The sequence below is a fragment of the Chrysoperla carnea genome, chromosome 1 (assembly GCF_905475395.1).
Source record: "Chrysoperla carnea chromosome 1, inChrCarn1.1, whole genome shotgun sequence".
NCBI classification, from domain to species: domain Eukaryota; kingdom Metazoa; phylum Arthropoda; class Insecta; order Neuroptera; family Chrysopidae; genus Chrysoperla; species Chrysoperla carnea.
Genome location: NC_058337.1, coordinates 127,844,986 through 127,989,164, shown reverse-complemented (window position 1 = coordinate 127,989,164; position 144,179 = coordinate 127,844,986). Strand labels below are relative to the sequence as shown.

The following is a 144,179-nucleotide window of genomic DNA, read 5'->3' as shown; positions in this document are numbered from 1 at the left end:
TTGATGAAAATCGGCGAATGGGGTAATTTTGATCTAAAAAGTATAAAAATCAGGTTAATTTAATGATTGGATGCAGAGTTTTTGAGATATCGCAAGATTTGGATCGATTTTAGTACGTATCTCAAAATCTATTCGACCAGTCATCAAATGCACCCGATTTTTGTACTTTTTGGGTCAAAATTGCCTTATATACTCAGTTTTACCAAAATTGGAGATAAGAAAAATTTTTCGATTTTTTTCAATTTTTTTAAAGACTTTGTACCCCTTTGAAAAAATCGAGAAAATTGCAAGAAAAATTTTCGTTTTGGAATTTGATGAAAATCGGTGGATGGGGTAATTTTGATCTAAAATGTATAAAAATTAGGTTAATTTAATGATTGGATGCAGAGTTTATGAGATATCGCTATATTTGCATGGATTTTAGTCCGTATCTCAAAAATTATTCGATCAGTCATCAAATGACCCGATTTTTGAACTTTTTGGGTCAAAATTACCTTATATACTGAGTTTTACCGAAATTGAAGATGACAAAAATTTTTTTTTTCAAATTTTTTTAAGGGGTACTTAACTAGGAATTAAAATTTTGAAAATGTTCGTACACATTACACCTTAAATGTACCAAGAAAAAGACTGTTACTATACTTTATAGAAAAGTAAACAGGAAAGAAGTATTTGCATTTTCTTACATTTTGTTTCAGTATTTATTTAAGATCGTTAAATACGATATAAAGTAGGTGACACGAGAAAAAACAATTTTCTATACTTCATTGCATTTACTATAGATTTGCAAAAAAAATTGCAATTATTTTCTAAAAAAAATAATATCAGATCAATTTTAAAGTGCTCCTAACAAAAAACGGAAAATTTTGTTTTAGATTTCAATACAGATTTTGAGTCTATAAAAATTTGACCCAAAAAAAATCCTAACATATTTCTAAACATCTTCGAAATATCAGAAAATATTTTACTCCAACATCAATTACATCCAGCTTATTATCGTGTGTGATTTACGTCCAAGCACTTGAAATAGGCATGGTATAAGATCTGGCAACATCACAAAAATGTTAATGTTTGTCACCTGTGAACGATGGCATTTACTGTGTTTTCTAGTTCGCAATCCTGAAAAAAAACCAGCGAAAATTATTAATTTCAAAATCATTTTAAGACCATTAAACCATTTTCATGTCCTTCGTCTTTCAGTCCGTTTGACCGTTGCTAATCGTGCTTGATATTACTAATAATATTACAATTTTAATAATTTTAGTGAGGCTGTAATCTTTATATATATAAAACAAAGTCGTGTTAGTTACTCCACTTATAACTCAAGAACGGCTGAACCGATTTAGCTGAAAATTGGCAGGGAGGTAGTTTAGAGCCAGGAGAAGGACATAGGAGGACATTTTTATCCCGTTCGACAGCATTCCCGTGGGACTTGATAACTGGGTTGGGTTTCGGTGGTGGTGCCATCTATAGTAAACATATTGAACTAACATTTATTGCGATGGTGGTGCCATCTATGGTAAACATATTGAACTAACATTTATTTCGATGGTGGTGCCATCTATGGTAAACTTATCGAACTAACATTTATTTCGTGGGTGGTGCCATCTATGATGAACTTATTGGCCAATCCTTATCCTTAAACAATGGCCAATCCTTAAAAGTTTGTGGTTTAAATCTAAAACATTCATGTTTTTCCCATGGTCAATTATACGTGGCATGTTCACGGGTCGGAAGACCATCTGCGTTGTTTGTTTTTGCGCCTGATAATAAAACAAAAAATGTCGTGTATCACAAGGTACTTAAATGAAGAGCAACCTATGTACTAAAATACAGAAATAATTACGAATGATTAATGTATTTTTTTATTTTTTTTTTTATTTTTTCCAATTAAAAAAAAAAAAAAAAAAAACTGCTTATTTATTGCCATTAAGGCGGAACAAAGTTCGCCGGGTCAGCTAGTTTTAATATAATTTAAAATAAACTCTTGCAAACTATGCCAGTTCTCGTATCAGCACATCTCTAAGATTGAATTCAATTTTAACGTCTTGCTTTTCAATATAGTTTAGTAAATGTTTTAATTAAACACCCTGTAGTAAAATGAATGTGGTGACTATAAATATTTATAATCATAATTAGATTCTAAATACATTTACATAAAATAAGATCAACTTACATATTACATACTATTCCATGCTTACATTTTAGTTTACTATTTATATTATTCATTTAAGGTAGTTCACTCGTAAAATTGCATCTCTTAAGAATTTGAAGAAAATTAAATTCAAGTATGTATATAAGTAAATGATATCGAAAGAATGGTTTTCTTAGAAAGTCAGTAACTCGCAATTGAAACATAGCTAAGTACACTCTCGATGAAATGACCTTTCAAGCAAACAAAAAAAAAACAACACTAAATTATTATAGAGCCCTTTGACTGCGGATTCCTAAACTCGCAAAGACTTGAAATATAGCACACCCAAGATCCAATTTTCTTTCAAACAAAAAAAAAATTTAAAAAAAGCCACAGACAGACATACAAGCTCGTTAAACTTAAACACTCCCCTTTTTTAAGTAGAGAGTATGCAGTAATGTAATAGTCCAATAGTTCTTGTGCTGATACACCGGAAAAACAAGCTTTATTTTGACAAGCTTTATATGATCCAATTTGTAAGTAATTAGCTGGCAGTATGGCGTCTTTTAGATATCAAGCCACCGGTATGCTTTACTAAACGAAACAAATTGAAATACACGTAGCTTTTTATGAAAATTTCACTCCAATTATTATTAATTGTAAAAATCTCCTGTAGAGACATCATATTTTTCGAAAATTTATTTACGAATATTTGAGAAATTCTATGAAATTTTTATTAAAATTTTTCCGGAGTTCATTTTATCGTCGAATGTATTTTTATCTCTGATTGTAACGAGTACTCTACCTTAACTAATTTGAATGTTATTTATAATAATATATTCTAAGAGTCTTTATTATATGTGGTTTGTAATGAGTTTTATTATGTATCCCATGGGAACACTTACAAACTCTAAATATTGACATCCAATTCTACTACTCTTAAACATTACATGCATACATATTACATAAATTAATTGGTACATTATTTTTAATTCGCCTTTTTTTTTAATTATTTGTGAGGAAATACGTAGAAATTTGTGGGATTGGTGCTTTAAGTAATTTAATCATAATTTTATTTCTCAATTGTTTCAATTGGGTAAACATCTCAGATAAAATTCGACCTACTCATCTCAGTCTGACAAACATAGTTTGGCTCTCAAATTTTCCATCAATTCTGAAATTACTTCGAGCTAAAAATTTTTATCTTCCCTATAGATAGAGTTTTGGATATTATTACACTCAATATTATTTTTTTATTCGAATCGTTAACCAAATTTAGTCGTGGATAAATGAGATTGTACTGTTATATTAAATTATTTTGAGAGCTTCAGTTTCGAAATTGGAGATAACAAATACGAGTGTAATCTATTTGTGTTTCATTTACTTCTAGAATAAAATATTTTCATATATAAATATAATTATTTTATGACCTTCGATTTGATATCAAATTCGGAAAATATTAATAATATCGAACATTTTAATTCCACTTTCATACACAAATATGTCAAATAAAATATATATATATATCTTTCTAGATATGTAGAGCTATTGAGTATTTGAATTAAATTTTATGATACCTTTGTGCTAACGATCTATCTTACGTGTATGAGGTTTTTGTATGTCCAAACTTCTTTTTTTTTTTCATTTTAGTGCTACGCCTACAATATCAGTAAATGTATCAAAATAAACTCCTAAAATAAGAACTTTGAACCTGAGACGAAGAAATTAAGCAGGATATTATTTGAAATAATAGAGAAGTAAAAATTAAATTGTCAAAAAAAATTTATGAGATTTCATAGATATTTGAAAAAAAAAAAAAATAAATTCGTCCCTAAAGGTTAATTTTTTGAATTATAGATATTAAGTACGTATTTCGATTACAAAGTAGTCATCAGTATACATTAGCTAATCGTAATTGTTCTCCTGGAAGATATAGCTTGTGGATGTAAGTATACAAAAATTAATCAGCAAAAAACTCGATCTAGGCTTCGATTGGGGCGAATTTGAAATGTTATTCCGGCTTTTACCCTCTTTATCGTGACATCGACGGTTTTGTTATTTTGTTCTTTATACAAGACAATTTAAAGAAACACGCGCACTGTTTTTGATATTCAAAGCTGTAGAATTCTTTTTATGATAACAAGAAGGTCGCAAATTTGGGATTTAGAAAAAGAGTGTCCAAATCTATCACCCAAACTTTGATTTTTTTCCTAAATTGGGCCCAGGGCTGCCCCAAACACATTTTGGTCAACATTTTCTCTATTAACGTGTAAAACTTGAATAGGTAATGGCATTTTAGGTTATATTGACCTAACTCTACAAGATCTATTTTATTTTTTTAAAGAATTGCATTTTTCGGCTTTAAAACTCGATTTTCTGGAAATGGTTGATTTTGGCGCCGAAAGTAGCGATATTAAAAACAAAAACAAAATCGAGGTAAAACAGCATAAAAACTACTATCTGTCCCGACTTACATATTATTTTTAGAATCAATTATCTATTCGAGGTCCATTTTTGGGACCCATGACCTTTAAATAACTTTTGTTTGCGGAAAATTGTGCGTATGTACTCTAGCTACAACTTTGGCTAAAAACTTTTTTGATTTGACAAAGCTAGATTCAAGAAAACCCAAATTTCCATGTTCATTTCAAATTTTGCGCTTGAAAATGGCCATATCTTTTTTTCCTCACACAAATTGTTCGCCCCGTTTCGAATTTGTTTACACAAAACATCTCGTTGCAAACAAACCTTTATATAAAAAAAATAAGTATCGATGCGTAAATGGCTTTGATCGAACCATTTAGAATTAAAACGAGAATAATTCAATGGTTTAACTCAGATAATATATAAGTGTTACGTGAATATATTTTGTAATGACTATCGGAATGAATAAATAAAGACGACATGACGATGATATCCCCTCATGTCCACGTTCTAGTTATATGCTACCTTCGAAGCACAAAAAAAACAGGTGGAATGATGTGGTAGGAACAGAAACATGTTATATTACGAAGGATAGTAAAAATACACGTATCTATAGTACACAATTCCAAACTGCAACGGCAGTAACCGAACAAAACCAATGAAATAACCAACGAACCGTTTTCATTGTCGTCTGTATGTCTCTCGTTAAACGAATGTATTTCCAATATCTGAATATTATTATAAAATTAAAGAAGGTTTTCCTATGTGCGCTCATGCTTATCCTATATATTATAAATGTGAAAGTAAGGTTGTTTGTTTGTGTATTTGTTACGCTTTCACGCAAAAACTAATGAACTGATTTGAATGAAACTTAACAATAATATATCTAACCAGAATAAGACATGAGCTGTAATTTATAAAGATATATTTAAAAAAAAATTTAATTTAGTCTATGACATTACACTACGAAATCTATGAGTATCATTTTGTTCAATTCATGACCACCTGTTCTGATACCCTCAAAGAACAAATACTATATAACAGTTTTTTTTTTAAATTGCATTCAGTACATATATTTACCTGTGTAAAACAATCCCTACCCCTATTTCGAGTGTTATGGATGAGGGATAAGCGAGAGTAAGAGAGGTGGAGGCTATAACGTGATGGTCTTTACTATTAAGCGCAGAACAGCAGGCAGGTATCAAGCTAGTAATTACTAAACGGCAAAATCTACCAAATTGGCTTTTTTTCCGTTGTAATTATGCCCTGATTTGTATATATAAAGACGGAAATTCTAAAAAAAAAGCTTTTAAAAATTTCAAGATAGCACTAAGTGCTAACTTTGAAATATACCTTGAAGTCGATTTTCAAGGCCCTTAAAATCGATTCTCTGTACTTTGAAACTCATCACTGTCACGTGTTTATAATGTAGGAAGATAACCGAGAAACTATCAATCAATATGTTTATGAAATAAGTTTTTGTTGTGATCTTACATATTGCAGGCATTTTTGCGTGTTAGAATATGTGTCGCTGTCATATAGTAGTTATTTGTGACGGCATGAAAGGCTTTGCTTTGTCGCATTCAACATGTTCGCTTCATCGTTTTATTTCGATTAATTAACGTTTGGATTGAACTTTATATTATTAAACAATTCACTGTTTTTTTTCTATGTGCGTCCATCACTGGAAAACGAAAGCTGTCAAAGCGAAGAAAGTTTGCGTACGAAGTTGCGGGTATTGGCTAGTAAACATATAAAATGATATTGTTTTCGAATACAAATCAGCTTATTAACCTTTATGTAACCAATCTTTTCTTTTTATATATATATTTTTAAGTGTGTTATTAATATGAAAATTAGAATAATTTGATCACATCATAATAAGGGACATTTTGGATTGTTTTCCATTATCGAAATTAATTTTACTGCTTATTGGCCGAATTAATTAAATGCTAATACGGGAAAGAAAATTACAATTTTGGTAAGAAGACTTGAAATAATCATCTCACATAAAAAAAACTTTTCGAAAAACAATAAAATACTGTTATTGTACAGGTTTTCGAAAAGTATTGAAATTTATTATAAATATTATCAAAGATAATGAATGAGATCTCTAGAATATTGCGAAATAAATTTCGATTTTTGTCCCAATTCCCTAGATTAGTATCATATATAAATAAGAATTTTGACTACCAAGTAGTCATCATCAGTATGAATTAGCTAATCATAATTACTCGATCGTGATCATAATTACCGTCACATGATCTGTTGACGGTTTGCTTCTGTAGACCGTCAACAAATTAGCAACGAGTAATATACTCAATAAGAGTTATTACGATTAACTAATTCATACTGATGATGACTACTTGGTAGCCGAAATACGTATTTATATAATATAAAATTGATCTAGGAAATTGGGAAAAATCGAAATTTATATTGAAATTTACTTTGATCTCAAAAAATAAAGAATTTTGTTATTATTATAAATTTGTTCCTTATAAAAAAGTTACCTATTTGTGTGAAATCTTTTTTTTTTTAAATCTAAATTTGGTAGAAATTGACGATCATAGTTGTTCCGTCATTTTGTTTTTGCGAAATCTACTCATAAAAATTTCATAAAAGTGTTTCCAAAAAATATTAATAACTTTTTCAAATAAGAAACAAATTTCTACTTTCAAGGTTTGCTATTTTATTTTCTGATATCATGGATAGATTCTATACTTTTTGAAAGCCCTGTATATTTAATAATTTCTTCCGCAGCTTAATGTAATTTTGGAAAGCTTTGTTTATTTTTAATAACAAAAGTGAAGGTGCCTTTCCGATGTTTGTTTGATAATATTTAGGTCAAAGTAATAATAATTAGACTTATTTATTTACGAACAAAACTAAAATTTTAGCAAGTCATTGTATTTGATTTGTTTTAAATCATTTCCATGAAAGAAAAACAACAACAACAAAAAAAACATCGTGCAAATTAACTAATAATAAAAATAAATCGATTTCCTCTTCTAGTATTTTCCTTTTTTTGCAAAACAAATAAGATTTTTACTATTTTGTAATATGTCATTGTTATTCTATCAATCAAACTGTCTGATTATTTGATGGTAATCTTATTTATGTCTAGACAATTCTACTTGTTAAAAGTTTATTACAAAAAATCTTAAATGACCGGACGATTACTTTATCGAACGAACGAAACATTCAATAGAAACATTTAAAACTTCTCTCAAAATTAACGTAAGAAGTAATTCTAATAGAAAACCCAATTTTAGAAAACCCAAATTGTAAATTTTTATTAATTTATAAAGTATTTTGTCATGTTTAGAGCATATCCGGGAAAATTTATAGCATAGTGGGTAAAATTGTAAATTTGAAACATTTACAATTTTTTACAACCCAAATTGTAAATTTTTATTAATTTATAAAGTATTCTGTCATGTTTAGAGCATATCCGGTAAAATTTTTTCCTTATGGCATATAGTTGCCCTCTTAGCTCAGTTGGTTAAGGCGTAACCAATTTCGTCCGCGGTTTGCTTAGGGTAGCGGGTTCTATTCCCGCCGTCGCAACAAAATTAATTTAATTAATAGTTGTGATGGGCTGGTGTAGTGCATGGTATATGCATGAAGGATGTGCACTCAGCCTCTGAAATTAAGGAGCTGATAAATGAAATTATCAGCGGAAAGGTGGTAAAACACATATATGGCATCACAATGGGCTCTATAGCCTAAGTGTGTCCTACGTGGGCAGCCAAAATAACCTAACCTAATCTATGGCATATAGAAGTTTTTCTGTATAAAATTCCTTGATCATTTTGCATAAATGTAGCTGAATAGACGTGATACAGATCTAAATTTTGCACCTCAAGGTACGAGTGGTTGCAAATTTGTTGTTAGAAACCTTAGATTTCAAAAACTTCATGGAAAAAAAAACCAATAACTTTGAATTCTATGATTTGGGCTGTCTATCATGGTCTAATCTATCTGAATTTTTTATAATTTATCTTGTAACATTTGATGAAGCTAAAACACTATTTCAACCATAATTTATACGAAAATCGCAAGCTGTATCTACTTGAACTTTATTATTTTTAAAACTTTTCCTAACATGAAGACTCGTTCTCTTTTCGTCAAGCCCTCTATTTTAAAAAAAACTCAAGCCCTGATAAAATTAATATTTTCATATAAACCTCGCAAAACGCTTGAAATATTCCGTTTCTATGGGAACTTCGAATTACCTTATTTTTAACATTTTGTTTACGCCCTCTACCAGATTTTTTTTTAAACTTTGGCATGTAAAAAAATCCTAGGATTTAATCTTCCTACTTCATTACCTAAACTTTTACTTGCATAATATATATAGGATAGCATAAATTTCCATCTGTCAAAGCTAATATTTCTTTTTTTTTTTTGCATGTTTTGAACATTCAATTAATCAAATAATTTAGGGGTTTATTTTAAATATACACACTGATTGTGCACTGATATACAAACACTGATTTCTTTACTGGTTAAGTTTATATTCTTCCATTTATCAAAAACATTCGATTCATAATTTTGTAGTTTTTTGTTCCAAGAGCTTTTTTTTATACTTACAATAAGTATTTCACGTAAAATGATAGTATTTGTGACCATGGACGAAAAAATAAGAATATACCTTGTGACGACACGATAAACATCACGTATCACACTTTGAATAATCACACAAATTAAAATCAAAATTATCTTTTTTGATTTGTTGTTTTTTATTCAGAAAAAATGTCTGGAAACCAAAATTTCAATTATTCTTAGTTCGTTCCCACACATTTTTTTTTCTGGCCCGGGGAGGTAATGTGACGACATTGTAATTGCGTTTCTATCGATTGTATGTACATTCGATAGATACAACTTTGCATTGTAGACAAACATTACCTTAGCAACGCCGGTTGTTTGTACTCCAGATAATTGCGGAATAAATTCTCAAACATAGTTCTTTTGGTTTTATTTCGCATTTTAGATTTCAGCATTTTCAAATGTAAGAGCAACCTCTTACAACCTAAAAATTTCATTAAAATGATTTTTAAATCACACGCAAGAGTACTTTTCATGGTAGGTCAGGTTAGGTTAGGTTATATTGGCTGTCCACGAAGAACACACTTAGGCTATAGAGCACATGGTGATGCCACCATATGTGTTTTACCACCTTTCCGCTGATAATTTTATTTATCAGCTCCTCAATTTCAGAGGCTGAGTGCACCTTCTTCATGCATATACCATGCACTACACCAGCCCATCACAACTATTAATAAAATTAATTTTGTTGCGACGACGGGAATTGAACCCGCTACCCTAAGCATACCGCGGTCGGACTGAAATAAAAATACATTTTGTATGGCAATTTTTAGTCCGACAGTTTAATAATTTCAATATTTTAGACAGTCAGACTGCGGACATCTCTTTTCGAAACTATCGATATTTTACGATCCTATTGTAGAACATGTTTCGTAAAACATTTAACGAAACACACCATAATAATACAAGTTTATGAAAGCACAAAGTTGATTGAAAAAGTAGTCATCATATAAAATAGAGGGAAAAAATCTATTATATTGAATAGGAGAATACAATCGAATACAAAAAAAATAACCACATGTACATATAATACACTCGTGGGCAAAGAAAACGGAATGTCGGCTAACCGGAATGAAATAATTTTTTACTTTCGATAAGCGAATGGATTAAATAAACTTCTCAGAATCTGTTAAATAAAAAATTTAAAGAAACTGCCAACATAAAATCAGGTCCGATACATTCGTTTGTGGTCTCTCTCTACAGCCAATCTCTATCTCTGTCTATACCAATTTTTGGGTAACCTAAGCTAATCTATAGTAGTGTTTGTTTTGAGACGGCATTATGTATTCAATTTTTACATTGAAACTACTTGCAAGATTCGTATCGGAGAAAGTCAAATCCAATTTGGCAATCTTATTAATACATTTAAAAAACCTACCCAGATCCACCGAATTTCCACGTGTAAACTCTGCCTAAGTTTTCGACTTCCAGATAAAACTGCTGTTTGTAACTTCCTTTCATCTCCAAGAAGTTGTGTTCAAGGAAGACAAAGAGGATCTATAGTTCTAGTTTCTATTTGGAGCCCGAAAGCTCCAATTAAACCGTAATTAACCTAAGCCCGTTTTCTCTGTTCGTTACTGTATACATTAAAATGACTAGGTAGGTATATGATGTTCTTTGGTTGCTTACATACAACAGGACCATGTTTTTTTGTCCTTAGGGATAATTTTTATATACATCCCTTAGCCTTGAGTATATGTATACATAAAGGGGTTTTGTTATATTCTAGTGGGTTCTAACTACTACATTATACACAGTACCAACCAAACACAAACATCACACAAGCATATTAGGTTTATTGAAAAATAAAAAACAGTTTTTTTTTTTATTAGGGAAGAAAGCTTTTTTTTCTGTAAACCTTTTTTCTATTTAAGGTTATTTGAGAGAGTAATAAAAAGCAAAAATCAATTAAAATTTAATCATATTATGTTAAATAAAGGAGCATTATTTAAGTAATTTTTTAAGTTAAATTGAATTTTTCTATTTTATATAAAAATAATTGGTCGATTAGCCGAACATTTTTTGTTAGTTGGGAATCTAACTATTGGGAAAATCATTTTGTCATGTAAGAACCGATAGCTTAAGGTAGGTCTTTATAATAACGACATGAGGGAGTACATAAATAGAAATTTTATTAGCTAATAAATTGTTCATTTATGCACACAGTATAGCAAGCAGCAAATGGTCACAGCACTTACGTAATTTGAATAACTTTGCCACTTGAACAATTAACTTCTGGATTAGACAAAATATTCGTCAAAAGATAATCTTTGTTTCTTGTTTTTTTGTAAAATAAAAGGTCAATTACATCCTATTTAGGCTCAAAGCATTCTTCATTTCTTTATTTAAATATATCTAGTTTTGTTACAAAAGTGTTACTCTTTATATAGCAAAAAATAAAAATGTTCAAAATGGATTCCTATTTTTTACATGTAAAAATACTCTCTATAGCAAAAACTATTAAAAAACTATTATTCCTGGACATTTTCGGAATTTCAAATCGTTCTCTTGGAACGAATAATCAATATTCACCCGATTTTGAAATTTTTCGAGTAAAACTATATCGCTGATTTTCCACAATTTACAAGAAGAAAATTGCAAAATAAGGAGAAAAATAATTATTTTTAAAAAATTGCCTTTGTGATACTATGATTTCTTTAAAATAATTTCTTAAATCATTTTCTGATAACTGTCAATTTCCTGAAGAGAAAACTTTATCTTATTGATAAAATATTCTCTGACTTTTTACTCAATTTAAGGTTGTTATAATTTGTTATACAATAAAGTAAATTTTGATTTAATAATAAGCTTACCTTCAAAATTAATTTTGTCCACGGGTGACAGGTTTATCAGCAAAAATGATTCTCTTTGTTTATCACAATTAAACCAACACTGAAACAGAAAATCCAAATATTAATACGAATAACATAAGAAAAATTAATGGAAAATAATAAAATATTTCAATGATTAAAATAACTGGTTTTCCAGAATACATAAGCATATAAATATCATAAATTATGGATATAAAAAGACAAGAATAAACATTTATACATCTGGAATAGTATAGAATTGAGAATCTCATGACTACAGTTCGAATTTTATGGAATTTAGTTTTCTATTTGTCGTGAAACCATAACTCGAAAAAAAAACTTTTATAAACATTTTAGAATTTAAAAAATTGTCAGCAGTACTTGCTAAGCATTGGCTCAGGAAATATTAGAAATTTGATAACAGGCATGCTTTAAGAAAATTGTATTTCATTCAAAGGCTATAACTTTGTTCGAAACATTATTTTGCAAATCAAACACATTTAGAAGAAATCTAAAACCCTTATCGCCTTTAAAACCCTTAAAAATTATAGTGAATTTTATTTTCTACAATATTTCATCTCATAAAAACTTAATTTCGACCAACATTAATCGAGGAACAACAAACAAATATACAGGATGAAACATTTTAACCTATTATGGCTAATAGCTCGTTTTTTAGTTACCAATCATAAGATATTTTAAACAGAATCTAAATTGACTTATAAAGCAACTCGGAAAACTAGGTCCAATATGATGTCAGAACATGGTGCGCCCATCAAACTCTTCAACTTCTGTTTAAGTTGATTTTTGATTGGTTAACTACAAAACGAGATACTCGCGATAATATATTAAAATGCCCCCCCCCCCCGTACATTAACGAAGCTCTTAATGGTCCCTTAATCTCGCTTAAACTCACCCTAAAAGAATCAATTGCATGCTGTGGAACATATACTCGATTTTATACCGATTTTATACTCAATGTCGCACTGAGAAATCAGATTAAATTTAACTACAGAAACCATAATAAATTTACTCCTCCGGGTAAAAATAAGTATATCATTCAAGAATAATCACTTTAAGATGTATCATATGACAAAACATTCCCTACTTTTATTTCGATTTACTTCTTTTTAAATCTAAAATTAATGGCTACCATTAAACAAAATTCATATCGATTAAAAAGATAATTTTCCAGAAAATTAATGTCCTTTTATATATTATTTTCTTCTTATTTTTTTATTAAATTTATTTATTTTTTTTTATTTTATGTTTTATTAACATCGTTAAGTTATTTTTTGAAATTATCTCAACACAAATATAATTTTGTGTGTTCGTTAAAAATGTAATATTTATTATTTATATACACATGACTATAATTTTGGATTACATTAAACGTTCATAATTCTATTATAAATTACTATTTGATATATAAAAATTTACTTTATGAAGTAATTACATATATTATATATGGATAGGTCATACATTATAACGTAGGATTTGGTCTTTAACAATTATTTTCTGTGCTGTCATTAGACTGACAAATAACAAAAATATTGTAAATCGAAGCGCGTATGTCCTTCATCAAAACTCATATATAAACTTTATACTTTTTAATATTTTTACTTTTAAAAGCCTACTTCTTTCAAATTCAATTCTACAACGCATCACAAAAAAAAGAAATTTTAAGATATTTTGATTATCAAATTTGATTATTTTGGAATAAAATCAAAACGAAACACAAATAATGAAAATTTATATTCGTTTCTAGCTAGCATTTTTTATTTCGAAACACTGTGTAGGACTTTGAAGGAAAAATCTTTGAAGACAATATGTTCTATTGATACAAAAGGCGTATTAAATACTCACACAAAATTCCAGATTTTTTGTAACACTTTCGTTAAAATTGTTTGGTTAGGTTATATTGGCTATCCACAAAAGATACACTTAGACTATAAAGCTCATTGTGATACCATTTTTGTGTTTAACCACCTATTCCGCTGATAATTTCATTTATCAGCTACTCAATTAATTACAGAGGCTGAGTGCACCTCCTTCATGCATATACCATGCACTACACCAGCCCATCACAACTATTAATATAATTAATTTTTGTAATGACGGCGGGAATCGAACCCGCTACCCTTGACATACCGCGAACGGAATTAGTTGACGTTAAAATTGTAGAAGTAGAAAAATAATTGTAATGTTTATTTTATTGCACTATTTCGATATTCCTTTCGATTAGTTTTCAAATAAGATCCCACCATTATAATATTCCGTCTATGCACTCTACAAACATTAATGTTTGTTATTGTCATATAATGTTGTAACTTGTTTAAATAGACCCATAAAATGTATAAAAATTATATAAAAAAAACATAAAAGAAAAATAATTCTACACAACAAAATAGAAGAAAATTACATGGTTGGCTACCATAGCTCTAGAACTAGCTATAGCTCAAAGCTATATATGTTTACGTTGTTTATTTTATGAAGATTGAAATTGTGTTTAACAAAATAATCAATCTTCTTAAATAATAAAAAAACGAAGGAAATTTTGTAAGCAATCAATTGAAATCGATACAAAACAATTTTTATTTGAAATTTATTTTCTCTATATACTCTCCGTTCAATATAAATTCATTCGTATTTTTATTTAACATAAAAATACACCCCCAAATCATGTAAACAATAGAAATGTCGATTACATATCGTTCAAAAAGTAAAATAAATAATACTTTATTTGTCACAGATGTCTACATTCAATCGAAAAACTTTCAAAAAACACTAAAAAACATTTTCTTTTACAAATTTTTTTTTTTAAATTCTTTTTTTAAGAACTTCAGCTACTTTAACAAACTTATTTCTGTGAAATATGATTTAATTGATAGCATAAACGATTTCGGGCTCACAGATTCTTCCAAAGTAATTAGTGATGAGTAAGATTAATCTAAGTCTTACAGTCTTGGTAAGACCAAGATTAACGACAAATAAATATAGTATCATTTCGGCAAGACCAATACCAAGATCTTATCTATATGAATTAACATCAAGACCAAGACCCAACTCTTCAAGACCAAGACTCATAACCAGACTTTTTCCAAACTTATTGTTGAAAATAATTCATGAACCTTCTTGAGAATTTTTCAATGTGCCTTTTTATTAGACCTGAAGAAATTTTCTTCTTCTATTGGCCAAGATTTTTTTTCCAAGACCAAGAGCAAGATTCAACTTTACAAGGCCAAGAGTTGATTCTGCAAGACCAAGACACATTTTTACAAGATCAGAAAACTAAAACAAATATTGCAAGACCAATACCTAGATTCACTAGATTCAATCGTCAAGATCAAGACGAAGACCAACATAGCTATTGTCTTGGTCGTAAACTTAGTCTCACTCATCACTCAAAGTAAGATATCTTTGGGAAATAAAATTCTACCGGAAGCGCAAAGTACATTCAATTTTATTATTCCGTCAATATCATTAGCTCAGGATGTTAAAGACCTGAATAATGTTTAAATAACTGAACCGATTTTATCAAACAAAACTAGCCATGGCGATTATTTACATTCGAATCAAACAAAACAAAATTTTAAAAAAAATTACTAAAATGTTGCAACAAAAGTTTCTTTTACGATGTATTTATTTTTTTTAATAATAGCTTTTTAGTGGCTTTCAATAATATTGAATTAAATATGTAGATAAATAAATATTATATAAAAAATGTCGATTTTGAAAAAAAAAAAAATAAACCGATGAAAAATTTATGTTATGAAATAAAAAACAAATAAAGTCAACATTAAACGATCATCTTTATTAAATATTCATGGATACTATAGTTCAAAATAATTCAGTGTTTGATTTTGTCATTCCATTCAAAAAATCCTCAACGTCAAAGCTATGAATATAGGTCCCAGCAAAAAAAAATCGAAAGTTGATGTAAAATTACTCTACAAGAGTTAAAAATTTGTTTTGATGGTTTTGAAGTGAAATTAACTTTATAGGTTAAAATATTAAGAATGTACGAGTGCCAGGATGAATTATATTATAATTTGACAAAATAAAACGAAAAATAAAACTTAAATTTTTCGATATATGGAGTAATTTTCAAGATATCGAAAATTGAAAATTTTGTTATTTAGCTTTCGCTATTTCGAAAACCAAGGCAGATATCGAAAAATTGTATTCTTATTTTTCGTCTACCTTCATGAAGTTATAACAAAATTCATCATCAAAGCTGAAAATAAGGTATACAAATAATTTCAACTACAAGTCTAAACTCGTCATCATTTCGTCAAAAACTCAACCCATATAGTTCCGAAACCACCGTATTCACCTGATCTGGCGCCGTGCGACTTCTGGCTGTTCAGCAAGCTCATAAGACCGCTCCGGGGACACCGTTTTGATACGATAGAGGAGATTCAAGCCGCAGCGAAGACGGAACTGAAGGAAATCCCGGAAAGTGACTACAACCAGTGTTTCGAAGATTGGAAAATCCGTTGGCATCGGGAAGGGATTACTTTGAAGGAAATGAAATTGATTTGGAAGAATAAATAAAGAATTTTCAAAATAAATACAATGTCACCTTATTTTTTGGGCACAAGTATACACGACTTCTGTTCAACTAAGCTCAGAACAAATACATCAATGAACAATAAATTTTTTGAAAATTCCTGACAGTTTTTTCTAACCTTAAGCCTGTTCAGCAGAAATAGATGATTTGATGCCCATTTTGTTTTTACACGGACGTTAACTACTTTATGGCAGATAAATTTTGTAACAGAATTTTTTTAGAATTTGTTCATATTAACTTGAACTTAAAAACTTAAAATACATTATCAAAAAAATGTACCTATTTAAAAAAAAAAAAAAAAAAAAAAACAGAATACTCAATAAAGATGGTGATCACATTGAGTAAGGTTGGGTAGATAGTTACCTACAGATGAGTAAAATTCTGTGTGAGATGGATAATGGTTTTAGATATATTTATTTTATTTATATATATACAATGTGATATAAATGGTATATTATCATTGTTTATGAAATAGATAAAAAAACAACAAAAACAAAGTTTATTTATATATATCACATGATATAATGTGATATGCTATCTGTTTTGCTTGCTTTTTTTTTGGTATAAAGATGATATATCATAAAAATTTAGTGACATTAAATAATATAAAAATAATATACTTTGCGTTTCGTTGTTTTTGTATATAATATAATATTATTTATATAAAAATAATAATCTGTTTTAAAAGTGTGTGTGTGTGTGTGTGAATATAACAGAATTTTATAGAATATATAAATAGAATTCCGTAGCATGAGATCTCAAATATCCCAGAAATGCAGAAACTTAAAAGAGGATTCTGACAGAAGATTGGATTATATTATTTTTTTATTTTGCAGAAAATCACATAGAAAATTTTGAAAAACATTTCGCATTATCTATTTTATTTTATATAAAATTTGCACAAAAGACTTTTAATTTTTTTTTTACCGACTGCCAACAAAAAAGGTGGAAGTTCTCAATTCGACTGTATTTTTGTTTATGTTTGTTACCTCAGAACTTTTGACTGGGTGAACCGATTTTGATGATTCGTTTTCTATTTGAAAGCTGATGCTTCCCGTGTTCAGTTCCAGTAGAGCCAACTTATTTTATACCGCTCGGTCACTGAAATTATACAGAATCAAATCTCATTGTACAAAGCGACAATAAAATTGTTAAAAAATAGTCTGTAAACAGTTCCAGTAGCAAGTGGCGCTGGTTTAAAAAGTCACATTTACGTTTATTTGTAATGCTAACGAATATTTCTCAGAGAGCGCCGATTTCGATTAGAATAATTTTCAAACGAGCGACATCACGCCATCTACGATTAAGAAATGTTCGATCTCTCGTTTTCTCAAATAATCGGTATTTTAACTGTCACAAAATTTACTTCACGTTTGAATTTTTATTTTTGTATCCAATTATACGAGGCAATCTGCTATACAAACTGGATACATAAAATAACCATATTATACACTTTTTGTATCCGATTATACAATATGGCAGCCCTGTATCAGTTCTGATAATGGCATCTACGAGAAAACCATATAAGTCTTAAATTTGCATTAAGGTAGTACCTACACGAAAGTGATATTTCAAGAATTTCTCAAAACTCAGAATATAAAATATTTAATTCATAATACACATGCTGTTAAAATTAGAAGATGATTTACCATGTCATACATGAGATATTAGCAATTAAAAGTGACGCAATTTGTACGTGTACATGGGAGAAGCGTATAAAAATACACAAATATTATATTTATTTATCAATGAATGACGTTCACCATCTCTATGAAAAACTAATATAATGTAGAATACTATATTTAGAAAATATATAAAAAAAAATAAAAATTATTTACCATATAGTTTCGATAAAAAACTTAAATAAATAACTCGTTTTAGCGATTATTTTTTGTGGGAAGGATATAAAGACTAATGGTAAAGGTATATATCATAGTGTGTGTGTTTATATGTATAGGAGATACAGTAGTGAGGAACTACAGTCTTGTGAAAATAATATATGGTATAGTCATAGTAGTCATAGCACAGTTAATGCGATGAATGATAGTATTAGTCCAAAACTTTTTGACTGGACTGTCGCGGAGGAACTACCTTAAGTATGTGCGAGTCAAGTGGACGAATAACTCAATATCACGCCAATCAATTTCGATGATTCTTTTTTTAGTGACAAATTATTTATGTCAGATTCACTAAAATTCAGATTCACTAAAATACACAAAAATAAAAAAACTTTTAACAAAACAAAAAACCGACTTCATAAAACAAACTATTACAAAACAAATTAACATGCACAAAAAAGTAAAAAAGTAATGTAGTTACAATTATTATTATATGGAGTCGGTGTCAGCCAAGTTAAAGTGTCCTGTTGTTTCCTTGGCTGACACCGACTTCAAAAATAACAATAATTGTAACTACATTATTTTTAAATTGAAAGTTACAATTTGTGATTAGCAAAATTTATTACGTGATTGAAAACATCTTAAATTTGAGTTTTGGAAAGGCTTTGTAAATCTTGTAGATAATATTTTCTTGCGCCATTTTTTTGAGTGTATTAAATCTAGCCGTATAAGGAAAATATATAAAGTACCTCCGAAAGAGTACTAAATTCTAAGGATTGTTTATTCCATAGTACTGACACCCGGCGTGAGTTTATATTCAGGCTTTTTCCATGGTTACGTTGTACTACTTTATTAATATAATTGAATGGATGGACATATAATTCTATGATTTGTATATACGATTTACATTGAAAATTTAATACTATTTATGTAATTTAGTCTAGTCTTTCGAATTTCCAAAACAACAAGTTTAATTATTTGTAATTTTTCAATAATATTAATTAGCAATTTTTAAACCATTTACATGTAAGTAGTCATATTTTAATTAAAACTCATGATTTATTGTAAATTTTTTAAGGTGACAGCGCTGCTATCAACTGAGCTCCACCTATTTTGCTCCCTGCCATATAGAGAGAACAAACTTTTTCTCATATTTTGAATTACCAAAAACCCCATCTCGCTATTTTCAGTAGATTTGAATTTCAATAACATACAAGCAACACCTGTCTTTCATATTTAATTATGTAATATTGACATAATATAATGTTATAAAAAAAAAAGAGCTGAAATAGCTTATTTTAGAGCTAAAAAGTTATATGAAATTCTATCCATATTTTAACGAAAAGATTTTTGACGAAATTTTTTGTCTTTAAATGTTCACTTAAGAAGGAAAACAAGAAGTTTAAATAAACGAAAATCCAGAAAATCTCCATTTATTAAAACAAACATAATTCAATAAATTTCATGCATACAACTCAATAATCAATTGCATACAATTAACTTTCTATATACAGATTGTTTACACAATTAATACCGTTAGTTTTTACAACTTTTATATCTTTACTGTTCGAAAGGTTTTTTTCTCTTTAGTTTTACGAAAGAAATATCATATTCTTGTAAGTTAAAACTTAAATAATATTATTTTTATACAAAGGGTGTGAAATTTCATTCCATATAATACCATAATTGCAGTAAATCACAATTTTTGTATGTAACCCAAAACTGAGATATAATAAATATGTGTAAAAAATATGCTTAATAGGGGGAAAAACAGGAACAATTTCCCATCTTATGAATAATATAATTTATCATTTCATTTGCCTTTGCCTCGACTCATATAATATAAATGTATATATATATATATATATATATATATATATATATATATATATATATATATATATATATATATATATATATATATATATATATATATAATGTTATTTCGTTCCATTTTGAGTCAATATCTTATAAATTATAATAGTATTTTGTATTTCAAAGGCGTGTATGTTCATATACATTTTGTTTAGTACAAGATCTTCCAACAATACTGGCAAAAGCTATTCTACTGCTAGTATGAATTTTCGCGTATAAGCATTATTACATAGAAATTATTCGACGAAATGTTATGATTATCCTCATCATTTTTGTGAAAATGCATTTGACCTACATAAAAAGGCAGTTAAGAAAATTATATACATAAGAAAATTGATTGCATTTTTTTAGAAAATTATATTTCAGTTAATTTAACAAAGGATAACCTAGCTTTAGTGGATATTATTTTAGTTAAAAAGGCCCAAATTTTATCACAAATATAAGAATGTCTCCACACAAATACCAATTTAATGTCCCGGTAATGTACTTTGTTTCGTCACAAATAGATGTCAGGAAGAGTCATTTTTTGCATTCAATTTTTCCTGAAACCACGGATAAAACGACGTTTTCTAAAAATGAAACCCAGCTTGATCGATATTTCTTCCTAAAAACCTACTGCATTCTAATTTTCATGAAAATCGTTGGAACCGTTATATATATACAATGGCTCTAGACTGAATTGTAAATCAGTAGGTGATGTCTTTCTTCCGTCTATCACGTTTTTCTTGCCGTTGATTCAGTGACAATTGACCGATGGATACCCGATCATTACCGTTACACTGTGAAAACGTCTTGTAAATACAAGATTAAAGCATTTAAAGAGTGGGTCAGTCAAGAAGTAGTTTAAATTCCGCTGGGAAAATGGAATATAGTAAATTAAATTGTAAATAGTAAAAAAATTAAACTACATTTCTTAAATTATCTGAATTTACTGAAAAGCATAATTCGTTTTCTTCAGAATTCAATTTTCTAAAAGGCTTTTTTATGTAGTAAAATGATCATATAAAAAATTAGATTTTAATTCTTTTTACAGCGTTTTAGTGAAGCGGCTCGAGTCCTGTTTACCCTTACTCACGTTAACTCGAGTACTGGAATGAAAACAAATTTGACTCGAGTTCATTTTTATTCGAGCTACCGAGTCAATTCGATGCGACCGAGCAAATTGCTAATTCAATGAAGGTATTTGATCCACAACTTTTTCTATGAATTCCTACTAGTAGGAATATTGTGAAGTATCTTTCATTATTCCTACCATTATTGCTTCTGATTTCCTGCTCACTAGCAATTTCTTCCTATTTTTCTTCTTATTATTCCTACGTGCAGAAATTGTGGGAAAAATTGTGAAAAATGCTTTAGGAAATCTTGCTCGAGTTGCAAGGAGTGTAAATAGTTAGCTCGGATTACTCAAAAACTTGGCACAATAAACTACCACTCGAGTGACATAATAGATTTACTCGGATGATTCGAGTCTTAAAATATTACTCCAGCCGCATCACTAGGCCTAACCTGACATTTTTGACATCCTAATGAACAATCTTTTTAATAGTGATCAATTTTGAGATAATAATTCTTATTTTATAGATACTATTTTTTGAAGTCCCTGTAAAAATATAACTTTATGTTTCAGTATAATATTTGTATGGCATTTTTTCTTATAATATATTAGGTAATATCCCATATCAAATTTTAATATGTTTTTAGCATACACAAAAATGCACGACTCGTTTCTTGTGTCGTAATCAAAATTTATTTGTTTTATATCTGTTAATTATTTCCAAAAACTGTGTTATAATTTTAGATTTTATCAGTGTTTAATGTTTACAAAACAAAATAAATATCTCACTAGACGAAAAAAAAAAATCAGGGAATTTTTTTATTTTATATTTTTTTTGCAATTTTATAAAAAAAAAATAAATAATTGAATTTTTTATGAAAATTTTGTTTTTTTCTTTCTTTTTTTTTTGAGATATTTATTATCTCTTTTTTTGTACATGGGGATATTTGTTTTTTATACAAACAAGAATTTTTTCACTGTTTACACTCAATTTTACATTAGAGTATATTTTCTATTTTGCTGAATAGTATAATTTGAAATCAGGTGCGTTTTTTGTTACAATTTGCATTATATTATTTTTTTTAAATAAAATCATGGTTTTTTCAAAGTAGCCAAATTAAACTCATCAAATGAAATATGTTTGAAATTCAAAAAAGAACATAATTCTATTGTTAATGACCTATACAAACAGGAAACAAGACATTATTTTTAAAGGTTTTCAGAACATTACCAACGGTTGCAAATAAATTACGTGTTTCAAAATCTACTTGTATTGTAAAAAGGGGTTTGTAGAATTAAGATAGATAGCTCGACCCGTGCGAAATTTCGCTCCCGAAATTCCGCACGGCATTACTAGTTACGGTAAGCCGTGGCTACCCTGTACCCGTGGCTTAAAACAACAAACAGAAAATTTCGTAGAAAAGTGATGAAACAAAATAAAAGTTCTTAAAGTACAGAAAAAACTAATAATATATAAGATATCCGCTTTTCGAAAAGTTAAAAAAAAAAGTATTAATCAGAAAATAACATTTTTGTTACAGTCGACAGATAGTTTCAGATAGAAAAAAAGTCAGAAATTAATGAATGGGATGTTGGGATGTTGTTCAATGGAAAAGAGGAGCGGGGATTGCAAATTTTTGACTTTCCTTTGGTTTGTCCAAAAAATATAGATCAATTAAAATATGTTTCGGCACCAAAACCATGAAATAAAATAATGGAATCTTTTCCAAGACGCACCTGATTAAGGTTCCAAAAATCTTTAGACACAATAATAAACCGTATGTATTAAATATAATATAAAAAAAAGGTATAAAATTTTTTTTTTTTTGTAGAAAATTTGACAACATATGGCAATGTCTATGAGAATGTCATTATATGATCGAATATGAATATCAAATTTAATAATAACATACATATAAGTAAGTACAGTGTGTTCTAGTAAGTCTTTGCTGCAATACGATTTTGAAAAAATTTTTTTTTTAATTCAAAATCCTTCTGAAAAGAAGTCTTTTAATTTTTTTTTAAATTTATAATCCCTAATAATAATGCAACCTACAATCCAAAAATGTGCTAGATCGAAAAATATATATATTCATAGGTATCGGTCATCTAACTCTATTTGCGAATATAAATCTTCTAATACTTTTTTGGAAAAAAAAAATTCGTAGCGTAGAAGTTACGTTATCTAAGCGAATTTCCTCAGAGATGGAAAAATAGCACATTTTTCTTAAAATCGAATATAATATTTTTAATTTTTCAATAATTTTTATTTCGAAAACTAAGCGTCTAGATAAAAAATTACAAGAGTACTTTTTTGCTTAAAACTAGTCAAAAAAAAAAAAACCATAATGGAACTTATAACAATAATTGAAGAATTAAAACCTGCTTTTAATTGCTTTATTATACTAAAAAGTGGATTAATTTTATTATTTTTTAGTCTCGCTAAATTAAAAATTGTAAACTAGTTGGGTAACAAAATAGAATTTAAAAAAAAAAAACATTACGTGAATGGGTTTCGATCGGACGACCTTCGACAATGAGAAACCACTATCATATACAATACACCTGTACACCATTGAAATTGTTATCAATATTTCCAGATCTTATAATGAAAGTAATATAGATAGGGTCTTTTTTCCTGGTGATCCTGCTCAGGATACTAGAATTAAATTATTAAATGACAAATGTACCAATTTTTAAATTAACCGGACAGTTAAACGTAGGTAAAAATTGACTTGTAAGATTTTATTACATTTGTTTGTTGAGTGAAACTACAGTTTTGTACTCTGTATACATTTGTATGAGTTTGACATTAACACCCTTTATAAATACATATATTTTGATAATATATATGTTCAGAATAATAATGTCATCAATTTTTGCGTGAAATCTCATCGTTATATGTATTATAGGTAGGTATGTAGATATGGGGGGTGGGTGTGTTAGGTTGGTTGGTTGGTGTGTTATTACACGGTGTGTATAACAAAATAAAATAAAAATAAAGTAAGAGTTATATAATACATGAGAATGTTTTACATGTTAGTAGAAAAAATAAAATAAAAGCCAAGTTATAATATAATAAAATATATTTATTATGCATTTACAATTTTTATATCACACTCGCATAAAAGGTTTTCCATGAAGAATGGTAGAAAGATAAAATTTTTTTCTAAAGAATGTCCTAAAATTAACGCAAGATTTGTAATATTTCGCAGAAACAATTACACAAAATAACAATTTTGATACGAAAAAACAATTTTGGGTCAAATTTTTCAGTCCCTTTGTGTCTAATCTAAAAAAAAAATGTTACTTTTTTAATCAATAAAAACCTTCTAATTTAAAGTGTTCATCTATCCATTAGCAGTTATGGAGTAGAGTCACCTTTTCATTGAGCTTGAAAACATAGATTAAGTTTAATGTCTGCGTAAGATGTGCACCCACACACCCAACATTAATCGCTTGAAGCATTTTTATCGATAAAAGTTATTTTTCGAGCTTCAAGAATATGACAACTTAAAAAAGCATCCTGTATATTTCACAATTTGTCATACGCAAGTTGTTTAAATTACAAATTTTATCATTCTTAATGGCAATCTCTTTATAACAGTGTTCACGTACAGTGTTTCAGTGTGACTGAAACTGAAACCTCTGTGATACCTTTCATATCTCAACAGAAAAAATTGTGCTAGATAGAAACATTATACATAGAATTCATATTGATAAAAAAAATTTGTTTGTCAAACTTCCATTGTCAGTTCACCACAACCAAAATTCACAGGTAGAAAAAAGGTCCTTACAGTTATCGAACACAGAACGAAAATAAGGTCATAGAATGGTCACCATTTTGGATCAATTTTTGTTATAACATTGACCCAGATTTCGGACTTATTGATGACGCTAAGACAATTTAATGTAATATTCATTCAAATAAAAAACAAGACACTTAAGTGAACTATTCGTTCACTTAAAGTACACCATATTTGTCTCTCGTCTTCTGAACTGTACCAGAATCCAGAACTCAATTTAAAAGTTAATTTTAACAAGTGGACTTGAAGATAGATATATACGCTCCAGTACTCTCTTGAGTCAAAAATATCAGCAAGGTAATCGAAAGTTAAAGATTAAATAATCTCAAAGTCGTTCATGACGCACCTCTAACGTTTTCAATTCATAAAAACTGTTATATTCGTTTAAAAAATTCAATTTTTTTTCTCCAATTTGCCAAAGAACATAAAATTCTATACAAAACTAGTTCTTAGAAAAAGTTTCGGATGATTCATGGAAATCAAATAAAACGGAATTGAAATTTTCACTGAAATTTTACAAATGAATGTCACAAATATGTTCATATCTGAGTAATGAAAAATCGTACAGTTATAAACAACAAATCAAAGATTTTTACACCTCTTTTTATGTACTTCCGGTAAGTCTTTTCATCCTGGTATGTGTTCCCAGTGCTTGATATCCCAAATATTTCACGGTTGTGTCAAGAATTTTGCTCAATTGAAGTCAGCATTGATTACAAAACATCTATTAAAACTACTGTTAGTTGCAATTTAAAAAACTAGTCCAGATTTAAGTAGGATTGACAGACGTTCGTATTTATACGGACATGTACGTATTTTTTGACGAAATATCCATATATTTCATGAAATTCAGAGTGTAAGTTTTTATAGTAGCCAATCATGCGACGTTGAAATTACTAAGAATTACTAGGGTACAAAATACAATTATTAAGGATGTATGAGCATGACAACAATGTTTGATTTAAAGGCTCAAAATTTGTTTGTAGGTAGTCTTTTGCTCAAAGAATATGTGGTTAAAATTTCAGCTTAGGTATCCGTGCAAATTTTTAAGAAAAAAGTCATTAAAAATCGATATAAAATACATTGGCTCTTATGGAGGAATCTCAAAAAACGACATATTTTGGAAGTTTTTGATAATTTTCATTTGGAATGAATGAAAACAAATTTAAAAAAAACTTTTTAATAGAAACTAAACATATTAGCAATGAATTAGAAAAGAAAAAAACTAAGTATCACCGCCCATATAAGGGATGTAAGAGCAGGGTAGATTAAGGGTTGAAATTATTTTTATCTTATTTTCAACTTTGATGATGAATTTTGTTATAACTTCATGAATGTAGACGAAAAATAAGAATAAAATTTTTCGATATGTGTCTTGGTTTTCGAAATATCGAAAGCTAAATAATTAAACAAAATTTTCAATTTTCGATATTTTGAAAATTAAGCCAGATATCGAAAAATTTTATTCTTACTTTTCGTCTTATATCGTCAAGTAATAATGTAAATTTATCATCAAAATTGAAAATATCTATTTTTAAATTTGTGCCCCCACTACCATGCTCATACATCCTTAAGTAAGGTTACTACAACTGTATAATATTGAATTTCGTTTTTATTATTATGATTGCATCTTGCTATTTATAATTTTAGGATTGAAATTGGCAAACTACTCGTTGCTCTGCAACCTTCGAGGAGTAATTTATGATAATCGTGGCCAATATAACCTCAAAAGTTGCCGATAATTTGTATAATTACATATTCTCTCGTTTTATATAATCAAATTTGTTTCAATGACCAAATATGATTTATAAAGGTTCCAAAAATAATTTATCATCATATTTTCAGCCAAACAACAAGTTATTTAGATCAAAAAACATGTTATGGTATGTTTCAGGGAAGGTTAGGTTAGGTTTACGATTTTAAAGTGTCCGTATTTTTGAGCGACGTGATCTGGTAACCCTAGATTTAGGATACTTATTTTTATTATAGTAAAACGATTGTGCTTTATATTGTGTTAAATTCTGTTGAAATATATTAAATGTATTGAATTCTTGGAACAAGTCAAACAGTTCCTGTTAGAATGGAAGTTATGTGTGTGATGATTTCCTCCACAAAACTCATTTCGTATGTAGGTATATATGTTATAGGCTTGCATATAGTAGATTTTTCCACTATGCCTGTTTTTTTTTTTATATTTAATGGAATTCAATATTTTATTACGTTGAACAGTGATTCTCAAACATTTTTACGAACAGTCTCAAAAATTTTCTTGTTCGGACCATGAGTTTTTCACATAAAGGCATATTGCAAAATATGAACATATTGTAAAAAAGATGACAAAAATTAAAATCGATCAAAATTAGTGGGTTTCAAAGAAAAGTTCTTCCAAATATGATAAAATTTGGCCAAAATATCTAAAAAATTGATTTTTTGAACTTTATGACGTCATAAAAATCCAAAAAATTTGATTTTGCTCTATCATTCGCAAATTTTATCCAATTTTAATCAATCAAGTATGTAATCCTACTAACTTTGGGTCATTCTTTTCAAATATTTTGTAAAATTTAACGTATCTTCAATAAATTTCGAAAATGTCATATCGTTGTTACAACATTTGATGTAAGGGCTAATATAAACTAATAACTACCACAAAAAATGAAAAATATGACCCAAAATTAGTGGGTTTCAAGAAGAATTTCATCCAAATACGATAAAATTTGGCCAAAATACCTAAAAAATTGATTTTTTGAACTTTATGACGTCATAAAAATCCAAAAAAATTGATTTTGCTCTACCACACTCAAATTTTATCTAATTTTGGTCAGTAAAGTATGTGATCCTACTAATTTTGGGTGACACTTTTCAAATATTTGGTTAAATTTAACATATCTTCAATAAATTTTTTTTCATATTTGCCAATTTTCATTATATTCTAAAAATCAGGGATCAGTGTAATTTGACAGTATGGGGCTTTTTTCATGGTATAAAAATGTCAAAAAGTAGGATGAGTAATAATTAATTCATGACATCTACATCTGAATTAGAAGGTCTTCCGCCTAGGAGAAAATTTTGTATACCTCAAGTTTGGGAGTCACAGAAACCTAATACACGATACCCAATAGCAACATGCATATAAATACATTCTATATAATGTCTATATATATATATATATATATATATATATATATATATATACAATACATACATCCTACACATAAAACGACGGAAAAATAACCCAAATATTTAAAAGAGATTTTTTTTTCTCACATTCACATGCCTAAAAGTTTTCAGATTACGTACGTTTAGCGTGTAACAAACATATACACACATGTGATGGTAAATTTTATTTAAATAAATAATTTTCAATATCAATAAAAACACTATTTTTATAGTAAATAATGTTTGGTTATATGTTATGGGAAGGTTATCAAGGTTAGATATACCTTAGAATAACGTGCTATAATTAAACGTTTATCAAAATATTTGGAAAATTATTACAAAGCTCCTGTGAAAAGGAATAAATACCTCTCCAAAAAAAATATAAAAATTTAGTCTTTAGGTTCTTCGAGCTTCTGGTTTTGTCCATAGCGAAATATATTCTGAAATGATTGGAGAATATATAGAAAATGAATTGAATACAAGTTAAATTTTTACAAAATTTAAAAACTCTCGATAAATTTTTCCGGTAAGGAATCCTAAACTCGCACTTGAAACATATTTTAGAACACTTTCCATTTAATTACCCTTTTCTTTAAAGCTTTTTCCAAACTGAACCAATTTTGAAAATCATCGCCAATTTTTTAGTTATTTCGGGTACGGAACCGTGAACTCGCATTTGAAACATAGTTAAGAATACTTTCCATTAAATTACCTTTAAAACGAAACAAAAAGAATCAAAATCGGTTCATCTATTTAGGCGCTACGATACCACTGACATATGTTGTTTTATATGAATTTTTCTGCTCTGTTGTTTAGAATTTCAATTCGAGAACATTTTCTTCACTATCATATTTCTAATATTTCAATGAAACAATCTCCCAAATAGTTCATAATTGGATTTTTCCCGTCTCCCAAATGGCATTCCTCGCCGAAATGGCATTCACCAAATTAACGATGATCTTATTGATTCAGTCGTTTACTCTGAAACGTATCATAAAAATGGATAAAAAAGACAAGCACTTTTTCAATTTGATTTTCAATTATTTTAATTAATTTTTACTTTATGCGCGTTTTATAAGATCAAAAATTGACGGCCCAGCCTTGACATAAAAGTCAAACCTTGACGAATATTGAAAATATCTCATTAGTCTAAATCCACCAGTAAACACAATATAAGATTTAATTATCCGTTTGACATAATTCACGATATTTACCATGATGAGTCCACGTTTACGTTTTGCTTGTATATACGAATTAAGAGCATCTAGAAAACTTTTATCTAGATTAATATATCGCTGATTGCAAAGCTCATTCATTTTACATATTTCAAAATAATTCCTTACCACCAGGAAAAATAAATACACAATCAAATTTTGCTTAAAATGATAGTAAATGGATCCAGTTAGTGACCCTACCCAGACAACGTTCCGCTCTATAGTTGTAGAAAACAGGATACTTACAAAATATATGAAAAACTTGGGGCTAGCTGACTACTAAATAATAATCTGCTCTAGATTTTATTATCTATTCCACGGTTACTGGGTCATCAAATATTTTTTATTTGTTTTCTATAAGTCATATATATGTATGTATCTTTTTGATTGGAATTGATTCTGTGTATGAAGAGTTTCTAGGGATTAATTTTCTACAAGGAATTAATCTCTGGAGTATGAGTTTCAATTTTTGTTCAATAACTAAGAGGAAATTTTAAAAATTTGATAATAAAAACGATCGTTCATTTGGGACAGAATGTGTCACTTATGTCAACACACAATTTGAGCAAAAGCTTCAAATATATCCTCATTTTAATGACTGAGGGTTATTCGACAAAGCTTTCGGACATATTATTATTAATTATATAAAAGTTCGATTCCTATTGATGTACCTCCCTTTTTCATGTTAAGATCTTGGTCTTTCAGAATCTGTAAGAAATATAGATATTTCAAGTAAAATTTTAAAATTGTTGTTACTGTTTATTTACGCAAAGTCCTCTTTCTTTTTAAATTTTATAATAACCAGTTCTATAGAATTCTAGCCAACAGTAAATCAACAATCAATCATCCACGATTTTCTAGATTTTTACTTTAGTTATTGTAAGAAATTCAGACTTATTGTCCAATGAGGCATTGATCCCTCATTTTACAGTTAGGACGACTCAATGAATTAGTCATACTTTTATTATTAAAGGTAATCTCAAGACAACTACCGACTGTTCGTCCATTCGTCGTTACGTAATTTTTAATGACATTTAACTTAAAAATTAATATGTGACACACGAGTTTATTATTAGATATATTAACTTATTCAATTCTTATCCGATTAATTCATTCAATTCGTTTTTAAGATAAGCATAATTTATTTTGCCTTCTTGTTTTAAAATCATCAGTCTTTGAAAAAAATATTTATATCGGTTTTCAAAGAAATTCTGAGATTAGCCATTTTCCATATTTTCGCCGATTTATAAAGAAAATCAGTGGAAAGCATTAACCATTAAAAAAAAAGTTTTAAACATCGTAATTTTTTTAACATAAAAAAACCCTCATATTTTCCTGATTTATAGGAATATCGATTTGAAACTTTGCACAGACAGGGTGATGGGTCCCATTTTTTTAGGATACTTAACCGAAATCTGAACTTTAAACTTAGCCTACTACAAATTTACAAATAGGACCGATTCTTAATATTTTGTCTAGCGTCAGAGATGGTTAGAGAAAAAAAATTATAAAAAAACTTGCTTAGAATATTTTTTATACCCGTATACCGATTTTCAAGACAAAATTCGCATTTTAAATTTATACATTATTTTGATCTACACTCATAATTATTACAAGTTTATTGAAATATTTGAATACATAATACGTATTAAATTATCAATTTGTCCAGTTTTTACATTCCATAGGACACTAGTTTCTTTTTTCTGAAAAACAAATTCTTAATATCAACCGATATGAGGTTGTCTCAACCTTGTAATATGGCGATTATCATGTAGTTGACACAACCAAACATTTGCTAGACATGATAGGTATGTGTTCGTACTAACCAAATGCTATATTTAAAGCAAACGCAAAGAAATTTTCTTTTAATTCGTCTATTCGCTTGATGTACACGATTATATATTCCAACTAAGTACAATTTTATTTTCCATCAATAAAATGCATGACTTTAAACTAAAATCAATCTTTTTCATAGAAGTAATGATTTTGTTTATTTAAATTCAGTGATTTTGTATCAATGAATTCATATTTTATATTCAATCCCATTCTATTGTAAATACAAATATTTAGCTGTACTACATCAGGAAATCATTAGGAAAGTATTTTTACTTTCTTTCAGTATAAAACGGCCACCTTTGGGATGAGGTTATTATTTTAATTTTTGTTTCAGTGTAACTATTTCGCTATGTACCTATGTTTATACCATGCATATATGTAATATGCAAGGTATATTAAGTTTAGTCCCAAGTTTGTAACGCTTAAAAATATTGATGCCACGCACAAAATTTTGCTATAGGTGTTCATAGAATCACCTAATTAGTCCATTTCCGGTTGTCCGTCCGTCTGTGGACACGATAACTAAAAAACGAAAAAAGATATCGAGCTGAAATTTTTACAGCGTACTCAGGACGTAAAAAGTGAGGTCGAGTTCGTAAATGAGCATCATAAGTCAATTGGGTCTTGGATCCGTAGGACCCATCTTGTAAACCGTTAGAGAAAAGTTTAAATGTAAAAAATGTTCCTTATCAAAAAATAAACAACTTTTGTTTGAAACATTTGTTCGTAAACATCACTGTTTACCCGTGAGGGCGCTAATTAGGCGGAAATTTTATAATATGTACTATACTTGATTATCAGTTATGTATGTGTCACATGTTTGCATGTGTAATGTGATAAAGAAATCAACACTGACTATGCATGGTATTCCAACAATTAACTCAGTCAATTGTTTGTTTTCACTTGTTTTTTCATACTTTATTAATTACAATAGTTTATTATGATATATTTTGTATTATATAAAAATAAACGTAAAAAACTAACGGTACATAAATAATAATAATAATTTTAAAACAACGATATTTTTAAGTGTTTTTAAAAACAATTCTTCTTTTTATACATTCTGTCTCTGTAGCCATTATTACTACAATACAAGAATACTAAATACTTAACTTTTTGTATATAAAAGAAGTATATGAAGTATCAAGTATTTGTAATATTTAAACACACAGATAGATAGGTAGTAGCTACGAGAAGGTAGAATTGTTTGAACTTCCGTAACATGTACTTAAAAAGATGTGATTTCTTTCCTGTATGTGCGATGACGATTACAAACCATTTCTATAGGTGTAGGTACACTTACCTTACCTTACCTTACCTATGAGAAATACTACTTGTTCTTCTCTGTGTAAAGAATGATAAGTTTAGTATGACATTTTATTGTTTTTAGTTTTTTGCAAGTCTTACTTGCATACAAAATATACTGGGAGAGGCATGGAAGTATAGATCATGAACTAAATTCATGCAATTTTCTTCTATTCAGATGATAATGAAAGGACCTTAGATTAGATTAAATAAGGTTTGACTATAAGGAGTAAGTCTTCCTTTGTTTCAAAAGTGCTTCACAAATCCCACAGATTTAGAATATTTCTAGGGAACACTTAATTTATGTCACCTAGGCTTTCACATGCACACAGAATATTTATTACGGTTTGCTCTGCAAAGATCGTTCCCTGTGAGATTGATAAGTATGCTCATTATTCAGTTTAAAGTGGCCAGAAAGCAGAATCGTAAGTATCCTTTGATGATTTTTTCCCAGTTAAAACACCCTGAACCCTTTCTCATGGTCTTGAGAGTATTTGCTCGTGTACCATTTATCATTCTTTAATTTTAGTTTTTATCGTGCACTACCAAACAATTTTGAAGGTTATTTCAAGTGAAATTAGCGCTTTGAGCGCAGCCTGACTACCTAATATATCTTGTAGTTTTGCTAAAGGTTTTCGGTTGCACATTTATTTATGCCTTGCATTTCAGCTTGGAATAGCGAGGCGTATTTACCAAGGCTGACATATATGGCCAGATTGCATTCTGGCTGTCAAAGGCAATTAACAACGTGATTGCCATGACGATCTTTTGAATATTCTTACTTCTAATGGCCTGTGGAATTCAAAAAATCGCCATCCCTTTAATACGATCGAATTCAATTAAATCAAATTTGGAGATGACTTTAACAGCCATGTAAGATTTCTCAACTTTATCCGGAAATCTCTAGCATTCGTCTCAGCTGCAATGCAGTAGAGTCATGTTATGAAGTGCCTCCATTAGCTATAGTTAGAGTCAAATACCTATATAATGCATCTACATTCTAGCCTTTCTGGTTTGGTTTGCCAGGCATGTTGTTTGTGTGTTTTTGTTCCACCACAATATTTCTGCATAAACTATCGCAAACTTTGTCTGTTTTTGAACTAGTACTGGGATTCGAGTGCTGTTTTTATTCCAGTAATTCAAGTGAATTTATCCAATTTGTACTCTTCATTCAAGTTACAGAGTCAACTCGGTTCAATTTAGTAGATTCGAGGCAAATCTTCCAGAGAATGTAAATAGTTACGTGAAAAACCCGGGTCGCAACGCTATCTCGTACCACATTCAATGAGTGATGTAGTTTCCATAGCACATTTTCATATCAACAGATGTATTAGCCCGATATATACTTTCGTAATATAGAACATTAATTTCATCGACTATAAACCATCTTTTTATAGAAACTATTATCAGTACTAAGAGAATTTATAATAACTATCACTTGAACCAAAGCAAATAAAATATTACATTTTACAATATTCTTTTTAAAAAAAACTTTTCCCACTTATATTAAAATAAAAATATAAAAAAAAATTATTTTTCATCGTCACCCATATAAAGTAATATTACAATAAAAGTGACAATCATAACCAATAATAATAATAATAATAATACCATATCTAATATTTATATTTTTTAAATAATAATTATTTTATCTTAGTTACTTTCGTTTGAGAGCAGTAACCAGCATAAGAATAAAAAAAACTTTTAACAAAAAGAAAACCGACTTCAAAAGAAAAACTTTTCCAAAACAAATTAATATGCACTAAAAAGTAAAAAAATAATTTATAATATAACTAGCGACCCGCCCCGGCTTCGCACGGGTGCAATGCTGATACTAAATACACTACAGAAAAACTGTGAACGTTGTATATAAAAACATAGCGATTATACGGTATTTCGTTCACTACAAAATAAATTTAATTAATTTTATAGCGTCAACAACACGTGGTAATTATGCTGTTAAAATGTAGCTTATATGACACGTTCGTAGATTTACCATAGCAGCGCCATCTATTGATTGCTTACTCAACCCAGTAGAAAGGTATCGACATCTGTTAGAATCATTTGGAGTTAACAGATAATTGTGACTGTCAAATAATAACAGACAAATAATTAGCTGAATTATACGGTATTTCGTTCACTACAAAATAAATTTAATTAATTTTATAGCGTCAACAACACGTGGTAATTATGCTGTTAAAATGTAGCTGATGTGACACGTTCGTAGATTTACCATAGCAGCGCCATCTATTGATTACTTACTCAACCCAGTCGAAAGGTATCGACATCTGTTAGAATCATTTGGAGTTAACAGATAATTGTGACTGTCAAATAATAACAGACAAATAATTAGCAATAAATTAAAATTGCGACTATAATTTGAGATTTAAACTATCCTATCTCTCAAGTTGGATCGAACTGCACATGGTGTGCGAATTTTATTATAATCGGTTAAGTGGTTTAGGAGTACATTGAGGACAAACATTGTGACACGGGATTTATATATATTAAGATGTAGTTAAAATTATTGTTGTTTTTGGAGTCGGTGTCAGCCAAGCTAATGTAGCAAACTGTTCTGTCAGAGTTGTTTCTGTCAAACTGTTCTGTCAAACTGTTCTGTCAGAGTAGTATAATTATTCCTTGGCTGACACCGACTCCAAAAATAACAATAATTTTAACTACATTATATTATAAATTATTTTTTTACTTTTTGTGCATATTAATTTGTTTTGGAAAAGTTTTTCTTTTGAAGTCGGTTTTCTTTTTGTTAAAAGTTTTTTTTATTTAGTGATTTTTAGTGAATCTGAAGTACACTAACAAAAAAGAATCATCGAAATCGGTTGGCGTGATATTGAGTTATTCGTCCTCTTGTCGTGCATACTTAATGCAAATTTAAGATTTTTACGGTTTTCTCATAGATGGCGTTGTCAGAACTGGATCAAAATAAAATAGGACCACACGGGAAGCACTAGCTTTCAAATAGATAAAGAATCATCAAAATCGGCTCACCCAGTCGAAAGTTCTGAGGTAACATACATAAAAAAAAATACAGTCGAATTGATAACCTCCTCCGTTTTTGTTTGAAGTCGGTTAAAAAGAAGAAGAAGAAAGAGAAGAAATGAAGAAGAATAGTAAAAAAAAATTATAAAAAATAAATAAATGATTCAATTAATTATTTACTTTCTTTTTATTTTAATTACCTATACAAGTTATAGTAACAACCACACCATAACCTGTTCATTGACTCACATCGCAGATAGTTTCGTTTGTTTTTGTTTTTTTTTTTAATTTTATCACGTTAGATAGTTTTTATTTTTATTAATTTTATTTATTGAATTTAATCATTAAATATTTCCGTTTTAAGGGTTCCGTGTACTTAAAGCTACAATAGTGAAACGTTAAGAGAAAATTTGACAAATTTCAACACTGATTATTAAATTAAAAATTTTAAGAAACCCTCTACACAAGGTCTGATGGATGCGTTTGTGGTGTCGTTGCTCCTAATAACGGGTGAACCAATTTTGATATTTTTTTTTTGCAAGGAAATTTGATCGAGAGTGGCCTTAGCTATGTTTCAAGCCGTTTGAAGATCATCATTCTCATTTCTAGTTGTTTCAGTTAAGGAATCCTAAACTCGCACTTCAAACATAGCTAAGAACAATCTCGAATGAATTACCTTTCAAAAATCGAAATCGGTTCATCCATTTAAGAACTACGATGCCACAGACGGACACAACATATACAAATTTTCTTTTCTAAGTGTTTTGAGTACGGAATCCTAAACACGCACTTCAAACATAGCTTAGAACACTCTCGAATAAATTACCTTTCAAACAAACAAAAAATCAAAATCTGTTCATGCGTTTTATTACTACGATGCCACAGACGGATACACAGATACATAAAGCAACACAAATTAAATTTAACAATAACAAATCTTTTTTTAGTCGAAGGTTAAAAAAAGTAAACATAAACTAAGCAAATAACCTTTCATCTCGTTGTGGAGCTTTTGCATTAGTATATATGGTTTACATGAAATTACAGTTCGAGGAGGGGGGCGGCTTTACGAATTACGCTGTTTTCGTTTTATAAAGTACGATACTACAAAACATCGTTCCATTATTTCAAATAGGTTAGAATCATTTTTCCAATATTTTTCGATTATGAAACCATTAAAGTCTCACATAACCTTTAAATTATGAAACTGATAAAGCCTCACATAATTGGGCATATATTTTTACACTTTACATATAAAACAACGAATAAATAATTAATTTTATTTAATTATTGTCAAATTTAATTAAAAAGTTAATAATTATAAAATGAACTCAACCATAAAGTTAGATAAATAAAAATTGATTGTTTTTTAAAAGGCGTTAAAAAATAATTGTCTTACTTTTTAATATATTTTATGTTTTTTTTTTTTTTTTTTTTGGATAAATACGTAATTTCTAATCGTATTTCACTTTAAACAACGAGTACAACGTTAATGATTTGTATAATCAGTTCGTTTTCATCATCGAGCTCTTTTATTGAAATACAGAGTGGCGAATAAGTGAATATACATTTATAAAAAATATGAAATCTATGATTTGTTGAAATCATTTCTGTTTGGCAAATTCAAATAACATTTTTTATATATAAAACTAAATCATATTAAAATTACAGCTCCTAGAAAAATGATTTGAATGAAGATATGCTGAGGTATTATCAACAATTTTCGTAGATTTAAAGTCAACAATTTTCGTAGACTTTAAGTCAACAATTTTCATAGACTTTTTCGAGAATTCGCACTAGTAAACGCAGTAACCGAACCGCCCTCAGACTTACTTCATTCCTATCTTAATTCAATAAGAAAAGAAATATCCAAAATCCAGCATCAAATCATATGAAAATTGATCATAAATATTGAGTTACGAATCAATTTATCATGAAAATTAGACTAAACCAGTTATCTAGTCTTACTTGAGTTCGAGACCCGAGATAGTAACTTACTGGTGTTGAGATAGCAAAAGCTATTAAAAGTATCATATATAAAACACTTTGACTTATATAAAGAACACAAAAACTTGAAATAATTGTAAAAATTTTGTTTCATAGAAAAATATGTAATTAGTATCATTTATATGAGATATAGAAACATACATATAGAATAAGACACGAAGAGGTTATATAAAATTTGAGTCACTTACATATAACAGAAATGACGGAGTTGGTTATTTTATCTGAAAAACTCGAGTTCGATTCCCGGTTTCTAAATATTATTTTCATTTCTTTCTATTTGTTCATATGAAAATATGCAATATGGGTTAATCCATTGAAGTATCCCTGATAAAAAAAATCCGATTCATGAATCGGAAATTTCCAATTCAACCAATTGGGATGAATAGGATTCAATTGTAAAAAAAGTTTCGATTCATTCTTCTTTATTCCAATTGAAACCAATTAAAATTTTTAATCGAAATTTAATTGAAATGAATCGGGTTTAATTGGAAAAAAATTTCCAATTCATTCCGATTTAATTCCGATTCAATCCAATAGAACTAATCGGAAATTTTTAACTGGCTGCAATTCATGAATGGGTTCGAATTGGAAATTTCATATTGGGATCTATTGGATTGAATTAGAAATCAATCGTAATGAATTGGCAATTTGAATCGGAATTCAATCGGACTTTTTTATCAGGGATTACAGTCTCGCCCTCATGTGTTAAGTGGTATAATGTGTTGAGATAGCAAAAGCTAAGTATTAAAAGTATCATGCACGAGGGGCTTTTAAAAAGTACACAAAAATTTCAAATAAATGTAAAAATTCGGTTTCATATAAAAATATACTAGCTAAAAGTATAACTTTGTAATGGCTCGCGAATGGTATCAAATAAAATAGATATTTCTAAAATAAAATTATACAATTATTGACAAATATTTTTTATTTAATTGTTCCTCAACAAACGTTAATTTCTTTAAAACATCAGGTTGTAAACCAGGATCCATGTTATTTTGCGCTGTGAAAATATTCAATTCATTTTTGATTTTAAATTTATGACAAATACAACAAAACCCATCTTTATTAATTTGTAAATCAAACCAACGACGATGACATACATTATTACATACTTCAAAATTCAAATTCTTTTGAGCAATCCCAAAATTTTCTGTATACATTTTAAAATTAATATCATCTCGATAAAGATATAATTCTTTTTTATCTTGTTTTCGTCGTTTCCGATGATCATGCATTAATGATCGATTACGATCACGCTCTTTACGACCCGTCAACGTACGACGTTGTGGCATTTTATTGCTAAAATTACAATTAAGTAATAAATAACTTAAAATTATAATAATTATAATTAAAATTTTTTCATTACTTGTATTAATATCACTTAAATTTTTAAGTTATTTTACTGTAGAACTGCAAAAATTAATTGTTTAAGTTTTGTTATGACGTTTTTTGTATTTTTCATTATGCAGTTTTTTAATACTTGAAAGAATCTACAGATGGCCACTAAATTAAAATTAATATTAAATGTAGCCAATTATATTATAATATTAGATGTAGCTCACAGATGGTGCCACTGTCTCTGCATATATATAGATTGTATACATACATGTAAAAATAAATAAAAAATACTGTTGTTTTTTATTATTTATTATTTATATAATTTTTTCTAAAAATGATGATTGATAACACATTTAGACATAAATATGGACCTAAAACATTTCATTTCATGTCTAAATCTTTTGTATTTTTTTTGTAAAGTCTACCACCAAAAAGTTACATTTTCACCTAGTAGAGGCTCGCTTCGTTCGCCTGATTATGCAAATTGTTAGGGCCATATTCAGCAAATGTATCCATCGATAGAACGAAGCTACATTACATCTCAACGATTAATAAATTAAGAAAATAATACTTCTTATGTTTGTATAACCCACCTGTGCCTCACTCTGTATAACAACAAAATTTTTTGTTATCCCATGAAAATGAAAAATAAATTTTCTTTTGTTGTGATGAATATTTAGCTTGAAAATTGAAAAGCGTGTATTCATAAAAGCACAAAGCATATTTTTGTGATTACAAAAGACAATACTTATAAATATTTGTTACTATAATTTTATATTTTCAATCAGATATTTTAATTTATATAAAAATATCTCATTCCTTTTATTGGAGGAAATATAATAGAAAAATTTTATCAATTTTTTCATTAATATACAACGAAATATCAAAGATCAAAGACATTTGAGTTTTTGACATGTTTTAATTATCTATTTTAGAGTACAAAATTTGTTTTCACAACGTTGTCGATTACGCGGATTAATGGCGATATTCAAATTAGAATATGAATAAAAAAAATGTAAAAATCATTTTGTCCAACAGTGAACAAAAAAAAGGTGTCCATTGCCGACTCCTTGAAAATGGAAATTTTTTATAACATCTCAAAACGGAAACTCGTTCTTTCGAGTAGTACAATTTTGATAATTCTTTTTTTATTGGATAGGGTAGACTTCGGAGTTGGTAGGTACCATACAAATTTTCTTTTTTAAATGTCAACCTTAAAGGTTGACAAAATAAGGATTAATTGATTGTTCACGCACTGGAGTTTCACCTGGGAACCAATTCTTATGTATGTTTCCCATTATTGTTTCATCAAAATCTCTTCAGTAGTTTTTAAGATGTGGACTAATATTTGTAATGAACACGGTTTATTGCGTGCGAAGAACGAATAGGACCGACGATATATACACAAAAAAGTAATTTTAAAGTAAATACTCCAATCAATAATTTCCTTGGAAGCAATTACGCTTTGGATTCAACGCCAATGAATCGATTTTAAGCTAACGATATGGTTAGCATTGACTTTAAAGCATTACTCACAAGGAAATTATTGTTTGAAGTATTTACCTACTTTAAAATTATTTTTTACTTTTTTGAACATAAGTATATTGCTAAAAATTGTTTGTCACGACCACGAAACAAAAAAATTGATGAAGAAGGAGCTTCTAAAGGATTTTCATCTGTTATAAAGTGGTAGTGTTTGAAAATTAAATTTTTTTAAATAAATTCAAGAGATCGAATTATTTTGATGCAAAACTTTTAACTGTTCCTATGCATGTCATTTCCTTTTTAAATCAAGAATTCGTACGTATAATCCGTACGCATATAATCTTTTCGCATGCGTAACGTTATTTTAATTAAATTTAAATTTAAATTATGAATAAATTTATCCTCTAAAAACAATATATTTTATTATAAAAATTTTAAAATGATCAAACCACTATTCATTTAGTGAACTGAAGTCTTTTTCTCATGCGTGAAATTGTGTAAAATAAATTTATTCTAGTAATAATTTCATTTCCTGAATCTATTATCTGCTCTTTTTTCAACTCATATTTTAATAATAAAACAGTCATATTATTTACAAAATGTTACAAAAGAATAATGGCAGTGACTAAATAATATTTTCAGCGCTTGGACGCAGTTTTCCCTTTGCACACCACTTCTTTACGGGTTCCACCCAAAAAAAATACAGAGAGTGATTCGGTTAAAAAGATGACGTCATCACTTTGGAATGTTACGAAACTTGTGATAAATTATATTGCATAAATTTAAAATTATAGAACAATCGAATTGAAGAGACGTGGCTTATCAAATATTGAACGCTTTATATAAAAAGGTAGGAATAAATGCAGCTTTCATACATTACAGTAATTGTACAGAACGGATAACATATCATTACAGTAATTGTACAGAACGGATAACATATGTGTTATCCGGTCTGAGACTGGCAGAGGGAAATGGACTACAAAATGCCATCCTACGCGTAACAGATAATTTAATGGCATCATTGGATCACTAAGCTTGGCTGAAGATTCAAAATACTTAAATATAAACAATTATTTAAAAGAAATCTCGAATTCTAGAGCATGCCCGACACTTCTTTTGCCACATTCGACACTTCTTTTGCCACTTGTACAAAAAAAAAGACTCCAATTTCTCCACCGTTAAGAGGAAGTTTCTCCACTCATGGACAAATTTATCTACAGAACGAAGTGACTGATATAGCGAATAAGTGTATGCTTATGGCACAGTTCGCCGGCGATAATTCCGTCTATGTAAGACAGGGATGTGAAATAATATTCAATTTAAATACAAAAACATTCTAACGCAATAGAGTAAAGAAATACAACATTTGACACGTTTATTTATAAGTAGGTACACACGGTATCCATTTGTTTGATACATCCTGTAAATATATTCATTAACATGAGAGACCTGATTTTATTACAGTTCAATTAAATTAACTGTTTATTATGGTAATTTTCTTAAAACTATTTAAAGTATTAAGCATATATGAGATTCAGATTACAATTATTGTAATAAGTAATTAATTTAAGTCATAAAAAAAACTAAAATTTATTATAATATACCTTTTACTTCCTTGTAATAGCTAGTAAAGGAAGTATTACAATCGCGAGAAAATTCTATAAAAAGTTTTCTACGTAGATAATCATTTCTCGCGTCCAAATAATGACATCGAACATTTCCAATTTTCAGATTACGATAGAAATATTCTTTTTAAGGTATTTCTATCGGAGTGATAGAGAACGCGATATCTTAGAAAAATTCGTAGTGCAGGAGCTGCATTAGTTAAGCGAATTCCCTCAGATTGAAAAAATAATACATTTTTTTTAAAATCAAATATTGCATTTTTTATTTCGAAAACTAAGCGTCTACAGAAAATCACAAGAATACTTTTTTGCTTAAAACTGATACAAAAATATTATTAAAAATTCCAAAATTTGTACTTTGTACACAGTCATTTCAAAGTTTATTAACCCCCGAACCAAAAAAAGGGTGTTATAAGTTTGACCGCTATGTGTACCTGTCTGCCTGTCTATCTAATTTAGGAGAGTGTTCTTAGCCATGTTTCAAGTGCGAGTGAAGGGTTTCGTACCCGGAACAACTAAAATATAAGCGATAATATTCAAAATTGGTTCAGTATGGAGGAGGCTCTAAGGAAAAATGTAATTTAACGAAGAGTGTTCTTAGATACGTTTCAAGTACCAGTTTAGGATTCCATACCCGAAAAATTTCTCGGGAGTTTTTTAAATTTTGTAAATTCGACAACTCTTTCATTTGTACAACTTTATGTCTTTGAAAACTACTTCTTTGCCCAATTTCGCGCAGAACTATTTTTAGTCTCATGTCGTTAGGAATATCTGAACTCTTCGTGAAACCATTTTTACTAATTTATTCGCATCGTTTGTGAGTTTTATTGGAGGCGTTTCCATGGTAACGATACACTACTTTAATTATAGAATTGTATGGATGCATATATAATTGTATGGATTACATTTATCACTTACATTGAAAATTTAATATTATTGTCTCACAAATTTAAATAAATAATTATGATAATTTACATTTGAAAAATAATAATTGTGCAATTTGATTTTTTATTTTCACAATTTTTAATGCATTAAGTTTAATTAATTAGTGTTTTTCAATAATTTTAATTTGACAGTTTCTATAACATTAACATGTAAAGAATTGCAAATTAGTCATAACAGCCTCCTTTATCGCCAAAATTTTTCACTGAAAGCGCTGGCATCGATTTTATTGTCCCTACCATGACTACACACACAACGAATACAAGGTACACAAGGAAGTCATATGGTACTCCTATCATATTTTATAGTTTTATACATTTTTTTAATTTGTGTTTTTTTGTTTAAAAAAAAAACCATTGTCTTATGAAATGAATGTTTTATTACATATACAATGACCCTAAAAATTTTTCTATTATTCTTTCAAAAAATTTAAAAATTATATGAAATAATACATATAATGTTTTTTCTTATTTATATATTTCTTTTAAGTTGCTTTATTGCGTGACTTATTTACATTTGAGATTTGGAAACAATAAAGTTATGAAAAATATGATTTCACTCTTAAAGTATATATGAAGTCATTTTATAAAAATGTACAAAGTATTTCTTTTTTAAAGTTCACTTTTGAAACTTTTAGTGTGTATTTGTAATATTTTGAGAAGAATATTAATTACAAACTTTTAATATTTCAAAAGGGTTACCGTTTTCAAAATCTGTAAATTTTACAAAATAAATAGAAATAAATTATACAAATTTTTATACTCTGTATACAATGTAATATATATCAAGGTATACTAAGTTAAGTCCCAAGTTTGTAAGTTAAGTCCCAAGTTTGTAACACTTAAAAATATTGATGCTACGTACAAAATTTTGGTAAAGGTGTTCATAAAAACCTAAGTAGTCCATTTCCGGTTGTCTGCGTGTCCGTCTGTCGTCACGATAAGATATACGATAACACAAAAACGAAATGAGATATCAAGCTGAAATTTTTATAGCGTACTCAAGGCATAAAAAGTGAGCTTGAGTTCGTAAATGAGCAACATAGGTCAAGAGATCCATAGGACGCACCTAAAAATCGTAAGAGATAGAACAAAAGTAGAAATGTAAAAAAAAAATGTTTCTTATAAAAAAATTAAACAACTTTTGTTTGAAACATTTTTTTCGTAAAAAATACTGTGTACCCGTGAAGGCGCAAATTAAAACAAAATTTGGCGTCCATTTTCCCTGAAACTATAAAAGATAGGAAGTTGAAAATTTGCAGGTAGCTTCAACTAATGTTCTTGTGAAAAATTTTCGGAAAAAGAAAAAACATTCTAGAAAATCCTAAAAATACTTTCAAAAATTTTCAAAATGTTTGAATATTTAATAAATGGCGGCCGAAAGACTGTCATAATTGTATGGGTTTTTTAAACTCATCTAATTTATTAAAAAATAATACAAGCACTGACATTCAACACCTGCTATACAGGGTATTTGAACAATTAGCTCAGTCAATTGTTTGTTTTCACTTGTTTGTCTCGTATTTTCGTATAAAAATTTCATATTTATTTATTAACATTTTCTCAATATTCTAGATAATCTATTTTTAACTAATCAAACACAAAATTCTGTTTAATTAAGAGAAGGTTACATTAATTTAATTTTATCTTTAAACTATATATCAATTTAATATTCTGAAGCAGAAAGAAACCCATTGAAAAATCAATAGTACAATAAAACTTAAAAAATCTACAAAAGTTATTATTGGTCTCTCCTCTACAACTAATAAATTATTTGAAATTATTGAATAAGTTTGTTCTTTCCAAAAACAAACATCACATTTTGCTGTTAGGAGTACCTAATATACCGTCAAAAAACACGACTTGACTGACCAGATTAATTTGCACGGTTGAAAGCTACTGAGTTTGTTTTATCAGGTTTATGTGTTTTATAGGGAAGCGTCCATAAATTACGTGACTTAATTCCTGCCTCTTTGGAACCTCTCCCCCCATCCAGCCTAACTTACACTTTCCTGTGATCCCCACCTCCCCATCCCGCTAGATAGAAATGGTTTTATACCATGCATATATGTAATATGCAAGGTATACTAAGTTTAGTCCCAAGTTTGTAACGCTTAAAAATATTGATGCCACGCACAAAATTTTGCTATAGGTGTTCATAGAATCACCTAATTAGTCCATTTTCGGTTGTCCGCCCGTCCGTCCGTCCTGTGGGCGCGATAACTCAAAAACGAAAAAAGATATCGAGCTGAAATTTTTACAGCGTACTCAGGACGTAAAAAGTGAGGTCGAGTTCGTAAATGAGCATCATATGTCAATTGGGTCTTGGGTCCGTAGGATCCATCTTGTAAACCGTTAGAGATAGAACAAAAGTTTAAATGTAAAAAATGTTCCTTACCAAAAAACAAACAACTTTTGCTTGAAACGTTTTTTCGTAAACATCACTGTTTACCCGTGAGGGCGCCAATTAGGCGGAAATTTTATAGTATGTACCATACTTGAATATATATTGATATGTTATGTATGTGTCACATGTATGTATGTGTTATGTTATAAAGAAATCAACACTGACTATGCATGGTATTTCAACAATTAATTCAGTCAATTGTTTGTTTTCACTTGTTTATTCCTAAGTTCAGAATATATTTTGTGTTTACCAAACTAATAACCGATATTTAAAAATGAGTAAATATTCACGTTATTCTGAAAATCATTTTATCTTGTGATGTTTAATCAAATTATATTATTTCAAGGAATTTTCTTGCGAAGATTACTACGTAACTTGACTCTCTAGCTTTCCCCTTCTCCATACGTAGCTCAACGTAGCATTCAAACGAAAATCACGTTTAAATATTCCGTAACATACATATCAAGCTAATAAAATCGAGTTAAAAACAGAGGACGTTTAGGAGAAATAAAAACTCTTAATTATGTTAACAATTAATAATTAATTAATAAATATGTTTTTCAAAGAACATAATATCCGACCCACTCACGGCACAGACATCATTTATTAAATATGAACGAACGTTCATATAATAATAATAACTAGCCGTTACTTGTTCGCTTCGCTGAATCATTTCAATTTTATTGACTGGCACCTATAAGGCCTCTTTGATCTCGTATCCTTAATCACCAAATAGTCTTCACTATCAGTGACATTGAAATTTAAATAAATAACTTAATTTTTACATCTGTAAAGAAAGATCAAACATAGAGAATGGAAGTGAAGTTTTGATTCTGGTTTCCGCCTTCGGAATTTATATTTTGGAGTTTTTACCCTCAATATAATACAATGTGATGCATTTAAGATAAAGACACCCTCATATTTTCGTTATATATAGGAATATCGCTTTGAAATTTTGCACAGTCATGCATAGGGAGATGGGTCGCATTTTTTAAGAAACTTAACCGAAATCTGAACTTTAATTTGTAGTAAACTCAGTTTACTACAAATTGACAAATAGTGCTGATTCTTAATATTTTCTACTCTCCACAGAATTATTCTATATACTTCCTACAGAAAAAGTTCCAAAGAATATCAAGGCAGCCTCGTCTCGATAAAACAAAGATATTAGATCAACTCATACAGAATGTACACGATTACAAACAGTCGCACCAACGATTATATATCAAGATAATAAACAACAAACTTAACTACTTACATAAAGTTTTAATTAATTGTCTAATTAAAATTTTATTAAATTCTAAAATGGCTTTCACTAAAAAACTAAAACACTCATATAAAAATGTAGGTTTTTATATATACGTATATTAATTATATTATTATATGAATTTTATTGTTTTATAAGCGAACAACAAACGGAAGACATTGATATTGATTTAAAAAAACAAAGGCAATGAAATTAGATTTAAAAAAAAGTACATAGATAGTCCGTAAATAGTGATTGATTGATATCGATGATGATAATGAACTAAAAATAATGCTTATAAAAAAACCATAGTTTAAGAAAAACACGAATTAATTGACATATGGGCTAGTTGTGGCATCGTAGCTTCTAAACAGATGAACCGATTTTAATTTTTTGTTTGTTTCAAAGGTAATTTGATCGAGAGTGTTTTTTGCTAAGTTTCGAAAAAATCTGCTCAGCATTTTGAAGTTTATCACCTCTTTTATACCATGCATATATGTAATATGCAAGGTATACTTAGTTTAATCCTAAGTTTGTTACGCTTAAAAATATTGATGCTATGCACAAAATTTTGGTATAGGTGTGTTCATAAAATCACCTAATTAGTCCATTTACGGTTGTCCGTCCGTCTGTCGATAACTCAAAAACGAAAAATAATATCAAGCTGAAATTTTTACAGCGTGCTCAGGACATAAAAGGTGAGGTCGAGTTCGTAAATATGGTCGTATGTTCCTTATAAAGAAATAAACAACTTTTATTTGAAACATTTCTTCGTAAACATCACTGTTTACTCGGGAGAGCGCAAATTAGGCGTAATTTGTATAGTATGTAATGTATTATACGGGAATATCAGTTATATATGTTTGACATGTATGTATGTATAATGTGATAGAATAATCAACACTGTCTATACATGGTATTGCAACAATTAACTCAGTCAATTGTTTGTTTTCACTTGTTATAGTTATTATTGGGTACGAAACCTTAAACTCGAACTTGAAATATAGCTAAGAACGCTGTCGTTCAAATTACCTTTCAAACAAACAAAAAATCAAAATCGGTTCATCCATTTAGAAACTAAGATGCCACAAACAGACGCACAGATACACAGACACGTTAAACATAAAGTACCCCTCTTTTTTTAGAGGACAGATTGAAATAATTGTATCGGGTAGGTAATCATGGACATTTCAATTACCATGTATATACAGTATATGCCAGAAGTTCTTAACCACACATTAATAAGATCTTTCTTCTAAGTACTTAACCACCCATTAACAAGGTCTTTCTTCTAGGGTAAGACAGATACCGAAAAGGGTTTCAAAAAGTCAGTATTTTCGGTAAATATAGTTAAACCTTCATTCAAGTTCGTTGGGCATTCTTGGGATGGGGAAAAAGCACTAAACTCACGTGACCGTCGGAACTAAACGGTAAAAATTCAATCTGAATTAAAAACTATCTGGTGGATAAGTAATATCGCTGCTGGATTGCCTTCATACTATAATTAATTTGAAAATACAAAAAAAAAATACCCATGGCAGACTATTTTTTTTATGTTCAATTTTCTTCTAATTTTTATTACCAATAATCATCGGTTATTGATCGTCTCTATAGCAATCAATTATTAATAATAACCGTAACATATACACATATATTAAAGATTCTCATATACATAATATTTTTTTTTAAGTCACTAACTAGTAGTGAATGATAAAATACATATTGAGTAATAAAAACAATCAGGGCGTTTCCTGTGTACTGAAATATTTGAAATTTTATTAGTATCTATTAAATATTATTATATTTATTTATTATAATTATCAAGAATGTGAAAGTTTAGCAGAATAATTTTCATATTTCTGATTTTCATAGAACCTAAAGTTCTTTTTCATAAAATTAGATCTTCCGCTTTTCTCTCAACACACAGTTATTATTGGTAAATTTAGCCGTTCATAAAATCGGGTCTAGTGTATCTCATAAAAGTCTACAAGTTTGTGTTCTTAAACTTCAAAGCCAAAAATTTAATGGAAGTAATAATTCATTTTAATTAATTTGAATCAAAGAAATCAAGGCGCGGACTAAATTCTGGAGTCTGAAAACGTGTTTTTTTTTTTTTTTTTTGAAATGCAAACTAAATGTTTGACTTTAAGTCAAAAGTTCAATCAAAAGAATGATATATAATAATGGGGGTTTAACCTCCGTTTTTGTGACGCATGCCTAATCACAGAGGCCACCCACATCATTATTTGTTAATATTTATTTATTCCATTACAAACATATTTACAATTACATTTTTGATGTGGGTGGAGTCGGTTACTTCGTTCTTATCCAAGCGACGACAATGTGATCAATTCTGCACTCCCATTAATTATAAATTGTTCACACTGCCGCTGCCTGGATTCGAACCCGCAACCTAAGTCTAAATGGTCTAACGTTCTAAAACAGCCTTAGACCGCTCGGCCATTTAGGCTCTCAAAAGAATGATATACATTTTAATGAATTGAAACAACAAAATTCGTTCTCGAACTAAATTTTCGATGTGGTAAGAAGATAGATATCTCTTATATCTCAATAGATTCTATATGTGGAAAATTTTTTCAAAAGGCGCGGCATGGCGACTAAGTACAACATTAGAGGAAAAGAACCATTTATACTACTTCAGACACCAAAGCTATTAAAATCTCAGTAGTAAACAGCTTTTAAAACTTTTCATACAGATTAAACAAAGATGACAGTATGTTTATGCATTACAGGGTGTTCTCAAAAGACGTTTTCATGTCATAGTTTTTAAGAGATTTAATTTAAATAATATTTGCAGACTTACTTTATCCGATTAAAGTAAGAAAAAAAAGTATCACGTAGGAGCTTTGCAATTTTTACTACTTGGAACAAAATACAAAAAATTTGCCTTCAGTTATTGGAAAAATAAACAATAACTTCAAGCAGACAATATGGCAGTTATAAACAGGCTCTATAGCAGTTATAAAGGCAAAATCGCAGTTATAAAAAAAAGCAGTGATTTATCGAATAACTAGATCATCAAAAGAGCGGGCGATTTTTTTTATTAGACAGTTCATTCATCTATTAACTAGCGCTAGCTGATACCCATTTTTATTATGTTATCGTAGTTTCATTTTGAGCCACCAGTTATCGAATGACAAAATAAATTTTATCAATTTGTTTTTCGGCAGGCCACCCGGTATATTTCATACTATTCTCTATCATACAAAGTTTATTCAGTAGATAAATATCTGTATGATACTATATACAGTGTGTTCAAAAAGTTCGAGACCCATATGGATTTTTGAAAACAATGACCAAAAAAAAAAATGACCAAGACAAAAGTTGTACGATTTAACATTAAAATACAAAAAGAACTAAATACATTTAACAATCAGACGTCCTTTTTTATAAATTTTATGCAGAATTCTGTGAGAATTCTTACAATTAAGAACTGAAGAACTGGGTCTTGAACTTTTTGAACACCCTGTATATATGGAGTATATTGGAAACGAAAGGAAGAACTTTTAGAAGCAAATATTATACACGATTGAAGAGTTTTCACACATCACACTCAACTCTCTAGCTAATGCATATAAATAGTGAGCGAACCCCATCCTGGGAGTATTTGTACCAATTACAATTGTCCAATCATGTAACTTTGAATGGAATTATATGGAACTATAACGATGAAGTATGAAGTGGTACATCAACAAGTAATATACTACAAACTTTCGAATGCAATAAGTTTCTACGAAAATGTTTAAGTGTCAATTTTGAGAATATACTTGGTCAAAAAGCCACGATAGTGCGTAATAACACATTTTACAGAGAAACGCATAAGCTTTCATTTTCAAAGATGAACACAGAATTTTTACACTTGCTAAACTCAGTTAATTATTCTATTTGCTCGTGGAAATACTTCTACATCGTTTCATTACATAATTAATTTGACTTTTCACACAGTGATTTCGTCATTGGTGTAATAATAATGCCTATATCTATAAATAAATAATATCATTATAAACAAAAAAAAACAGGCAATATTATTACATTAATGATACAAACATTGTGTGAAAACTTTAATAATATAGCAAAACGGAATAAAAAGTATAAATATTTCCGATAGCGGTGCTGAACTCGGTTCTGAACGGATAATGATGATAGAAGATAAGAAAACACACCAATTTACAAAAACGTGATAAAAATTCCAATGTATCTCAATGTCAAAAAAATGCTCGTTTTAAAACATCCTAAGTGTTACTATTATAACATAACATATGATGAGTACGCTTAGAATGTTTTAACTATGGCATTTTTTTTGACAGTGAGTATATGCTAAAGCAGTTCAATCCATAGCAGAAAGAAAAACTCAGTTCGTGGTATGTCTAGGGTAGTGAGTTCGATTCCTGCCGTTACAACAAAAATTAATTTAATTAAGAGTTGTAATGGACTGGTGTGTGTGCATGGTATATGCATAAAGGAGGTTTATTCAGCCTCTAAAAATCATTGAGGAACTGATAAATGAAATTATCAGCGGAAAAGGTGGTAAAACACATGTATGGTATCACAATGGGCACTATAGTCTAAACGTATCTTTCTAACCTAACCTAGCTTTTAATTTAAGGAAATTTTTCCTAATGTATTTAAAATGCGTTTTTTACATTTTGTAAGGTTGGAATCATCCTCGGAAAACTTTTGATTGGATTAATTTTTCAAAAGCGAATGGTGTCCAATTTCCGGAACGAATCCAACTTATGATGAATTATGATAGACAGCGTATAAACCAACTAAGAATCTCTTAATGTAGTAAGCCGCCTATGTAATTATAAAGAAACCAGCAGATTAGGCTAGATTAGCATAAGAGACCCTCAATTTTTTACGGAGTAAATTGATTATCAATATTATTGATAGAATATTAATAATATGTTCCTGAAACGTTCGATGAAAATTTATTATAGATAAACACTCAATATATTTTACCCACCAGGAATACCAACTTAGACATACATGCATACATATAGGTATACCAGTTATATTTATAAATGGTTGAATTGGTACCACTGGTATTATAATCATAGGATTCTCTCTAACCATGTGCGTCATTCATTTACGTTAGTGTTTGATTATACGTTTACGCTTAAAATACAGTATGGTTTATCGAAAATTACACGGGCTTTAGAAAGTAGTATATAAAGTTTACGATCAAAATTTGAAGATAGTGGAACACGTTTGACTGAAAAAAATTCATAATACCAACCGATATAAGATTGTCTCAATCTCATCGCGATATCAAATATGACGAATGGTGCCACAAATGTGATACAACTACTGAATGGAGTTGAGTGATGAAGTTGATACAAACGCATGAGTTGTTTGTATGAAAGTAATATACTTTCAAACAAATTTCAAATACTGTTGTTTTGAAATGCAACATAGTTTTAAACAATCTTTTTTTGATCGGTTGTACCACTTATAAATATGATAACAAAATACTGGTGTGATTGTTACAACCACATGTTATATATATCCCAAAAAATATGCTATATATTATAAAAATGATCAATAACTTTATTTCAAACTTTCTGTAAAATAGTAACAACAATCTTTATGTAGTTGACACAATCACATATAAACTAGACATGCTAGATATGTGTTCATAATAACCAAATCCTGTTTTTAAAGCAAACACAAAGAAATTTTCTTTTAATTCATCGATTCACTATATTAACACGATTATATATTCCAACTAAGTACAATTTCCCATCGATAAAATGCATGACTTTAAATTAAAATCAATCTCTTTTATAGAAGTAATGATTTTGTTTATTTAACTTCAGTAATTTTGTACCAATGAATTCATATTTTAAATTCAATCCCATTCTATTTTAGTGTTAGGCAATTGTTTGAAAGTATTTTTACTTTATTTCAATATGAAATGGCTAACTTCGGGATGAGGTTGTCATTATTTTAATTTTTTGTTTTCAGTGTATACAAATATTCTGTACCCGGGTACTTCGTATCTTTATGCATATTAACTATCTTATTTAATTCATGGTTTTTCTTTTTTAAGCCACGTTTGAACTGGTTCAATTAAAATTTAATTCACACAAACCATTATAAAACTCTGTCACTTATATAAAACACACACATGTATTATTTTTAAATTTGCAACCTTAAGTCAGCCATATTTATTAGGCCACGCCTCTATGTCAGATGTCAATAAAAGATAGAAACAAGAATTTGAAGACAGTGGAATAGTAAATAGACCATTCTGTACATTTATGTGTGTGTATTGTTTAAATTTGTAATATCCGACAAGTTGTGGTTTTGTTTATTCGTGTATGTATGTTTGTTTGCATATGTATATTTGTTTGTTTGTTTGTTTATTTATGTGTTATCTGTCTGTGTCTGTCGATATCAATGACTTAAAACGTTCAAATGTGAATACCAATATACATGCTTATTGGTTAAAGGTTTTACATTAAGAATGATTAACTTACTTTAAACTTAAACAAGAATCTTTATGAAGTAAGAAGCTTTAAACTGTTAAAGTACTACTGATTTCTGGGGCTAAAATCTTCAAACAAGAAAGTCAAACGTGAAAAGTAATATAATTTTTATTATTTAACGGTCAAAATTAACAAAACTAATTATTTTTGTTCCCAAATTACCAAATAAAATGATTTTCACTATACTCGGATGCAAAGTAAATTTTTCAATTTTTTGGAATTTTTCGAAAACGCAAAGTTTCGAAAAATATTATTTTTTATCAATTTCGACAAAAACATTGTTTTTAGCTAATTTTGGTACGGCGAAAACGATGCGACCAGTTAAAATGCGGTCTAACGTAAGGTTCTCAAGATATGGACCCCAAAGTATTAAAATTCAAAATCTAAAAAATTGAAGACCTTATATCTTGAGATACAGAAATTGAAAGTTTAAATAAACGCCATTTTTGTAATTTTTGGACCCAAATTACCTTATAAAATGATTTTCACTATGATCAGATGCAAAATAAATTTTTCGATTTTTTTGAATTTATAAAAGGACCCCATAGTATTAAAATTCAAAATCTAAAAAATTGAAGACCTTATATCTTGAGATACAGAAATTGAAAGTTTAAATAAACGCCATTTTTGTAATTTTTGGACCCAAATTACCTTATAAAATGATTTTCACTATGATCAGATGCAAAATAAATTTTTCGATTTTTTTGAATTTATAAAAGGACCCCATAGTATTAAAATTCAAAATCTAAAAAATTGAAGACCTGATATCTTGAGATACAGAAATGGGAAGGTTAAATAGACGTCATTTTTGTAATTTTTTCCTTTAGTTTTAAGTTCTATCATTCTAAATGGAAAACCTTTTAATGTGTGTGTTACAGCTACTGCTATTGATTGAATATAATTTATGAACAAACTATTCGTTAATATTAAATTGTTTACAAAATATTTTCACGCCACACATACCAAAGAGTAGGGACCAAGCACACAGCACGATCTCATCAAAGTCGAGTATTTTGTTTTGTTTGGTGTGTTTTGTCATTCATTCATTTATTTAAAAACTTTTTCCTATTAATGCTTTTTGGTTAATTAAATTTGTCAAATGATTTTTAATTTTAAGGACGATTTTTGGACTGTTGTTTTTACAGAGTGTAACAAAACATAATGGCGATAAAAAAAAAGCATGGATCCAGCCAGACGGCAAATCATATATATTATATCGAGAAATATTTTGCACACATTCAAAGCTACGTTTATTTGCTATTTGTTAAGCCCAAGTTAGTGATGGGATATGGTGTGGAAATTTGAATTAAAAACAAACAAGTGAAAACAACAATTGACTGAGTTAATTGTTGAAATACCATGTATAGACACTGTTGAGTACTCTATCTACTCTATCACATTACACATACATATATAACTGATAAAGCCATAACATACATACTATACAATTTGAGCATAATTTGCGCTCTCACGGGTAGCAATGACGTTTACGAAAAAATGTTTCAAAGAAAAGTTGTTTATTTTTTTATAAGAAATATTTTTTACATTTAAACTTTTGTTCTATCTCTAACGGTTTATAATATGGGTCCTACGGACCAAAGACCCAATTGAACTATGTTGCTCATTTACAAACTTGACCTCACTTTTTACGTCCTCAGCACGCTATTTTCAGCTTGATATCTCTTTTCGTTTTTGAGTAACCGTGATGACAGACGGACAGACAGACAACCAGAAATGGATTAATTAGGTGATTCTATGTACACCTGTACCAAAATTTTTTTCGTAGCAATAATACTTTTAAGCGTTACAAACTTGGGACTAAACTTAATATACTATGTATATTTCATATAAATGGTATTAAAATTGACTGAGTTAATTGTTGAAATACTCTGTGTAGAAAGTGTTCAATGCCAGTACTAGTATTAGTTTTAATAAATTAGAAAAGTTTGTTAGTGTTTTTCCCCTTTATTTTATAGTTTTGGAGAAAACGAACCCCTAAGTTTTGTCGTAATCTGTGGCCTCATGAGTAGACAATGATGTTCACGAAAAACTGTTTCTAACAAAAGTTGTTTGCTTTTTAATAAGGAATGCATATCCCATAAAATATTACCATTTTTCTATAGCTGTCGAATAAGAAAAAATAAATAATATTACCTATATCATCATTTTTTATCTGATTCGGAACATAGAAACAACCACACGATATGGAGCTATCAACAGACAAAAGAGAGTATGAATGGTTGCCGGTTGGTTAAAAGATGACCTACCTAACTGACCCCACATATATATTACATACTCTCATACCAAGCAGAATATTACAACATCAATGTAAAATTTTTTTGTAAAATCAGCAAAATAAAATACGCTTTTGAATCAAACAATATATAACTGGATTAAATGTCTGGTCAAACAAAGGTTTCTTTTTCATTTTTTTTTTAAATTTTTATTTTTATATTTTGCAAGGATTCCGTTGTTTTAAAAACCTTTGGGAGTCATAAAGGACGATTCAAATTGAGTTTCCTAACTTTAAATTTAGAAAAAGCATACAAAAAGTAATATTATATTAGTTATATTTTTATTAATCGAATATTAAGTATACTCCATTTACTATGAAAAACGATATTAACCACATGGCCTCTTCTGGACTTTCTACAGCAGTTTATTCGTTCGAAGTAATTGACTATGGTTTTTCGCAAGTTTCAGAGAGTTATTTTAGCTGTAACTTGACGGATGTTATCTTTAAGGAGCTCCAACGTTGCAGGTTTGTTGATATAGACGCGGCTCTTAAGAAAACTCCACAAAACTAATATAATGGCGTATTTTTAGCTGAACGCACGCTACGATGATACACACGTCTAACCATATTTCCATTGCTTACAGTTTTCTCAAACTTTTGCACAATGATGCAAATTGCCCCTCACTTGGACGATTAAATTGGCCAAAATCTTCCGATTTTTTAAGAAGTGAATGATTTGGGCGTTGAACGTTAGTTATACGATTCATATCGTAAGTAGAAAGTTCCAATCTAACATTTGACGTTCAAAACAAGCGAAGTTATTCACAGCTTTCTAATTTACAGAGTTGCAAACATAAGAACCTGAAATTGTATCATCTTTTATATTGATGGCTCTGTGCAGAGACGGATTAAATATCGAGAGAGCTCTAGACAAGCGCCCTTATAGCGGACATATAGCTCTTTGTTTAAAAACTTCTACGCACCACTTTATAACCTCGCGCCCCTAGATACGGGTCTATTTTCCTTATAGATAATACGCCTCTGGCTCTGTACAAAATGAGAAAGGGAGTCATACAAAAATTTCTTTCCGCAAGCTGTAAAGGTGTTGGTTGAATCACAAGAAATTATAAATTATAAAAAAATGCATATAAATATTTGGTGGTACTTTGGAAAAAATTCATAGCTTCGAACATTTCGGATGAATTGTTCTCTTTTTTAACGATTTTAATCGAAATTGGAAACAAATGCAAAACCTTTTTCAAGCAACGGAATCTCTGTATATAACATATAAATAAATATTATAGATTGGCATTTCCCTTAAATGGAAGATTTATTGTGGAAAAACATTAAATGTTTATGAAAATAATTTACGAATTGAACAAACATTATTCACATATTTAACAATATTAAAATTTAAATCCATTTTAGAGTGTGTAATAATAATTTCGAAGAAACAATGATGTAGTCCAAAGCTCATAATTCTTCAAATATTTGAAAAACTACGACTATGACATCAATTTGACAACTTCTGTGTGTTTCTTTAGCAAAAGTTAACTTTTTTTTTAGTGATTTAAATCGATTTTATTGTTTCAAATTATACATATAATACTAACAAGTGAAAACAAACAATTGACTGAGTTAACTGTTAAAATACCATGCATAGACTGTGTTGATTACACACATTACACATACATGCATACATGTCACACATATATAACTGATATTTCCATATATGATACATACTATACAGGGTGTTCTGTTATTGACTGCAGATCGTCGGCCTACAGAATAAGCTCATAAAGACGAATGAAAAAGTCATTTACCAATTTTGGATTTGAGCCCTAGTTTGGGCGCTACAGGTATGGCAAAAATTGATATATTTGTTCATTGACAGACTATCATTCGATAATCAGTAGCCAATGATAATAAGTAGATATAAGTTTATTTTATTTTATTACTTTGAACTGAGGAAGGGATTTTTTTTAAAGTATAAATGATTTCATTGGACTTGATCAAACCCGCCCACTTTTTATATTTTAACTATGATGGTATTGTGTTAATACTTAAGCTAAATAGGACGTCTTACAATCCATTTAACATACATCAAAAAAAACTATTTTGTATATTCCAAGAAATAATAACAAAACAAGTTGAAATTTGTTTGTTGATTCAATTACAAAAACAACTGAATAGAGCAGGAGACGGTCGTTTCATCAATACGTATGTTTTGTATAAATTTATTATTTTTCAAAATAGCTTATAAATTATTTACATTCTTCTGTAATAAATGCTCAATGTGACCTCCATTGGTTTCAAAAACCAACGTTGACCTTTAATATCTAGAAGAAAACTGCGTAGGATTGTCGAGCTGGAATTTACCAATTATTCATTTTCTAAAAATTATTAGTTCTCCTACAAACTCAAGAAAAGCTTTTTTCGGAAACTTTCAAAAATAAATGAAGTATGTTAACCGTGGTATCCAAATTTTAAGCTATTATCAAGCTACAAACGGTCAATGAAATGAGTGAATTATGAGTTATTTGTACTTTAATCACAGCATAGATTACAATATTCACAGCAAATTACAACTAATACTAAATAATAATAAAAATAAACCCATCGATCACAATAATCAAAACCAGTAATCTTAATCCACTTTTTCATTTTTCATTTTCTAAAAATCGTAAGTTCTCCTACAAACTCAAGAAAAGTGTTTTTCGGAAATGTTGAAAATTAAAAGTATAATAAGTATGCTATGCGTGGTACCCAAATGAAATTTGGATTCTATTTTCAAGCTACAAACTACAATGAATTGTTTATACATTAATCACAGCACAGCTTACATTATTCACAGTCTTCTGATATTCCTGGTTAATAATTACTATTACTGATATTCCTAGATAATAATTCATTTCATTGGCCGCTTGTAGCCTGATAATAGCTTGAAATTTAGATACCACGCTTACCATACGTCATATATTTTTGAAAAATTCCGAAAAACGCTTTCCTTGAATTTGAAGGAGAACTAATGATTTTTAAAACTGAAAAAGTGAAATAAGATTACTGATTTTGAAAACTGTGATAAGATGGGTTTATTTTTATTATTATTTAGTATTAGTTGTAATTTCCTGCGATAAATGTAATCTGTGCTGTGATTAATGTACAAATATTTCATAATTCATTCATTTGCCATTGGCCGTTTGTGGCTTGAAAATATCTTGAAATTTGGATACCACGTTTAACATACTTCATTTACTTTTGAAAATTTCCATAAAACGCTCTTCTTGAATTTGTGGGAAAACTAATTTGAGAAAATGCAAAATTTGGTAAATTCCTACATAATTTTTTTTGTTGGTATTGAAGGTCTACGTTCGTTATTGAAACCAATGGAATGACCTTTTGTTATAGAGAAATGTAAATAATCTATAAGCTATTTTGAATAATAATAAATTTACACAAAACATACGTATTGATGAAACGACCGTCTCCTGCTCTATTCAGTTGTTTTTATTATAAAATTATTTGAAAAGAATCAACATGTTATTTATTATTTAGTTTATTGCGTATGTAAAGTATGCAAAGACAGCCCATTTTTTTTATGTAATAAGACAATTCCAGCCTATAACTAAGTGAACTGTAGTGGCAAATAAATACTAATCGAAAAACAAGCGAGACAAGTAAATAATTAAATGCGAAAAATAAAGATAACAATTGCTAATGTATTAAATTTTTATTGTCCAATTAAATTTGATAGTTTTTAACTGTCCCTTCCAAATAAGATAGTGTATGCCTACCAGGTTTTCAAACACTGTGAATGGTTAAATTTTTTGATTTGTACCATAGCCATATCTCGCAAATAAGGGCTCAGATCCAAAATTAGTAAATAACTTTTTCCTTCGTCTTTATGAGCTTATTCTGTAGGCCAACGATCTGCAGTCAATAGCAGAACACCTTGTATAAATTGCGCCTAATTTGCGGTCTCACAGGTAAACAGTGATGTTTACGAAAAAATGTTTCAAACAAAAGTTGTTTTATAAGGAATAATTTTTTCATTTAATCTTTTTGTTCTATCTCTAACGGTTTACAAAATGGTCCCTACGGACCCAAGACCCAATTGACCTATGTTGCTCATTTACGAACTTGACCTCACATTTTACGTACTAAGCACGCTATAAAAATTTCAGACTGATATCTCTTTTTGTTTTTGGATAATCGTGATGACAGACGAACAGACGATAGACGACAGATAGGCAGATGATTCTATGAACACCTGTACCAAAAATCATTATTTTTAAGTGTTACAAACTTGGGACTAAACTTATATACTATGTATATTTCATATATACATGGTATAAAAATTTTATTAGACAAACATGTCAGTTTTTATATATACTCTCCAAATGCTCGAGACACATAATAACTATTTTTAATACATGTTCTTCTAATATTATTTTAAGAACTTAAGATTTTTGTCACCACTTTTCTACGAAATTTGTTGTTTGTTATTTTTAGCCACGGGTACAGGGTATCCTCTGGTTACGGTAACTACGAGAGCGGAATTCTTCACGGGTCGATCTAGTAATATATGATCACAGTTTAAAACCGTTAACGCTTGTCATTATAACCAACATAAAATCATAAAATTAAAATGTTTTATTAATATTTAAATACCGTAATTTTAACAGCTCATGCGTTTATTTTAAATATATATTATTTTTATTTAATCATTTAAAATGTGTTTTGCATAAATTATTTTATTTTATTTTTAATTTAATTTAATGAATATTTTTATATAAAATTTGCAATGATCATGATTTAGTACAAAATTGGATATTTTTTAAGTTACGCAAACTTGAGTAGATATGTAATTTGAGTTAAAATATCCGTTAATACATTTTGTTAATTAAGTAATTCAGTTTTTAAGAATGTACGAGCGCCAGGGTAATTTTGGATAAAAGGCTTGATTTTTTTTTTTATATAAGATTGGACTAAGTCTAAATTAATTATGAAAATTTTAGGGAGGGTGGGATGCCTGATTATTTAAATAAATAAATGACTTCAAAAGTAGGCATATTTAACATTGGTCTTATGGGAAAACGGAAATGTTTTCATAGATTTCTCCAAAACAAGTTGGTGGAAATTTAAAAAAAAAAAACTATTTTAATTATAAGTTAAAACTTTAATAAATTATTGAAAACAAAAAAAAACCCGTTGTGCAAGACTAATTAAGGATGTATGAGCACGGTACACAAATCAAAAAAAATATATTTTTGTCAATTTTGACGGTGAATTATGTTATAACTTGACAATATACAGAAAAGTAAGAATACAATTTATCGATATCTGGAGTCATTTTCAAAATATCGAAAATTGAAAATTTTGTTAAATTATTTAGCTTTCGATATTTCGAAAACCAAGGCAGATATCGAGAAATTTTATGCTTATTTTTCTTCTACATTCATGAAGTTATAATAAAATTCATCATCAAAGTTGAAAATAAGGTACAAATAATTTCAACCCTAAATCTAAAAATGCCTTGGTGCTCGTACTACCTTAACTATAAGAAATAAATTTTTATAAAATCTATCACATCTTTTGTACAATAATAAATTAATGAAGTTTTTGAATATTCCCAGATATTTTACCCTGTGTTATATTCGTAAACAATTTAGTAATTAATTACCCAAAAAGTTTTTTTGTATATCTGAATTTTTTTGGATTACCACAAATACAAATCACTTCAAATAAATCTTAATAAATAAATTACAAAGTAATTAATTTTAAAAAGGGATTAAAATGTTTTTTTTTTCCGTACATGTATCCCAAAAAAAAGTTATTTGTCACAAAAAAAATATACACAGCTAACATAAAAATATTATTATACATTCTACATAGAATTAGATGCCCTCGATCAATCAATCGTAATATATTGAGAGCTGAATTACGATTGATTTCATTCCCTTTTTAGCCCCTTCGGTAATGAATTTCCAACAATCCTTTCTTAGTGCTCACTTACGTTATTTAAGGAACGTGTGTATAAAATTTCATGATTCTAGACTCAGCGGTTTTAGCTGTGTGTTGATCAATCAGTCAATCTTCTTTTATATATATATATAGGTATAAATTTTAATTCAATTAAAAGCGAGTAAAGTTTTAATACTGTCCTGGGTCCCCAAACCCAGTCCGATTTTTTCTTTCAACTATTTAATAATATTTTTATTTCAAATGTATACGTGTATTGTAGGAGCCGTGTCCATAGACCATTATAATACTCTAGTGATCATCAAAACAAAATCGAACTAAACAAAAGAATATCATCAACAGCTTTAAAACAAACGAAAAAAAAATGCTGGATAGTCTTCTGGGTATATATCGTCAAACGCGATGGATATGATTATATAGACATAAGATATATATTATTCATGCATTTCACTGCGTTTGCCAGAATATATCGACAATGGTGAACTTTTAGATCGAACTAGTACAAGAATATCAAAATTGCCGAAGACTAAAGACTAACAAATAATCAAGTATATTTATTATTAATTGAAATGATTTTACCTACTGATAAAAAATCCATGGTAAGAGAAATATTCAGAAAAAGTCTTAAAACTACTTGATATTATCTTCGACAAAGAAATTTATCTATCTATTTCAACAATTTTTGAAAACTTTTGTGTACTTAGCAGTTGGTGGAGCAACCTAGTTTAATTGTTTTACTGAGTCGTCAAAGTTTAGACCCCTTTAAGACAGCAAAAAGAAAAATCAAGAGATTAAAAAATAAAATTTCTAAAAATTATGTGCCTAAAAGAGAGGTACAACTGAATTTTTGGAATTCCTTCCGAAAAAAATGAGCACTTCTCCTTATAAAAAATGGACCTTTAAAAAAATGGTCCATACCCTTATTTTCCATAGATCATGTATAAAAATGATAGTTTAACTATCATGATCTCTTTTCTGATTGAGTTTTATTCATTGTCAGCTTGAAAACAAATCAATGCTGAAAACTTATCTTTCATAAATTCTCTATTTGTAACAAAACTTAATTTACACTTTTGTAACAGCACGACAAAAAAAGCATTGCTTATCCATAACAATATAAATGGGACAAGAAAGAGCCCTTGTGGCCATTGTATGTGTTGCCAACGAGGAAGCAAAAAATTTAGACATTTCTCATCTTATCAATGTATTTGCGAACATGAAAGTTCACAAGAAGGTAATCACTACACCTTTTCAAAATAATTTTTTTCCTTGTTGTAAATTGATAGAGGTAGAGGGTTCGATAGATGAGAGTCCACTTTTCTCGGTAGTCTGTTTAAATGTATTCTCGGTAGAACTAGATTTAGATGTGTTCTCGGTAGAACACATCTAAATCGACAGCAGTTACGCCACTGATAATACTCTTTGGAAGGTCATAAACAGCAATAATATGCCTGAATTGAGTTGAGAAACATTTGTTACCCAGCTAAAAAATAACGTAACATGTGCCGTAAAATATTTGGTCAAAAAAAAACATCAAGCCAAGTTTTTCCAAACACCTTCTTCCAAACAAACTCCCTGCATCACCATTCAATATACTTATACTCATAGACATATTGGTCAATACACATATATGTTACACACCCTTAAGACTTCCAATGTAATATATCTCCCTTTCTCCATTTACTCCTGCCACAATTCCAACGTGTGAAGACGTACGCGTACAGAGTGGTAGAACACAATTAAAACAGACAAAATTACAGCAAAGAAATTCAAAAAAATTAGTGTATTTATAAGAAAGACTCATGTGATAAATATGAGCTCCACAGTAATTTGGCTATTATTTCTCGAAATTGTTTAATACTTCGAAACTCACGGCATTACAAATCCCAAGATTATAACATTTTTAAGTCTGTTATTAGTATGAGAATTCATGTCGTTCAATTTTTGAACATTTCTTCTCGCTCCATATAATTATATTCTGGCAATTAACGTTATTATGATGAAATTTTGCAGACTATGAAGCTGCATAGTCTGCAAAATTTTGTAAAAGGCTTACAGATTTTGGAAAATTGTGTACTATAATTATAGATATGATTGCTGTCAAGTAAGGTTTGCCATACCAAGATGCTCCATTATTTACCGAATCAAGGAATGACTACGACAAGCCCTTATTGATTAGTGGTAAATTCACTTGAACACAGTTGAGAAGAGTGATGTCTCTTGACAGGACGCAGAACACTGTCGGTTGAACTAGCATCTTCATAACATAAGGATATCTGATGATCCCATTTTTGTACGGCCTAGGAGGACGATGAAACCTCCATAAATGTCATTCACACCTGCAGAAACCTGCAGGGTGTCAGGCATAGAATGTTTGGGTCCAAAACCTTGGATTCAGCAATCCTGGGGGAAATCCAGACGCAGTAGCTGTGGGCTATATGTGCCGACTGGCTTCTACAGAATTCTATAGCTTCATCTGCTTAAAATAGCACCTCTACCCGAAGATGTCTCGTCTTCGGGTGACAGGTTCTTCTCAAGGAGGATACCTTGCTCTATTTGAAAGTCTTTTGTATTTCTCTTATTATTATTACATGAGTCCATAAATGTTACAATTTTTGGATCACAGGTAGCCGACACTCTGTACTGAATGTAGATGGTACACGTCAACTCAATATAACAAGCACGAAAGAGCTTCTAACACTTCAATTTATTATCAATGTGTTATTTATGCTTTTGCTCAGTGTGAAAAACATAACATGATTTTCATTTCTTGAAACATGTCAAAATGATGATAGCAGCATACATCTCTTTTTCGTATACATCGATATCGACTTCTTCTCATCTCGTCTTTTTATTGTTTGTTGTTGTTTATTGTTTGTCTTTGTCAGTTAGTTTGATGTTTGGGGTATCGATGACCAAGAAGTTCTTTTTTATTTATTGTTTTTTTTTTCGAACTTAATCATTTTCTTTGTAAGAAAAACATGATTACTAACTTCGAACTAAGGTGTAGGGATATTACAATCTTCACCGACAGCCAAGCAGCTCTATAATCCAAAATTCAAGATGGCCTTCACTTCATCCCTTCATCCACTCCCTGATTTCCCTAATAAAAACTAAAATTCCGTAGCATTTCCAGATTATCGAAATTCTTTGGGATATCAAGGTTTACAGGTTGCTCACTATCCCGAATGATAACATTATTGGCTTGCTCGAGATCAGTGCAAGTTAAATCAAGAGAAAAAAAATACTAGACGAAGCTCGGCTGGATAATAAAAAATGCAGAAAGTTAAACATATTTCGCATTCTAATTTCTTTAAAATTCGTCAGTGCATCATAAAGGTGTTTATTGTTCGATGATTTATTTCACCCAACCACCTTAAAGTAATTATTCAATACCACTGTATTTTGTTCAAATATATAAGGTAATTTAAGAGAGATGAAACTACATATTCTATTGATATTAACCTAAATTAAAGTAATATTTATGATGTTCCTTACCTGGAACATTAAATACTTATACAAGGTGTTTTTCGAAGGTTCTTATCTTTGAGTTGGCAACACTATTTTATTTGATAACCAATTTGACAGCAGACAGTTGCACTTTGTGTTTAGTTTGGTTTGCCATTTCATAATGAATTGACTCACGCTAGAGAATTGTTAATGAAATTTTTATTAATTTCACGTAATGGACCTGTTAATTTGCGTTCAAGGTCGTGCAATATAACCCCATTAGATTATTTTCTTTGTCGATGTGTAAAATGTCTTGTCTACGCCGATAAATTAGAGAAGGTTGAACACATGGAATACAACATTCGATGAGTTGTTGGCAAAATACGACCGCAATTACTGCGAAAAGTGTGTGAAAATTCAAATCGAAGCAGACATATGATCAAAATGACATGAAATGCCGTGAATTGACGTAAATGGCGTAAATTTATCTTTCCAATAAAGCAAGTTTCTGCTACGGCTTTGGTATAGGTGTTCATAAAATCACAAAATTAGTCCATTTTCGTTTGTCTGTCCGTCCCTTCGTCTGTCTGTGAACACGATAACTCAAAACGAAAAGAGATAAGCAGCTGAAAACTTTATAGCGTGCTCTGGACGTGAGGTCGAGTTCGCAAAGGAGCAACATAGGTCAAGGTATTGTAAACCAGTTTGTAAACCCGTGAGGGCGCAAAGTAGTTTAGAAACATTATATAGTATGTGTAATTTCTGCCCAATTTTTTAGGTTTTCGAAAAAATGATTTTAGAAAAATAATTGAATTTTTAACGATTCTAAATCTCTAAAGACTAGATCAATTTCGATGTTTTCATAAAAATGCTCCCCTTCAAGTATAACAATTTCTAAAATGGCTTAAAAGGATGCTCTCTATATATTAGCCATGGTAGGTTTTCTCAAGTCGGTAGTGCACAGTATTTTTCTCAAACTTCAGTCGAATGAACGACTAACTGATGATAATCCATAGACATACTGTACATTTATTGAAATATATAATAATGAATTAATTGCTCTGCTTTGAAATGGACCTCTCATACATTTGCAAAACTTAAAATGGTGGTTATGTCAGTTAATAAATTATATTATTTTATGGCATTAAATTAATTTATTAGCTTTTAAATCTCATTCCTACACATATACCTATAGAGTATAGAGAGACGTACATTAATATAAATATAATGTGTGGAATTCATATTTATTTTTAATAAATATACATATTTTTTTATAAAAATATTACAACAAAAAACGATTTTTTTTTTTCAAATACCAGGAGGAATTGGCAGATTTTAAGAGAATGGAGCTTATTTCATGGATAGTTAGTAAAAAATATGAACCACATTTGTAAGAATGAAACCCGACGGGGATCTAGCCATCATTTTTTTGGATTTTGGATTAACAGTTTGACAGATTAGGCACAAGAAATAGGGTATTATTGTTATTCAAAAATAAATTATGAAATTTGAAAAAAGTTAAAATTTATGTAAAAATATACTTAAATATTCTAATTTTTTGAACTGTATGTGACCTGATATCGGTATGAATCATAGACTTTCAGTTATTTCAATGTAGACAGCTGAGTATAATATATACATTGATAATATGTATTTATATTTATTATAATCAGTTGTCTATGAATATATCTGTCAAACTTATCTGTGTTATTTTCTATAATGACACGGATATTACGTCACCAAGTTGAATGCCCGCCCGTTTATTTTTCTGAAATAAATTTTTGGTGGCTTTTTATTAACAAAATCAACATTTTGAAGTGCTTTTTCAAATATAGTAGAATACCCTATTGTGAGAAAATGAAAACTTTACTGGCTTATATTTATTATAAACCATTATTTATTATATAGAACTTAATTCGGACTTATTCCTTGTAATTTTTTTAAAAGTAATTTACAATGTTATTTATTTGACTTTATAAAACAAATATAACTCTTTCTAAAGAATAAATTTAAAAATTGGCGCCATATAATACTACAAAAGTACATGTACAAACATTTAAAATAAATAAACTGTGAAAATTATAATCTATATGTTATTTTTAAGCAAAGAAAAGAAAAATGCATTTTGTAAATTTACAGAATAAAGAAGAAATACATGAAACAAATTTCTAAATCGATTTCTATGTAGTGTAAAATTTAACGTACTTTTAACAGCACGTCATAACAATATCATATTTTTATACCCTCTGTAGGCTTATTATGTATTTGCTAGATTTAACCATTTAACTACAATAGTGTGGTCAGCACATAGACGTTTATAATAAGTTTCATAAGTTTCGATCACTTAAAAAACCCGCTAAATGCTATAGAGAAAACTAGATGAATTTCTAGCCAATATCAGTATATAAAACTTTCAGGCACTGATCGACAAGTCTACGCAAGGAAAGTAGAGTAAAAGTACAGAATGCCGATTAAAAAGGTTGCTTTATTCTTATCACGTCAAGCTTGAAAATCTTATGGTTAACGTCAAAATCTAAATCAATCCTCAACTCAATAAAATCTTTGAAGGGAGCTCTCCCACGGGGAACAGGGAACATTCAAAAAGGAAACCTGAAGGAAAAACAGGTTGATACCAAGAAAACTAGAAGAAAAATTCCCATTAACATGAGAGGCAAAAAAGTTGAATTCACCGGTTTATTCAAGGTCAAGAGACTCCCCGTCTGTCCAATCAGCTGGGTCTCTTCTGTACACTTTGAGCACAAGTATATACCAAGAAAAATAGAAGAAAAAATTTCCCACAAACTTGAAAGCGGTAAAATCGAATTTCACCGGTTTACTCAAGGCCGGGAAACTCCGAATCTTTCTCCAAAGTCGAGTCCGTCTATCCAATCACCTGAATCTCTTCTGTACACTTCGAGGAACAAGTACATACCAAGAAAATCAGAAAAAAAAATTCGCATTGACTTGAAAGGCAAAAGGTCGAATTTAAAACCGGTTTATTCAAGGTCAAGAAATTTTCAACCGTTCTTCAAGGTCGAGTCCGTCTGTCCAGTCATCTGGGTTTTTTTTTGTATACTACGAGCAATAAGTACATACCAAGAAAACCAGAAGAAAAATTCCCAATCTTTTACTACTTTGGCTGAAAGAATTACCAGCCGCTGGTAGTTTCAGGGGTATGTAGAGGCAACTTTCTTTTGCTAGATTTTACTCTGTAGTTACAGGTAAAGCCAGGAACAATACTTTTGCACCAACAAGTCGCATTCTTAATGTACTCATTACATGTTATCTTAAAGTAATCACACACAGAATATTTTAACTGTTATGTTTTTAATAATACACAGTATGCTTAAATAGTTACACGAAGTAAGCAATCTAAGTACTTTAATAATAATTTCTGAATCAAACACTATACAGAACATTAACACGTTTTATAAAGAAAGGAACACAAATATTAAGTGACTTTTGAACACCATAACTTTCAGTATATAAAAATAGCATTAGCCAATAAGAACACAGTCATAATCACTTCAATATCGAATTATTTTATCGTGATCGAACATTACAAATACCTAGACATATTTTTATAATACCTTTAACATAATCTAATGTTATCGTTATAGAATATAATAATGTATAATATCGGCTCACCGTAATATATACCGTTCTTTTATACATTTTAATGCAGGTAAAACCGTATGGATAAAAGTAAAAAATCTTTTACAACTATGATAGTTATCGTCTAGGTGTGATGTGATCGATATACGCAGAATATCGAGAAATTTTGTTATTTCGGGATTTAATCAAACAATTTTATAAAGTATAATTAAACAGAGTAGTTAAAACTGTTTAGAGAATGAAAAAATACATAGTGTCCAAGATAATATTAAAATAAGTATCCGCTTGAAAAAAATAATATCCAGAATCACCTGAAGATTTCTATCAAGTAGACTATAGACATGCGTCTGAAACTAACAAGAAAGAAGATACTACGAACTGTCATCAGTATGCCTCAAATAGTATTTCTCTAAAATGGACAGACATTTGAGAGTAGCTATCAAAAATAGTTCTTCTGCAACGGGCACTTCCCATTACATCAGGCAACTCTGAGCTATACTGACGAAGGCAGAAATAAAAAAGCAGAGCTACACGGGCCAAATTCTCTTCTTGCCGTAACCTATAATTTCCTTACAATAAGCATCGAACTATAGCTAGAGAGAGGGTTTGTGACAGATAGATATTAATCAAACAAAAAATCGATAACAGAACGTTTGATTTCTTCAGAAAACGTTTAAGTTTCCTGGAGGAAACTCAGGAAAGTTTTATCCGATGTTCAGAGAGCACCAGGGTCGTCTTTTTAATTGTCATTTCGGCAGAGAGGTTTTAGGCACTCTACGACGCCATGGTTTTCATTTTTTACCTCTAGAAGACTCTTTGATCTGAATGAACACTGTTATCTGAAACCGGATTGTAGCCAAGGAAAAAATTATTCTTATATCATTTATAACGACAAAAGAAGTAAAATTTACAAAATTTTAAAAACTCCCGAGAAATGTTTTAGGTACGGAATCCTAAACTAAAAAGAAACACTTGAAACGTATCTAAGAACACTCTCCATTAAATTACCTTTTTTCTTAGACCCTTTTCTAAACTGAACCGATTTTGAAGATCATCGCCTATTTTTTAAGCAAAAATCCAAATCGGTTCATCCATTTAAGCGCTACGATGCCACAGACATACAGACAGACACGCATAGCGGTCAAAATTTAAACACCCCTTTTATTTCGGGGGTTAAAAAATTTTGGGTGACAAGCTAGGTTAGAAAGGCTTAAAATTGATTCAACATCGAGATATCTGGCGTAGAAAACACATTCGAAGAAAGTAAACAACTTCTATGACTATTGAAACATCAAAAGGTTCTGACTACAATTTTTAACAGATATATAATAACTTTCCAACTTCGCTATTATTTCTAACTTATCACAATGATTGGTTGACTTTATCGTATAAATTTTTACCATTATCATCTATACGCGGTTTTTACAATATCATGTAACCCGTATCATATAACGTACATGAATTATATGTACCATAATCAAATGACCTCAATTCTAACCTCAATAATAAAATGACTTAGAAATCTATTCATGTTCATAAATAATATAGAAATGCAACAACCCTACGTAGTAGTTACTCCACACAATTCAAAATATTATTACTTTTTTTTAATGGGAATTCTTTTTTCTCTCGATTCTTTGTATTGATTCTTATTGATAATAGAATTTATTACCACAAGAAATTTATGATCAATATTATTAGTTTAGAATTATGAAATAATAAACTTTAGAATGAGGTTTAAAATAAATAAAGAAATATCAAAATAGAAATTTTAATAAACGATTGTCCTAGCATGATATTTAGTTTTATAATGATACTATTGGCTCCTAAGATGAAGCATTCATTTGCAAAAATATTGCCAACTTTTGGAACTATGTTCCTTATCGTACGATATTTGCTGCTACTTAAGAAAACTGCAACAGGTATCAAAAACGATATCTAGGTTAAGAAACTAAAACTTTTTCAATCAAGTGCCATAAATTCAGATTCAGGTTGCCAAAATTTTATGTTTTATCATTTTTTTTAAATTGAGTTGTGAAAGTTATCAAAAGTTAAAGAAAACAGAGATAATTTAAAGTAAGTACAATGCAATTTTTATGTTATGTCATACATAAGAAAAATGCTAATCAAACCAAACGTAATGTACTCACATATTGGGTTGACTACTAAATCAGAACTATGTCTTTTTTAAACTAATACTACAATTATTTCATACATTAAAAACTAAAAGTAGCTATGAAATTAAATTCTTTAAAGAATCGAACAAGTATTTGACTTCTAAAATTATTTTTTGTTTTTCATGCAAATATCAAAGAATATCGGAAAAAATTACTTCTCAAAAAAAAAAAGAAAAAACACGTGTTTAAACACAAGGTAGTTGTATATTGTTTACATCCACTCATGTGAGACATATGACATTGCTGCTCGAACTTAATCAATGAATCTGTGCAAATGCACCTGTGGTTATTCTTCTTACGAAACATTAATATAACTCTATAGATTTCAGTAAATATAGGGTGTACAACTAACAAAGAACCTAACACCTGTTAGTCTTTAATACTTGCAACCTCTTTTTTTTATCTATGTAATGTATATTTAAGTGAAGATTATCGAGGTATGTAGATACTCGACAAGCGTTTTCATTCCTCCAGTCATTTTTTAATCCTTCCCAGCTGTCATTGAAAACAAATGTCTCCATTTTTAATATTAATCTCAAGGTCAATCCTCCTCTATACCACCTGCGAAAAACGCAAACAGAAAAGGATTGGGGGTAAGCTAAGAACTAACATGGCAATATCGCCAAAACATTGTTTGTAGTGATGAGCAAGACCAAGACCACCAAAACGAAGACTATATTTGACTATCTTTGTTTAACGAATAGTGTAATTTGCATTTTTGTCTTACTAATTGGTCTTGGTCTTGCATATATGTAAGAGCAAGATCTAAGTACAACATCAAGTATGCTAGTCAGAAGTAGTTAATTAAAACAGGACCAAGACCAATGTATAAGACACAGAGCAAAGTTCAAGATTATGTGTGTAAGATAAACACAGTCAAATTAGCTGTGTTTTGATCTTGGTGCACATCTCAAACTCCTTGATTGGGACCAGCAGGAATCAAGTAGAAGAGGCCAACAAGAACTGACAACTCGCAGTAACTGACGAAGCGAGGTTACTGGATCAAGTTGATCAGGATTGAAAAGAGAATAGTAAAACAGAGGTCGATGGCAACGTATTATAGAAACTTTTTTTCTTAACGAGGTGGTTGCAAGAATGTGAGTATAAAAAACCGAAATGGAAATCTTTTTTAGACATTTGCCCAGGAATGAATGGGCAGACAGTACATCATGTTACAAAATATCATTGCATGATTGGTTTATTCTCACTTCCGCCATGTGTTGCCACCATTATATAAAATTCCAGTATAAATAATAAGAGCGCCTTAAAAATAACACCTTTATTTAATATTCAAAGGTCAATATAACTAACTATATTTAAAATTACACATTACTACACTAATTTGTGTACCAGGCAAAAACCAATAATAAACACTCCCGGCAAACAAAATTCATAAAATTTTTGAAAGAAAAAAACTAAATAAATTTCACATTTCTATTTATATACATTAATAAATGAGTCATTGAACAATCATTTAACCGCAAGTAAAGTGAATACGTAATAAGTAATTCTCACTACTCAGTGCAAACAAGTATATGGAACTGAAATGTTAATAATAATTATTAAAAACACCTTTTTTTAATATAAAAAAAATATGTAAATTTATAAAATAAGATTTTTTATTTTAATAAAAAATTTTTAATACAAAATATCTTTTTATAAGGTTAGGAAATTTAACGCAATACGTTAGAAAATATTTAAGTAATAACGTGAGTTTTAACGCATTACGTTAGTTACATAGTAACAGATCTATGACAAAAATATTAATATAATAGACAAAAATCCTTGAAAATAAAAGAAAAGATATTAATTGCATTCTTTAATCAAATCAAAAAGAATAAATTATCTAATTTTGATGGAAACGCATGCGAATTAATCTCTGTGAAAAATGACATAAGCAAAGAATGCAACTACAGTGGACCCCCGGTAATCCGGCAAACGTTTTTCAGGGTAGCGTCGGACTATCGAATTTGTCGGATTATAGAGAAGTGCCTAAGATCTCCTATAATCAGCAATTTTTTACAAAAGAGTATCTTGTAATCCGATGACACACCCATCACAAATCTAAAATTCTATTTGTTATATTCAATAATATGTATCTACCATACTTCCCGAAGACGTCTCATCTTTGGGTAACAGGTTATTCTCAAGGAGAGCACAGAGAACTCTTGGTCTATGTACTAGGGACCCACTTGCGGTACCCATCTTTTTGTTATTATTAATATTACGTTCGGATTACCAGGGGCGGCGTGTTCACTGCCAGCTTACAGGGGGTTCACTGTATTATGTTCTAAATTATGACGTTTAAGGCTCTGCCAAATATAAAACGCTCGATAGCACACGAATAGATCGTTTCCTATTTGTCAGAGCCTTAATAATTAAAGAAAGAAGATGTTATCTTGAAAATTATGATGTTAAAAAGATTTGTCAATCATAAAAACGATCGAAAGTACATCAACCGATCGTTTTTTGATTGTTAGAGACTTCTCTTTTCTTGTTAGTTAATTTTCTGTTTGTTAGATGTTAGTGTTATCATATGTTGAAAGAATTTACAAAAGTAGATAATCCAGTTAACTGTAGGTTTATCTGGAAAATGAAAGTTTTGAGAATTAGTATTCCTATACATTTTGAAACACGATTTTCGAATTTCTCACCTTAACAGTCGCACACAATCAGAACAATAATATCAAAAACTGTTCAAAGCTTAACTTATCGAGGTATATTTCAACAAATATACCAGGAAGTTCGAATTTTTTAAAAGGTTTTTCCTTTTGTTTTAAGAATTACCTTATGTTTAAAAAGGTGCGTGGAAAATTAAAAAGGGAAGTCCAACGTATCATCCCTTGTTCTCTTTCAAGTCCGAATCCGATTACCGCTTAATTTTAGCGAAAAGCAAACGTTGGAGAATAGTTAATTTACTTAACTTTCCCTTACAACTATGTTTGTCAGAATATTACCCGGTTAAGAGTTATTTTTTCCAAACCGGTTCTTTCATATTGTTTTTTTCCTACCAAATAATCTTGAAGTAATATGAACGAATTAAACTCAATTCGTTAGATTTCCCTCGCATTATTTCAAAATTAACAGAAGAAAGATTGCAAAATATCTATCATAGTTCATAGATATAAAATCCTTGAGATAAAAACAAAAGACATTCTTTAAAAAAATTGAAAAACGTGACATAAGTGATACCAACATTTTTTTAATCCATTTTGAGATAAATGTTTACTTACTAGAAAAAACACAAAACACTTTCTACTCTCAGAAGAAAAAAAAACTAAATTCACTAAAAACCGATCAACACACTAATCACACTAAATACATTTAACACTAAAAAAACCACACTTTAGGTTGTTAACACTAAAAATACACACAATATTGCAAATCAAAACACACTTGTCTCACACTAAACACACAGAAATCAATGCATTTTAAAACTATAATTTTAATTCGAAATTAAACTTAAAGTTTAATAAATAATTTTGTACATTTTGACAGTAATTTTTCTAACTACAACACACACACGTAAGCAAAAGTAAAGTTTAACAATATTCACAATAAAATAATATGTAATATTTTATACCATTCTCTTGGTATGATCGAGACCACTCAAAGGCCACATTACGGTTTCTTTTTAATACCACTTCTTTTTTAACATCCCATGTGTCTGTGTTGTGTATTATTATTACAAGAAGTAAGAAGTAGGGACAGATTCTTAACATATGTTTACTAGTTTATTTTATAATAGACAATGATGTATCAAAAGATAAAGATGAAATATAAAAAGAATAGAATTATTCATTTATTTAGTACCTAATAAAAAATATTTATAAATAATGTAATATCTGTATTTTACTATTTTATGCTTTCAAATGAAATTTTATTGAAGCATAATTTTCATGCCAGAAAAGTATCGTTAAAAATATTCATGTAAATTTTTTATTATTTGGTGTTATAGTTTTTATTATAATAAATTGATAATAAATAAAGTAAATAATACAGAGTGATACAAACAAAATTGGATTAAAATTGTAATTATGATTAATATATTCACTGTTCATTAAAATGTATCAAAAAGTACCATATTGCCCAATTTTGATAAACCAAGTATGTAATCCTACTAATTTTGTTATATCACATCCAAATTTTATCTAATTTTGATAAACCAAGTATGTAATCCTACTTAATTTGGGCCATACTTTTCAAATTTGTGATCAAAATTAACCTAGCTCTAATAGGTTTCAGGAATGTGCAGTCCTGGCCCCGGAATTAAGCACAGAGGTGATATCTACCGAAAAAATGACATCACAGCTGAAAAGAATGACCCAAAATTAGTAGGTTTCAAAAAAAATTCCAATAAGATCGGATCAAATTTGCCTGTGTTATCAAAAAAAATCGAATTTTTTAACTTGATGACGTCGTCAGAATCCAAAAAATTTAATTTTGCTCTATCACATCCAAATTTTATCCAATTTTGATAAACCAAGTATGTAATCCTACTTAATTTTGGCCATACTTTTCAAATTTGTGATCAAAATTAACCTATTAACCTCCAGGTGACGAACTATTCTCAGGGAAAGTACAGAAGACTTTTTAGGTCTAGATGGTAGAAACCCGATTATTAAATTTAAGCACTCATGTATAAAAATGAAATATAATCCAGAATCCGACATTTGATCTATGTTATGATTAAAGTACAGATATTTGCAATTTATGAATAATAAAAAATAAATTTTTTGTTTGTTAAATGAATTAATAATAACAGTAAGTGATCAATTAAGAACACGATCCCCTAATAATAACAACAATAACAATACCTAATAGGATAACAATAAAAAAACATTAAAAAAATTCTATTATAAACTATGTTAGTACATAATAGATGTATTTTATTGAATTAGTTTTTCTTGGCTTGCATAATTTAAGGTTATTCGATCATTTACATTTTCATGATTTATTTTTAAAGTTAAAATCATTGTATAATACATCAATTGGAGATAATACCATGGAAGTATTATAAGAATAGAGTGCGCGAATGCGTATGCTAGAAAACCCTGCCAAGACATCGTATAGAGGAAATCATACGGTGTTCGACAGCGTTCTCTCTCTCACTTGGGTACCCTTTTGCGCACTCTTTTTTTAATATCTCTATGGATAATGCATAAAGATTAGCCAATTATAGTTACTGTTTAGTTAGAATTATGATTTTAAATAAAAAAAACAAAAAGAAAACCGACTTCAAAAGAAAAACTTTTCCAAAACAAATAATATACACTAAAAAGAAAAAATTATGATAATATAATGTAGTTAAAGTTATTATTATTTTTGGAGTCGGTGTCAGTCAAGGAAACAACTCTGACACAACAGTTTGCTACAATTAACTTGGCTGACACCGACTCCAAAAATAACAAGAATTTTTTCTTTTGAAGTCTGTTTTCTTTTTGTTAAAAGTATTTTTATTTTGTGATTTTTGGTGAATCTGAAGTACACTAATTTGTCACTGAAAAAAGAATCATCGAAATCGGTTGGCGTGATATTGAGTTATTCGTCCTCTTGTCGTGCATACTTAATGCAAATTTAAGCCTTTACGGTTTTCTCTGGATGCCGCAGTCAGAATTGAACCAAAATAAAATGGGACCACACGGGAAGTACCAGCTTTCCAATAGATAAAGAATCATCAAAATCGGTTCACCCAGTCGAAAGTTCTGAGGTAACACACATAAAAAAAATACAAACGAATTGATAACCTCCTCTGAAATCTGAAACCTAGTTAGATCGATTTTTCATCCCCGAAACTCCTCTGTATAATAAATTTCATGAAAATCGTTAGAACCATTTCTGAGATTGTTGATATATACAAGAATTGTTCGTTTAAAGGTATGAATCGAATATCCTTAACAATATTGTACACTACATTTTTAATACACATCAAATACAAACCGAAGTAATGCGAATATAATCGAATCTAATAATATAATGAATAATACGTAATCATTCATGACAACAATTACTTATTATTTAAGAGAAAAAAAGAAAATAAAAAAATAAAAAGTAAATAATCTCATTTATTTATTTTATTTTATTCAAAATTCACATTTATTGTTTTATATAGAAATATGATTACACATTATTTTTATAATTTGTAGGTAAATCATTAGATATTACAGAATTATAAACTATATAATATGTATAGTGAGGCCCAATTGTTTAGGTTTGTTCATGTAAGATGTAATGTGTAATAAATATGAAGTAATTAAAACAATAAATTCACTTATTTATTATCATGTGTATGAGAATTTTACATACAAGCACTTTATACAGGGTCTGCCAACAAAATTTCTCTGATTATAAAGACACTATATATACTTATAATACTCTTACTGTATGGCTAATCGAAAGGAAGATACAGCGAAAACGGAAGAGTGCAGACAATTATTTCACACTCGCACACTGACCCTGTGACTGTTACTCCAATAGTCGGGCGACCTACGTTCGATTCCCGGACGATGCTCCAGACAGCTTACATAAAACCAAAAGTACATAAAAAACCTGAATTAAAGAAAAACAAGTGAAAATAAATAATTGACTGAGTTATATGTTGAAATACCATGTATAGAAAGTGTTGGTGATGTTTGTTTTTTGCGTCATGTAAGTAAAGAAAGATTGTTACTCTTAGACAGCCACACAAAAACTGATATTCCCATATAATACATACTATAAAATTTGCACCTAATTTGCGCCCTCGCGGTTAAACAGTAATGTTTACGAAAAAATGTTTGAAACAAAAGTTGTTTGTTTCTTTATAAGGGGCATTTTCTACATTTAAAGTTTTGTTCTATCTCTAAAGGTTTCCAAGATGGGTCCTACAGACCCATTCACTCAAGATCCAATTGACCTATGTTGCTCATTTACGAACGCGACTTCACTTTTAACGTCCTTAGCATTCTATAAAAAATTTCACCTTGATATCTCTTTTCGTTTTTTAGTTATCGTGTCGACAGACACACGGACAAACGGACATCCGAAAATGGTGATTATATGAACACTTGTACCAAAATTTTGTTCATAGCATCAATACTTTTGTGCGTTACTAACTTGGAACTTAAACTTTTTTATGATCATAAGTTACATCTTTTTCCAGAATTTCAACTCAATTCTTTTATTTTTCGTAAAGTTGTCAGAGAAAGTTGAAAAAGTGAGGTTATTGCGATTATTTGCGGATGCAGAAATTCATAGGTTAGGTTAGGTTAGGTTAGAGTGACTGTCCTGGGGTGGGACACACTTAGACCATAGACGCCAGAAATTCATAATAAACAATTTTTTTTATTCGCCTCAATCCGATTAATAGAAGCAGAGATATTCAAGAAAACGTTTCCAAAGAAAACAATATAGAGATAAATAGTCCCAAAACCATGTGCAAAAGGTCGTGCGGAATTTTCCGGAACCGGAACACTCCTTTTCTCTGTTTTTTTACAAAGAAAGAAAACTATTAGATTTACCCCGCTTTAAAAGTTGGCAACATCACTAAAAAGTTAATTTAAAGACGGGTGCATTTTAGATATTGCTTTAGAGAAATTTTTCTCCATGTATTCTAGAAAATATTCACGTATCGATTAATTATGCACTGTTGTAAAGAATTTATCGTAGGTATTGTAGTCTGCTTTAATTGAGCGCAATACGTTTTAAACAATCAACAACGTACAACGCTTATACAACGTACAATATAAACTTATTCAATTTTACCAATTAATTGAATCAGGTTTTTTTAATGAAGTATAGAATATCTACGTCCGCTTGTCAAATATGAATTAACTTCAAATTAACGTGACGTCGATATAAAACCATATTATAATATAAAGTTAGACAAGAATACTAACAATCATAGGGTTAGGTATACAATTATTTTGTCCTTTGAATATTTACTATGGAACTGGCAACAGAGTGAGAACCACCTCTCAAAGATGATTAAGGTAGTTCCTCCGCGACAGTCCAGTCAAAAAGTTTTGGACTAATACTATCATTCAGCGTATTAACTGTGCTATGACTACTATGACTATACCATATATTATTTTCACAAGACTGTAGTTCCTCACTACTGTATCTCCTATACGTATAAACACACACACTATGATATATACCTTTACCATTAGTCTTTATATCCTCTCCACAAAAAATCATCGCTAAAACGAGTTATTTATTTAAGTTTTTTATCGAAACTATATGGTAAATAATTTTTTTTTTTTTATATATATTTTCTAAATATAGTATTCTACATTATATTAGTTTTTCATAGAGATGGTGAACGTCATTCATTGATAAATAAATATAATATTTGTAAATTTGTGTATTTTTATACGCTTCTCCCATGTACACGTACAAATTGCGTCACTTTTAATTGCTAATATCTCATGTATGACATGGTAAATCATCTTCTAATTTTAACAGCATGTGTATTATGAATTAAATATTTTATATTCTGAGTTTTGAGAAATTCTTGAAATATCACTTTCGTGTAGGTACTACCTTAAGAAGGATAATAAATGCGAGGTTATTAATGCGCCTGTCTTAACATAAAATATGATATCCTGGCACGTATTTAGGTTAGGTAGGTTAGGTTAGAGTGGGACACACTTAGACCATAGGGTTCGTTATGATACCGAAAAAGGTTGGCCTATCCCTGGCCACTACTCCATGAACCACTTAGAGCTGTTTAAGAACAACAGGAGTGCTTTGACGTCGACGGACTTTAGCTCGGAGAGGTCGTCAAAGAGAGGCTGGCTCAATTTCGCGTATTTACAACATAATAATTGTTAGCGGGATAGTTTTCTAGAAATACTAAAAATTGACGATTCCCCTGGCGTCAAGATCCAAAAGAAATCTATTGCGCTGTTTAATGGCAAATTTCATCCAAGTTTAGAAAGACAGAAAAGCCCAACTCGTCAAAAAAGCGATTGTGTTAGATAAGTTTTAATCATATCTAGTGACAAAATAATATACAAAGACAAAATAAGTTTAGCTATCTAAGTTTAAACAATACATCTATGGTTTCATAAAAGCAATAGACCTGTGTCCTGCTTTTTCTTGCAAAACAACTTTTGATATGTAATCTCTAAGACATTCGCAAGTTATGACGCCACAATCTGCTATTTTCCTTTCTTTCTATTTGTACATTTAAATCCTTCGAAGTTTCAAAAACAGATTTCACACCATGTTTGGGCTCGAAACGAATGTTTATTGAGGCAATACAAAAAATTTTAGGATACAAGGCCTATTATTTTAATAAAATAAAGAATTGGAATGCTTTAAAAATTTATTTATTTTATAAAAGTTAACAATAATAACAATAATTTTAATCCAATTTAACAACACATTCTGTTCCAGGATACGCTGGCAACGACAATTGATATTTTTTCTCTAAGCCTGGTGGAACAAATCGTCCACCTAAATAATGTTTGCCTTTAAATGATTTTGCACATAATTTTGGTGCAGTTAATGATATTAATAAATCTGGTTGAATTCCACCATTCTCCGGAGCACCAGATTCAACATTCCATCCGCTAGGAATATCCACACTAAACAAAACAAAAAATTTTTAACAACTAGTGCCATCTATGAAGAGTTAATGATAACTACCTGGCAATAGGTATTTTGGATGTTTGTAAAATATTTAAAATTGGGACAAAATCTTCACGTACAGGTGGTTTAAAACTAAATCCAAACAATGCATCCACAAATAAGCCAATTTCTTGTAAATTTTCTATTTTCGGACATTCTACTATATCAATGTTCATATTTGAACATTGATGCGTTAAATTTTCATACAAAGGTTTTTGTGTTCTTTTTGGATAATATATTTGTGGATCATATCCAAATAATTTTAAATGACGCGCACATACTAAACCATCACCTCCATTATTACCCGGTCCACAACATACTAGAATTTTCTTTCCAGAAAGAGTTGAGAGTGGATAGCATTTAGCAATAGCGGTTGCACAACTAAGGCCCGCTAATTCCATTAATTGATCAACACTATACTTGTACTCATTAAATAATTCTAAATCGATATTTATTGCTTCTTCTTGTCCTAAATATTTCACCATATTTCTAGAAATTCTATGTAAAACTTTCGGGAAGAAAATAATTTTTTTCTAAAAGTGATATAATAAAAATTAATTGAACTTTAATGTCTTAAGAAATATAATTAATACTCAACTATTGGATTCCGATTAATTATAAACATTTATTTCTATTATTTTAAATTCAAATATTATTGCAATTAATAATAGGTTAAGGTTTTAATCACTTTTTCAAAACAAAGATTTAGTTTGAAGTTAATTCCAGAGATGTCTCTACAAAACTATTTTCTCTTATTTAAGTGTTTGATTGTTTTTCCCCGCGAAATCGTGAATGTTTTCATAGCATGTTACTGGAGAAAAACCTTTTCATGAGAAGGATAAAAAAAATATTCGCATTTTTAGGCAAAAATTTTGTTGTTATCGCATGATTGTGATCAAATATTTGATTTAAAAACTATTAAAATTTATATTTGGACTATTCTAAGACCTTTTTGTGTCTTGTCATTTTTCACTTTAACTCACCATTTTCGAGATATAAGCGTTAATAAAAAGCACAAAGCGCTTAAATATCGAAAAAAGCAATGGTCTTGTAAAAGATTCTCGAAAAACGAAAAATAATGCAATCACTGACATTCGACACTTTCTATACAGGATATTTCAACAACTAACTCAGTCAATTGTTTCTTTCACTAGTTTTTTTTAGTCTTCGTAAATCAACATAGCTCCCTTCTCAAGAAAATTTATTATTTCCCTCAGTTTTTTAGTCTTCGTAAACCAATGTGGTACCCTTCTCATAAAAATTGGTTTTTCCTTCCTATTTTTTTAAATCTTTGTTATGTCTATAATTAATTATAAGTCTATCATATTATCATATCAATGTCTGTGTTTGGTGTGCACTTCAATCTGCAGCCAACTTTATTATTATTCGATTACGCACATTATCAAGAATCTGTCAAAATATGAACGCGTGCTAATTTATATTCAAAACTGTAATAATTAATATAATAAATATCAATTTAATTATGTTATCAATATTGCATCATTCTCAAATACACAACAAAATTGGCGACGAGGATTAAATAACGAAAATATATATATTTAAAAGAAGAAACAAATTTTTACATAACATAACCATGAATGCGGAAACACAAGCAATTTTGCTTGCCCTCAAAACTCAAGGTGAAGCGCTAACAACTATCATGAATCAAATATCAGTAAGCCGTAGTAACACACAAACATCAACAAGAAATTTAACGGATACATTATTAACACATTCAATAACATTCGAAGCATTCAACGAAGAAGCTGAAACATTCGCATCATATCGGGAAAGGTTAGAAAATTTTTTTACTTTACGTCAAATTTCAGGTACGAGTGCCGAGGTTGCAAAAGCTAAAGTGCAAATTCTTATTAATTGTCTAGGAAGTAAATATTATCAACTTATTTCAAGTTTAACATCTCCAAGTAAACCTAGCGACAAAACATACACGGAGCTAATTGAACTTTTAGAAAAACAATTAAGCCCCCCCTCAAATGTTCATACTGAACGTCATAAATTTTTATCGAGAATACAACACTCAGACGAATCAATTGCAAGCTACGTAGCAGCCCTTAAACTACTTCTCCATACGTGTAAATGGGTTTGTCCAATCGACAACTGTAAACAGCCCATCCCTTCTATATTACAAGCACAATTTATTCGCGGACTAAAAGATGTAGATATTCGTGAAAAAATATTGCAACAAGATGAAACCATTAGTTTCGATAAAACTCTAGAAATTGCTTTAGCCATTGAAGCAGCAAAAAGACAAAACAAAGAAGATTACCAGAAACCCGCTATACCTATCAATCGTATCGGCAATACTCGAAGATCTAACAAAGCAGAATTTTATAATAATAAACAACAGCGAAATCGTTCAAAATCGCGACAACGTCCTCAAATTATAGACAGATCTTCACAAATTGAACGATTAGGACTTAAACACACGTGTCTATCATGCGGCAATAAAAATCACAAAACACGCGATTGTAAAATTAAAAATAAATTATTCTGCACAGGTTGTAAGAAACCTGGCCATTTAGTAAAAGTTTGCATGTCTACAGCGTTAGGTAACAAACAACTTAACCAATCCTTCAATTCATCTACATCAACCGTTAATATTGTCGAACATAATCCTGAAGATGAATATGCTATTAACTCACTCAATATTATACCCTCAAAAACTCAAATAATACTCGATATCAATTCAGCGAATCTTGACCAGAAAATTATAGTATCTGTTGGTATAGGTCATAATAAACAAAGTTTTTCTTTTGAATTAGATTCCGGTAGCCCTGTCACAATTATATCGCGGAAGGACTTCGACTCACTATCCCTCGACGTTAAGCTCAAACCCACAAATATTAAATTCAGATCTTACACTAAGGAGCTATTTTCTCCACAAGGCGTGGCTATCGTCCCAGTTTCCTATAATAATAAAAAATCACTAGAAGAATTATATGTGGTAGAAAGAGATTATTCACCCATACTTGGAAGAGTATGGATTAGAAGGCTCGGAATTATAAATCTAAACAAAATTGAAAATAATCGTAACGTAAGAAATATTATACCACGTGTTCTAGCTATAGATACGCCAGAAACCTTTTCAAAAGATATTCTCTCTCGATATTCAAATGTGTTTGAAGCACGTATAGGTCGTATCCCGAATGTTGTATGCTCATTAAAGATACAAGAAAATGCAAAACCAATTTATATAAAACCAAGGCCTATTCCTTACGCTTTAATAGATCAAGTGAACGATGAACTTGATTCCCTCGAAAAGCAAGGTATAATTGAAAAATCAAATTATTGCCAATGGGGTTCACCATTAGTAGTAGTACCAAAACCAGGCAATCAGGGTGTGCGCATATGTGCTGATTATAAAATCAGTATTAACCCCCTCCTTTTAGATAACCGGTATCCGATTCCCAGGGTAGAAGATTTATTTAACAAATTACGTGGTGGAAACTATTTTTGTGTACTAGATATACACAAAGCATACTTACATGTAGAACTAGATAAAGAAAGTTCACATATTGCGGCTATCTCAACTCATAAAGGTACATATCTTGCTAAACGCATGTTTTACGGACTGAAAACAGCACCCGCGGAATTCCACAAAATTTTAGACCCGATTCTCTCAAACCTAGAAGGTACCTTAGCATACTTTGATGATATTCTTATTCAAGGCGAAACACTCTCTATCTGCAAACAACGGGTTGAGAAATGCTTAAAACGTCTTCAAGATTTTAATATTCAATTAAATTACAATAAATGTAAATTTTTCGTTAGGGAAATTAAATATCTCGGACATGTCATTAGTACAAAAGGACTGCTCAAAACAAAAGACAAGATACTTGCCGTTCAAAAAGCACCGATTCCCACAAATGTCGAAGAACTACGTTTCTTCCTGGGTTTAGCGATGTATTATCAACGCTTTATCCCAAATGCATCAACACTTTTCTACCCCCTCAACCAATTACTACGCCACGATACGAAATATCAGTGGTCACGAGAATGTAATGATGCATTCGAAAAAATTAAAACGGAGTTGGCAAGTGAGCGTGTATTAACACCGTACAATCCAAATTACCCCCTGATATTAGAAACAGACGCCAGCCCGGTGGGACTTTCGGGAATTCTTTCTCATGAAATAGACAATGAAATACGTCCAATTGCTTACGCCTCTCGATCCTTAACAGTAGCCGAAAAGAATTATAGCCAATTAGATAGGGAAGCTACTGCTGTATTTTGGGCTTGCAAACATTTCTTTCAATATATCTATGGACGCCATTTCACACTTGTCGTAGATAATAATCCTCTAAAAATGATTCTCGAACCAAACAAACAGTTGCCTCAACTTACAGCACTTAGACTACTACGTTACGCTCTATTTCTAAGAGGATTCGAATATTCTATTAAGCATCGTCCGGCCAGTAGCCATCAAAATGCAGATTATTTCTCTCGAGCACCGCTTCCTTGCACTGACGTACTTCGTATCGATGAAATAAGTAAAGTTTTCGACCTAACGATACATCAACTCAGCACATCAAAAGCGATTACCGCTGAAACTATTCGCCAAGAAATAAATAAAGACAGTGAACTCTTGAAAATTAAAGAGCGCTTGCAGAATGGTAAAATTCGTGATCCAGAACTATCATTACACAAAGGTCTGGTCATGAGAGGACAACGTGTCTACATCCCCTCTAAGCTTCAACCAGAAATATTAAAAGAATTACATGCAACTCATGTAGGAATTGTCAAGATGAAAGCTATCGCGAGATCAGTTTGTTATTGGCCAAACATCGATCGGGATATAGAATCTCTAGTAAAATCTTGCATTCCATGTGCTTTAGTTAAGAAAATGCCGAATAAAGCACCCTTACATCACTGGGAAGTACCCAAGGAGCCATGGCAACGAATCCATGTCGACTACGCTGGTCCTTTTCACAATCGTTATTTTTTAATCGTAGTAGACGCGAAAACAAAATGGGTTGAAATACAAATTCAACAAAATGCACCAACATCAAAATCAACAATCGCCGATCTAGCAGAAATATTTAGCCGGCAGGGGTTACCTTATCATATGGTAACTGATAATGCAAGTATTTTTAAATCAGAAGAATTCACATCATTTTGCAACCGAAATGGAATAAAATTATTTAACTCTGCACCAAATTATCCTCGAACCAACGGCGCGGCCGAAAGACAAGTTCAAACTTTCAAAAATAAAATCAAGTGTATGATGATGGAAGATCCTGGAAACATAAATGAAAAATTGCAGCAATTTTTATTCCGGTATCGCAATACACCATTAGAAAACAAGAAAACACCCTCTGAATTACACATGGGAAGACCATTGAGAACAAAACTTGATTTAATCAAACCATCACCCAACATACCCTCAATTCTACCAAATTTTGAAAAATTTTACCGCGTGGGTGAACGTGTCCAATCACGTAATTATTATGGCAATGTTAATTGGAAATTTGGCACAATTATACAAAGGCTAGGTCGCCTTCACTATTTAGTTCGTTTAGATGATGGATACGAACTGAAACGACACTATGATCAACTTTGTAGTACCGAAGTGGGTCCACAAACCAAATTCAATTTAACCGAAACAAAGCCACAAGAGGCATGCGCAGCTTCAGCAAAACCTAAACCAAAACGAGTTGTCACATTTCAACTACCAACTCAAAACAATTTACCGTGTTTGACTACAACACCGCCAAGCTTGGAAATTCCAGTACCAGCTGAACCAGCAACAACCAACGTTCCCATGGAACCTGTCCGTCGGTCTACAAGACCAAGAAAACCCTTAAAAAGAATGGATTTGTAGATTGCTTTAAATAAGTGTGGGAGACTGTTATGTCTATAATTAATTATAAGTCTATCATATTATCATATCAATGTCTGTGTTTGGTGTGCACTTCAATCTGCAGCCAACTTTATTATTATTCGATTACGCACATTATCAAGAATCTGTCAAAATATGAACGCGTGCTAATTTATATTCAAAACTGTAATAATTAATATAATAAATATCAATTTAATTATGTTATCAATATTGCATCATTCTCAAATACACAACAATCTTCCTCTTCCTAAATTAACGTAACGATCTTCTCATAATAATAATCTTGACTTGCAACATAGCCCAGGGCGTCAAGGGCATAAGCCTAAATCCGCGCCTGCATTTAAAGTCTCAACGTTTAAGTAATAAATAATTTTTTTGGACGTGAATCCTAATCTTGCTATAAAATGGGAAAAAAAAACTAAGAATAAACTTTACAATCGTATTTTTATTTATTATTTTATTTAATTTTTTAATAATTATGTACATTTTAATTTTTTTACATGATTCTTTAAGGATGTACAAGCGCCAGGGCAATTTTGGCCTGACAATTAAAAACATTGACTTTTTTTCGAAATTTATGTAGAAATATACTTAAATATTCTGATTTAAAGTAATAAAAGTACATTATTATTTTATTATATAAAATTAAAAGTCGTAATTTTTAATCCATATATCACGTGATCTAAAACATGAGCCGACATGATGTGACATCATATAGGCAAAAGTAATATGCATTAATTACTAATTTATTGAAGGCTTTCATAGGTTTTTTTACCATCAACTTTATTTATACGTATAATAATTACATACACAACTGTTGTTTTTACCAATATTACGTCACCAAAATGGTTGGCAGTGTTTTTGCGAGAAAGATTTAAAATTTAATTTAATTTTATGGCAAGAAAGCGTGTTGATTTTGCCCAAATATATTTTTTTGTTGCTTTTTATTACGAAAATCAACATTTTGAAGAATTTTTTCAAACATAGTAGAGAACTCTATTGTAACGGGTCATTTAAAATAAGTCCTCGATGCTCCATCGTATTATCAATTGCTTCACGTATTTCTTCTTTAATAGCTACAAGTTCCATTGTATTATCTTCTTTATTAATTAGATCATATTCTATTTTATCATTTTCTTCAAGTATTTCTTCTTTAATAGCTACGTGTTCCATTGTACTATGTTTTTCTTTAACTGGGTCATATTCCATTTTATTAGATTCTTCAAGTATTTCTTCTTTAACGCCTACATGTTCCATTACATAATTGTTTTTATTAATTTTCGTGTGAATTCGTAAATGTTCAATTAACTGGCTTTTCTTAATAAAAGTTTTATCACAATCTTCACATGAATAAAGCATTTCCACAGCGTGACTTCCCAGTTTGTGTCGTTTTAAATGGCTCGCCATACTATATGCTTTATCACAATACTCACACGAAAAAGGTTTTTCTCCAGTGTGACTTCGTTCGTGTTGAATTAATTGACCTTTCTGAGTAAAACTTTTATCACACACTTCACATGAAAATGGTTTTTCTCCAGTGTGAATACGTTTATGTTGTTTTAACTGACTTGCCGTAGTAAATGATTTATCACAACTTCCACACGAAAATGGTTTTTCTCCTGTGTGAATTCGTAAGTGTTCAATTAAATGGCTTTTCTTGGTATAATTTTTATCACAATGTTCACATGAAAATGGTTTTTCTCCAGTGTGAGTTAATTTATGTTGAGTTAACTGATTTGCCCGAATAAATGATTTATCACAATCTTCACACGAAAAAGGTTTTTCTCCAGTGTGAATTCGTAAATGTTCAGTTAAATGGCCTTTCGTAGTAAAATTTTTATCACAATGTTCACATGAAAAACGTTTTTCTCCGGTGTGAGTTATTTTATGTGTATTTAAATTGATTTTCAGTGTAAATGACTTACCACAATCTTCACACGAAAATGGTTTTTCTCCAGTGTGAGTTCGTTTGTGTTCAATTAAAGATGTCTTCAATCCAAATTTCTTATTACACTCGTCACATGAAAACGATTTTACTCCGTTGTGAATTAGTAGTTTATGTCGAGTTAAAGAACCATTCTTACTAAATGTTTTATCACAAATTTCACATATAAACGGTTTTTCTCCAGTGTGAATTCGTAAATGTTCAATTAATTTACTTTTCTGAATGAATGTTTTATCACAATCTTCACATGAAAAAGGCCTTCCTCCGGTGTGAATTCGTCGATGTAAAATTAGACTTGTTTCAATTTGAAATGTTTCATCACAGTCACTGCATGAAAAAAGTTTGTTTCCATCGTCATTTCGACATTCTAAATCATATTTATCTTCCTTGATTTCGCATTTAGGATGTAATTGTTGTTCAGGTTCCATTATTTCATTTTCTTCAAATGTTTCTTCTTTTATCATAATTTCAGTTGGATTTAATTTTTTTTCTTCGTTGATAATCAAATGATTATTTATTTCATTAATAGAATTTTCCATTTTGTTTGATGTTTTGCTCACAATTCGTAATAAATGTTTATCTTTTTGAAGCAGATACAGGATATGTTTGTTATGAATCATTATATATTCTATGGTTATGAATGCACAGACGTTAATCATGGTTTGTGGTTGGCAATAAATAAAATAAAGACATATCACATATCTACGGAAGCCTGGGTGGCTCATGATCAATTTATGAAAAAGTGGCGCTAACCTATTTGAAAATGTCAGTCGGTGATAACTATTCTTTAATTAGCCACTACCGAAACTGTCTGGAATTATTAATAATTGTATATCCGGATTTAATGATAGTAAGATAATGTTTATAATTTGTATTATAAATGTAGTTAGTTAAAAATGTAGTTAGTTAAAAATGTTTATTAGTATTATTTAAAAAATATAATGCTTTAATTAGCCTTTTCCCTAAGAAGATTAAAAAAAGATTCGCTAGATGGCAGAACTAGGGAGATAGAAATATTTTGATTTCCTGCCATCTAGCAGATCTTTTTTTAATCTTCTGAAGAAAAAGGCTAATTGAAGCATTATATTTTTTAAATAATACTAATAAACAGTTTTAACTAACTACATAATACAAATTATAAACATTATCATATTATCATTAAAGAATAGTTATCACCGACTGACATTTTCAAAAAGGTTTGTTTCCATAACCGCAAGTCACAAGTGCTTTTTTTGAAAGTTGGTTTTATACTTGTGGGTAGTACACATTTAAAAAATAAGCTAGTGTAGCGACACTTTTTCATAAATTGATCATGAACTGTTCAGGCTTCCGTACATATCTTCTATCCTAGTCAAAAGCACTGTTTGATAAAGATAAATTATATTATTAGATTTTCTTAGTTTGAATAGTTTTTGACACCTGTCTGAAACAAAAGCAAATCGATTAAAAGGCCTATTGACATATGCTGTTATTAAAAATAGAGGCAGTGATAGAGATGTATAATAATATTCTATGGTTGTGGCCGCCGTGCTGTCCCCTTAGATCATCTATTATTAGATAGACCCAACGTATACCAAGTATGTACATTTTTACTTCACAGAGAACATTAACAATGACAACAATATAATATTCAGCTGCTTCAATATTAATTCTGTGTTAAAGTTCTGAAAAATGATTAGATATTGTTTTATTTGCAAAGAATATTTTAAATTAGACATGTATTACAGATTAGTAAAATAATATTTATTAAATGGTAATTATTATGTTGTAAATACGCGCCAGGATATTATATTATATATTAAGACATGCGCATTAATAATCATGCTCTCGCATTTATTATCATTCTTAATCATCTTTGAGAGGTGATTCTCTCTTTGTTCCGTTAGTCTGCCAAATCCAACTAGTATATCTTCAAAGGATTTTCTATTTCTACCATAGAGGTTAAAAAGTAATTAGTAAATACTAATTTATTCCTCATTGAAGAACAAGAATTTATTAAAAATCATATATTTGATACAAGTGATAAAAAAGAATATTAGCCAATTAAAAAAGAACATTTTACAATGGAACATGTAGCTGTTAAAAAAGAAATACTTGAAGAAAGTGACATAATAGAATATGACCCAATTAATAAAGAACATTGTGAAATGGAACATGTAGGTATTAAAGAAGAATTACTTGAAGAAAGGGATGATAAAATGGAATATGACCCAATTAATAAAGAACATTATACAATGGAACATGTAACTGTTAAAAAAGAAATACTTGAAGAGAGTGATGAAATGGAATATGACTCAATGAATAAAGAACTTTATGCGATGGAACATGTTGCTATTAAAGAAGAAATACTTGAAGAAACTGATAAACTAGAATATGGCTCTATTAAACAAGAACCATGTACAAAAGAACACGTAGCTATTAAAAAAGAAATTATTGAAGAAACTGATTCTAAGATGGAGAATGGAGCAATTATTTTAAATGACCCGTTACAATTAAATACTCAATTAATTATTAAAGATGAAATATTTGAGGAAAATGTTTTAGAATATCATAAGAGTAAGAATGAAGAAAAATCTTTGGCGCGTGAAATTAGTGACAAAACATTTAACAGTAAGCAAAATTTAAAGATTCATAAACGAACTTCTACTTGCGAAAAATCATTTTCATGTGACGAGTGTGATAAAACATTTACGCTGAAATGCAACTTAGTTACACATAAAAGAACTCATTCTGGAGATAAACCATTTTCATGTGATTTTTGTGATAAATCATTCACTCAAAAAAGCGTTTTAATTAAACATAATCGAATTCATACTGGAGAACGACCTTTTTCATGTGAAGTGTGCAATAAATCATTTGCTGAAAAAAGCTATTTAATACGGCATAAACGAATTCATACTGGAGAAAAGCCTTTTTCATGTGAAATGTGTGATAAAACATTTACTGAAAAATGTGCTTTAATTAAACATAATCGAATTCATACGGGAGAAAAGCCTTTTTCTTGTGAAATTTGTGATAAAAAATTTAGTGACAGACATTATTTAACTGAACATAAACGAACTCATACTGGAGAAAAACGTTTTTCATGTCAAGTGTGTGATAAATCATTTACTATAAATAGCCATTTAGTTACACATAAACGAACTCATACTGGAGAAAAACCATATTCATGTAAGATTTGTGATAAATCATTTGCTCAAAAATGTGTTTTAATTAAACATAATCGAATTCATGCCGGAGAATAACTTTCCGTTTCATGTGAAATTTAAGTTAATCGATAATTTTTATATTTTAGTTGCTTAGTTACTAGTTAATAATGTTATAATCATGGAGGTTAGAGAGAAGGAGAACGATCGCTGTAGGAAATAGTCTCCCAGAAATACGGACAAAATAAGTGAGGCGCTGCGATCGCTAAGTTGTCTCAATAAAAGCGGGCTGTTGTTAAATTTGTACATTATGCAACTATCTTCACCTAATTATACTCATAAACAACTAACTTCGCAGATACTACTTACCGACGAATTTTCAGAGACAGGCGCGCTAATGTTTTAGCGCGTAGCGATCGTTCTCCTTCTCTCTAACCTCCATGGTTATAATAATCTATGAAATATTACTAACCATTGTTGCTTTTTTATTTGTCAAATATTCATGTAATTATTTTTGGTGATTAATAAAAACCTACAATTAAAATTAGTTTTTGTTTTCAATCCTTTCTACCCTAGTACACCACAAGATTTACAAAGATTTTTTTGGCATTTTCGGAATTGACATATATTCAAGTATATTCTCTGAGATTTTCTAGTTGATTCGATAAATATTCACGAAGATAAACGCGTCAAAAAAAATTTTAACTGACAATCAGTGTAAACGTCTTTTGAAACATTCTCCGAAACATTTGACCAATCGATTTCGAATTTTTACATTATCTTCTTAGATATTTTCCCCAGGTATTATTCGAAGGAATACGATTTCTGATATTTATTTCAATATTTTGGACTACTTTGAATTTGGAAATTTTTAATATTTTTTTGGAAGCCGTCATTTTGTCAAAAATCATGATTTTGTTTATCAATATCTGTATTCATCAACCGACTAAAGAAATTTTCTGGATTTTTTCAATATGGACAATCCGAATCAGAGATATATACCGGCACTTACCCTCCTTTTGTTCACAATTTCGTTTAACCTCTAAATTTATCAATGTTTCTCTACAATATTATGCATAAAAACTTCTCTCTTGAACCATTTCTATCTATTAGATCTAAGATCTAAGCATACATAGAAACAAAATCATACTAGCCCCCTTTCCTCCAAAATATTCCACAGGAAGCGCTGGCGTCCATTTTATTGTCCCTACCATGACTACGCACACAACAAATAGGAGCTCTAAAGATAAGCACTATCCTCCAGCCAGGTCTGCATTTTTGTATTAGGATATTACGGGAGAAATATCTGACGAATTTTCAGAATGCCTCAAACACCCTACCCAAAAATATCTACCAGCTTTCGGGATAAAACTTCATTAGACTTAGAAAACTTCATATCTATGCGGAATGTCATTTATTGTTTATTAAAATTTCTAAAACTACAGATAAGAAAAAATATATACAAAAATACTCTAAAGCTTGGGAAACAGATTCAGACTTGAAAGGTAAAGTTATTCTATTATATTTTTGTAATTTATAGAAAGGACTAGGATGTTCGCAGTTAGTTGAATGACCACTTAAATGTTTAACTTTGAATTCAAACAGAAAAAACGTTATTTTTAACCTCCTGATCCTGTTTATAATAAATTACGATAAAAAATATTAAATTTAAAACATTAAACTCTACATTTAATCATTTATAATCGTTTAGGGGTTTTTGGTTGGAGCTCTAGAGAGAAAAAATTTTGAGAGTTGGGAACACTGGGCCCAACGTATATCAAGTATGTATATTTTTGCTTCACAGAAAAGATTAACAAAGACAACAATATAATATTCAAATAGCTGACAGAGAAACACAATAACATAGAATGGTAATCAATGTTTACTGTTTGTTTAATTAATTCTGTGTTAAAGTTCTGAAAAATGATAAGATATTGTTTAATTTGCAAGAAATGTTTTAAAGTAGACATAGTTATCACATGTTAGTAAAGTTTCATTAATAAATAATTTAATAATATAATAATTTATTAAATGGCAATTATTATGTTGTAAATACGCGCCAGGATAATATATTATTATATTTGCACATTAATAATTATGCTCTCACATTTATTATTCTTCTCAATCTTCTATGAGAGGAGATTCTCACTCTATTCCATTAGTTTGCCATATCTAGCTAGTATATCTTCAAAGGATTTTCTATTATTACTAATATAAAACAAATGGCGAGTAATTCATTCCATAAAGTAAATAGTAAATACTAATTAATACCTCATTGAAGCACAAGAACTTATTAAAAATCATATATTTGATAAAAGTGATAAAAAAGAATATTAGCCAATTAAAAAAGAACATTTTACAATGGAACATGTAGCTGTTAAAAAAGAAATACTTGAAGAAAGTATAGAATATGTAGCTATTAAAGAAGAATTACTTGAAGAAAGTGATAAAATGGAATATGACCCAATTAAAAAAGAACAAAGTACAATGGAACATGTTGCTATTAAAGGAGAAATACTTGAAGAAACTTATAAAATGGAATATGACTCAATTAAAAAAGAACAAAGTACAATGGAAGACGTAGCTGTTAAAGAAGAAATACTTGAAGAAACTGATTCTAAGATGGAGCATGGAGCAATTATTTTAAATGACCCGTTACAATTAAATACTCAATCAATTATTAAAAATGAAATATTTGACGAAAATGTTTTAGATGAAGAAAAATCTTGGGCGCGTGGAATTAGCGATAAAACCTTTAACCGTAAGCAAAATTTAAACATACTTAAACGAACTTATACTGCCGAAAAATCGTTTTCATGTGATGTGTGTGATAAAACATTTACGCTGAAATGCAATTTAGTGACACATAAAAGAATTCATACTGGAGAGAAACGATTTTCATGTGATTTTTGTGATAAATCATTCACTCAAAAAAATGATTTAATTAAACATAATCGAATTCATACCGGAGAAAGGCCCTTTTCATGTGAAGTGTGCAATAAATCATTTGTTGAGAAAAGCTATTTAATTCGGCATAAACGAATTCACACCGGAGAAAAACCGTTTTCATGTGAAGTGTGTGGTAAATCATTTACTCTAAAAAACCATTTAATTACACACAAACGAACTCATACTGGAGAAAAACCATATTCATGTAAAATTTGTGATAAGTCATTCACTCAAAAATGTGTTTTAATTAAACATAATCGAATTCATACGGGAGAAAAACTTTCCGTTTCATGAGTTAATCGATATAGACCTTTTCATTTTAAAAAGTGATTACTTTTTGTTTCGGGCAGTTTGAAAAAAAAGTAATGTGATAAAATGAATAACAAATATCTTGGTATCTTTGTCCAACTTATTACTGTCTGTACGAAACAATGACGAATCGTAATTGAAATGAAAAGGTCTATTTTTTATATTTTAGTTGCTAAGTTACTAATTAATAATGTTATAATTATGTATCATTATCATTAATAAAAACATATAATTGAACTTAATTTTTGTTCTCAATCTTTACTACCTTAATCAACTAGCTAAAAGTATAACTTTGTAATGGCTACTTCAATTATTGACAAATATTTTTTATTTAATTGTTCCTCATTAAACATTAATTTCTTTAAAACATCAGGTTGTAAACCATGATCCATGTTATTATCTGCTGTGAAAATATTCAATTCATATTTATACCATGTATACTCAATGTCAAAAAAAATGCTCGTTTTAAAACATTCTGAGTGTTACTATTATAACAAAACATATGATGAGTACGCTTAGAATGTTTTAACTCTCATTTTTTTTGACATTGAGTATATATGTGAATTATATATAGTATATTAAGTTTAGTCCCAAGTTTGTAACGCTTAAAAATAATGATGCTAGGAAAAAAATTTTGTCATAGGTGTTCATAGAATCACCTAATTAGTCCATTTCCGGTTGTCCGCCCGTCTGTCGACACGATAACTCAAAAACGAAAAAAGATATCGAGCTGAAATTTTTACAGCGTACTCAGGACGTAAAAAGTGAGGTCAAGTTCGTAAATGAGCATCATAGGTGTCTTGGGTCCGTAGGACCCATCTTGTAAACCGTTAGAGATAGAACAAAAGTTTAAATGTTCCTTATCAAAAATTAAACAACTTTTGTTTGAAACATTTTTTCGTAAACATCACTGTGTACCCGTGAGGGCGCCAATTAGGCGGAAATTTTATAATATGTACTATACTTGATTATCATTTATGTATGTGTCACATGTATGTATATGTAATGTGATAAAGAAATCAACACTGACTATGCATGGTATTTCAACAATTAACTCAGTCAATTGTTTGTTTTCACTTGTTGTATATAAGGTTTTAACACATGGAAGAAAGCCGTACAAATATACTTCACCGTAACTTCCCATTTTTCCCGTCGCATTTAATTCTCACCTGTATAAAACTGAAGGTGTGGTGTTTAAATTTACTCTTACATGTAGGAACCTTTTCATCATGATTCCTGGTAAGTCATTTCATCCGTCAAATTTTAGCATGGGTTAAATGGTCTACTCAGGTAGTAAGAATTGAGAACAACAACTAAGTTCAATTGTAGGTTTTTATTAATGATAAAAAATAATTACTTGAATCACAGATTATAATTTATTACATAAATAAAAACTATAATATGTGACTTGAATATCTGACAAATAAACAAAACAACAATTGGTTAATAACTTGGTAGCATCAGACAAGGTATGCTCTTATGCAATGCAGGAGTAGGATGGGGACATTCTCTTACTCTCTCACTCGGTACCCACTCACCACCATATTGCTTATGTCATATTTGTTGACAGTAAATATGTAAAAAAATTATTAAACAAATAAACATGAAGGTTATAAGAAGGAGAACGATCGCTATAGAAAATATTGTCCCCGAAATATGGATAAAATAAGTGAGGCGCTGCGATCAATACGTAGTATCAATAAAAGCGGGCTGTTGTGCGCTAATTTGAAATGATATATCAATTTGTATATTATGCAACTAACTTCATCTACTTGTACTCATAAACAGCTAACTTCGCAGATAATACTTCTTGATGACAGCGCGGCTGGTGGCTGAAAAATGAACTATAAATTCTACAAATTTTCAGGGACAGACGCGCTAATGCTTTAACACGTAGCGATCGTTCTCCTTCTTTATAACCTTCATGGTAAATATGTAAAAAAATTATTAAACAAATAAACATGAAGCATATAGGCAGGAGAACGATCGCTATAGAAAATATTGTCCCCGAAATATGGATAAAATAAGTGAGGCGCTGCGATCAATACGTAGTATCAATAAAAGCGGGCTGTTGTGCGCTAATTTCAAATGATACATTCAACTTCACAGATACTACTTCTTGATGACAGCGCGGCTGGTGGCTTAAAAATGAACTATAAATTCTACAAATTTTTAGGGACAGGTACGTTAATGCTTTAGTACATAGCGATCTTTCTCCTGTTCTATAACCTTCATGCAAATAAATCAACTTGACAGTTCGAATGTAAACAAACAATCAATATGGCGGTAACTTAGTACCGTGTGAGAGAGATTACCGAGAGTGAGAGCATTCCCCCACCCTACGCCTATCTGCACATAGAGCATACCTTGTCTGATTCTACCAAGGTTAATAACATTTCTTACATTATAACATTATAAATTAGAAACAAAGCAAACTAAAAAATAAAAATTATCTAAAAACTAAACACCCTTCTCGAATATGAATTCGTTTATGTGTAACTAAATGATTTTTCTGTATAAATGTTTCATCACACAGTTCACATGAAAAAGGTTTTTCTCCAGTATGAGTTCGTTTATGTTCTGTTAAATAATATTTGTTACAAAAATTTTTATCACAAATTTCACATGAAAAACGTCTTTCTCCAGTATGAGTTTTTTTATGTTCAGTTAAATAATGCCTTTCACTAAATTTTTTATCACAAATTTCACATGAAAAGGGCTTTTCTCCTGTATGAGTATGAATTCGATTATGTTTAATTAAATTGCATTTCAACGTAAAAGTTGTATCACATATTTCACATGAAAAAGGTTTTTCTCCAGTATGAGTTCGTTTATGTCGATTTAAATAGCTTTTCTCAGCAAATGATTTATTGCACACTTCACATGAAAAGGGTTTTTCTCCGGTATGAATTCGATTATGTTTAATTAAAACGCTTTTTTGAGCAAATGTTTTATCACAAAATTCACACGAAAAAGGTTTATCTCCAGTATGATTCCGTTTATGTGTCACTAAATTGCATTTCAGCGTAAATGTTTTATCACACACGTCACATGAAAAAGGTTTTTCGCCTGTAGACGTTTTTTCATGTTCATTCAAATTTTGCTTACTGTTAAATGTTCTGTCGCTAATTTCACACGTCAAAGATTTTTCTTCATTCTTACTCTTATGATATTCTAAAACGTTTTCGCCAAATGTTTCATTCTTAATAATTGATTCAGTATTTAATTTTAACGGGTCATTTAAAATAATTGCTCCATGTTCCATCATAGAATCAGTTTCTTCAAGTATTTCTTCTTTAATAGCTACGTGTTTCATTGTACTTGGTTCTTTTTTAATTGAGTCATATTCCATTTTATCAGTTTCTTCAAGTATTTCTTCTTTAACAGTTACATGTTCCATTGTATGATGTCCTTTATTAATTGAGCCATATTCTATTTCATCAGTTTCTTCAAGTATTTCTTCTTTAACAGCTACATGTTCCATTATACAATGTTCTGGTTCATATTCTATTTTATCACTTTTATCAATCATATCATTTTTAATAAGTTCTTGTTCTTCACTGAGAAATAAATCGGTATTTACGTTAAGAAATGAATTACTCGCCATTTGTTTTATATTGGTAGAAGATCCCTACTTAACAAAGGGACAATCGTACAAAGACTGCTCGCAAATAAATTGTTTAGATTTCTGCAATAAAATTATAATATTATAACAACCTGTTTTTTAAATTATATTACTAATAATTTACTTGTTCTCAGTTTTAAGAATTTACTTTAGATTAGTTTAGATATCTATAAAATATAATAAAATAAAAATATTTATTATTATTATGGAAGTCATGGGAGTTAGCATGAAATTACTTTAGTTGACAGTTAATATGTCAACCGCTGGACACATTTGACATTTCCCATGATGTACTTTATAGACATAGAATGTTATACAGATGTAATGTTTTGCCATAATAGGGTATTATCGTTAGTCAAAAATAAATCATGAAATTTGAAAAAAGTTAAAATTTATGTAAAAATATACTTAAATATTCTGATTTCGAGCCATAAAAGTACATTTTTCTTTTAAAATATTAAAATTAAAAATCGTAATTTTTAAACTGTATATCACGTGACCTAAAACGCGAGTAAGCCCTGCTGTGATGTCATAGCGGTATGAGCCATAGACCATCAATTAGTTCAATGTAGACAGCTGGGTATAATATATACATAGATAAGTATTTATATTTATATTATAATCAGATTTCTATGAATATATCTTTCAAACTTATGTGTTATTTCGTATAGTGATACCCATATTACGTCAACAAACTGGATGCCCGCGTTTTTGACAGTTTAAAAAAGGTTTAAAATTTAATTTAAGTTTTTGGCAAGAAAGCGCGTGTATTTTTCCGAAATAAATTTTTGGTGGCTTTTTATTAGCAAAATCAACATTTTGAAGTACTTTTTCAAAAATAGTGGAATACCCTATTATGGCTGTTAATTATATGCTATTTATATAGTGATTTAGGCTAGCTATATTTGGATATATTATTTTTGACTTATTTTGATAACTACAAATTTTTTTCTAATATCTAATAAAATACCTTTTAATAAATATTGATGTGTTTCTGAATGTAATTCCGCAAATGTTATTTTACACGAATTTCTTAAGGCAAAACAAACATTAAAAAGGAACGGGGAATTAATAAAGCAAAGGGAAATTTGGATGACTAAATTGGAAATTTCGGAAACAATACTCACATCAAGAAAATCATCCTTTTAAAATAATGAGAGTTATCGGCTATCACAATAAGAACACTATAAAATAGATATTCTATAATCGATCTATAATCTTTTTATTCAATGAAAATGATCAGCTGGATGACATGATCAAATGTTCATTTTTTAACTACCGCGGCGCTGAGATCATAAAAATATTCTAAGATAATTTTTTTTTTAATGTAATCAACTTATTTGTGACCTAGAGATCTACTAATTTAAAACAAATGGCGAGTAATTCAATTCATAACTTAAATACTGATTTATTCTTCATTGAAGGGCAAGAACTTATAAAAAATGAATATGACCCAATTAATAAAGAACATTGTGAAATGGAACATGTCGTCGTTAAAGAAGAAATACTTGAAGAAACTGAAAAAATGGAATATGGCTCAATCTCAATTAAAAAAGAACAAAGTACAATGGAACATGTAGCTGTTAAAGAAGAAATACTTGAAGAAACTGATTCTATGATGGAGCATGGAGCAGATATTTTCAACGACCCGTTACAGTTAAATACTGAATTAATTATTAAAGATGAAATATTTGACGAAAATGTAAAATATGATAAGAATGAGGAAAAATCTTTGACTTGTAAAATTAGTGATAACACAACATCTAACCGACAGCAAAATTTAAATAAACATAGACCATTTTCATGTGAAGTGTGTGATAAATCATTTTCTTATAAAGTTGTTTTAATGAAACATATGCGAACTCATACTGGAGAAAAACCATTTTCATGTGACGAGTGTGATAAAACATTTACGATGAAATGCAATTTAATTACACATAATCGAACTCACACTGGGGATAAACCGTTTTCATGTGAAATTTGTGATAAATCATTTACTCAAAAAAGTGGTTTAATTAAACATAATCGAACTCATACTGGAGAAAAACCTTTCTCATGTGAAGTGTGTGATAAATCATTTAATCAAAAATGCGCTTTAATTAAACATAATCTAACGCATACTGGAGAAAAACCGTTTTCATGTGAAGTGTGTTATAAGTCTTTTAGTCTAAAAAACCAGTTAACTCGACATAAAATAACTCATACTGGTGAAAAACTATTTTCATGTGAAATTTGTGATAAAACATTTACGCTAAAATGCAATTTAGTTACACATAAACGAAATCATACTGGCGATAAACCATTTTCATGTGGAATTTGTGATAAATCATTCACTCAAAAATGCGTGTTAATTAGACATAATCGAATTCATGCTCATATGGGAGAAAAGCCCTTTTCATGTGAAATTTGTGATAAAAAATTTAGTGACAGGCATTATTTAACTGAACATAAAAAAATTCACACTGGAGAAAGACGTTTTTCATGTGAAATTTGTGATAAAAATTTTTGTAACAAATATTATTTAACAGAACATAAACGAACTCATACTGGAGAAAAACCTTTTTCATGTGAATTGTATGATAAATGCTCATAAAATCGTTACTTAGTTACTAATTAATAATGTTATAATAATATATGAAATGTTATTAATAACCATTGTTTTTTTATTTGTCAGATATTCGAGTTATTACTTTTGGTCATTAATAAAAAACATATAATTGAACTTCGTTTTTGTTTTCAATCTAAAATACTTACCCTCGGTCAGGCAAAACCAAGTTAGTTTAACATTTGAAAATATAAATAAGACACAATTAATAATTGCTCCTTCGCGCTACAATTTAAATTACGTAAATAATATTTTTAGACATCAGATGTCAGCTCACAGGCTCATTTCAGGATAAGGAGCATGGAGGTTAGAGAGAAGGAGAACGATCGCTACGCGCTTAAGCATTAGCGCGTCTGTCCCTGAAAATTTGTAGAATTTATAGTTCATTTTTCAGCCACCAGCCGCGCTGTCGTCGGTAAGTAGTATCTGCGAAGTTAGCTGCTTATGAGTACAAGTAGATGAAGTTAGTACCATTCAAATTTATAAAGTAGTATAGATAAATTTATAAAGTAGAATAGACAATTTATAATTTATTCCTTAGTAAATAATAATAATAATTTCATTATTTGCTTTTTTTCTTTCCTTTGAATGATATTATATACACGTATATTAAACATTGATAGATCATTTGAAATAAGCGCACAACAGCCCGCTTTTAATGAGATAACTTAGCGATCCCAGCGCCTCACTTATTTTGTCCATATTTTGGGGACAATATTTTCTATATCTTTATAACCTCCATGATCATACATATCTAGATATCTTCTACTAATATAAAATAGAAGATTGATTGATTTTAACCCAATTAAAAAAGAATATTGTACAATGGAACACGTAGCTATTAAAGAAGAAATACTTGAAGAAAGTGATGAAATAGAATATGGCTCAATTAATAAAGGACATCATGCAATGGAACATGTAACTGTTAAAGAAGAAATACTTGAAGAAACTGATAAAATGGAATATGACTCTGTTAAAGAAGAAATACTTGAAGAAACTGATTCTATGATGGAACATGGAGCAATTATTTTAAATGACCCGTTAAATATTAAAGATGAAATATTTGACGGAAACGTTTTAGACAAAACATTTAACCGAAAGCAAAATTTGAATGAAACTTCTACAGGTGCAAAACCTTTTTCATGTGACGTGTGTGATAAAACATTTACGTTGAAATGCAATTTAGTGACACATAAACGAACTCATACTGGAGAGAAACCATTTTCATGTGAAATTTGTGATAAATCATTCACTCAGAAAAGCGTTTTAATTAAACATAATCGAATTCATACTGGAGAAAAACCCTTTTCATGTGAAGTGTGTGATAAATCATTTGCTGAAAAAAGCGATTTAATTCGACACAAACGATCTCATACTGGAGAAAAACCGTATTCATGTGAAATTTGTGATAAAAATTTTTATAACAAACATTATTTAACTGAACATAAACGAACTCATACTGGAGAAAAACCATTTTCATGTGAAGTGTGTGATAAATCATTTTCTTATAAAATCGTTTTAATAAAACATAAACGAATTCACACCGGAGAAAAACCGTTTTCATGTGAAGTGTGTGATAAATCATTTACTCTAAAAAACCATTTAATTACACATAAACGAACTCATACTGGTGAAAAACCATTTTCATGTGAAATTTGTGATAAATCATTTACTCAAAAATGTATTTTAATTAAGCATAATCGAATTCATACTGGAGAAAAACCTTTCTCATGTGAAATTTGCAATAAATCATTTATTGAAAGGAGCAGTTTAATTCGACATAAACGAACTCATACCGGAGAAAAACCTTTTTCTTGTGAAATTTGTGATAGATCGTTTACTCAAAAAAGTGTTTTAATTAAACATAATCAAATGCATACTGGAGAAAAGCCATTTTAAAGTTTGCTATTGATTTATAAAATATCTCGATGTATTTTTATTTGTAAGACGATGTATTATAGATAAAGTTTATGCTAGGTACTATAATTTTAAGATGTTCTATAATAATATTACATATTGTAAACTAACGATTAATAAACTATGTAATTTTGACTTGAAGGGTTTCATGGAAATTATTTTGGAGTTTACTCCTTAAGAATCGATTCACATATAAGGCATCCGAGCAGGGGCGGATTTATGCGTAGGCAAAGTAGTCATGTGCCTACGGCGGCAAAAAAAATGGGGCGGCAAAAAATTCGTTTCAATTATTAAAAATTTTGGATCGTTTAAAATGAGTGATGGTAGACAACGACTAAGCGGGTATCAATACTCTAAATTAAGAAAAGAGAAAGAAGAGAAATTGAAAAAAGATGTTGATTCATCGAGAAAAATCAACGACTTTTTCAAATCGTCAACAAAAGAGGTTGAATTATCGGATGAATTCACCATCCCCGTTCAAGGTTAACCGTCCCCGTTCAAAGTTGCACCAGGTGTATCCGATGATCGATGTCGCTGTTAGAATGTTTACTTGCACTGCAGTAGCAAATTGTACTGCGGAACGTTCATTTTCATACTTGAAACGTATCAAAACTTATTTGCGTTCCACGATGAAAGAGAACAGACAATTCTTTGGCTATAATGTGTATTGAAGTTGAAACTTTGCTACAAGTTGATCTGAACAAAATCATCGATATATTTGCTGTTGAAAAAGTCCGGCGTAAAAATGTACATTGAAATAATTTAAAAATGAATTGTTTTTTTTGTTTTGTAAACCGTATTTTTCAATTTCCAAATAAATAAAACAGATTTTTGTTGATAAAAAAAGGCGGCACTTTGATGCCTGCCTATGGGCGGCAAATTCGTAAATCCACTCCTGCATCCGAGATTAAAAAAATTTAAAGAATAAAACTAGTGATCGAATAATCTTGTTACGTTTTTGGTACGCAACCTAACGTATGCATCTTTCACTTTTTAAAAACCCGTGCGTATAAATTGTATACTTGTGTGCTGTCGACAAAGCATCTATTGTGTGAAACTGACAATAACTGGACGGACACAACACACCATACAACACTTAAGAATTCCAATCGTGCGTCGATGTTGACACATACAATTTTTTTATAGTTTTATTGGAATGTGACAGGACAGTGAATTCAAAAATAAAAAATTACACAAATTTTATTTTTAAAAAAAATACATCAATAGAAAAACATTTTTATTCATAATAATCATAACAATGTAGACATAAAATGTTAGGACAAAAATGAATCGATCGACTAATATTAAGCGATAATATGTATAGAACGCAACACAATTTGACCCACTAAACTCAGTATTGGAAGTATAATAATGGACGTTAGTATAACACATAATAACGATACAAAGGCCACTTGACAAACAAATATAAATGTTTTTAAATAAAAATCATAACGATCTTCTGTATCAACGATTTCAATCGTTTTATCGATAATGAAACGGCATACGTATAAGCCAACATCCAATACTGGCACTAAATTATATAGTAACATTGCAATTGTGATAAAAGCTGATGATGTATTCATGTACATAACTGATAGTAGGGCAGAAAATGTAAGTGCACTGAAAAAGAACATAAGTGAAATTTACAATATTTAAAAAAACCCCCGACAAATGCTTTGAGTACGGAACCCTAAATTCGTACTTTAAATATGGCTGCTAAGAACACTCTTCATGAAATTACTAATACTTAACAAACCCGGAAAAAAGTGAGGAAACAGCACCGATTTGTATGAAACTTTTTCTACCGTGTTTATAGAACCCCAAGGAACCTTTAGCCAACTTAACCTAGTCAAAGAGGGGCATAGGGATCTAGCCGTAGGCATATGTAGCCCAAATTATATACCAAATGGGTATATGCCATCTAGTAAATATTTTTGATTGCTGAATACGAATTCAGATCTCAGATTTCACTAATTCTGTCACGTATTTCAAAAATCATGCCATTTCTGACCCGAAATTCAACTTTTTGGCACAAAAACGGAAAACTAAGTATTTATCGTCCAAACTTATCTAGGAGATATTTTTGGTCGCTGATTACAAATTTGGTGTCAGATAAACGGATTCTTTCATTTTTTTGGCATAAGAACGGCAAACTAAATGTTTATAAAAAATGACACGATTTTTGGAAGGCATCATAGAATCCGTGTAATCGGACATCGGATTCGTATACTGTGGTCAAAGTCGACAAATACTTAGTTTTTATGCCAAAAAAGTGATTTTCAAGGCCAAAAATGGCACGATTTTCGGAATACGTGACAAAATTCGTTAATCAGACATTCATAATCAGTGACCAAAAATCCTAGATAATTGAACGTAAAATACCATATCGTATTTTCTGGGAGAAGTCTAAAACAGATTCGACTTCAGCCTGTTACATTAGCGCTATAACCCCCTAATTTTTGTTATTTTATCTCTCTGATTTTTTAAAAAATAACTGAATTCCGTTTTTTTTTTAAACTACTATTTTTCTCCAAATTATCGCGTTGAAAAGCCGGACGGGTTAATTTTTTTTAATATGAAAATTCCAGCCTGTTTTAACATAATATTGTATACATACCAGTTTGGATTAAGTTTACATGATTGATAACACGCAATTGGTTTTCGAATGTGAAATAATACTTTAATAAGTGGTGAATTTTTATCCAAAAAACATTGTACACATTTCGGATCCTCAAAATCAATTGGTAAATTAGGTAATGCATGAAAAGTTGGTGAATCGAGTGGACACTCAATTTCATTATATTCCGATGAACCATTGATCATTTTTTCATCACCATTTACCGATTTCCAATCACCACATGGAAGTGAATGTTCGTTTTTCAACTTAGTTCCACGTTTTCTTAATATCTCAGCAAGTGAAACTGGTAACGAATGATATTTGTCACTAAAAATTTTATTTTTAATAAATATGTAGAATTAACTAGAGAATTTTTAAACTTCTTCGATAAAACGTAAAATTTGTTTATCATTTCATGAAATTATTTATAATTTTGAAAGTTGGGAGAATAGAATAGTCAAAAGTTGTAAAAACAAAATATTATTTGGACAATTCTGGAAGAAAATATTGTTTTTTAGAAAAGTAGAACAAATTAAAGTTAATTTAAAAAAAATACTCAAAGGAGGCACAGAAGTGCCGAACGTCTTTAAATGAGTTGGTAGAACAAATGAATGTAAACGTGATATGGGTGCCGGTACACAGAGACTTTCTATTGAATTGTGAAGTCAGCGATATTTATGCCAGATATTTATGTGTTTTTACAAGTTTGGCTACTCTATGAAGGAAATATTGCGAATAATTATAAGTATAAACATGGCGGTAAATCTAACATTCTTGTTTTTAGGTAGAAGGTTCCAAAAAAACACTTACCCTATTGCCGAAGTATCCATATTGCCCTCCATCTACGCTATTACTGAATACGTTTTTTTTTTTCAAATATTTTATCCAAAAGTTGTATAGATTAATTATTATTATTTTTATTAATTGTAAATAGACGAAATTCAAATAAAAATATTGAAAGGAAAAATAAAAACATAAATACTTGACATTTAAATAAAAATAAAAAATTAAATTTTAATCACAGCTTGTTATTAAAAAATTTGTATGTTACCCCGAACAACCCAATATAATAAATATCGAATTTTTGATTTAAAATTTGAATTGTAAACAAATTCAATTTTTTCACAATCACAAATAAATCTGTTGGTTCTATCGGAAATTTCGATTGTTGATTCAACGAAACAAAAATAATTTTATTTTTTGGAATTTTTTTTATAAATAAATGTTTATCAAGAATTATATTGCACTCTTCTGTAATTCCATTTAAAATTAAATTTAACTTATCACTTCTTCCGGTGATAATTTTATACAGGGTGTCATATAAAAGGTCTGTACAAAGCTCTATCGGACATTATCCGAGAATATTTTTAAGATTTCAGTCCTGATACTCCAATAAATTTAGTCTTTCAAAATGTATAAACTTAAAAATTGATGTTTATATACAGGGTGGGTCATTTTAATCTATAATGGCTAGAATCTACATTGACTATTAAACCAACCCGAAAAACTAGGTCCAATCTGATATTAGAACATGATGCCCTCCATCAAACTTTATAATTTTTGTTATCAATGAAGTTATTTTTTGATTGGTTAACTACAAAACGGGCTATTAGCCATTATAGATTGAAATGATCCACCCTGTATATAACGTAAAATTTTATTCTCTACAACTTTTATTCTATGCGTTTTTCTTAAAAATATAAAGATGTATTTTCATGCTAACGCTTGACTCTGAGCTTGATTGTCTAATTAGGTCGCGTGGTCAGTTTAGGCCGTACTGTCATAACTAGATCTATTATGATCTCAGTATTACCTTTATTTTTTTATCAAAAGAAATCATCGGAGATATCCTGATATATAATACAATCTCATGAAAGAAATAGCTACTCCATATTAAGTACAAGCCGTGACCAAATCTACCCCTTCTCTAAAAGAAAAAAGTTGAAGGATCTAAAATAATAAATCAAAATTCAAAAGAAAAGTATATTTTCAATATCGCTTCTTCTTAATACAAAAATTTCTTCTTCTTTTTTTTTAAATATAAATTACAATTTTAAAATTACGTTAGCTAACGAGAAAACTAAAGCACTAAAAGAATAAACCACGCATTCTACGTCCCATCCCTTGTCTATCGTATAATACATTAAATTTATTCACAAATTGATTAATATCGTTGCAACCTTTAGTAATTGTACCCAAATACGTCATTAAACCCACATCGTTGCATTGCTAAAAGAAAAAAGGAAAAATTAGTAACTGTTTTAATGTGGTGTCTCTATTCTAAAATTATAGCTCTTTGCGAAATACAGTGTTATATGTCGGATTCAGCGGGTCATAATACGTCGAAATACATTCTTTGTTCGATAGGACCTGTAAATGCATACGAAACCCACTCAGCGCCTACATTAATAGTTATTCTATTATAGTATTTCTAAAACGGAAATTCAAATTTTTATACGGACGTGACATAGTACGGTATTGTCAAATTTGTTGACATACTGTATGATATTAATTACTTACATTTTATATGGTATTTCATTAAATTATACTATTCTACGACTTTTTATTAGAAAATTTAATAATAACCAGTGTAAATTCTGTGTTGTAAATTCATTTTTTTAAAGTGTAAGTTATACATTGAACTGTCAAAATTTGACAGTTCACGTACTTATACGTCATCAATAGACAGCGCCAAAAGACTGCGTTTAAATATCTCAAAATTATAATGTATTTTAAATATTATTTTACACTTAAATACAGCATGTTTAAGCAGTATTTATATTTTTTACTTATAACGGTGTAAACAATGAATTAAAAATATAAAAGAAATACATGAATATTCCCTATTAGCTCTTTGCGAAATACAGTGTTATCTTTCGGATTCAGTGGGTCAAAATACACTCCTTGTTCGGTAGGACCTGTAAATGCATACGAAACCCATTCAGCGCCTACACTAATAGTTGTAGAATTTAATAGAACTAACATGAAATTGCATGAACTACACCTAGAAGGAACTGGCATAAATAAACTCCCACAAATAGAATGTCCCTTGAAAGATATAATTAAAAAGCTATTTAAATTAAAATAGAATCCCACATTGCTACAAAGTACAAAAAAAAATATGTCTCAAATTAAATAAACTTACATTATAAAAATCTTGTCGAAAAGCTAAACTTTGTATAACAGGTAATCGATGACTAAGTGAATACGCTTCACGTAATATTTCATGATTTAATTTTAAATTACCAGATTGTACAGCATGCATATAAGCTAAAACCAGTTTAACACGTGAATGTAACATTTTTATAGCACTATGTTGTGCGGTTAAATGCTCAGCAACTAATGAGCTTTCACCAGCTTCATTTGATGACATTCGTGCTACATGATCTACACCAATACGTTCTGCTTCTTCCGTTGCGAGTGTATATGTTAATGAGACAAATAACATTGTGGCTTCACCACCGATTAAATCGATAACAGATTCGTAAAATGTAATTGGTAATTGCTAAAATGTAAAACAAATAAAATTAGTTTATTTGGCAGTTTTTCAAGCAGAATCTTTAAGATTTCAGTGAGGCGCATATCAACATTTTCTCAGGTAATCAGGCGGTACTTCAGGCACTTAAGTCGTCAAGATTCCAATCAAGAATAGTCTAAGAATAATGCTCCGAGGAACTGAATCCCCTTGCACTGAACAACATTGTCGGACTGATCTTTGTATCAGGCCACTCTGAAGTTAAAGGGAATGAAGCAGCGGACTCCTTAGCACGAGAGGGGTGATCTCAAACGCCTCTTTTACCTGAGCCGGTCATTCCCATAGCAAGATGCTCCGTAATTTACCGAATAAATGAGTGGCTATGACATGTCCTAACTGTATTTAACTGAAACAATGTCGATATCCTTCATAACATGAGGATATCTGATCATCCCACCTGTAGGGTTTGCATCGAGGACGATGTAACCTTCTTTAGAATGTTTAGGTATGAAACCTTGGATCAATCAATCATGAGAGAAATCTTGGCCTCACCCGCTTAAAATAGCATCTCTTACCCGGAGTCGTCTCGCATTCGGGCGACAGGTTATTACCCCTCTAATGTTTTATTATTATTATTCTATTTTTTCTTCAAATATACAATGATATTCCCTCAAAATTCCTTTACGATTTCTCACTTTTCCCTGATTGTTTTTGAATTTTGTACAGATTAAACCCACATTGGAGTTTAACGTCATTAGAAGATAGAATTTTTCAGGATAATTTCGAAAGTAGTTGTAAAGGATAATTTAAAATTTACTTACTCCTTCGTTACGCGATAAAGGATTCAATTTCATTAGAACAGGACATTCGTTTATTTCGCATATTTGTTTATGAATTTTAATATCTCCATCATCGGGGGCATCTCCAGTTGTGTACCATCCAAGAAAATCCATATCACTGAAGACTTGTTTAACTACATAGAAAGAAAAATAGATTTATTGCAAAATTTTGTCCCCAAACAAATTTTTTTAAATCGAAACAGTTTCAATAAGTTTAAAAATTTCGCTAACAGGCATAGAATGCGGTGTAGGTAAAAGTTATTATTTTTAATCGACGATTTCAGAGTATTTGGGTCCGAAACCTTGGATCCATCGATTCTAGGAGAGGTCCCGATGCAGGATTCTTGGTCTAGGTTGTCTTGAGAACAACCTGTCGTAGAAAGACGTCTCGTCTTCGGATGACAGGTCGGTCTCAAGGAGGGCACAGAGGATTCTTGGTCTAGGTGCTAGAGTCCCACTTACGGTACCCTTCTATTGTTTTATTATTATTATTCAATCGACGATAGGAAGCATTCCGGAATATTATTCCAGGTATCAAAAATGAATGCCTCAGGACATTTTCGCCTTTCTAGCTCTTCTAAGTCACTACTAGTCTACAAAGATTTAACTTTTTTGTATTCTTACATTGTTCCTCCTTAATATTGTAATAATCTCGGTCAATAATAACATCTCCGGCGATTACACTGAACAGCAATTCAAATGAATTCATAACTTCAATATTTCTACCTTTTTGTTTTCCAATAAGCGCTCCAATAACTATTTTTAAAAAAATATACAAAATTAGACAAACAGATTTAAAATTAAATGAAATTTTTTTAAGATTACCTCGTTGAATAGATCCTTCTTGAGCCCGAAGTCGTGTCCAATGTTCCGATATATTCATAACAACTAAAGGATGTAAGGATATAGTAACAGATCCAACTAAACTCGAAGATGCCATCACACTTTTCGCTGTAATTTCAGCCGTATTAGCTACTGTTGTGGATGTAGAAATATCTACATCCATTGTAGATTCTTCAGCTACACTCATTTTTTGTGAGGTTATAAAAATACCAGAAGAGTAAATTTATAGAATTTAAAAAAAATTGCAATTTTTCTGGATCACAATTATCATACAAGATCTAAACAATTCACTATGAAGTTTTATATAAAAACTTTTATTCCCTATTTATAAATTTCTTTCAAATTTTGACACTTGTATGAAGCTTTGACGAAAATAACCGAATAATAAACAAAGCCCCTGTAGTTTTTTTTTAAACATTATTTTCAAAAAATTTTTAAATTTATTTTTTTTTAATATAATAAAATAGATTCAAAATCCCGTTTTTTAAAAATCATGTTTAACGCTAAAAAATAATGAGTGAATTCATAACGATCCAAGGTATGACCAAAAATTTCAAATTAAGAGCGAGGGTAATTTAAAAAAGTTTTTTTTTATCGTTTTTAGTTGGACAATGTGGAAATCAAATTGGAAATGCATTATGGCCATTAATTTTGGATGAATATGGTATTAGTCAAGTTCCTGATGGTATTCATCGTGATAAATATAATGATAAATCGGATTTTACAATCAACGATGGGTTTCATAGCTTTTTTCATGTACCCGAAAACGCTAAAGTTCGTGGATTTAAGACATTTAGTGACTTGAAACAAGCAAAAGTGAAAGCACGAGTATGTATCGAGACTTTTCATACGATTTTAAAAACAAAAAGCTCGACTACAATTCTTTGTTACATTAATTTTAGCGCTGCCAAAAGCTTTGATAATATCTTATAATGTACTATATATCTTGTTTTAAAAATCACCGTGAGGATTTATTTGATACCATATTGCAGTTTTTCGGGCAAACTATATTCGTCGCAAAAAAAATTTGTAAATAATTTCTTGTTGGAAATTAAATTTTCTACAACTTTGGTTCTGTAACTTTTAATAGTACAACCAAACTTTTTTTCTAGTCATTTTACAAAGTTTGATCTATTTTCCTTAAACACTTTGTTATTTTTGGTTTTACGACTAAAAGTTACTTAACCAAAGTTGTAGATAATTTAATTTTCAACAAGAAATTTAGTGACAAGTTTTCTGTGCGACGAATAGTTTGCCCGATATAGCGTAAAAATCATTCACACTTCTCTTTCCAAGATGAAGGTAGAGGAACAAGGATTGCGACCCTATGGTTGCGACCCCTCTTGACAACTAAAAAATAAAATTGCATCTCCTGAATTTTGCAACCCAAAATGTAACTTTTCTATGGACTAAGAAATATCGAATGCGTTCATCCGTTCTAATATTCCCCCATACCCGTACTCCTTGGTAGTACGAAACCACCATGACATAAATATATTTTCGAATATTTTTGTGAACTAAAACAGGCAATTTTAATTGACATGGAAGAAGGGATCGTAAATAAATATCGAACAGGACCTATGCGTGGAATATTTAGTAATCAAAATATCATAACAAATTATCCTGGATCTGGAAATAATTGGGCTGAAGGTTTCTACGAACATGGACAAAAATACGAAAACGATATTTTAACGGCGGTACAAAGTTCACTGGAGAAATGTGATAGCTTACACGGATTTTTATTGCTATTTTCTTTAGGAGGCGGTACTGGGTCTGGTTTAGGCACGGCAACGCTTAAATTACTTGCGGATAATTATCCATTAATTGATAGGTAAAAATCTTTCAAATTTTATAGGCAACGCAAACAGAAAGCAATCTGCTCGTAGCGGGTAAATCTCTTTTTGTTTGAGAAAACTGTACTTATACTCTTTTGTTTTAACGAAGGTTTGTATGCGCCGTATACCCATCTGGTACTGAAGACGTGATAATAGCCCCGTATAATGTAGCATTATCCACAAGTAAATTGATACAATATGCATCGTGTGTATTTCCTGTTGAAAATCGACAATTAATCGATATTCTTAATTTATTACAAAATTATCGATCGAAAGAAACATTACGATATATGGCGAATTGTAAACCGTTTCAAGATATGAATAGTATTATCGTCAATATGTTACTACATTTAACCAGGTAAGGCTGAATTTTGTTTAAATCTTTGTCTGAAGATCCAAAAATCGTTGAGACTATTTTTATTCTCCTTTTTCATTTATATAGTGGATCACGGTTTCCAGGAGCGTTAAACTTGGATATGAGTGATCTTGTTACGAATATGGTGCCATATCCTAGACTACATTATCTAAGTACCAGCTATTTTCCACATACTTTAGCCGCAATGAAATCATCAGCTTCATCTAAGTAAGTGAACTTAAGTTACAAATAACTTTGCTTTAAACATTTTTGATTGAATCTAAGAATCTTGGGTCCGAAACCTTGGATCCATTAATCCTGGAAGAATTCACGCTAGAGAGGCTTAGGAGTTTCTGCGTGGCCTCGGTAATTTCTATAGTTCCATCTGTTTAAAATAGCATCTCTTACCCGGACACGTCTCGCCCTCGAGAAGGCTAGTTGTTCTCAACGAGGGCACAGAGGAACCCTTGGTTTAAGTGATAAAGATGCCGTTCCCCTCTAATGTTTTATTATTACTCATGTTTATTCACCCGCCAAACGAGTAACAATATCCAACAATATTTTTTTTTAAGTTTCTCAAACCAAGGCAACTTGATTTCGCATTTGATTAACATCTGATTTTAGAAAACTAAAACGATGTTAGAAGATTTAGTTTCTTGAAATATTCTTAGATGATTTTTGATTATGATGTCGTTTGAAAATCCTAACTTTAACTCTTTTATTTTAGTCGACAATTTTTAGAAAATATGTACAACGGTATCACATCACATCGAAATCAACTTGTCAAATTAACGCCACTAGGTAAGCCACAAAATACAAATAAAAAAAATGTACAAAATCAAATATAAATTTTATTATTATTATATTATTTTTTTTCAAACAGATAAACAATTAAAATTAATCGGCGCAACAATACAAGGACGTGGTGCAATTACAATCACTGATTTGCGTTATGTTGTTCGAAAATTACAACTAAAAGGACAATTTACACCATGGAGTAAAACAGCAATTAAATTAGGTTTATGTTCAATACCACCAACGGGTCATGATTATTCTCTGTTTGGTATTTTTAATACAACCGCTATGCAAACATTGTATGAGAATGTTTTGACACAATTTACGAAACTTTATAAACGAAAAGTAATTATTTTCTTTATTTTAATATAGAATTCGTAAATCTTTACATTTTACTCTCGAAAATATGTTGCAAAAACGGTTAATTCCTTTTCAGTAGCACAGAGATTGTACTCCTTGTATTCTACCCTTGGAAATCTTGATGAGAGGGTAGTGGATTTAAGATAAATTGAAACGTACTCTAAGAAACGTGATTTACTTTTTTGATGTGTTACTTTACTGAAAATTACTAAATTTAAATTCTTATTATTTTAGGCGCATGTACATCATTACTGTAAAATCGATGGTTTTGAACATGAACAATTTAAACACTGTCCTGAAATTATTGAATCATGTATTGAGGATTATAAAAGTATTGCAACAATGACTCCAAGAAACTCCATATTGTCTACATCACGCTACGAAATATTATAATAAGAGATTTAAAAAAAAATAGAAACTCAACATATTTATCATAAAATTATAATATAAAAAAAAAAGCCAGCCATCTCTTCATTGATGATCCGTTTACCATAAATTGAACGCACATTTTCATTTTATAGTACTTAGAAAATAATATAGATTTGGTTAATGCTCTCCGTGTGAAATAAAATATATTTTTTTTTTACAAAAACTAATGGGCACTATTTATTTGTGGCAATCCAAATTCATCTACTAGAACACCATCCTGGAAAGAAAAAAATAATTTTTTTTTTATTAGTTAAATTTTGATTTGAATTATTTACAGCTGGCCTACTGGGGCATTTTTTATTGTTATATAATAAACATGGCCGATACAGCTTTAGCGGTAAGTAAATTGCGCAAAGAGTGATTTCTGTGCTCTCTACTCAAGTTAAATTTAATCCATGGTTTATCCATGGTTAATCCATTCTTAAATTAAAATGATACGAAAATAAAACCTCTTTAATAAAAAAACTTTTCATCCTGTTTGAAAATAGCAAAAGCGTATTATAAAATGTAATACATATTTTAAATATTATAGTATTCATTAAAACAAATTTCAATCCAATTATTATATCTCGAAATTAAATATTTAATTTAAATGTCCTGGAACTACAAAAATTTGGAGCACAGCGTTGTCAAGCTAACTGTAGGTCCATCTATGTTTTTTTTTTATTTAAACTATATCTAATTATAATTTATAAATTAATTGCTTATATTTTAATCGATAAAATATTTGCTTGATTTAACTGTTTATATTTAAATCAGCACGCTTATAAACTGTCACAATGTGGAAAAAATTAACACGCCGTGCAAAAAATTAACATTGCGCAGAATTAATTCTGGGCAGATATTTCCAGCGATGGAAACAATTAGGTGGACGGGTGGGAGGATTGTATAAGCCTAAAAGAGTTCCACTTTTTTCTTTTGAGGGTACATGAGTATAAAAAAATTAATAAAAATTGCATTACCTTATTTCGAAGGCCACTTGGTACACCTACATCTTTAGATGGATCCTTATCGGGAGCTTCTGGTGCTTTAACAACATCATCTAAGTAACTTGTATCATCGTCTAGTGCAATTTCATCACCTAATGCATCCAATTCGGCAGCTAATTCATCTTCATCGACATCGGGTACACCATATGTACGACCTAGTGCTTCTTGTACTTCATCGGCTTGTTCTAGTAAATCGGCTAAATCATCTTGTGCATCCTAGAATAAATATTATAATTTACTTTGCGTAAATCTACTTGTTATTATACAAAAAAACCGGGTGTGATTCTTTAGCGGCGAGTTAGACCGACTGTTGCGATCGCGACGATTTCGCCACTCATCAAAATAATTTTATTAGACAAATATAAATCAACGTTTGCTATAATGTCAATGTTACTAAGGTTATAATTTCACGTGGTTTATAATATTTACAAAAGATAATTCTAATTATTCTTCTCACAAGCAGTATGTTATGAATATTCTTTATAACTCGAAAATCTGAAACTACATTTAATCGATTTAAGAAAAATTCGAAATAATGGTTATAAAACTACTAGCTGATCAGTCAGTCAGTCAATGTTTCGGTGTTTCAAATCTGCTAGGCGTCCCGCGACGGCTAACAATTTTTTTTAAAAGTCCTCAAAAACATAAAAACTTGTTTTACTGTTCGATGGTTACCAAGATTTTTTATTTATTTATTTGATTTCGATCTTCCCCTGTTTGAGGCCACTCTGAAATTGTTAAGGGAGTTAACTAAATAAAAAAAATTTCTTACTTCAATGTCATCGAGATTGATTTTTTTAAATTCTTGTTTCATAGCTTTAGCACCATGTTTCATTGCAGCCACCGTATTTTGTGTATCCTTTAATGCTTGAGTTGCATAATTTGCTTGTTCCATGTTAAATGATTGATTTCTTAAACCTTCCACTTGTTGTTCATAACTGAAAATAGGCCAAAACGAATTCGATTTTATTTAAACTGTGTTTATTAAAATTTTGCTTAAATGCTGTTTGGAGTTTAATTTGTTATAATGTGGAGTCCTAAATACTTACGCTTTCTTTTGCTTTAAAACACGCATTGCTTTTGCCTTGACTGAATTTTTAGCTGGGCCCTCACGCATTTTTGCCATTTGATCTTTATATTTTCGTAGCTCAGCTTCTAATCTTTGAACTTTCTTTTCAATTTCATCTGCACGAGAATCCACCTTGAAAAAATTCACTTTTATTCAGAAAAAAATCCATAACTTCTTCCATAATGTATGACTCATCGTCATGTTTATACTTATTAGAGAAACAAAAATTTATTTTTGATTTCTTACCCCAGAAATAACATCAGTTAAATTTGGTGGTGGAGCTTTATCTTTTCCTCTTCCAAACAATCGATTCATTTTTCTAAGATTCTAGAATTTAAAATTTATATCGAATAGGCAGACGATGACAGTTCTTCTGTCAAATTCTCGAAATGGACTTTTTTATCACGATTACGAATATCTGTGAAGAATTAAAACTATTTGGAATAAACTATAAATTGTAAATACGAAAATTACGATTTTACCAAAGGATTTTACTTTATCAATTTTCCATATTGTGATAAGAAACTTCCTTTATCAATTTTCCATATTGTGATAAGAAAATTTTTAAAATTTCAAAAATAGAAAAAAAAAACATGCAAAGTTACACCTTAAAAATTTGAATCAATTCCTTATGTATTTATAAATTTACATTAGAATTTATCACATCGTGGTGATGAATTCAAGAAAAATTTTAATTTTCTAAATTAAAAAAATATTATAAAGAAATGAATTAATAATTAAATGAATGTATTTTAATTTCCAGTTGCGCTAATTAACACTAATTAACATTAAAAAAAAAACATAAATATACAAATAAATTTTTATCTTATCAATATAAAAACTTGTATACTACTGAAAAAAGTTTTGTATTTTGATAGTAAAATATCGATTTTGTGCTAAATTTTTTTTTTTAAACAAGCAAAAGGTCAAATCAATTTTTTTTTTGGGTTATTTACAAATTTCTTTAAAATTGGTGTCGAACGATTGATGTCATCGCTTATAATAACTTGTCAAAATTTCTCACCATGTTGTTATAAATTGAACATAACATAAATTTGGCGAAATTTAAATCGAAAACAATATGGTTTTCGAATCAGTTGTGGCCGAATTATTAAATCGGTTTCTTGGTGATTATGTAGAAAATTTGGATAGTACACAATTAAAAATTGGAATATGGGGCGGTAACTATTCATAACATTATCCATTATTTTTAGGTAGTTTTTTTTTACCTAACTTTTCCTAATTTTTTTTAAGGGGATGTTGTTTTAAGAAATTTAATACTTAAACAAAATGCTTTAGCTGAACTTGATCTGCCGGTTAAGACCATATATGGACAATTAGGTATGTATCTGCGTAATAATATAACTTTCTCTTAAAATCTTCCAAAAAACCAATTATTACTAGAAAAGTAGGCTATTCTATTAGACAGGGGCGGATTTACGAATTTGCCGCCCATAGGCAGGCATCAAGGTGCCGCCTTTTTTTATAAACAAAAATCTGTTTTATTTATTTGAAAATTGAAAAATATTTAATATAATAAATGAAATAACTTTTTAATCATACGTAAGGTTTACAAAACAAAAAAACAATTCATTTTTCAATTATTTCAATGTACATTTTTACACCGGACTTTTTTAACAGCAAATGTATCGATGATTTTGTTCAGATCAACTTGTAGCAAAGTTTCAACTTCAATACACATTATAAAGAATTTAGTCTGTTCTCTTTCATCGTGGAACGCAAATAAGTTTTGATACGTTTCAAGTATGAAAATGAACGTTCCGCAGTACAATTTGCTACTGCAGTGCAAGTACACATTCTAACAGCGATATCGATCATCGGATACACCTGATGCAAGTTTTGTTCGCGCAACCATTCGCCTAGTGAAACAGGATTGGTTGGTTTCACTTTTGGATCGAGAGTTGCAAAATGAGACTTCAGATGTAGCAATTCTGGTTGAAAATTGAATAAGAAAAAAAAACGTTACTCTGAATCCGTTTCTTCTTGAACGGGGACGGTGATTTGATCAACATCTTTTTTAAATTTCCCTTCTTTCTCTTTTCTTAATTTAGAGTACTGATACCCGCTTAGTCGTTGTCTACCATCACTCGTTTTAAACGATTAAAATACTTCAGTACAGTCTCTGACATGGTACAGTTGACCAAAACAAGACGGAAGGTTAGGTTATAGTATTTCTGAGAAACGTTCTAAAACTTCCAGGAAAGTGACATTCGCGAACATAGTGACTAGATATAGTTTAAGGGAAGTTGCGACTTTTTCAAATGATTGTTTCACACAAAATTGAAAAAAATTCACTTTTTTTCTTTTTTTTTAAACAAAAATTTTTAATAATTGAAACGAATTTTTTGCCGCCGTAGGCACAGGCTTACTTTGCCTACGCATGAATCCGCCCCTGCTATTAGACCAATTTCTAACTCTGGCCCATTTGAAATAGTAAAAAATAGATTTATAAGAGCCGTAGGTCGTAAATAAGCTCGTTGTATTCATATTTTTATAGGTAAACTTGTTTTGAAAATACCGTGGAAGAATTTGTATAGTGCCCCGGTTGAAATAGAAATTGAAAGATTATTCTTATTGGCTGTACCAAATACAGACATTGTTTATAATTCTGAAAAAGAGGAACGATGGGCTAGAGAAGCGAAACAAGCTGAATTAACGCGCGTTGAAGAGCAAAAACAAAAACAACGTGAAGCTGCAAGTAAGTTAATAATTAACCTTTTCTTATTTCCAAAATCGAGATTAATCTTGAAATAAAAAAAAAATGTATTTCACAGATCCAAAGCAAACCAATGATACCTTTGTTGAAAAATTAACAACAAATATTATAAAAAATGTTCAAATTCGTATACGTGATATTCATATCCGATACGAGGATAAATCCGATGCACAAATCTATTCGATGGGTGCCACCTTAAGCAGTTTAACTGTGGTATCAACAGACGAAAATTGGATTCAAAAAATCAGTACAGGCGATGTTGCACATATTTTTAAGGTATAAATCAATTTAAGAATTCCGCACAAATTAAATGCAAAAGACATAACGATCAAATAGTTCTAAAAATTTGGTAAAAGCTCTATTTTTGCATTTCATTTGAATGGAGTTTTTTCTATTTTTAATAAGGTTGATACAGTCAATAATGATCTAACTTTACAAATTATAGGTTCTGCAATTAGAGAGTCTTGCAGTGTATTGGAATACACCAACAGAAATTTATTCTACACAGTCGTTTGAAAATATCTGTGAAAAACTTGAAGAAACTATTGTATCGAGTACCGAAACCCCACCAAATTTTAAATATAGTAAGTTTTCTATTTGAATATAGGGTGTTCTATTCTAACCGCATTCAGAAAAATATAAAGAGATAAGAAAATTCGTGAGTACTTCATTGGAGGCTGATTATTGAAATCCTTTTCATTTTTTTTTAAAACTTGAAATATTTATAAATAGGGTGGGAAGCGGACCTGTGAATTTGACATTATCAAAACACACTTTTGTGAAACTAACAAATTTTCAATTCTCTGACTCAATTTGGAGAATCTTTCTTCGAAAAATTCTCTGTATTCACGATATTTGTGAAAAATCGTATTTCGTGATCTTTGACCATGTCACAAACAATCACAATACTGAATCAGAGGCGTATTAAGAAATTATGCGTCTGTAAGCAGTTCTCAAAAATTAGGCATAGCCGACCTCCGTAACAAAAATCTATCAATAAAGCTTTTTCTTTAATTTTTTAGTTTCAAGTTATTTATTTCTTTGGACCTTTAAATAGGTTGTTCGGTTGTTCGGCTCGAGTTATCGTTGTTAAATAAGAACGCAAATGGATGAATTAATCAAAAAAGCACTTTTCTAAATCACCAAAATACATCGTTACTAAAGTACCTACTCTATTTTGAATTTCTTCAGTGTTTAAATTGATCAAATTTTTTAAAAACGAAAATATATTGTTAAAAATTCTGTACAATTTTCGCCTTTTTGAAGTTCAACCACAAGTTTTTCCGACCAGATAATGAAGAAGTAATTGCTTCGGCAGATTCATCGGCTGTGCAGTTTCTCTTCCTTGCTCTCTTTGTACCCTTTTCATATTCTTTAACTATTGAGAGTGCTGAGGCTTGCTGTTCATTTTAATTAATATTTTCCCCGTTCTGCAGAAATTATATGAATTAATGTGTCATACATTTGAATAAACTGTACAAATGTCAATATCAACGGACTGGAATTTCTTGCAAACTTTCTTACACAATTAATTTTATGTTTATTTAAAAACTTTCACATACGCCCGCCCCCCTTTGTAACCTCACGCCTGTGGTTACGTGCCTACTTTGTCTTAGATTAATCCGCCTCTGACTCGGGTCTATTAGAAACTTTTACTGAATATTTTCGAAATTTATTGATAGTTTTCTTGACAGTTGTAACATTATTTTAAAATTTGCATACTTTTTTCAGTTTTGGGTCCAATATGCTCGGATGCACGTTTAAGATTACATCCAAAACCAGAAAATGATGATCCCAAATTTATACTTCCAAAAATATTATTAAATATAGAAATGAAAACATTACAAATTGGTAAATATCGAATCTACAGGGTTCGGTTATTCAGTAAGATATTACCCTCCATTCTCTCTTCTAAAGTTAGTCTGATCTACAATTTTCAACAATAGAAAATTAAATATAATGCAGATACTACCATGTAAATGGGTGGCATCTTACTGAACAACTATGTATTTCCAGAAGGAAAAACTTGATTACATTCGAAAATCTTTTCTATTCTAGCCATAAATGAACCACAATATCAATGCATTGTATTATTTATGGGCTCCATGGAACGAATGAAACGTGGTGCTATGTATCGAAAATATCGACCAGCTGTACCATTTAAAGGTCATGCTAAAGAATGGTGGCGTTTTGCGTACAATTCTGTTTTAGAATTTGAAGTACGACGACGTAGACAGAATTGGAACATCGATCATGTTATGAATTATCGAAAAATGTGCAAGGATTATGCTGCCGTTTATAAAGAAAAAATGTTGTTGAAAAAGGTATAAGAAATTTGAAAGCTTTTTCTTGGGGCCACCCTAAAATCAATATTTTGTCTTTGTGCCTCTAAGATCTTGATTTTTGAGTTCAATAATAGTTTTTTTTTTTAAATTTAGGTACCGGCTGATTTAACAGTTAGATGTCAATATTTCGAAGACAAGTTAGATTTGTTCAACATTGTAGTCGCACGCCAACAAGTAGAAATTGAAGTGGCTAATCAAATAGAAATTGCTAAACAAGAAGCCGCCGAAAAATCTTGGTTTGGTGGTTGGTTTGGCGGTTCAAAAAATAAAACTGAGGATTCGTCATCTAATGATATTAGTAAGTTTTTTTTTTGTACACTGTTCTACCAGTTAAAATTACTGAAGATATCGAGATGTGACCATAAATATTTTGTAATAGTTTGAAATTAGAAAACAAAATTTTACAAAACTATATGAGCGTATTTTTCTTTTACAGTAAAACAATTCGAAAAAGCCATGACACCCGAAGAAAAGAAGAAATTATATCAAGCTATTGATTACACAGATAGTAATGTACCAATAGAATTTCCTAAAGAATATGTGGACATGGTTTCTGCATTTGCATTACATGGACTTGTCGTGGAAATTCGTAATGGAGACGAGAAACGTGTACTTAGTGCTCACTTAAAAGGTGTTAAATGTCAAGTACAGCGTCGACCAAGAGCTGATGCATTCAAGTAAGATTTCGGAAATATTAATAGTACGAAAGCAAAGTGTTCGAGAGTAAATTTTAAGACGGCTGAATGTTAGCTATTTCTTTTCATATTTAAATTAGATAGGGATGATGTATGTTTTGCATTTGAGAGACTTGACTAACGTAAGATGAGGGTTAGCAAAGCAACCAAATTTCTGCCTGGCAAATTAAAATCACATTCTTTGATTATTAAACTCGATCGTAATCGAATTACAGCTATACTCAAATGATTGATTATTATTATTATCCTCCCCGACAGCCAAGCAGCGATAAAATCCTTCAACTCGATCTTTCTAAACTCATTGATAGCACAGGACTTCTGAAAGTCCTTAAATGAGCTGGCAGAATAAATGAATGTAAACCTGATATGAGTATCAGGGCACAAGGACATTCCAAGGAATCGTAAAGTAGACGAGCTTGCTGGAAATGGCACAAGGCTGCTCACAAGCATCAATAGGTATCCGGGAATTGTGTTTGCGAACTGCAAGGTGCTCCTGAATGAGAATACCTTCAAAAAGGCCAATCTTAGATGGAGGGAGGAATGCACTTTAGTGGTACTACAAGATTTATGGTCTACGTACAATCGGAGACGTTCTGAAGATCTGATATCGCTTAAGAAGATCTTAACGCAATAAACGTAGTCGCTATCAGACGCTAGACGTTCTTCATCCCTACCTAATATCAATAATAATATAAATATCCGAAATCGAACCGACCTGAAATCAAATTTTCCGTGACGTTGCCCAGTTCTTATACTATAAACTTTTTGAAAATTAAATAAATATTTTATCGAATTCATTTTCTTTATAGATTAGCTGCTAAAGTTGATGCATTTACTGTGTATGGTAGTAAACAAAATGATATTCGTCCAATATTAGTATCATCCAGGCAAGTAAATGATTCATCATTGATGGATTTTCAATTTGAAACGAATCCATTACATGGTGATTGCGGTCAACGGATTTCATTTAAGTCGTGTCCAATACAAATTGTTTATGATGCAAAAACAATTATTAATGTTACGAAAATTTTTGAAAAACCAAAAGATGTTTCACTGGATTAGTAAGTTGTTTTTTATTTTTTATAATTTTTAAAATATATGTTATAATGTTTGTTGTATTGTACATTTTTTCTAATTTCGAAACTTCTAATTTCGTCATGTATACGTTTCGACTTCGCCCCCTATTTCAAAAACTATTAAAACTTCCACCATCTATTATTTTATATTTAGCAAAACACAACTATTGCAAAAATAAAAACCTGACACTTTTTAGTTTTTTATCAATATTACTAGTTTTTAACTCTTAACAGGATTCATTTAGAGAGAAAAAAGTGATCTTGAATATACACTACTTCAATTTACTCTAAGATTCGATGTGTTGTTATTGAAATCGAAAATTCAAAACCATTTGTAAAAGGAAAAAAAGTGTGATATTCAGTCACTATTCTAAAACTCTGTGCGCATATCTATACCGCGATGTATATTGAGCGAGACTAAATATTTTAGTAGATCTTCAGACATTTCGATCTAAGATATGGTTTGAGACGATTCAAAGTTGAAAAAGAGCGTTCATTCGTCGCTGTAGTCACAGCCAAAACTGCCAGAACGCGAAGTTTTTGGTAGATATTTGGAAACGCATTTTCATTGCAAATATCGAGTTCTTCGAGTGAATTAATGACGTCCTGTCCAGCAATTCGTTTTCGACAAAGTTGAACTTCGTCGACCCAAATGTCACGGAAATCATCATACAAAATTGAATACTCTAGTTCAAAAAGTCAGTCATACATATCGTGTTACGCTCCTGTTATGATCGTTTGAGAGTTCTATTTTTCTCTTCCAATTTGATGTTCGTTTCATAGAGGTGTGGAGCCATAAAATATTTAAACAACTTTCCCTTGTAAGTGTTTTATCAAGCCATTAAAATAAAAAATACTGAAAAATTTTTCAGTATATCAGCTGTAACAAACATGAAAATGCAAGATTTAAAAGAAAAATCATTATTCGGAATGCAGTACGCAATTGAGCAACATACAAAACTCGATATCAATATCAATATTGCTAGTCCATATATTGTCATACCTTATGGTGGATTTTATACGGGGTAAGTTGAGCAAAATCAAAAGACAAGAAACAAAAAAAGTTGTGTTCGCAGCTTTTTACGATTACAATACTTGACAAAAAAAAAGCTTCTTAATAAATTAATGTTTCATTTCAGAAATGAACCTGTATTAATTGCAAATTTAGGTGAATTGAAATTGGAAACGCCAGAATCAGAAGGATATCGTGATATTCAAAGTAGAAAACTGGAGAATATTTCAGATGAAGATCTTTTTACTGAAATGCAAAAGTACAGCTATGAGCAATATATTTTAAGTCTAAATAATTTTCAGGTAAATTTTATTTCTTCAAATTATAACTAAAATTGCAGTAAATTATAAAATTAAAAGGGGGTAACGGGGGATAGTATTACAAAGATATTTGAAAATTAGATCCTTAATTTCAATAATCACTACCACAAAAAGCAAATAAGACGCCATATCAGACGGGGTCTAGGGCGACATTGAATCTAAATCCGCTCTGAATTTTATTATGTTATAATTTTTACATAATAAATTTTTTCAGGTAATTTTCTCGTTACCTAGTGCAAAATTAACGGAAGAATTGGAAAGTGGTAACGTTGAATTAGCAGACATCGAAACAAATTTACATTTAATTGAATCCACATCATTAAAAATAAATATCGGTCGATGTTTAATCACAGATGACCCACGTTTGCCTAAAATCAAAGTGTCTGGAGAAATTCCGACCGTTCAAATAAGCGCATCAGACTTTCAGTTACTAATGATAATTGCATTAGCTAACAGTATACCATTACCTGTAAGTCAAGAAGAATCTGACCAACAAGTAACTGTAAGTCATTATTTATTACTAAACTAGATATTGGGTTAGGCATGGTCAGTGTTGCCAGACCATTTCGAACAAAAAACAGTAGATGGTACCTTTAAAAAACGGAAGACTGTATTTTTACTTAAATTTGAATTATTATTGGAATTAAAAATTCATAATTCTCAAAATTAATGCCATAAAATTACAAAAATTATTCGTCGAAATGCGAAAGGTAGTGTCTTAGCATAATTCTTCATTATTATAAATGCGCCACTAAATATAAACGGTATAATCTACAAAACACGGTAGATCTACCGTTTTAACGGAAAATCTGGCAACATTGGGTGTAGTATTTGACTGTCATTTTTAGAGACTGTTAACAAGGCGTGTCTAAACTTAAGAGACTGTTAGCAAGGCGTGTCTAAACTTGAGAGACTGTTAGCAAGGCGTGTCTAAACTTGAGATACTACTAGCAAGGCGGCTTTCTTCTACTTACAATTAGCCGAAGACTTCTATCTCAGAAATAGAAAAAAACTCAACTTCATCACTAAAGTCACATTTCCTCCTCTTTTAATGTTTCTTGCTATTAGATCCTATATATTCAAATGGAATTTTTGTCTTTCGTCAAAAACTTGAAATTTCTTCAAACAAAACTGCGTAAAATTTGATTTTGTGATATGAAAAAGGAGGTTGAGAGGCTTAGAAGTTTCTATTCTCAAAAGGCACAGCCATGATACTAAATCAAGCAAAAAACTTACTTTCAACTCTATAGCCTTATTTGGAGGGACTGTACCGACGATCAAAGACATAAAAACTGCGAAAAAACGTAATATTTCGACATATAAAAGGTAAAGGGAAGAAGACTTTCAAATACTACGCCTGACCCCAGATCTACTACCTTGAAAAATAGGAATACATAGATGAAATTATAAATTTGTTTTTAGGCTGCAACTTCAATTGCGTCAAGTTTGTCTACTATACCAACTATGGCTTCGCAATTTGTTACAAATAATATAATAAAAACGTCTTACGAAATAAAAAAGGAAACTACTGATGACTTGATACAACTTACTGAAATAGAAGTCTCTTTTATTGCAAAACGTAACTATTTTTTATTTTAAAGCAGGTGTTTGGTCTGAAATCCACGGTTATTTGTCAAAGGGATCATTTTAGGGAAAAAATACTTCTAATAAAAGTTGTTGACTTTGGAATGCTTTTTCCCTAAAATGCGTAGTTTTTGAATAATTTCTAAAAAACTGCGGAAAATTTTATTTTAAAATTGTCTTTTTTAAAAGTGCGAAAGATTTGGAACAATCAAAATATACAGAACGTTACAAAACTTTATGCTTAACAAGATTTATAAGAAATATTTTTTCCCTAAAAGCAGAGTTTTTAAGAAAAATTCTATAACACAAATTGAGGGTAATTTGTTTTTATAATGTATTGTAGGGATCGATTTAATATTATCAAAACATCATGCAGAAGTTGAATTGCATTGTATCAAAGAAAAGCTGGAAGCGAACGATGGAGCAATTAAATTTGGAGAATCCAAAAAGAAATTTCAATTTTCAATAATTGGAATGGAATTTGAAATGACTAAACAAACATTCAATCAAGATATTGTTGCACGTCTGGGTGGTATCAATTATAAGCATTTCCTCCAAAATGAGATCGTGAATGTGTTAACTACACCACGTGGGGATGATGACGATGCAAAAACTCTTAATGAAGAAGATTTTGATTATCTATTTTCTGTAACATTCTCAACGGTTGATAAAAAATCACCAGAATTTGCAACAAAATATCAACATTGTGAGCAAATTTTATTTGTTGAGTTACATAAGATAATGGTGATTTTGCATTTGGATGGTATTAAAGAAGCACTGAAATTTATGAACGTGATACAGCAAGAGATGAATCGAATATTTTATGTTCCGCCATCGGATTCAGATGAAACGGTTGAATATAAGACTTTATCACATGTAAAGCGTGAAAATGTGTTGGCAACTATTAATGAAAATATTGAAATGAATATAAAGCAAGGTAATGTTTAAAATTTGCAGTTTTAAATTAGGAGGACACAAAATATTATACAAGAAAACTTGAGATATTTGATTATTGTCTTCCCGCTCAGTTGAGAAAAGTGATGGGATTCTTAACAGGGCAATGTCGGTTGAATTAGCTCCTTTATGACAAGGGGGTTTCTGATGATCCCACTTGTAAGGCCTGTATGTAGGACAATGAAACCTACATACATACAATATTTTATGTTTTAATGTGTGCAAATATATTAATATTAGATTAAAAATTAGCTTTACCTCCTCACTGTAGCTTTCTAACATCTACAAGGGGGCGATATCGCCACGAGAAACGCTGGTGTAGGTGCTAGACCAGCCTTATGAAATTTGTATCGCTGGTCTAGGTGCTAGACTAGCCTTAAGAAATTTGTAAGAATCTATCCATGCTTCTTTCCGTTATTAGATAATTTATCTTCTCATTTTCCTCTACTTCTAGAAGTCACAGTGACATTCCGAAATGACATTCCGAAAATAGTAAATTGTTGACTTTGTCATTCATGAAGCATATAGGCAGGAGAACGATCGCTATAGAAAATATTGTCCCCGAAATATGGATAAAATAAGTGAGGCGCTGCGACCGCTAGGTAGTATCAATAAAAGCGGGCTGTTGTGAGCTAATTTCAAATGATATATCAATTTGTACATTATGCTAACAACAACAGCTAACTTCACAGATACTACTTCTTGATGACAGCGCGGCTGGTGGCTTAAAAATGAACTATAAATTCTACAAATTTTTAGGGACAGGTGCGCTAATGCTTTAGTACATAACGATACTGGAGTAAATCTAAGCAAAAAAAGGCTGTTATATGGATTAAAAGTTCGAGCAACGAAACTTTGGGGTTTTTCTTTTCACATCAAAATAAGTATTTTTTGAAATTTTTTACTTTCCCGGAATGGTGCAACATGTTTAAAAAACAAAATGGCGTCAAAAATGAAATTTTGTTCAGAAATTTTATCATTTTTATTTTATATTCGCAAAAGGAGGCATCGGTGCATATCCAAATTTGGTAGGTTTGTAGTCCATGTTAAGAACTACTCCTCATAATTTTTTGGTGGGTTTCGTCCCTTCCCCTCCCAGTTATATATATATGTATACATACATATGGTAAAACAGTTCATTTGACTATAACTTGAAAAATATTCGATTGATTTTAATGAAACTAATATCAATAGTAGGTTTTATTACTTACAACTTTCGGTTAAAATTTTAGCGAAATCCGTTAAATAGTTCGGCCAAAATTTCCAATTTAGGAAATTGTTTAAAATGGCTGCCATTTTATGCCATTTTGTCCTACGAGGTTAAATTTTTTTTTAAATTGTAGCATTTTTTATTATCTTTTGATTTTATAATAAGTGGCTAAGATCAGCGACCCCAAAAACCCCTTTATACGTCATAAAAATTTTGAATTTGAAAAAAATATGAAAGCGGGAGGGGAAGGGGAGGATGTTGTAAAAAGTGCTATATTAATAAAAGCATCTAAAATTTTGGGTTACTTTAGCATTTTAAACTATTTTGACCTCTTTTTAAAATCTTTTAAGACACAATTATTTCATACACCCCTTCCCCCTTACAGCGCGAGGGTTAAAACTTAAAAATTTTGCTTTAAACCATATAGACCTCTTTTAAAAATAGTTTTCTCATGCCAAAGCAAAAAACACCCCCCAAAGCCAGTCCATACACCCCCCAAACAATGATTTCCAGAAAGTGCTAAATTTTCCGTTTTTCGCAAAAATATGGATCAAGGAGTCATTTTACGGGTAAGCCACTTATTATAAAATCAAAAGATAATAAAAAATGCTACAATTTAAAAAAAAATTTAACCTCGTAGGACAAAATGGCATAAAATGGCAGCCATTTTAAACAATTTCCTAAATTGGAAATTTTGGCCGAACTATTTAACGGATTTCGCTAAAATTTTAACCGAAAGTTGTAAGTAATAAAACCTACTATTGATATTAGTTTCATTAAAATCAATCGAATATTTTTCAAGTTATAGTCAAATGAACTGTTTTACCATATGTATGTATACATATATATATAACTGGGAGGGGAAGGGACGAAACCCCACCAAAAAATTATGAGGAGTAGTTCTTAACATGGACTACAAACCTACCAAATTTGGATATGCACCGATGCCTCCTTTTGCGAATATAAAATAAAAATGATAAAATTTCTGAAAAAAATTTCATTTTTGACGCCATTTTGTTTTTTAAACATGTTGCACCACTCCGGGAAAGTAAAAAATTTCAAAAAATACTTATTTTGATGTGAAAAGAAAAACCCCCAAGTTTCGTTGCTCGAACTTTTAATCCATACACAAGGCGTAATTTCACTCTACTACGATCTTTCTCCTGTTCTATAACCTTCATGTTGTCATTAGTCATTTTAGTAAGGCATTCTTAGGCTATTTTTGAGCTGAAATTGTAGGATATTAGTGCCTAAAAGGCTGTTTCTGCATGATTATCGAAAATTAAAGCTATTTTAATTGTTTAATTAAAGAGCTAACTGCATACGTCTGTCAGTTCTAAAAAAAACTATGATAAATTTTGGCCCGACGAAAAAAATGAACCATCGAAATAATCTACCAAAACCAAATGCCTAGAGAAGGCCTAGAGCTCCTCTTATAAACTTTTTTGTGATTTTATTTTTTGGTATGTAGGTTTAAAACGTCGTCAGCGTAAAAAGAAATCACATAACGTACGTCGTATCGAAACAACTTTATTGAAAATCGATGCACAATTGGGTGAAGTGAACGTAACATTACAAAATTCTATACGAAAATTATCAACATTTGCTATATCTGGATTATATTTGAATGTCGATATGAAAAAATCAATAATCCAAGTTTCTGCAGCGTTGAAAAATATTTCAATTATAGATCCAAATCCATTGAATATTCATTCACAGGTCAGTAGGTATAATTTTATCGAAAAAAAATAAATACAATTTGTGTATTTTATTTCAATTCTTTATCATAAATAAGACAAAATATAAAAAAGAATTCACAGATTACAAACGTTATGTAGGCATAGTATGCTATGTTCGTGACGTACTAAATGTTAAAATACAAAAGCCTGATAATAAGCCTAAACAAAAATTTTGTTGAAAACAATTTTCTCTTCTTTATTTATAGATTTTAACGACAATTGGTGATGAAACATTAAATTTATCAGTTATTTATTATACGAAAGATATTGAATATGAAACTGATACGGATTTAGATTTATCGATTAATGTTCGTGTTGGTGCTATACGATTAGTATTTTTAAATTGGTTTGTTGCTTCACAATTGGTAAGAAAAAAATATTGGATTAAATTGCTCAAACGACTAATTACAGAGCTGGCGATAACTAAGGTACATTATTTTATCGTTGTGTTGACGAAGAAAACGTATCTGCCTCCGTTATATTTTGTTATATCGAAAAAAATTATAAATCTATCGCAAATGGGTCCCTAGCACCTACACTAAGGAGATGACCCGGGTAAGAAATGCTATTTTAAGCAGATGCAACTATAGAATTCTGTCGAGGCCAGACGAAAGTCCCCGGCTTCTTCGCCGCGATTTCTCCCAGGAAAGATAACTTCATTCCTTTTAACGCTTGAGTGGCCCGGTACCCAGATCAGTCTGACTGTGTTATTCAATGCCAGGAATTTCAATGTTACTCGATTGAAAATGGCAGATATCGTTTTTTGTTATTTTTTTTTTATAATTTTATAAATTTTAGGGGACACGATTAAATCATAAATTCAAAGAACTGTATTTTCTTTGTTAACTATAAGAAAACAACTATCAGCGTCTTTACGTCTCAAGAATAAACGTCTGTCACACGATAAGATCCTTAAGTTTCTACCACCAGCTCCCTAGTTAGTACTTTATCCTTTTCTTTATCTATTAATAAATCTGTGCACAAATAATTGCGTCCAAGTTAGCTCTAAACATATCTTTCGCGGTAAGTATTCTAGCAATTTGAACTCAATCTTAAAATATGTTTAGTCAAATGAAATAAACTAGGACGCAGTTTTCTGTACAATCATTAAATAATAATAGATTATTTAACGCGTTCACTGCGGGTTGTGCCATGATGGCATCGTTTGCTTTTCGCCATCATGGCGTAGTGCTTAGTTCGGTTATTTCGGACTATATAGTGATGGTGGTGAGAATATAATAAATTAGGCCCGCAGTGAATGTGTTAAAAATTAATCATTTTATAAATTATTTCATTTAACTTTCTTTTTTTTTTTGTTATAAAGAGATTTTTAAGTAATTTCCAAGAAGCTGAACAAGCAATTTTTGAAGCATCTGCAGCAGCAGCTGAACAAGCCAAACAGAATGTGCAAAATGCATTGGAAAAATCTTTACGAATGAAATTAAATGTAATAATAAAAGCACCTGATATAATTGTACCAATCCATTCGAAATCGTTAAATGCTCTATTAATCGATATGGGTGTGTTGACGTTATCAAATAAAATTACAGATACTTACACGAAAGTTGAAGATGGTGATACGAAAAATGAAGGTAGGTAATTCATTTAGCGATTCCATTATAAGTCTCTAAAACGACATAGATATAATTCCATAGAACTCGTCTCATAATGATTGAAGCTAATTAATTGCTTTTTTCTCTAATTTTCATTGAATATTTTGTTCTAGATGAAACTGAAGAAGGCCAAGAACAACACCATATCCTGGTCGAAGAATTACGTATAAGTTTAGAAAATATTCAAATTAGTCGTATTCATATTAACGACGCCAATGATTATTCAAACATGAATGAATGTAGCATCTTATCACCAACCAACATACAATTAACCGTACAACGTAATTTAACGCCTAATAGCAAAATTTTAATGCCTGATATCGATATATTTGGTCGTTTGGAGAAAGTACAATTAAATTTAAGCACAACTGATTATAAAACATTAATGTTAATCTTAAGTAACAATTTAACGGAGGGTGATGAATTCACAAAAGAAGAACCGAAAAATGTACCAGCAAAACCTCCACCAAAAATTCAACAACAAGTTTCAGTGAAAACAATTATTGAGAAAGATGTTTCTCAAACGTTGGTCAGTGAAAGTGAAATACATAAAACATCAAAAACATCAAATGTATTCCTCCAATTTAAATTCACTTTACACACTCTCGATATTAGTTTATTTAACGCCAAATGTAATTCAAGTATCGATTCAATTGAACGTGAAAATGGTTTAGCACAATTTATTATGAGTGTGCTATCGATTAAAGGTCGTATTTTACATGATCAAACGATAATCGCTTCGATTGTCCTCGTGGATTGTTCATTAGATGATATTCGTAAGGAAACAAACGATGATGATTCAATACGACGTCTATTAAAACGAAACGTACATAACGAACGTTTACTTATGAATTATTTACAAAATCAACCGAAGGGAATGCTTGATTTAACTTATCAACAACAAGGGGAACACATGTTTGTTGATTTACGTGTATTTAGTTTCGAATTAATCATGGCTGTTGATTATTTAATGCTCCTATTACAATTTTTCACCCCCGACTTAGACCTAGAACATAACGAAGAACATCAATCTCATGTACAACATTTAACAACTGCCACAGCGACAACCACCAAAGAAATTAAACCAACTCCCGTATCGCAACAACCACCACCTCCTTCGAACACAAAAACTATGACCGTAAATATTCGTGTAGAACAACCGGATATCATTTTTGTTGAATCAACGTTAAGTAAAAATGTAAATGCAATTGTGTTAAATTGTGAGATTAACATGAAAGCACGTTTGTCGGGTGAAAATCATCAAGTGATTAATGGTTCGATGAAAGATTTAACTTTGTATACATGTAAATTTTCACGACGGAATCAACAGAAAAATGTTTTACATTCAATTTTGAAACCGGTTTGTTTGAGTATAGCGGGTTCAACACCAGCTGGAGATGATGTTACACAGGGTTTACATGTGGATGTTATTGTAACAGATGTGCATTTAAGTGTATCGCCAGCCACGATTGAATTGGTTAATCGTACTTTGAATGCGTTAACAACAGTTAAAAGTGAAAAAGTTGAGCAAAATAAACATACAGAACGTGATTTGGGTAAGTTAATCAATTTTTATTTCAATTTATCTATTTAAAATTTATTTTCCTAAAGGTGGTGCGAAAATTTTGGTGTATATACTCTCCTCTAGCAAATTTTAAATTGTATTTGGGCTTATTATACCTGGAACGTTTGATAATTTTGCATGCGATTTACGAAACATCGTCTGAAGTCGCATCCGTAAAAATGACGTACTTATATCAATATTCTGTTTAAGGTAATTTATGGGATCCATTAATTTTCAAAGATAATGATTTTTGGTATTTACGTGCTGAAGAAGCCGAAGAAATATCTGAAGAATGGATGAAAGATATCAGTGATGATCCCCTACAAAATGCAAATAAAATAAAACGTAATGAAATGTGTATATTGAATGTTCCGTCGATTGTAGTGACCTTAGAAGCTGGTGTAGGGAATCAAACACTACCCATGATTTTATTAGAAACAAAACTTAGTGGAATGATTGGTAATTGGAGTTCTCAAATGTACGTCGATTGTTCACTATCATTACAGATAAACTACTATAATAGTATATTAGCTGTTTGGGAACCGTTGATCGAACCAAAAGAGTACTCAACAGATGGAATCACACGAAAAACTGAACCATGGGAGATTAAATTCGAAATGCAAATTAAAAACAACGATTTACAATCACCATTAAATCCTTTAGATTTAAACGATGAAGATCGTATTGATGAAGATACAAATTTGTATCAAACGTCACAACAGTGTATTTTAATCGAATCAAAGGACAACTTGGAAATTACAATATCAAAAACATGTTTCGAAGTGATTAATAATTTGAGTAAGGCGTTCTCAAACGCTATTCAGATACATGATGATATGGTATGGAATGTTGATTCGGCTCCGTATAGTGTTATAAATGATACAGGAGTTGATTTAGTGTTAAATATAGAAGGTACTGCGTTTATGGTTTGTGACAGTCCAAATTGTCGTCAAGTTCAAATTGGTTTTGGTGGTAAAGTTTCGTTGGAATTAAGAGAGATTGAAGATATCAAAAAGTTTACCGAGTCTAAATGTATTAAAACAATTGAACAAAAAGAAGATGAAGGATTACCGAAAATTGTTCATCTTCAGGTATGTATTTTTAGGATTTTATTTCTAAATGGCAAAGACGGAACACTTATAATTTCGCTCTGCTTGTAGTCGAAGAAATAAAGCAATGAACTTTCGATCTTGTCGGTCTCGTTAGGGCGTACAAACTTTGTGAACAAAAGTGATGAGAGAGAAATGAAAAACTGAGAAAATTGGAAACTAAATATCGATGGAAATATGTCTAATTTTTTTACTCGGGGGTTTCTGGGGCCACTGAACTTGAATATCACTACAATTTCGTCCCTGGATGTCCCTCTTTCGCCCGCCGTGAGCACTAGGTATCTCGGGAGCCATTTTCGTAGTGTTATTCGTGTTCAACGGCTCCGAATAACCTCTAGGAACGAGTTTCGACGAACTACGTTACCTATTTTCGTAAACTCCAAGTTATAAAGGTCTATACTGCTTGTCCTGAATACCAGGCACCTCGGGAGTTATTTTTGCTGACCAGTTTTTAGTGCTTTTTTTCTTTGTCTATTGTTGGATGTCTCAATTTCAAAAAGCTTTTATATTCCGTCACCTTTTTCGATTTAAATAAAAATGTGGTAAAAATTGTACCCTTTCTTTTTAACCCCCGAGACAAAAGGAGCTGTAAATGTTCCGTTTTTACTCTTGGGTCTTTTTTTCGATTTTTTTAAATAATGTGTTTTTATTTTTGTTTTACAGGTAAATGGAGCACGTAACACAATTGATTTACCAATAAGTCGAGCCGATAAACGTTATTTCCCCTTAACAATGGAAAAAGATCCTACCTCAAAATGGGGCATTATTTCTGATATAAAAATAATAAATGGTTGTACAACGGTCTGTTTACGAAGTATTGTTCAAGTGAGTATCCTTATTGGTCATTTTATTCACCGGGGCTTTACTAATAATAATAATAATAATACATAAGAGGGGTGCCGCAAATGGATACCTAGCACTAAGACCAAGGGGTCTTTTGTGCACTCAAAAATAACCTGTCACCCGAAGGTAAGACGTCTCCGGGTAAGAATTGCTGTTTTAAATCCCAGTTCCGCTGGGGTTGCTCCCAGTATTGATAGATCCAAGGTTTCGAACCCAAACATTCTAGGATTCTATCCAGGATTTTTTCTAAAATTATCTTCATAATTTTTTTAGCTAGACTTAAGCAACAGGTGAAAAAAACTTAGATATACGTTCTTTATTTTATATTTTTATATTTTTCTTCGTTTCAAGGTTCATAATCATTTCGACCATGCTCTCGACGTATTTTATATGAATGAGAATGGTAAAAGTGTTGAACTAATTGATACAATTAGCGCACAAGGTAACTTAAATTTACCTTTAAATGCGGTTTATTCACCGACAAGTGAAATATTCTTTGGATTACGTGGTTATACAATATCAAATACACCATTTATATGGAAAGATTTACAATTAAATTTAGCTATGGTTAAATTGTTAGAATGCCGTCCAAAAGATAATAAAACTTCCAAAAATAGTTTCTTTATTAGGGTAAGTAATTGCTTTTCTTTTGCTTCTTTTTAAATTGGAAAGTAGGAATAAAATTCATTTAAAATGAGATTAAAATGAAAAAATTGCTTCAAATTTTTGAGAAACAACATACAGAAATTTGTTAAGGTGCGTAAAAAATCATGATACTGACTTTAAGCTGACTTCATAGTTATTTAATAATTTTAAAATAACTTTGAAATGCGGCGCCACGCTTATCACGCGATGGACGAACGATTAAAGAGCGTCTGAGACACCAACTTCTCAATAGAAATGTAGCTCTATAAATCTAGAGTCCCCGAGGAAGATGTTATAAATCGTTTCTAGCAGATTATATTAATTTTTCTAGGCCATGGGCGAAATTGAACAAGTTTACAATGAAACAACATCCAAACATACAATGATCAGCGTATGTTATAACGTACATTTGCGCCCAACTGTATCATTCCGTAATTGTCTTCCATTTGCAATCGTATTATGTATATCGGGATCAATTGAAGAAACAGTTATTGAACCGGGACATGTTATGTTATTACCAACCGTCGAACCGGATGTTAACGAAGTTGTTATTCGAGTAAGTGTAATTTTTTAATAATCATTTTAAATTTGATCATCTCATACATGATTATTTTTTTAAATAGCTGGATAATTATTTGGAGAAAACTTGGTCTTGTAAACGTAAAATACAAAATAATTCCCCCGAATTTTCTGTATGGGCATTCGATTCATATGACAGTACGTTAAAAATGACATTGGATTTAGGTGTTCATAAATCGTTCCATCAAGGATCCATTTTGTTGGCGTTGTATTGTCCATTCTGGATGATTAATAAAACTGAAATGATGTTGACTTACAGAGTAAGTATTCAAACTTTATTTTCTAAATTAGACAAAATATCATAAGAATTTTCAGGATTTCTAACGATTGTATCCATTCTTCCTTCACTCATTTTCAAGAAAAGCGAATTGATAAGCACTTGCTTGGAAATTATTTGATCATAGCTATGTACTTTTGGGTTGAAAGTGATAAGTGGAAACTCGAAAGGAATTTTGTTACAGAAGCTCAGAAAAAGACTCGTAAACAGGGAGAAGGGTTTTGCTTAACGTGACACAATGTTACTCAGGGGTCTGAGGAGTTATTTGTAGGGGAGTCTAATAATTCTGAAGTTATATTTTGTTATTTGGGGATTGCAGAAAATGTAACACAGCGTGGCGAAAGGGGGGGGGGTCTAAAATATCGGACGTATTTTAAAAATGGTACTTAAATGAACCTGTACAAACTATATGAGTTTTAAAGTCATATATTTATTTATCTTGTTAGTCTATATTTGGATCCTCCTAGGCAAACGCCCTGTGGGCGTGTTTACGTTTCTTATTCTTTATGAACAGGGAGTTATACTTTTATTTAAACTACACAATATGATGCTAATATTTAGGCAGAATAAGTCTCCTTTCTCCCCGTAGATATACAAATAAATTCTTATTGCTTTCTTTTTACATTTAGTTTCACACATTAAACTACTTTTACTACAATTTCAATTAAAATTTGAGAAATTTTTTAATCTCTAGGAAAATTAAAACATATTGTAGGCGTTATTTTTAATTCTAAGTTAAATTGAGTATCCAGTTCAGTTTTAAGTTTTAATTGAGGCCCATTTAATATGTAAAAGGAAAGCAATTCCAACGACGTATTCCAATTTCGAACACTTTCGGAAAGGTGTGTTTCATGTGCACGGCCCTAGTTTTATTTTAACTATAAAATAATTTCAATTAATAAAATATATTCAAGACCCAATGTTGGTGCATGTTTTGTTCCCCGTTTCAGAAATCTAAGAAATTAGAAAAGTCTTCTTCTACTGAATCTTCAAGTCCATCAAAGGTAGAAAGTGTTATATGATAATTTTGTTTATTTGTTTTTAATTCAAAACCCAAAATTTTTGTTTGATTGTATAGAAATTTTTGTTTTTTTGATGAAATTGTCCAAAAAAATTTTACTTTATTCCTTCTAAGAAATAATTTATTTAAATCTATGAATTTTTTTGGTCTAATTCAATCAATTATTGTTTATAGATCAGCACTGAACTAATTATAAAACATTTTTAGAACTGCTTTCATGTGTTACGCAGCTTTCTACTACGATAAATTGATTCATTAAAAATTTTAATTAAGCTTTTAGATTAAAATTTCCCGATGATAAATTTTATGTTTTTCCAAATCATTTTGGCTTTTAGATTACCACATTTTATTTTTAGTATAGCGCGCTTTTTAAAAGCAATATTTTATTCAATGTCTATATCGCTGTGATTTACTTCTAACAGGTGTTCGGGAATTTTTCATGTTCTAAAATCAAAATTGCCGCAATTGGACATTGAAAAAGAAAATGAAATTAAATGTTAAGCATGATTTTGATACTTTATATCAAAAACCTGTAACTAACTGGTGTTTGATTTTATTCTTCTGTAGAAAATAAAGAAATATCAAAATTGATGTTTAGGAGGGATGTCAATGGCGAAAATAGATCAAATAATGGTTTAACGTTCTAATCTATATTGAAATTTTACAGAATAATTCAGAAGATTCATTGAATGTATTGTATCATCCGGAAAATTTTAAAGGACCGATTTTGTTTTCATTCAATTCAAAGAACTTTTTTGGCAAGAAAAAAGCATCGATTCGTGTTGAAAATGGTGAATGGTCGAATAAATTTTCAATTGATGTTGCTGGATCGTCTGGTGTTGTTACATGTAAATATAATGGCGTTAATTATCAGGTAAGAATAATTCTTCGATCAATACTTTTAGTAGGGGAGCCCATGAGAGGATTTATAGAAAGGGGCTCGAGCGCGTTAGATTAACTTATGTGGGGAGGGAATGTTTGCACCTTACTAAGTACCTCCATCAAATATTAGTCCTTAATATAGGAATGCACAAGTTGGGGCAGATTAGTAAAAAAAATCGAAATGTGAATTAATTCGACGGCGTCAGATCTCTTGAATCTCTATCTATTAAAAAAACCGCATCAAAATCCGTTGCGTAGTTTTTAAGATCTAAGCATACATAGGGACAGGCATACAGCGGGAAGCGATTTTGTTTTATACTATGTAGTGATTATAGTTCCACTAAGAAATTTCAATTGCATCCATTTTGTTTCTCTAATGATATTTTTATTCTGTTTGAATAGATTGGAGTTCAAAATCAATTGACATACAATGGATTAACAAAACAAATTGTGTTTACACCACTTTATATTTTAATCAATAACGCACCGTTTGCAATTGAAACACAAGAAATTGATCGTCCTGGTGATAAATGGATTACTGTTGAAGAAAATAGTTGTACACCATTATGGCCAAAAGGTTCCAAAGATGATAAATTATTACGTATACGAATTATTGGGACACAAGAGACATCAGCACCATTTTTAATATCTGAAGTTCATGCAACTTTATTAAAATTGCCTAACAAGGTAAAATATTTCAGGCAGTTACTTCTAAAGGCAAACACACTTCCTATATATAAATATTAAAAATATTAAATACGTTTTAGTATGGTGGAGTTAATGTTGATATCCAAATAAATGAAGGTGCTAGATATATCACATTTTCAAGATATGAAGCTGGATCAGCACCGGGTTTGATAATAAATCATACAAAGTATCCCATTAAATATTGGGAAAAAGAATCGGTTAATGTGAGGTAATATTTTAAAGATTCTATTTAAGATCAAAAAACCTACACCTATTTTTATAAATTTTCTTTTCAAGAAATTTGGAATCATATAATTGTATCTTATATACTTGGGAAAATCCATCAAGTAAACGAATTCTTCAATGTGCATCAGAATATATTCAACCAGCAAAAATGGAAATAGAAAATGATTTACGACAAGATGGTATTGGTGAATTCTTTGTGAACGATCCGGATTTGAATCAGAAAGTTTTAGTTTATTGGGTCTCGTTTTTGGATGGTTTACAACGTGTTCTATTATTTACGGATCAACAGAATATCGCACAAAATGCACAAACAGCTGGCAAATATGAACCAATTAGTCAAGAGATTAATATATCTTTACATGGTGTCGGTTTGTCATTGGTTAATAATATTTTACGAAAAGATGTTATGTATTTGGGAATTGCAAGGTAAATAAAATATCTTTTTTGCTAAGTTTTCAAAAAAATCCAAAAAATTATAGTCTCAAATCCTAATTTACCTCATCAGTAAGATTATTTTCAACACCCGACGCAAAAAGAGGGGTGATGTGTGTGTGCTTGTCTGTCTGTGGCACCGTAACTCTTAAACGGGTGAAGCAATAGTTCTTACTTTCTTGTTAAGTGTCCAAAAAAACCAAAAATTCTAGTTAACTTTGATTTTTGCCCCAATTTTCTAGATCAGTTTTTTGTATTTTATAAATACGTATTTCGACTACCAAGTAGTCATCATCAGAAAGATTAGTAAGAATTAGCTAGTCGTGATTACTCTTGTTATGAATGTTACTCTTTGCTAATTTGGTGCGGACTGCACTATGACTGAAATATCCTAGAGTTCTCATTTATAATTTATAAAAAATTCTAGTCTCAAGTCTTAATTTACCTCATGAGTAACGTATTTTTAAAACCCGACACAAAAAGAGGGATGGTACCATTTTGAGATGTCTATTTGTGTGGCTAATTGTGGCATTGTAGCACCTAAACGAATGAACCTATTTTGATTTTTTGTTTGAAGGTCCATCTATGAAAAGAAAAGAAAAGAAGGGATTGGGGATTTTTTAAATTTTGTAAATTTCACTTGTTGATAATTAAATTTATAGACAAAAATGTCCTTTTCTCCAAGATAAACAACTTTTGGTTTAAATTTAAACAGTTTTTTGTAAACACAATAGATTTTAGTAATTTATTGTGCTTGTTTTAATAAATATTTTCATGTTTTTCAAGTTCGGGAATATTATGGGAAACAGCCAAACTATCATCAACACGTTTCAAACCGTTATCACAACATGATTGCCTTTTAATCGAAGCAGCATATCAACATCATTTACAACAATTAAGTTTAAATACAACCGTGAAAAACTCAATAGTAACACTTGGACCAAAATTAGAAGTTGATTTTTATACGGAGATGATTTTAAAACCAAATAAACGTCGTTTACGTCGTACATTCCAAACTGGATTTTGGATGCAATTAAAAACATCAGAGCATCAATTACAATTACATGCAAAAATTAATCGTTTACAAATTGATAATCAATTGTATGATTGTATATTCCCGGTGGTGTTAGCACCAATACCGCCACCGAAAAGTGTTGCAGCTGATACCGGTAAGGAATTTAAATTTTCTTAACTTTTCATTTTAAAGTGTATTAAAAGTAAAAAATAATTTTTGTTTGATCGGTATTTGTTTGCTTTAGCATTGAAGCCATTCGCTGAATTAAGTGTTGTACAACGTATCATGAAACATAGTCCTGTTCAACAGTTCAAATATTTTAAGCTTTTAATTCAAGAATTTCACGTTAAAGTTGATTTAGGCTTCGTTAATGCCATTCTTGAATGTATACAAGGAAAAGATCCATCTGAAGCTGAAACTGTAAGCATTTTCATTGGACCTTTGATGGAAAATAAATTTTTAAAATCCTTTTTTTGTTTTATTTTCTTTTTCTAGTTGGAGTATTTCCAAACAGATTTAAAACTAGTTGATCAACCATTACATTCACATGTATCGACGTTATCGTTACAAGATCAAAAGAATTTTTACGATTTGTTACATTTTTCACCATTGAAAATTCATATCAGTTTTTCATTACAAACGGGATCAACTTCGTCGGCTTCAAGCGACAGTACTGCAAATCAATCAGCAATTCCAGAATTTCTGAGTGTTGTCCTCCAAGGTATTGGAGTTACACTTACAGATATGCACGATGTCGTTTTCAGGTAATCTTAGTTTATTATTGATTCTTATAAAACTTAATAAGAATCATGTCCTCTCCCTATGCATTTCCAAAATCTTTATATTCGAAAGTGTAAGTTTGGCAAGCGACTTTACTGACCAAAGCGGTTGCAAATAATTAAAAGAAAAATAACAGAGCCTATGGCAGGGGTGGCGAACCAATAGCACGCGATATAATATTTTGGGCACGCCACCGATAATGAAGTTCATCATGAAGTATTGTATTACGAACGATAAAAGAATCTTAAAACTGCCATTCGCTCTGGTACACTCCGGGTAGTTCGAGCTGTCCTCTAATACCATCAAAAATATATTCCTTTTGAGTCAACAACGCAGAGAACGCTAACTTTTAATATTACTTTTAATAAAGCCATTTTTGTTTTTGATCAACAGATTGGCATATTTTGAAAGGAATTTCATGTTTTATACTCAAAAACAATTAATTTCTGAAGCCACACAACATTATGTGGGTCAATTGGTAAAACAAGCATATGTCTTGGTACTTGGTTTAGATGTTATTGGTAATCCATATGGTTTGGTCCTTGGAATCAGTAAAGGTGTTGAAGATTTATTCTACGAGCCATTCCAGGTAAATTATTATTATAACAAACACAAGAATAAATTTATAATAAAGTATCACTTGTTTATAGGGTGCTATTCAAGGACCTGGTGAATTCGCTGAAGGTTTAGTATTAGGTGTACGTAGTTTATTCGGCCATACTGTTGGGGGCGCAGCTGGTGCTGTTTCCCGTATTACTGGTGCCATGGGTAAAGGTATTGCTGCTTTATCATTCGATGAAGATTTCCAAAAACGTCGTAGAGAACAAATCAATAAAAGACCGGCCAATTTACAAGAAGGTTTAGCTCGTAGTGGAAAAGGTCTAGTTATGGGAGTTTTTGATGGTGTCACTGGTGTATTTTCAAAACCAATCTCTGGTGCTAAAGAACAAGGTGTAGAAGGTTTCTTTAAAGGTTTGGGTAAAGGTGCAATCGGTTTGGTTGCTCGTCCAACAGCTGGTGTTGTAGATTTTGCTAGCGGATCTTTAGAAGCTGTGAAAAGGTATATTTTTTTATGAAACTGTGGGAACCTGGGAATCATATCACTGATTGTGAATTTCCGTTACAGATGTGCTGAAGGTGAAGAAACAGGACGATTACGTGCACCACGATTTATTTCGAATGATAGAAGACTAACACCATATTGCTTTGTCGAAGCTGAAGGTAATAAATTATTAATGGAATTGGAAAAGGGGAAATATTCGAATACAGATGTGTATGTTTATCATGTATGGATCATACAACGAAAGGAAATTCTTTTACTCACCGATAAACGTATCGCTTATATTACACATAACGATATATTCGGTGGATGGCAGGTAATTATTTTTTTTTTTTATTATCTACAAAAAAGGAAAGATCGCATATAAGTTTTATAACCAAACTATTTTTATTTGATATTTTTTCTTAATAACTTGAAAGTTACATGCAGTTTTAAAAAACTTTTCGAAAGAGAATCGAAAACGCTCGAAGAACAAATTTTCGTATCACTTCGTGTAATGTAATAACTTAAGTTAATAATTGTATAGGGTGCGCCAAAACGTTTGTAATCTGTGAATTCTTTTTTATATTTTATACACAGCTTTTAAAAAAGTTTCCTAATCGAAGTTCCTTTTTATTTATGTTAAAGAATTGAAATAAAATACTACAATTTATTATTATTATTTTTTATTCAATATACCAATTGCCTAATAGAATCTTCGAACATGTTTATCGACAAAATCAAATTTTTTGTGTTGTTTATAGGTGGATTGGTCTTATACATGGCATGAATTACAAGAAGCACCAAAAATCAACGATGTTGGTATGCAAGTAATAATTCTAGAACAAAAGAAAAAATTCAATCTATTTGGTTCAAATTCAAACAACAAATTTATTCCAATACATGATGAAAAATTACGTGAATTATTAATCATAAAAATCGATAGTATTTTTAACAATCTTATGTCTGCTTCTCAATCAAGTCTTAATAGACCTAGTATTTAAACCGTTTAAGTTTTCTATTCTAAGTATTTAGTCCTTTAAGGATAACCCTTTTTTTTTAAATAAAATTAATCAAAAAATCACTTAATCAATATATTAATATACGCACTTTTTATAAATTTTTCTTTGATTATTATCGATTATTTTTGGTAAAGGGCTACGAGTTTTTTTTTTCATTTTACGTGACAAAACGAAAACAATTCGAACCAGATTATTTAGTACAAAAAATTACAAGAATATTTCCCACCCTGATTATCTTTAAAGTTACCACTACCAAATAAACCAGGCTCGTGTGCAGGAATCATTCTAAAGAACGAAGAAGTTCAAATTTTGATTAATCATGTCAAGTCATAAAGTCAAAATGTGATATTCAATCACTATTTTCAATTAAAAGTTAATTTACGGTTTTGTAAATTTGTCAAAATCGTCAGAGAAAATGCGTTTTATAAATGACGCCTTTACAGGACCATATTGTTAGTTCAAATTTATGTTGAGAGATTATCAATGGGAGGGGGGTATCTCCGGTTGCACGGGCCTGAAATG

The 144,179-nt window shown here is 30.1% G+C and overlaps 11 protein-coding genes across 12 annotated transcripts; 5 read left to right on the top strand and 6 right to left on the bottom strand.

Annotated features, from left to right (window-relative positions):
* Nucleotides 1-80,003: 80,003 nt before the first annotated feature.
* On the bottom strand, nt 80,004-80,920 carry LOC123291019 (NAD(P)H-hydrate epimerase). 2 transcript variants are annotated; one of them, XM_044871440.1, is made up of 3 exons: nt 80,868-80,920; nt 80,288-80,802; nt 80,004-80,226 (listed from the first exon to the last, which is right to left on the bottom strand). In XM_044871440.1, the coding sequence occupies exons 1-3, from the start codon at nt 80,892-80,894 to the stop codon at nt 80,004-80,006; spliced, it is 765 nt and encodes a 254-aa protein (XP_044727375.1). In that variant the 5' UTR covers nt 80,895-80,920. The 2 variants fall into 2 exon arrangements, with proteins under 2 accessions (XP_044727375.1, XP_044727377.1); XM_044871442.1 differs by lacking the exon at nt 80,868-80,920 and having other exon boundaries at nt 80,288-80,827.
* A 943-nt stretch (nt 80,921-81,863) lies between these two features.
* Nucleotides 81,864-86,111, top strand: LOC123294778 (uncharacterized protein K02A2.6-like). The gene is made up of 2 exons (XM_044875923.1): nt 81,864-82,731; nt 82,789-86,111. The coding sequence occupies exons 1-2, from the start codon at nt 81,864-81,866 to the stop codon at nt 86,109-86,111; spliced, it is 4,191 nt and encodes a 1,396-aa protein (XP_044731858.1).
* A 933-nt stretch (nt 86,112-87,044) lies between these two features.
* Nucleotides 87,045-88,540, bottom strand: LOC123290987 (zinc finger protein OZF-like). The gene has a single exon (XM_044871401.1). The coding sequence runs from the start codon at nt 88,536-88,538 to the stop codon at nt 87,126-87,128; it is 1,413 nt and encodes a 470-aa protein (XP_044727336.1). The 5' UTR covers nt 88,539-88,540; the 3' UTR covers nt 87,045-87,125.
* Nucleotides 88,541-90,137: 1,597 nt separating this feature from the next.
* On the top strand, nt 90,138-91,705 carry LOC123294769 (zinc finger protein OZF-like). The gene has a single exon (XM_044875913.1). The coding sequence runs from the start codon at nt 90,138-90,140 to the stop codon at nt 91,317-91,319; it is 1,182 nt and encodes a 393-aa protein (XP_044731848.1). The 3' UTR covers nt 91,320-91,705.
* A 4,167-nt stretch (nt 91,706-95,872) lies between these two features.
* Nucleotides 95,873-98,085, bottom strand: LOC123294761 (zinc finger protein 568-like). Its single transcript, XM_044875903.1, has 2 exons — nt 97,199-98,085; nt 95,873-95,894 (listed from the first exon to the last, which is right to left on the bottom strand). Exons 1-2 carry the CDS (start codon nt 98,083-98,085, stop codon nt 95,873-95,875), a joined length of 909 nt encoding a protein of 302 aa, XP_044731838.1.
* A 1,390-nt stretch (nt 98,086-99,475) lies between these two features.
* On the top strand, nt 99,476-103,112 carry LOC123294751 (zinc finger protein 436-like). The gene is made up of 5 exons (XM_044875892.1): nt 99,476-99,733; nt 100,001-100,150; nt 100,868-100,877; nt 101,523-102,440; nt 102,853-103,112. Exons 1-5 carry the CDS (start codon nt 99,476-99,478, stop codon nt 103,110-103,112), a joined length of 1,596 nt encoding a protein of 531 aa, XP_044731827.1.
* Nucleotides 103,113-103,904: 792 nt separating this feature from the next.
* Nucleotides 103,905-106,126, bottom strand: LOC123291022. The gene is made up of 3 exons (XM_044871445.1): nt 106,053-106,126; nt 105,243-105,569; nt 103,905-104,245 (listed from the first exon to the last, which is right to left on the bottom strand). The coding sequence occupies exons 1-3, from the start codon at nt 106,082-106,084 to the stop codon at nt 103,930-103,932; spliced, it is 675 nt and encodes a 224-aa protein (XP_044727380.1). The 5' UTR covers nt 106,085-106,126; the 3' UTR covers nt 103,905-103,929.
* Nucleotides 106,127-107,247: 1,121 nt separating this feature from the next.
* LOC123291009 (COP9 signalosome complex subunit 6) lies at nt 107,248-110,780 on the bottom strand. Its single transcript, XM_044871427.1, has 5 exons — nt 110,382-110,780; nt 110,181-110,312; nt 109,539-109,690; nt 108,388-108,747; nt 107,248-107,471 (listed from the first exon to the last, which is right to left on the bottom strand). The coding sequence occupies exons 1-5, from the start codon at nt 110,584-110,586 to the stop codon at nt 107,331-107,333; spliced, it is 990 nt and encodes a 329-aa protein (XP_044727362.1). The 5' UTR covers nt 110,587-110,780; the 3' UTR covers nt 107,248-107,330.
* Nucleotides 110,781-110,867: 87 nt separating this feature from the next.
* LOC123290984 (tubulin epsilon chain-like) lies at nt 110,868-114,257 on the top strand. Its single transcript, XM_044871397.1, has 8 exons — nt 110,868-110,937; nt 111,004-111,227; nt 111,926-112,230; nt 112,344-112,592; nt 112,677-112,817; nt 113,317-113,390; nt 113,473-113,729; nt 113,979-114,257. Exons 1-8 carry the CDS (start codon nt 110,913-110,915, stop codon nt 114,135-114,137), a joined length of 1,434 nt encoding a protein of 477 aa, XP_044727332.1. The 5' UTR covers nt 110,868-110,912; the 3' UTR covers nt 114,138-114,257.
* LOC123291021 (charged multivesicular body protein 5) lies at nt 114,209-116,649 on the bottom strand. The gene is made up of 5 exons (XM_044871444.1): nt 116,478-116,649; nt 116,212-116,363; nt 115,935-116,100; nt 115,136-115,378; nt 114,209-114,390 (listed from the first exon to the last, which is right to left on the bottom strand). The coding sequence occupies exons 1-5, from the start codon at nt 116,544-116,546 to the stop codon at nt 114,337-114,339; spliced, it is 684 nt and encodes a 227-aa protein (XP_044727379.1). The 5' UTR covers nt 116,547-116,649; the 3' UTR covers nt 114,209-114,336.
* A 566-nt stretch (nt 116,650-117,215) lies between these two features.
* LOC123290951 (vacuolar protein sorting-associated protein 13) lies at nt 117,216-143,857 on the top strand. Its single transcript, XM_044871339.1, has 35 exons — nt 117,216-117,412; nt 117,486-117,572; nt 118,750-118,950; nt 119,027-119,244; nt 119,414-119,552; nt 120,700-120,819; nt 121,027-121,292; nt 121,407-121,611; nt 121,750-121,990; nt 122,818-123,069; nt 123,957-124,109; nt 124,224-124,398; nt 124,631-124,918; nt 125,839-125,995; nt 126,344-126,937; nt 129,636-129,883; nt 130,110-130,268; nt 131,228-131,495; nt 131,630-133,072; nt 133,291-134,171; nt 134,853-135,014; nt 135,384-135,662; nt 136,009-136,233; nt 136,301-136,516; nt 138,222-138,428; nt 138,839-139,123; nt 139,204-139,352; nt 139,421-139,795; nt 140,588-140,970; nt 141,061-141,236; nt 141,312-141,580; nt 141,990-142,185; nt 142,247-142,656; nt 142,723-142,972; nt 143,400-143,857. The coding sequence occupies exons 1-35, from the start codon at nt 117,313-117,315 to the stop codon at nt 143,637-143,639; spliced, it is 10,017 nt and encodes a 3,338-aa protein (XP_044727274.1). The 5' UTR covers nt 117,216-117,312; the 3' UTR covers nt 143,640-143,857.
* Nucleotides 143,858-144,179: the final 322 nt, after the last annotated feature.

Bases quoted from the DNA above. Each gene is read 5' to 3' on its own strand.
- LOC123294761 (XM_044875903.1), bottom strand. From the start codon at position 98,085: ATGGCGAGTAATTCATTTCTTAACGTAAATACCGATTTATTTCTCAGT. The intron at 95,895-97,198 runs GCCCTTTTCATG...TTTATTTGTCAG, and splicing joins CATACTCATACAGGAGAAAA to ATATTCAAGTCACATATTAT.
- LOC123294778 (XM_044875923.1), top strand. From the start codon at position 81,864: ATGAATGCGGAAACACAAGCAATTTTGCTTGCCCTCAAAACTCAAGGT. The intron at 82,732-82,788 runs GCAATAAAAATC...TATTCTGCACAG, and splicing joins ACACACGTGTCTATCATGCG to GTTGTAAGAAACCTGGCCAT.
- LOC123291022 (XM_044871445.1), bottom strand. From the start codon at position 106,084: ATGGAGGGCAATATGGATACTTCGGCAATAGG. The intron at 105,570-106,052 runs GTAAGTGTTTTT...TAAAATTTTTAG, and splicing joins ATGGATACTTCGGCAATAGG to TGACAAATATCATTCGTTAC. The intron at 104,246-105,242 runs GTATGTATACAA...GTTCTTTTTCAG, and splicing joins TGTAAACTTAATCCAAACTG to TGCACTTACATTTTCTGCCC.
- LOC123291019 (XM_044871440.1), bottom strand. From the start codon at position 80,894: ATGTTTATAATTAATCGGAATCCAATA. The intron at 80,803-80,867 runs GTTGAGTATTAA...TATCACTTTTAG, and splicing joins TAATTAATCGGAATCCAATA to AAAAAAATTATTTTCTTCCC. The intron at 80,227-80,287 runs GTAGTTATCATT...TGTTTTGTTTAG, and splicing joins TCCAAAATACCTATTGCCAG to TGTGGATATTCCTAGCGGAT.
- LOC123290951 (XM_044871339.1), top strand. From the start codon at position 117,313: ATGGTTTTCGAATCAGTTGTGGCCGAATTATTAAATCGGTTTCTTGGT. The intron at 124,399-124,630 runs GTAAATTTTATT...AAATTTTTTCAG, and splicing joins TAAGTCTAAATAATTTTCAG to GTAATTTTCTCGTTACCTAG. The intron at 142,973-143,399 runs GTAATTATTTTT...TGTTGTTTATAG, and splicing joins ATATATTCGGTGGATGGCAG to GTGGATTGGTCTTATACATG.
- LOC123291009 (XM_044871427.1), bottom strand. From the start codon at position 110,586: ATGAGTGTAGCTGAAGAATCTACAATGGATGTAGATATTTCTACATCC. The intron at 109,691-110,180 runs GTAAGAATACAA...CTTTCTATGTAG, and splicing joins CAATATTAAGGAGGAACAAT to TTAAACAAGTCTTCAGTGAT. The intron at 107,472-108,387 runs GTAAGTTTATTT...TTTTTCTTTTAG, and splicing joins TTCGACAAGATTTTTATAAT to CAATGCAACGATGTGGGTTT.
- LOC123291021 (XM_044871444.1), bottom strand. From the start codon at position 116,546: ATGAATCGATTGTTTGGAAGAGGAAAAGATAAAGCTCCACCACCAAAT. The intron at 116,101-116,211 runs GTAAGTATTTAG...GCCTATTTTCAG, and splicing joins GTTTTAAAGCAAAAGAAAGC to TTATGAACAACAAGTGGAAG. The intron at 114,391-115,135 runs GTAATGCAATTT...TTTTCTTTCCAG, and splicing joins CAAGTGGCCTTCGAAATAAG to GATGGTGTTCTAGTAGATGA.
- LOC123294751 (XM_044875892.1), top strand. From the start codon at position 99,476: ATGGCGAGTAATTCAATTCATAACTTAAATACTGATTTATTCTTCATT. The intron at 99,734-100,000 runs GCAGATATTTTC...TCATGTGACGAG, and splicing joins ATTCTATGATGGAGCATGGA to TGTGATAAAACATTTACGAT. The intron at 102,441-102,852 runs GTGAAATTTGCA...ATTTATGCGTAG, and splicing joins TGGAGAAAAACCTTTCTCAT to GCAAAGTAGTCATGTGCCTA.
- LOC123294769 (XM_044875913.1), top strand. From the start codon at position 90,138: ATGGAACATGTAGCTGTTAAAAAAGAAATACTTGAAGAAAGTGACATA.
- LOC123290987 (XM_044871401.1), bottom strand. From the start codon at position 88,538: ATGATAAAAGAAGAAACATTTGAAGAAAATGAAATAATGGAACCTGAA.
- LOC123290984 (XM_044871397.1), top strand. From the start codon at position 110,913: ATGAGTGAATTCATAACGATCCAAG. The intron at 112,231-112,343 runs GTAAAAATCTTT...GTTTTAACGAAG, and splicing joins AATTATCCATTAATTGATAG to GTTTGTATGCGCCGTATACC. The intron at 113,730-113,978 runs GTAATTATTTTC...TTATTATTTTAG, and splicing joins CGAAACTTTATAAACGAAAA to GCGCATGTACATCATTACTG.